General features: G+C 37.5%; 3 protein-coding genes across 4 annotated transcripts in view; all 3 read left to right on the top strand.

Moving 5' to 3' along the window:
* The first annotated feature begins 54,950 nt into the window (after positions 1 to 54,950).
* On the top strand, positions 54,951 to 67,426 carry GUCY1A1 (guanylate cyclase 1 soluble subunit alpha 1). Of its 2 annotated transcripts, none has more exons than XM_054382978.1 (8): positions 54,951 to 55,199; positions 57,419 to 57,480; positions 58,558 to 58,616; positions 59,650 to 60,362; positions 61,850 to 62,335; positions 62,902 to 63,045; positions 64,878 to 65,032; positions 67,225 to 67,426. In XM_054382978.1, the coding sequence occupies exons 1-8, from the start codon at positions 54,951 to 54,953 to the stop codon at positions 67,424 to 67,426; spliced, it is 2,070 nt and encodes a 689-aa protein (XP_054238953.1). The 2 variants fall into 2 exon arrangements, with proteins under 2 accessions (XP_054238953.1, XP_054238954.1); XM_054382979.1 differs by having other exon boundaries at positions 58,558 to 58,621; positions 60,156 to 60,362.
* An 8,426-nt stretch (positions 67,427 to 75,852) lies between these two features.
* GUCY1B1 (guanylate cyclase 1 soluble subunit beta 1) lies at positions 75,853 to 115,638 on the top strand. Its single transcript, XM_054382813.1, has 13 exons — positions 75,853 to 75,895; positions 90,940 to 91,040; positions 92,017 to 92,135; positions 96,807 to 97,004; positions 104,287 to 104,517; positions 105,936 to 106,052; positions 106,848 to 106,981; positions 107,708 to 107,905; positions 109,629 to 109,866; positions 110,672 to 110,812; positions 111,790 to 111,944; positions 112,239 to 112,365; positions 115,558 to 115,638. Exons 3-13 carry the CDS (start codon positions 92,043 to 92,045, stop codon positions 115,579 to 115,581), a joined length of 1,656 nt encoding a protein of 551 aa, XP_054238788.1. The 5' UTR covers positions 75,853 to 75,895; positions 90,940 to 91,040; positions 92,017 to 92,042; the 3' UTR covers positions 115,582 to 115,638.
* Positions 115,639 to 138,713: 23,075 nt separating this feature from the next.
* TDO2 (tryptophan 2,3-dioxygenase) overlaps positions 138,714 to 144,179 on the top strand; it is a 10,366-nt gene continuing 4,900 nt past the window's right edge. The window contains exons 1-6 of the mRNA XM_054383101.1: positions 138,714 to 138,769; positions 139,115 to 139,220; positions 140,388 to 140,478; positions 141,309 to 141,379; positions 143,039 to 143,166; positions 143,762 to 143,948. Of these exons, the coding sequence (XP_054239076.1) occupies positions 138,735 to 138,769; positions 139,115 to 139,220; positions 140,388 to 140,478; positions 141,309 to 141,379; positions 143,039 to 143,166; positions 143,762 to 143,948 (618 nt within the window). The 5' untranslated portion in view covers positions 138,714 to 138,734. The remainder of the gene's footprint in view (positions 138,770 to 139,114; positions 139,221 to 140,387; positions 140,479 to 141,308; positions 141,380 to 143,038; positions 143,167 to 143,761; positions 143,949 to 144,179) is intronic.

Here is a 144,179-nt window from a genome sequence, read left to right as displayed (position 1 = left end):
TATTAGGAGGAAGTTCTTCACAGAGAGAGTGATTGCCCATTGGAATGGGCTGCCCAGGGAGGTGGTGAAGTTGCTATCACTGGAGATGTTCAAGAGAAGCCTGGATGAGGCACTTAGTGCCATGGTCTAGTTGATTGGATAGGGCTGGGTGATAGGTTGGACTGGCTGAGTCTATGATTCTATGATTCTATTCAATTAAAACATCACGTGTAATGCTGTAAATGGAGAATGAATCACTGATACTTCCAAAAGAAAAACATAAAAAAGAAAATCCAGTAGCACCTGATATATTCTATCAACTATTAACATTCCTGAGATCTGTTAGCAGAGTCCTGGTCATATGTCACAGGATTATAAAACACTGCACAAGGTGAAGAAATTAACTGATTTCCAGTTCTTCCTGGTCTTTCTGCTGCATAAAAGGGTTCTGTGCTCTCTCCCTTCATACACATATGTGGGACAGGCCAGAATGGCCTTATTATTAAAAAAAAAAAAAAAAAGTATCTCTTTATTTTGGAAAAATAAGTGTTAATTAAAATTGCATTTACCAATTCTAGTTCTCCATACTGAAAGTATCTCTAACCCCCATAGTTTATAAACTCTTATTTGAATTCCTTTGTTCATCCTATGAGTCTTGACTGTGGGTCACCACACACACAAAGAAAAAAAAATAGTGTGATATTATAAAACTTCAGATAATTTTCTTTGACACATGAATAACCTGATCAATTTAAATAAAGGCACTTCTCAAGATCACATTGATGATCTCTTGTATTTAAATTTTTCATATTAGAAAATCAATTCTTCCCTCCCAGACACTGGCAAAGGAGTTAACTGGAAAATGAATGTCCTGTCACATTAATGTAGATGTCTATAGTTCTTCAGATGGGAAGTCTGAGTTTGTACTAGAGTACACTTTACATGTAAAACAAAAATGTTGCAGCATATTCTCATTGGGGAAGAACAGATTTTAAATGCCCTGTGCAATGAATCATGCTTTATTTACAGTGTCAATTTGAGAAGAATATAACAATAATAATACGCATAATTGATCAAAAGCCTATTGCATGAAGTTGAACCACTGCCTATGGCTTATGATCCAGGCTTAACTGAAAATAGTCCTAAAGCCTTTTTTTTCCCTGTATCCTTCTCTGTGCTGCTTTCTAAGTGTGAGATTCTATGGTTTTGTTTTGTTTTTTCCCTTACAATGTTCCTATTGTTTACATATCAGGTTGCTAGTATTTGAGGAGGGGTTTTAATTATGCAAAATTCTGTGTCATTGGAAGCACAAAACATTCTAGCTGTTCATAGCAAACCATAGGAAAGATAACAACTAATACAAATTTCCACTTGCAGGTAGTGAGGTTTGGTTGCATAGAATCAAAGATGCTCAGATCTGGGGGAGCAAAATTCCTGCATGCTGAGTTTACCTCCTACTCCCCATTATCATGTAATCCAAAATGGTAAGCAGTAAGAAATAAGAGCTTCTTATTCCTGTTAAAGAGAACAATTTGCATTTTTCACTGAATTTCATTACGCTGAATATATATTCATAAGATGGCAATGTGCTGCTCAAGTTTGGCAACAGTACAGTGCAATTACTTTTGTAAAGGAAGTACAGACTGATCTCCATTTTAGCACAAAGATGTGCACACGCTGTGCATGAGGTGACAGTCTACTGAACTCAGGATGTTGGAGCAAATCTGAAAGGACTCATTCAATATGAAGACGAATGTTAACTTTCCTGCCTCAGACCTTTTAAAATTTTTCTGTTAAATGAATCAGCCCTTGGTAAAGACAGTATTTTGTAAGAAACATTTTCTCTCATGATGATCATGTGCATACATTTTTCCATTGGCAGATACAATAGGTATCTATTTTTACCTATGTGTGAGGATAAAAAGATACTTTCTTGCCTTTTATTCATTATAAAACTCACACATAGTGCAGCTGTAAAGTGTATTTTCTATTGATGATCATTTTAGAATATGTTTCCCTCAAGGATGACAAAACAAACAACATTCTTTTTGAAGCCCACTTTCACCAACACTCTTCAGTATTGATAGGTTCTTTTTCTTTTTCCTTTTCTTTCTTTCTTTCTTTCTTTCTTTCTTTCTTTCTTTCTTTCTTTCTTTCTTTCTTTCTTTCTTTCTTTCTTTCTTTCTTTCTTTCTTTCTTTCTTTCTTTCTTTCTTTCTTTCTTTCTTTTTCTTTCTTTCTTTCTTTCTTTCTTTCTTTCTTTCTTTCTTTCTTTCTTTCTTTCTTTCTTTCTTTCTTTCTTTCTTTCTTTCTTTCTTTCTTTCTTTCTTTCTTTCTTTCTTTCTTTCTTTCATAATATAAAGAAAACTCACTGAATGGTAAGACGGTAAGAAGGCTTTCATAAAGCAGTAATAGTACCAAACTATCATGCAGGCAGTCTGGAGGTAAATTAATAGATTCAGAGTGAAATTCACTCTGATAGGTCCCAAGCAAATGCTTTTCATTCTAACAAACATTTCTTCTGCAAAACTAAAATGCTTGTTGTTTGGAATGAAAAAAAAACCAAAACCAAACAAAATGACCCAACCCAACCCAAACAAACAAAAACCCACCACAAAAAAAACCCCAATCTTGGATATCTTATTTAACAGTAGATATGGAAGACCATTTTTCATATATTGGTTTTTGAAATAATATTCTTTATATGTCTCTGTTTCCCTACGATCCCAAGCACAACAGTTTCTGGATGGCTGCATAATCGGTCAGTTTGGCATAGGATGGATGTGAGAGCAAGCTTTTGTTAACAGCAGAAATATGCAAGGACAGCTGACCACCAATGGGACCCAAATCCTTAATGTATCAAGATAAACCCCCATTTTTGAGGCTGATTCAGTTTAAACCCATACAAAATTGGTGCTAGAATTGATAATGGGGTGTGGTAGTATGTCTTGAGAAGCATAGACTAGATTGGTGCACTTCGCAAGATAAAAGCCGGATGTGTTTTATGCAATACCAGGCTAGAAAAGAACTGAAGTTATATGAGAATTGTGTTAACATCAGAGGAAGATTGGAAAAACAAACAAACAACAACAAAAAGAAAAACAAACAAACAAACAAACCCAAACAAGTAAAACTTGCTCTGTGCAACTTTAGGTTGGAAATCAGAAGGAAAATTCTCTTCCATATCAGCAAGGATATGGAATAGTCCTCTATTCAGAGTTGTGCCAGGCAAAAAAAATAAACCCTTAATTAGTTTAATAAACTGATCAAGTTAAGAGGACTTATAGCAGCACGTTCTTGCAATAGCCTGTTTCCAGCCCTCTGCTCTTATCACAGCTCTGGGCTCCTTTGGGAGCATATTAGCAAGGGTCAGAAGCATTAGATATGTCATTGTGATATCTGTAGTTGAGACTCACACAGCAGAATCAGAGCTACCTGGACTGGTATTGTGTGTATTCATATCTGATTGTCTGTATCAGAAACCACAGAATAAAACAAATGTGGAGCCTTGATCCCAGTTCTGTTTGTTGGTTTGTTTTTTTTTTTTTTCAGAGTAATTATTGCTGTTGGTGATTCTGACAGAGGAGGAATGACTCAGAGTGAATCATTAATATATCCACAAGCAAAAGCAGAGTGTTTACAGCTAAACCAGGACACAACTACAATTGCATACGCATACCCACACTACAGTAGTAATAGAGAAGCCTATCATACATAATACAAACCAAAGCACTTCATTTTCCCTCCCTTCCTCTATAAGCACTTGTGACATGAGAAATCACATCTGGATTGTTGCTAACGACAGGGATTTTTTTTTTCAGAAAATGTCATTCTTGTGGTCTTTCAGATGTTACAACTCCACTTAAGCCAAAATTTTGTGATTTTAAATGATGATTTTATAAACAGTATCAGTAAAGTTAGAAATCCTAAACTGCCCAATCCATCCTGACTAGAAAAGGGACTCTCTGGTTTTCTGTCAAGAAATAACAAATTCCAAATTCCTTCTGTTTTGTGTTAAAATTTGCCACTCGCAGTAAAGTGTTTTGGGATCTTTTTTTTTTCCAACCTTCACAGTAATTTTCAAATAAAATTATTCTCTGGTCAGCTATGTGACAAGATCAAATTTGCCTGCAATTAATGTGTACAATGCACACCAAACCTGAAACACTCTTATAAATGTTGACAAGTAACTAGCTATTACTCTGTCTTGAGGCTGCATGTGATCTTAACACCAGTTTTGTACTAGGCTAAATCGCAATTTACAAATTTCAAGAAGTAAAAAAGCCAACCCAGGAACAGAAAAAAAGTACACCTAACTGGTCGTGAGTTATGATTATAATACAGCCCAGTTAAACTTGCTGGCTCTTGCTCTCAGAGTAGTCCACAACAATCAACTACTTAATGTATGCCTTCATCTGGGGACTGATTCAATGGAGTTTCCTGCAGTGTTGCACGGTTCAACCAAGGGAAAAAAGCATCTGTCTCAAAATAATATAGCATATAGCTTGTGGGAATAGCACTCATGCAAAGGATAATATTTGAGTTGGAACCCCTCTGGGCCCAAGAAGAACTGATACTAGGTCGATTTTCTGGTCTAGCCCCTTGGCTATGAAAAAGAGGTTTATCATCAGTCACATGATACATGAAAGTAGTGGATGGAGACAAGGCTGAAAACTGAGACAGATCTGGAGTATTGGAACATGATTGCATCTGCGAGAATCTTAAAGTCAAAAGTACTGTGCGATGGACTTGAAGGACTCAGAAAGTTGTTTGAAAATAACAGTTAAGGGTTTAAAGAGAATTTATGTGCCTAATTTCACTTTAGATAAAACCCTGTTCCTGGGTTTTATTATCTAATTTTTATGTGCCCTGTGGTGCACACTAAAAATACACAATGTCTAATCTGCCCTGGATTTGCTTGTTAGCTGCTACATTCCAGCATGCTCTTTTCCATTCTTTGGCAAGATAAATTTAAGCTAGACTGGAGTAGAAGAGATATGGTTAAAGTTACAGTCCACAGTCCATAGGGTCTTGTCTGAAGTAAAAGCTCTTGGAAACTGTATAGTATGGATCAGAAGAGCCCTATTAGGCCACGAGATTAGCCAGTACAAGTGTAATCTAAGTGCCCCCCTGTAAGGTTTTGTGGACATGCAAGTTAGCCACCAGAACCTGCAGACCTACTAAGATGCTTCTGACACAACCAGAAATAGAACTTCACATGCAAGAAGAAAAGTAGAACCAAAGCATTCAGGTCTCAGAATGCACAGATTTCTCAGAGTTGCAGTAGCAACTGGGCACTCAAACAAAAGAGGAAAAATATTTTAGCTACTTAAGCCACAATCTGGTTACCAATGTTCCCAGCTGTGCAGGTCTTTCAGTTTGCATTTTGTTGTTATCTGAATAGCCCTCAGCCATCTCTGTGCATCATAAAGTAAGTCTCAGCCCTTAAGAATCAGGAATGCTTTTCGTCCTGTAGTGGACAAGCATGAAAGTGAGTTACAGAGCTCCATGCTCTGATTCTAAAAATTCCCCAAATAAAAAATGAAATCTCAGCATGCATTACTCTATATTCTTAAATATAGATATGAAAATAGGTATCACTCACAATTTTGCTGAGTATAATCCTTTTATCCTCTGACAGAGAAATGCCACAGACAGATATATATCTGAATATCAAAGTTATTGCATACACCTTCTGCTATGAGCTTTAATAAGGATGCTTGCAAGACAGTGGAAGCAGTGATAGGTATATTCCCATTACTCCATTTCCAAGTCTTGTCCTCTGGAATATGATCACTGTAATTCTGGCAGTGCCCAACAACCCCAGGTAGGAAGACAAACTGTTCCACCCTGTACCGAACAGTCATTGATAAGCCTCATGTCCCCAAAGCCACCAAATGTATTTCACTAAGTTTCTTTGTAAAACTAATTTCAGCATCATTCTCTGTAAATAGAAATCACGCATCTTGCCTAAATCAAAAGTTGCCTAAACCAAATGGTAGTATGGGTTAAATATGCTGAATTTGTTTCCACACAGGCTGTCAATATCTTATATTCTTAGCCATTTCAATTTATTACGTGTCCCCCTCTTACTGGGAGCTGTTAGCTACTTGTTGCTTGTCTGTCTGTGTGTGTATATGCAGCCTTTGCTACCTGGTGGAGTATTCCAGGATTTGAATTTTTTTAATGGAACTCAAATCAATACTATTAATTTATATCTTTAAAGTGAATTTGATATCTCTAAATAACAGTTTTGCTAGACTGAAAACATTACATTTTAACTATCAAATACCCACGGGATTCTCATTTCCAGATATATTAGGTCAATGGTTTTAAATTACAGTAGTGTAGATTTAGGTTAGACATAAGGAGGAACTTCTTCTCAATGAGGGTGGTGAAATACTGTAACATATTGCCCAAAGATGTGGTAGACATCCCATCCCTGGGTAAATTCAAAGTCAAACTTGGTGGGGCTCTGAGCAATTTGATCTAGTTGGAGGTGTCCCTGCTTACTGCATGGGGGGTTGGATAAGATGACCTTCAAGAGTCCCTTCCAAACTGATGCATTTTATGATTCTATGATTAATAATTGGAAGCATAAAGTGAGTCTCATATTTGATCCTTGTTCACAGGAAGCCTACTTACCTAGGAGGAGACAATATGCAGTTTTACATGAAACAGCTGACAACCACTGCTAGTGGGGCCAGATTTAGTCTCAGCTGTCTTTGACCCAGTGCCTTGCACTGCACAAAACTTCTGGAATGGAGCAGTCTCACAAACTGTGAGTGTAAATCAGCCAATTTTATATCACAGAATCATAGAATGGTCCAGGCAGGAAGGGACCTCCAAAGGTCATCTAGTCTGACCTCCCCACAGTCAGCAGGGACATCCTCCACTAGATCAGGTTGCCCAGGGCCTCGTTGAGTCTTACTTTGAGTATCTCCAGGGAAAGGGCCTCAACCACCTCCCTGAACAATGTGTTCTAGTGTTCCACCACCCTCATAGTGAAGAATTTGATATCCAGTCTAAATCTGCCCTTCTGTAGTTTGCCTCTGAAGAGGCATACAGTTGGCTTTTGGATCTAACCATTATCTGCTGAGTTGAGGGGACAGTTAGGTCCAAAAATACCTGTAGGAAAATTAAAAAGCTATGTTGTTCTGCCAGCTGCTTCTATTATTACATCTAATTATCATGAGAACCTTTCCTCAGTTCTCATCAGTAATTTTTTCACTTAAAAACTTGTCATAATAGCTGCCATCAAATCTCTTCTTTGATTCAACTATAGTTATTTTAAATTCCCTAAATGACACTTGGAACTTTTTTGAGTCAAGTTTTACAGTGACATATCCACTGCACAACTCTGACAAAGTCATAGCAAAATCTGACTCCCTAAGAAAATTGTTTGCTTTTCTTCCTGGAAGTAATTGTGTTGAAATGCTCTGTGCTGTGGATAGGGTAGGAAATTCACATTTTAGTGCTGGAGTTAGATGTTAAATCACCAGAGGAATTGTATTTGCTTTAATGTGTAATTATTTAATTGCTATTGAAGTATTTTTTATGTATTACCCTGACTTTTCAAGTTCCTTGGATGATAAAGCAAAACTTACAAAGTAACAGTGGGGTGTATTGGGAAATGTAGGTATAAATCATGGGTGCTCTTTGATGTTTTAACAAAGAATATTTTCTTTTGCCTATTGAATTCTGTTAAGGAGGCAGTACCCTTCAGACAGATTATAAATATTTTCCTTATGTGCCCAAATGAATCATAGGATTAAGTTTTTTCTTTTTACATGTAAGCACAAACTACACTCCATATATAACAAGTTGGGGTTTTTTAATGTTCTATTGATAATTCATTTGATATATTCATCTTCTGAAATAAAGCTATATGAATTTACACATATATGGTTATATCATAAAGTTCTAGCACCAAACAACAGGAAACATTAGATGCAGAGATTTGCATGGATGTTAGCTAGTTAAATTTGAGTCTTGATAAACTGTTTCATTTACATTATTGTTTTAATGTAATATAGAATCTTTAGACTTGTTCATCTGAATAAGAAATTCTTATAGTAGGTCAACAACACACCTGGAGTTAAGTTTCGGTTGAGGCTAATGAAAGTCTCAGGATTTAAGAGTTCAAGTCAGGTAAATAAATTGGATTTCATTCCTGAGCCAAATTTAGCTAAAAGAAAAACTTGCTTTTTATTAATAATATTATTCACCTTTTCCTATTTGGTAAAATAAATGCATTTTTTCATGCACTTCATATGCAAGCAGACTTGTGGCACTACTGAGCTGGTTACTAGTTAGTTTTGGCTGATCTAAGTTCATCTCTACTGCAATACAATAGACCGAGGAAACAGAAGCTTGCCTTGAAAAAAAATGGAGTTCTAGCAAGAAGCAGGGGGATATTTCAAAAAACTTTCCATAGGATTTTTCATTAGGATTCAAAACGTTATATAAATATCCAGTAGCCTCCAGTGACCACCAGGTTTGAATTTCTCTGGTGACATGATATCTCTGGATTTGTTTAAATAGCTCAGCAAATTGATTTCATGGCTGGTACTTTGTTTTATCTTCAGCTTTTATACATATACTCATCATCCTCTAATTTCCCAGGAGTTTATAGAATTAAAGAGTTCTTAATACCATTGAATATTAGTACTTTAGTTAAGAGATAATCACAAAAGCAGCAATTAAGGCATGTTAACAGATCAGCTCCAGAAGAAGCTTTGAGCTTTTTTACTACAAAAAATTCCTTTTTTTTTCTGAATGATTACAATTAAGTATTTTAGGCTATTACTAATATTAAAAAAGATAAAACCAGATAATAATATATTCTTTATGCTGCTGTACCCTGTGGCTGTAGGAGGAGTGTCCCACCTTCACAACGATTCAAGAAAGGAAAAATACTGTCACACTGAGCTTCTTTGTGTCTGTGCCCTGGTCACAGATTCTTGCTCTCTTAGCTAGTTTTGGGATATAGTAGTCAATTAGCTACAAAATATATAGACCAATGATGACAGCTGTCCAGTAAAAGTAATAAGATTTCGTATTTCCATAAGTGCTTTCCAGCCATGTCTGTAAGAGCTCTTTAAGCCTGACACTTCAGAAGGAACCTAAAAGGCAATTCTTCTACCATGTTTTTATAATCAGTTGCATAATTTTATATTTTCTCATCTTACGTCATCATCAAGGCCTTATTTCACTTTCTGGCAACATAAGTTTCGGTGAATTCTTCACAATTATGTACTAAAGAAAGCTTCTGGATAGTCTCATTAGATCTGTCAAAAAAAGTTTACTTAGCACTTTGTCAAATGATGATTACTTTTATGTGGGTTAAATGCTATTTCTATTATATATAATCATGTCATGTTTGAATAGCTGCAAGTGCAAAGGCTAGTTGTACTCAAGATACAATGTTTGCAAATATTGAATAAATCATTTATGCAATTATTGAACTAAAGTGGAAATAAACTGGAATTTAAGTGCCTTGCATGTTGATTTTTCTTTTTAAAGACAAATTGTACTTTCATAATTTCTCATAATTCAGAATACAAGCAGCATGAGAAATTAAATATATTTTTATGTTGTTATTTTCAGGATTGTTCTGTTGCAGACCTTAGCAAAGGACCAAAATAATGACAGTGGGTTTAGAAAATGGCAGTGCATGTAGTCATGGCAACAGCGAACTTCTGTGCTCGCTTCCCAGGTATTTACTGAATTTGCCAGTTGATGTCAATATGCACTGAATTACTTGCTGTCATAGCCACATTTCGTCAGTACCTGAGATGGTCACTTTAGTACTAACATAGCAACAGCCCCATGAGTATCCAAGGTATACGTAAGTCAAAGTGTGGTCTCTTTCCAGGGTTCACAGTCAGCTGTGCTGACTCTTCCATGCCCTCTGATGCCCAGGCAGAAAGTAATCTGCCTTAGATTTATTGAAGACAGACATAGTTCAATCAGGAGTGTCAGTGTAGAGGGAAAAAATTGGTTATCATTGCATAACGAATGGATAATGGATAGTGGCCAGTGGCTCGATGTTCAGATGGAGATCAGTGACAACTGGTGTACCTCAGCTGTCTCTACTGGGACCAGTGTTATTTGGGAACAGTATCTTCAACAGTGATATAGACAAATGGGATCGAGTCCGTGCTCAGCAAGTTTGCAGATGACACAAAGCTGAGTGGTGCAGCTGACATGTCTCAGGGATAGAGTGCCGTCCAGGAGGACCTAGATAAGCCTAATGAGTGAACCTGTGTGAATCTCATGAGATTCAACAATGCCAGGTGCAAGGTCCCGTACTTGGGCCAGGGCAATCCTCAGTATAAATCAGGCTGGAAGATGATGTGACTGGTGGTACATGAGACAACAATGCTGGACATGTGATGACAATCCATGTTTGCAGAAGCACAACTGCATCCTGGGCTTCATCAAAAGAAGCGTGGCCAGCAGCTAAAGGGAGGTGATTCTGCCACACTGCTCTGGTGAGACTTCACCTGGAGTACTGCATCCAGCTCTGGAGCCCTCAGCACAGGAAAGGCATGAACCTGTTGGAGCAGGTCCAGAGGAGGACACAAAAATCATCAGAGGACTGGAACATCTCTGCTATGAAGAAAGGCTGAGAAGTCGTGGGTGTTCAGCCTGGAGAAAAGAAGGCTCCAGGGAGACCTTATAGTGGCCTTTCAGTACTTAAAGGGGGTCTGTTGAGGAAGATCCTAAATTCAGCCATAGCTGCCAGAGTAAATAACTATCAATGAGTTACTAGACCAAGGATTTTCTGGCACAAGCCATATATTGATAGAAAATAAAGAATGGGCCCCAAGTACTGCCCTTGAAACCCTAAATAGGTACTAGTGGATTCTGAATTCCTTGCCCAGACATATTTTCTTGTTTACTTTTAGTATATAAGCAAACTACATTAATCTTTGGATTCCTGTTTCTTAATGCCTATGCATGTTGCCCATTAGCAATACTACCAAAAGAACTGCTAATAATTTTTTTTCATTTTCTATCCCTGAAGCGTGCTATGCAATTAGTCAATGCAATTAAAGGCTGCCAATCACAGGAAAAATATTCTGTGTGTAACATAATTTGATATTTCACATTTTCTCTAATGTGCTACAGGATTTCTCTCGCAGCATTTTTGTAATCTCTGTCAAATTTTATACAGATCTGTTGAGTATGGTAGCTTGTTTCAGACCCCTTAAATTGCGCATTCCAGCTAAACAGGGCAATATTCCATAACTGTTCTCAAGTTCTGTCACCAGCATCCACTAATAGTATCTGTGGGCACAGGAATGCACTTCAGGATGTTAAAATATTTTAAAATACATAAATTACATGGAAATTAGTAAATACAGTGGTTTCAAAACCAAGTGACTTAAGCTGTTTGCTTTCTTGCTTGCTTATTTTTCAAAAAAACCCTGTGTTAATGGACTAGTTCTTTATTGTAATTGGTGGCAAATACTGATGAAGTTAAAAAAATATAAAATAAAATATGGAAGTCTTAAGTTCACTGATATTTTTAGTTATTTGTCAAACAGCACGAAGGATTTCAAAAGTTTGACCCTTTGGAGCCCCCTCCATCTACGCAAACTCATAACCTAGTTTTCAGTCCACAGAAAACAACATTTTTCTTCTCTGTTTTACTTGGCTTGGGTTTCAATTGGAACTTCTCGTTCCCACACTGTACTATAAAATGACACAAAGATAGAGAGAGAGATCAAGCATTTTCTTAATGGACGAAAGACTTAGCAGTAAAGGTCTGTGACCTGCTAATTTTCAGTCACCAACCTCATCAGTAGTGGATATGCTAATTCATCATTATGCTCTTCAAATTTGAAAATGTATTTATAATGTAGCCTGAGGAAGTCTGCCTTTGCCAGTCTGCTATTCCTGTGTTAAAGAAGGAGTAAGCACAACTACCTAACCTTTACTTTAGGACATCCAGCCAGCCCCTGCCAAAGAGACTGGCACCCTGCACTGCAGCAATGCACTAAATCTATTTTTCATCACCTATACAGATTTCATAACAAATCAGTAAATTGTTCTAAATCTTCTCACTGCAGTTGTAAAAACACCTAACAGAATAGCAGGCTTTGCATAGTTGGTTGATTGTTTTTGTGTGTGAAGCTGTTGTCAGTTTATACAATAAATTATTCAGATGAAAAGTAATCACGTGGTTCATGTTTAAAATTTGCAATAAGAGCAGCAAGTAATAAGATGAACTGAAAGACCACATGTTATTCCAGCCTAAGCAGTCTGTTTTGGTCTGATGCAAATTTGTGCATCTTCTAAATAAAAGCCAAAACACAGGAAAGAAAATTTGCAGCTCTGAAACCCATGGCATGAACATACACCCCAGGAAAGAAGGATATGACTGCATCTTCACAGAACAGAAGTCTTCACTCCTCAGCTGTGAGAGAGACTTCAACCACATAGTTTCTATTTTCTCTCATTGTTCTGGATATCACACAGTTCTAGCACTGTAGCTGTAGCATTATTGAAACTAAACTTCTTTTATCTTTCTCATTATACCTCTAATGTGCCTGGACTGTCAGCTAGCCACCGGAAATGCCCTCTGACTTGATCATTACTCTATGAATCTATAGTGCAGACAATTGATTATGCCTGCACATCAGTATCAGTTGTGGTTATGACCTTTTTAATTTACTTAGCACACAGCAATAAAGATTCTTGATGGGAGCAACAATCTGTATTTCCCAAGCTGCTGTCAGCCATTCTGGTAAGAGTAACACTGTAGTTTGCCAGCTCAGCAGCCAACCTGATGCTTGTACATAAGCAGGTAAGCCAGAAAGGCAGTCCTGTGGGAAGATGTGTGCTGTACTCAGAGAAGCATTTTAGCGTGTGTTTATCTTTGAATACAAGAGCAACCTCATTATTTCTGTGAGCTGACTCAGATGTTTAATATCAAGTATGTGTTGACCACAGCAGCAGAACTGAAACCATAATGCTGCACACCTTGCAAGATTGAGCCCAAAGGGCTCAAACCAATGATTTCAAGTCATACTGTGAAGTCAGACATTCATTAACCTTACGTGTTCATTGCCATTCAGCTGCACAGAATATATCAAAAAGCATTTAGAATATTGAGATTATTTAATAATCTATTGAAAAAGACTAGGCAGAAGTAATAAAACATTTGAGCCAATTCATACCATGATAAATTTACATATAGCCTCCAATGACTTCATATCTGCTGACGGCAGGGTACCCACATGCTTCTGCCTAAAAGCAGAATTTGGCTCTATGACAACTTTAAAACAGAAAGAAGCTTTTCAAACCAGTTGGTGGATAAACACTTTGTATCAAAGGCCTTTATATGTCAACCAAAATGAATCACTACCCTCTGTTTAGACATTTTTTCCAACCAAGTCAGCCTTAGGAAAATCAGAAAAACACACACCTGTACAAAAATACATTTTTTTTCTTTTTTTTTGAATGAGAAGAAAGCTGAACACCTATGACCTATTTTCAGCAAAATAGGAATACAGAGGAATTACATTGACAAGCAGTTTACTAGTTCTCTATATTCTGATAACAGAAACTCTCCTAATGAAATTGAGACACTATAGAAATAGCATATATACAGCTGGGATGAATTTGCTTCAATGATCACACCTGAGTATAAACTACATTATTTTCCTTCATTAGTGTGATTATACACAAGCTAATAACTAAAGACTACATGGCTAACTTCCATAGTTTTGAATGTTACCAAGCTCCCTGATGTGATTTGGACCTGCTTCAGCAAACAGCTAACCCAAACAGTTCAACTGACAGCACAGGCAAGGGACTGGTTACTGATTGTGACCACCTTCTGAGGGTAAGAGTTTATATGCATGGACATGAATATGTATGTCTCAGGACTAGAGAAAACTCCATAGACCATTAAAAATCACAGAAATACAGAATAATTTCAGTTCAAAGGCATGCCTGGTGCTTACCTGGTTCAGACCCCTCGTAGAAGGGCTAGCCAGTTAGATCATTACTCAAGAACCTGTTCACTTGAGTTTTCAATACCTCCAATGACAGACTGCAACATCTCTGGACTACCTGCTGCAGTGTTTGACCACTCTTACTAATAAAATTCCTTTTATTAGTCAGAATTTCTTGGTGCAGTTTGTGTTATCTTTGCCTGCTTTTGCTGCGCACATTGTGAAGATTTTGGCTTCATCTTCTCTATATTCTTCTGTTCGTAAAGACATCAGTGAATCCCTCCTGAGTCTCTTCTCCAGACTGAACAAATCTAGGTCCTTCAGCTTCTCATGTTTTCCAGCCTGTCAGACATTCCAGTAGTTTCCCTTTGCATTTACTATAGTTTGTCAATGTCTCAGAAAGCACAAAAGTGATGGATACACCCCAGCACAAAAAGTGCTGGAAAGGATTTTTTTTTTTTCCTAACTTCCTGAGTGTGTTTTCCTCAATTTTTTTGGTGACCACCAAAGGTTGATGGTTCCGTTGACATATTCCCCTGACAATTCCTCTGCAACATCCTCTGTCTGAGCCTGTGGCAGGCAATAGACTTCTTGATATTACTACCATAGGGGTAAATTGATTCTTACATAACTGGAGTAGCTCTTATTCAAGATAATGATCTAAATTAACTGGTTGAGGATATTCCAGCAGTTTTATACAAAGTCATGCTTATCCTCTGGATACTAGAAGCAACATAGAAACTTTTCCATTGAAACTAATCCAATTGGCATTTTAATAAAAAAATCCTATGATTAAAAGCAGTATATACTAATCCTCACAGAAATCTTTGCTAATTTGGTTTTATTACTCCCAGGATTCAAGCTCCTCCATTTATTCATAACTTCAGCAATTCTAAATTGTACTGCTATGTGCAGTGCAGATAGAGTCTTCAGCTGAGCAAATTGTATTCTCTGTGACTAGAACCTGAAGAGCTTCCTTCTCCTATCACATAGCACAGTTTTAGCTCATGACACAGAAATGAACTCATAGTTAGTTTTTAATGCATAAAAAGAAGCATTTTACTTCCATCTTGAAATGCATTTGCTACTGTTTTTTCAACATAGATGTTTTTTCTGACAGCCCACTTTATATTTACTTCTGACATCTTTAATGGTCTGTTTCTACAGGCAGTAATGGTGTTTTCTTGCTATACTGGCATTTCACATCCCACTGAGTTCAGAACAAAGGTGGTTTTGCTGTGTTGCTTGAATGCTAAGTTTGGAATAAGAGATGAGAAGGTGAATGTAAGACTTTGACTAGGTGGGCCCATTTTAAAAACATGATTGATATCTAAAAGCTGCATCAGATTCTCTCTCACACACACACAAAGTCCTGTCCTGTTAAAGTCTGCAGTATTTCTTACAGCACTGCATTAAGGAATAAGTACGTATTGCTATTGGTAACATTATGTCATTAGATTTTTTTCTACTTTACCTATATCTAAAGCATGTAACTTTATTTCAAACTCATAACAGTCAATCTTAGGACCTTCACCATAGGTGAAGTGGCAAATATCTGAAACTTGGAGGCTTGATTTGTGCCCTCTTCTAACCCTGTATGCCCTGTATATGATGCACCCAAAGACTTCAAGGTATGGCTACCTGTACTTTTTTTTTTTTTGTTATAGAAGACAAAGTAAGATGCAGAAACTGTTCCCTTGGCTTTCCTCTAGCCCAGGGCAATTCAGCACCAGCTGAACTCAAAGTTAGGAGCTTTAAAGCTCTGTGCTCTACCTTGTAATACAAAAGGAATATTATATTGTCTGTCTCACAACACATCTCTCTAAATTATTTTATAATCCTTCCCCACAGCTTAACTGGAGTAGCGATAGAGGTTTGGTAGATGATAAAGGTTTAATTTTATTCTTTTGAAGCCATGCTTATTTGTTGATTTTGTGCTGTAAGCAGCTAAGATACATTTTGGGATTCAGCTTCAACTATAATTGCGGTTCCTTTAAATTATACTGAAATAAGGCTTATGATCATATAGCTAGTACGATCAGCTTTATTACAGAAACTTAATGCTTTATTAAAGTTAGAAAGCCTAGTAGCTTATGTGAAATGTATAATGTTTCTAATAGTATCAAAGATCACCTTCCATCCATTTTGTATTTTAGTTCAAAATTTTGAAGGTGTACCAAATCTGCATCTCAACAGTAAAAGACACTGATGCATCCTCCTTGAACCTGTAATTATGCTTTTTGACTTATTTACGTAATACTATATCTCAGCATATACACCAAGGTCATTTCTAAATTGCAAGTACAAATGGGATAATTGAAGTTTAAGCCTCTGAATATCATAAAAGAGTCCTAAATATTCTGATTATCACTGTCCTGACTCTTACCAGTAAGACATAAAAGCATAGAGCACATTTAGGCAGATCTGCTGAAAGTAACTATAAGCAAACCAGGCTGGGCATGTCCACTGGCTTAATGTTGTATAAGTTTAGTTTCATATATAGCTATTTTTAGATTTTTCAAGATACTTTCTCATACTGCAGTTTTATACTGACTGGTAGACTGAAAAACCTATGTAAAGATAGAGACTCCAAAAAAAGACATTCCTGAAAATATTTTTGTAACTTCTGAGATCCATGTCTCCAAAAACACATGGCGACAATACATCACCCACACTACAGCACTCCACATGTGCCAGGGTGTGGAACAAAACAGGATTATCCTTTCTTCATTCTGTCCATTGTAAGCAACTGTCATCTTATTTGTGCAGTTGTAAAGAGCTGGAGCTTTTCTCTACTGTGGGATATTGGATTCTTTAATTTGCTGAGACAGGGCTAATTTATTACCTGGGATAAATAGATTAGATAATTTTCTATGCATAAACACATAAACACACATTTGTAACTTTGCTTCTATACATAAATAAGAAAATTGCTTAAACTTCTGAGTTGTTCTCTGGTTTGCAAGACCAAAGAATTCATGAAACAACTAACTTTGACCATATTTATGCTGCAGAACTATACAAAGCAAGGTAAACAGTTCCTAAACTTGCATGTTTATTTTGATTAACTGCTGAGAAGATGAGAGAATTTTGCTTGGCTCCTATTGTCTCATAAATTAATATCAGTTGCCATGCAAGGGCAAGGTCTGATTTTGAGAGTGCCTCTGCAAAACATTTGCCAAATGGATTAGTGTACATTAACTGAGTCATGCTAAGGATGATCAATACTGAAACTGTATGTTGTCACTGCAATGGATCCTTCCAGTGATATTTACTGAATAATGATATGAAGGCACTGCAGCATAAAAAGGAATATTATATGTGTCCTTCTGCTGCATCCAAGAAGGGATAAAACTCCCCAGCTTTAATATGGTAAAGATAAGAAGCTATGATGGAGCCTTTTGCCATTCTTGTTACAATAATTACCACTCATAACCTGCCTTTTTCCATTCCCAAGCAGAAACTTGGCCAGAAAGAAGAAATATTCTGATTAAAATAAAGATGCCCAAACCCTTCCACTCTCTCTAATGTTTGTGTGAGAGGTACTCAGCATTTCAGAGAGCCTAGCTCAATGCTTCCCATATTCTCTAAAAGACTGCAGAAGGGTGAAGCAATGCATTCTTCCTGTTCCTTTTTTTTCCGTGTCCAGCTTAACCTGATTTTATTATGGGCTGGAAAAAAGAAAAGGCAAACAAACAAACAAAAAACCACACTGTCTGAGAGACACATAATAATCTATTCATTCAAAATTATGAAAAACTAGGGTTTTTTTTTAAAAAGTATATATATATATATATATATATATATATATATATATATATGTATATAAAGCCTACCATAATCAAATACTCTTTCTGAACATTTGAGAAAAAAAAATTGGAAATAGACTTGCATATGTATTTCTGAAGTGTGAAAGAATAGAAACCTCAATTATATCATGCAAAAATAAAAAAAGTCCAAAGATTATATATACACAAAGATTTTGATCAAGTTACCATTGACAGTTACCCAATCATAGCTTATCTTCCAGATGGCTTCTGAAAATCAGTACATGAAAGATTTTGAAGTGTTCAAATACAGTGTCAAGAAACTGAAAAGCACCAGCAAGAAGGAAGGAAAGAAAAACTCAAAAAGCTACCTTGAGAAACAGAGAACAAATGAGAAATAAAGAACAGGCTCAAATCCAGCTATCAACAGATTCATTCCATCTCTCAGTGGTGCAAAATAAACAGCAATAAGAATTTAAGGGGGTCAATAAAGGAAAACAGTAGCTAAAAGGCTTATTCCAATGTAATACAACACTCAAAAAAATTACCCTAAGCTTTCTCATATGTTGGAAAGTCTTTCCATTAAATAAATTCCTCAGTGTGTTTTTCACATTAAATCCCTGTGCTCAATTTTAAATGGCATGAAAGATTTTTTTTTTTCTAAAGCAGACAGCTCCTGAATGGAGATTTCATAGTATGCTGAAATTTCATGGATGTTTTCCCTAGCTCTGCGAACCCTGATGAAAGTCAGAAGGCAAAAAATAGGATTTTTTTTCATGAATTCTTCTGTTTCAGTTTTCATCATAGGTTTACTGTTCTGCAGTTTTGCCTTCCTTCCTCTCTATTACGCAGCTCTATTCTACAAGGCTCTACTTGTACATTTATTATATATCATTATAACAGTTGCTTCTTATAATTGTGCTATTGGTATTTGCAGTATCTTCTGAATCTGTGCTGAGATGCTGAACTCCTGTGTATTAATCCATATCAGGAAAGCATGAACATTCTTGACAGGTTTTCAAACTGAAGCAGATATTACCAAAATAAACATAACACAATGTGTTCACAATTAATTAGTTTAACCAGGGCACTTTTGTTTTTCCTGAGCAGAAATGTGAACTAATAAAAAGAAAAAATTTAATTATAAATATACTTTCAGTTGAACATAATGATGTCATCAATTTTTTATCAGTCTCCATATTATAGTCCGTGGGGGATCTGTTAAAATATTGATAGCAGGATATGGCCCATTATGAGGACACACAATGTGTTCTATTTTAAACAGAGAATTAATAAAGATTTGTTTGAGAAGGATGTAATAAGAATAAACTGTAAGGTTTATTTCAGTGTACCACTGGAGCATATAAAGAAATCTAAACTACTGCCTTTCGCTTGGTTTTGAGTTTGCTTGTTCTCCCTTGGAACATGCATATTATTCATAGAAAAGAAGGGGGGGAAAAGTAACAGTGTAAACTAAAATGTTCCTATTATGTAACACACACACACACACACATATATATATATATATATATATATATTTCCCCCTCTTACGTAATATAAACTAGACTCCCTAAATGGACTTGAGTATTCAAGGAAGTGGAATTTTTTTCTTTATTTTCTGGTTTTATTTCACCCAGGTTTACCAGAATAGCAAAAGATATTCCCATTGTTCAAAGGAAATGGAAGGAAATGGAACCCTCCATCTTCAAATTCCTTGAAGCCTTGCAGAATATGTAACAGACACAGACACTAATATAATATCTCATATTTTGTCCTTTTCCTGCTTCCTTAGTAATAATGGAAGTATCATTTTAAAATGTTTTCTAGACAACACTTTCAAATGCTCAAAAGAGGAGGAGAATATAACACTGGTGGCAACTCAGAGTTTGGAATTTTTATGTGAAGATCTTTTCTCATTTTACATTTTGCTCCCTCTGAAAACATTCATTCCTCCCCCTAATTTATTTCCTCTTCCGAGGAAAGCGAAAGAAGCAGAAGTGTCCGGGGAAGTGGAGAATAATAAAGCTTGTCAGGCCAGCATAGTCCTTAGGACCCAACAGCTCTGATTGATAATCTCCTTCTGTTTGCTGTACACTGGGTTCATCTCCAGGTTTTGGGCAGCCTTGAAAGCCTACATTGGAAACAAGGGGATTTTATCACTGTCTAGACAGGGATCATGAAACTTGATGATCAAATCTTTTATCTTCAGGTTTCACAGATTAAGTGGAAGTTTATGTAACTTACTGTTACTGATTTTAGCTAGCACAACAATATTTGAAGATAAACTATGTGAAGACAGCTAGCTGATGATGACAAGATTTTGGCTGAAGCAAACTTTTGGCATTCCCTGTTGGCAGGGGTAAGATATCTCCCTGAACAGTGATTAGGAGTTCATATCTCCCCTCACCCTCCAGAAGGGACAGAAATCTGGTGGGTGTGTGTCACAGCTGCCAAGTCTGATTTGAATCTGGGAACAGTTTATGCCGGGTCTACTCTGCAAGGGCAATTAGAATTGATAGATCTTGGAAACACATGTGGCCCCTGTACAAATGCCAAATCAGCTCATTAGAATTGGTGAGATTATACTAAATAATCATTAAACTAATCAGATTTGACCGAGCTGTCAGATAAAGGGGAAATGTCTATTTCTGAATCGCCAGTATCTAAAGTTATCTCAGTTTCCTGAGTTTCCTGTCTCATTTTTATCCATCTTTTACCTCTATTGTCTAAGTATAGCTAGTATACAGTGGTTTCGTCCTGGTCTCTCCAACATCACTTTCAGTAGAGCTGGGGTTACAATTTTGAATCTATTCAAAAGTGGCAAATGAATAAGATCCAGATAGCTGCAACTGAAACAGCAATCTCAAACAGCATGATTGAGTAGGGCCAACAGTTATTCACACTGATAAAGTTATATTAGCACCTGCTGCTGGCTGGATCTCCTCTCCTTTTCCAGAACAAGTCAGGAAGTTAAGCACTAGATCCTGAGAGTTCTTCTCTGGCAGATGCATCACAGGATGCAGTTTTCGATATTTATATATCTGTGCCTCTTAAAAGAAAATAATAATAAATTAATACAAACCTTAATATAAATACTTAGTCCCTGTCTATATGGGAAGATGTTTATATGGAAGATCTAGAGGTTACTTGAAAACTGAAATACAGGAAATCATACTTTTTTATGATGGAAAACCTTATACCTGGTTTAGTGTGGCCACATGAAGAAATGAGTAGGAAAAGCATCCTTTTTTCATCTAAGCCCCTAGGCCTGCATATAAAATGGGGATAGAGACTACACAACTTCTCATAGGAGGAAAGTGCTAGCAGTTTGGGCATTCTTCAGGAAGGCTTTTGGCTTTTTAAGATATGCATAATACAACGTCATAGCTTTACAGAGATGGTATAAAGACTCTATTTCTCCAGAGATTTTCAATGCATGTTTTTATCTGAAAATTTTATTTAATCTATCTTGCTTTTGGGAAAGAAGATATGCACTAAATATTTTAGCTACAACAAAAATATTTTGGCTTTCATAAATTCTGAATGCCTGACTGAAGTGCCTTTCTTTGGTTGAAGAGGTAAATAGCCATGATCATATTGTGTGCTACAAATATTCCTCTTGCAGTTCTGCATCAGACATCATGATGGGGTTACTCCTTCAATGTCAGATCATGTTTCCTGGGAGGACAGCACAAAAAGGGGATTTTCTGAGCTCCAGCACTCAGACAGTGAAGAAGAGACAAATATTAGCAAAAAGAAGAGTAAATCTCAGAAATCCTTGCCTTCAACTCCTAATAAGTTCTATGGGAGTCAAAGGCAATTTTGTTTTGTCTTACAGCTTTAACTCCAGCCATCAACAGAAATATGCACAGATCCAATAGTGGTTTTGGTTGGATGTTCACTATTTAGGGTACACTACAATGAGGTATAGAGGTTCCCAAATTACAACTCCAGAGGCATTGCTTCCTTTCAGGGAAAAGCAGACAGCCTATGAGCCTCAAGCCTGCAAAACCGGCAGCATGCCTAGCAGGTCATTACAAGTTACTCTTATCTACATAAGCAGACACAGACATCATGGATCTCTGAATTAGCCTATGCTGAGTCTATGCTTCTCATCTGAGTGCTTAACATTTCTAAAAGAGAAAAATAATGAACCAGTCTTTCTTGTGTATTATCTGTCTATCCCAGGAGTAGAACTGAAGTCAATGAAGAATGGCATGAAGTAGAAATAAAATAGTGACAGCAGATATTGGATTTACATATTGCATTACATCTTAGCCCTTATTTGTATATGTCATGGCTGCACTTGAACTTAGCATTCAGTGCTGTGAACCAGGTTTAACATTTCAGTCTCTTAGGCTAGTCTCTTTTGGATATAATGACAATAGTAGGTGAGTGTGGAACTAGTCTACAAGCAGTAGCCCTTTTTGTTTAACAGAAATTTCATTTTTTCCCAAAAAGTCAGATGGAGGTAAGAAGTGGTATGCTATATACACCATATTTTGTGGGCCTGCAATGCCCAAAACAGCTGCCTGAAAGAAGGCAACACAAATGAATGGTGTCAAACAGTCTTTTTTGCTTTAAATATGTACTGCAAATACTTAATCTGAGGCCAGAACATAAGACCTGAATTGTTTTTCACAGTATCACAGTATATCAGAGGTTGGAAGGGATCTCAAGAGATCATCAGGTCCAACCCCCTGCCAAAGCAGGATCACCTAGAATAGTCCACACAGGAATGCATCCAGGTGGGTTTTGAAAGTCTCTAGAGAAGGAGACTCCACAACCCGCCTGGGAAGCCTGTTCCAGTACTCTGTCACCCTCACTGTGAACGAGTGTCTCCTCATGTTGAGGTGAAATCTTCTGTGTTCTAGTTTGAACCCATTGTTCCTTGTCCTATCACTGTGTAGCACCGAAAAGAGCCTGGCCCTCTCCTCCTGACACCCACCCCTCACATATTTATAGACATTGATCAGATCCCCTCTCAGTCTTCTCAAGACTAAACAGCCCCAGGGATCTCAGTCTCTCTTCATAGGGGAGATGCTCAAGTCCCCTAATCATCCTTGTGGTTTTTGTTGTATTGTGTCTTTTTCTTAAGAAAAATACATGAGAAAAACATCAGAAAAAAGTTTAATCCAGACCAAAGCAGTATATTATGAGAGCAACTGACTTAAGAGTATCTGGCTCTGAAAGTATGATGGAGGGACTACAGATGCGGTCTTAAGGGAGAATTATGGCAATACAGTTTATACTGACTGATGAGCAGTGCTTAGATGTCCTCCTTGTTAAGAGGAGGGACAGTAAGTAAGTGGTGGGAAAGGAGGTGAACATTTCTGAACTGCAGCTTTATACTCTGTCATGATCTAAGACTGATCAGGCAAGGTTAGCATTTAGTTGTGACATGACTCAGCCTGTGCTGTAGCTGTAAATAGCCACACCTACACATCACATCAGGAATATCAAAGCACTTGATGTGTACAATTCATTTAACAAAATACTGAGCAATATGAGCATAAGCGTATGGTTCAATTAATTACCACTTCATATGATAAACTCAAGGGTTTATCTAGATTAAGGACTGAAAAAGTAAAAGTATTTCCTTTGCAATAACAAATAAATAGGTTGTTCTGCTATCACCCTGGGACAGGAAAGTTTAAATAGCTTTATCAGTGCCTGTCAACCCCTTGTATAAAGCATGCTACATTCCATCTGGTGACATATTCTTTTACACAGAGAAAAGCTTGTTCATGATGAGCATTATAATGTGCACACTCATTCTCATCCATAAAAGAATTACAAACATGGCTGCAAGTCTATGCATATAAGAGTAGGACATGGTGAGTCACCTATTAGAACACCAAAATCATATGGTAATAAAATTCTTTCACTTGGAACCTGAGATAGAACATGCTGTGTGGTGGTGCAATACAGTATAGTGCTGTTATATTGTACCCTATTTTTTTTAGAGGAAACAATGGAGAAGAACAATAAGCGTTCACACAAAATAAAATAATGAAGTTATCATAGCAAGATATGGCTTGGCAGGATTAGCCAAGGTCTCCTACACTCAGAGTTTACTTTCTGTACGATCTTCAGCCAAGATTCCTCTAATCATCACAGAAAAGCATACCTTCTTCCAAACCAAAGACAGGCTTCCCATTGGATGCAAATATTGTCAAAACATGTAGGCAGACCACAAGAGTTTTCACAGACCAGAATTTCATGAACTATAGCCTAGGAATCACTGGGGCTTCAAAGAGTGCTTGCTGCTTTGCATAATTTTAGATGACTTAATAACATTGCCCATTCCTATTTTCTAGCAGCTGACTTGCATTACAAGATGTATAAAGGATGCTTTCCTAAAGTTGGTATGCTTTGGAAACAACTGTTCTTGTTGCTGATGAGAATTAAAGTGTCTGTGCAAGATGTAGGTTGGAAGAGCAACACATGCAATTTACCAAGCAATTCTGATTTAAAAAACTCATCCATCTGAAAGACCAATAAAGAATTACATCTGGTGACTCTTCCTCTGGTGGGTAGAAGTCTTGAAAGGTCCAAGGCAAGAGAGAACAGGAGAGGTGGAGATCAGCCAGGAATGAGGCAGTTGCAGTCAGGTATTCAAACCACTCTGTGGCATTGTAAAATATAGGATTTGCCCCAGAAACACAGTTGCATTCCCTAAATGTTTATGACACTATTTATTATTTGAAATTCAGAGTTCTTCAACTAATATATGGGATACTAAGAGATAATGTATTTGGTAGTTATAAAAATGAGTTATTTTAATTCTCTAGGAGTTTTAATGAAAAACCAAAATTTTAACTTTCCAGTAGTTTTGTTAGGTGAAAGTGACTTACATTGATCTCCTTGCTGAAAAGCTCTACAGATATTACATTAAACTCCATGTTTGTGAATAGACCTATGTCAGTGGCTAGATGTTTGGGGCTAGAAGTCACAAAATAACTTGGCACACTAGAGATATTGCTTACAAAAGTTAAAGAAGGTACCTCCCAGGTATATTCTGTATTCATCTTGAAGTGTCTTGTTAAAATTCATTAAAAAACTTGCCTCACTCTGCTAAGCTGAATATTTAGTGCAATGCTCTCCTAAATGCAGATGTGACTGTGACAGGTACAAAAGAGTACTGCCACCCTAGATGCTGAAGAAGAAATATTTTTTTTTACTCATGACTAAAAGTCTTTATCTCTCTTTCAATAGAGTCCTTTTGAGATTGCATAATAAGCTTTCAAATAGGCCCCATCAATGCTTCAGTTCAATTAGTATATTAAATTGTCTATCTCACAAAGTAATATATTTCCCATAGAAGAGGATAATTACATTATTAAATGCACTTTTCTGTTGGATTTAATTTCTTTTAACTAGGAAAAATAATGGAATCTCAACTATGTAATCTATTCCAAAAGTGCATGGGAATATATGTATATTCACTGAACCAAACCCAAAGTCGATAACACAATTAATCATTCTAAGACTCAGGTGAGACATTTCTGGACAAGAGGCATGGATCTTCATGTGAACAGTGTAAACCTGCCTTCTGTCCTGAAATACTTTTTTGTATAGTTTGCCATTTATAATCCTAGTAAAAAATGTTTTACCCCCTTGAAAATCTCATTTCATGTTATCCACTTTCTGCCTGGAAACCTATTGAAAGTGTACTATCTACATAATAATATATGTCAAACTCCATATGATTTTATTATATATTTTGATAGGTTTATTTGCATTTATTTTACTCCTTCCACTCACTAAAGTGAACTGGTTCAAGTTTTCCCTTTATCTTAAGCGTACCAAGGTATTAAGACAGCAAAATAGTATCCTTTTAAGTTTCTGTTGGGTTTGATTCAGGGCATGGATAAATCAGACTAGTTGATTTAATATGCACATTTTATACAAAAACATACAAATATGGCACTTACAGAATCATAGAATGATTTAGCTCGGAAAAGACCCTTAAAAACCTTGAGTCCAGCTGTTTATGTGGAATATCAGCTTCCGACACATCTGGTAACAATCACTTCAAAAGCAGTGAGAGTAACCTTACTTAATATTTAAAATAGCAAAGGATAATCTAGAAACCGCTGCATTTCTGTACATCACACAGAAAGTTATTATTGACATTAGCTCTTCCACATACAAATCCTATTCTCTTGAGCCACTGGCAGTCCACAATGATGAACAAGCAGCCACCAGTGTGCCTCTGCTGTGTCTTTTTTATGAATGTGGGATCCTACATTGAGCCATCACTTTTAAATTTGAAAATAATGCTCTGCATAATGAAGTAATTTGCATGTTAAAAATACAACTGACAGTTTAATAGGAACCAACAGTTTAACACAAATATAGGACATTGGAGATTTTTTTTTAGATCAGTCTCTTCCACAATAATGCTGTTAAAAAAAAAAAAGTTCTTTTGTCTGTGATTGGAAGACAATACATTGTTCCATCCAGTTTGGCTCACTGCCAAAAGTTATTGACTTTTTCATTGGAATGTGTCCAGTTTAATTCTTCCAGGAGTTATAGAATAATTCAGTTTAGAAGTCATAGAATAATCAAGAACACATTAAGATCTAAATCCAAGATTTAACTAGCTGCATATATTTTTCCAGTATTTTTTCTAGTCATCAAATGCCTTTTACACATTTTTCTCATATTTACCCACCAATGAATGTTTTATTTTAAATTTGCTCATATGTGAATACTACCTGCTATTACTCTGTACATGATTAACTCAGTGTCATGCTTGGGCCCAAGGCAGGAAGTCCATTTGGATGCTTTGATATTCCTGTTGAAGTCAATTAGTCTTTTCAGCTGGTTCTTTACAGACCCACACCCCCACAGAGAGGCAGATGCAAAACTGCATGCCATAGTCTAGGCCAGTAATCTATTTCAGAAATTTCTCACACACGGATTTCTACAAGAAGACACTATCTCCTTTTATTCTAGCACTGTTAGATGTTGAAAAGAGACTGGTTTGCATCACAAATGACAAAAACACCTGAGGGACAGCAGCAGTTTATGCACTGAGGTGACACATATAACTAAAACAGAATTAAAGCAAATAGAGGAAACCTGACCCCTGCTTAGAATGTCTTATGTGTATGAATTGTCTCATCTTGAGATCTCTTCTTTATTGTGAGCTCTGTGATAACAGCAAGATTTAAAGAAAGAAAGGAAGCAATGCAATAATATTTCAGTTTTGACAGTTCTAAAACTGTGGCTACTAGGAAAAATGATTACAGTAAATATTAATTTCTTCAGCTCATTCCTGAAAGCAGCAAGCAGGTAATTTTTCTTTTTTACCAGTGAACCTCTATAAACAGTTATAAATAATCTATTCACTATGGACTTTGTCAGAAACTGGATTGATTATCTGTATGGATGAGTAAAGATATGCTATATGAACAGGAAAAGCAGATTTTGTCAGACTTTTTCTTGAGTATAGGAAAGGACTGGGAATCTGCCATTTAAAAGATAATCTGATTCTAGGTGTGTTTCCACCAGACAAAAGTAGGATGGATTGCAGTGTTTCCTAGTTCAGTCTTATGTTAATTAGGAAAACTCACATAGTAGTTACAAAGAATTTTAAAATGCAAGCAAATGGTATAAATTAAGCAAAGAGTAGCTGAGGAAAAAAAAAAAGTGGGCAAAAATTCTCAACCTGTTCTAGAACAGTCCTGGGTTTAGCATTTCAGTATACAATCCAACCCCAACAACATAAAAATCTCTTTTCCAACAGAACTAGCTCCAAACAAATCTGAGTCTAAGGTGCAGCCACTCTGAACAAGAAACCAAGCAGTGTTGGTATGCTCAAAGTCAGCATAGGCTAACTGCAAAATATAATTCTCATATGGCAGGTCTGACATTTCCACTGATCCCTGATTTCTATAGTTTTGTAACAGGGGAGTAAATACTGAACTTAATTTAAAGTAGACTTTATACTCTCTATGCTGACTTTCAGGAAGTTACAGTGTTTTGACATTGTAAATTATCATTGCTCTGTCATATAAAAATTTATACTCATCAAGGAATTACTTGCTTGTGGCTCAGGAGCAGTAAAACGTATTTGATCTGTAAAAGTAGCAGCTTACAATTTGGAAAGGTTAGCATCTGGCTCAGGGTATGCTGCCTGCCCATATCTCTTTTCACATGCTTTCAGCAGCCCACTCGTTATCAGAATTATAACTTTTTTTAGAAAATACAGTTTTTGTTTGGTTTGGGGTTTTAGGCAAATGGCATTCAAGACATCTGCATTTGTAGAGTCAAACAAACTGAAACTTTTATATTTTAATTTGAAGATAAATAATGTATTAAACCCTAAAAATTTAAAAATTCAGTCACTGCCAAGGTCACATTGTCATTCCCATCTGCAGCTATTCAAATAGATGAACAACCACCTACAGAACCTCTGAAGTGATTCTTCATTCGGATGGCATATAAACAATCTTTTTGAATCTTTTCTTCCTGGTTCTGAAACATTTTTCCTTATTTGGGTATGTGCTGGAAAGGTCTACTAGTAAGTCTTTTGACTGAAAAAAATAAACCCAAAGAAGACCAGAACAGACAAGGATCATAAACCTATGTTTAAATTTATTGATACTTTTTTTCTTCACCTTGGCTTTTTGACTCTTTGTTTTGTGGTGTGTGTTTGTGTTTTTCCTAATCAGGAAAGATAACTAAATACATTTCTGAGGTTAGAAAAGCATTAGTGAAGAGACAAGCTTTAAAATGCCATCTACAAATGACACTAATTAAGCTACAATGATATTTACACAGTGCCTTGCTACCTGAAACATCCATAGCTTTGCAAATAACTTAGTCCATGGTGATGCTGCCTATGACAGCAATACAGTGGTGTCATTTGCTTAGGGAGAAGATCAGACAGCTTCCCAGCCTTGTTTACCTACCCAGACACTTAAAGCCACCATAAACAGAACAAACCCTTACAGAACACCCAACAGAGGGTCTTTCCATCCTCCACATTTTCACTTTAAAAATAGGGCTTAAAGGGAAGAGTTTTTAAAATTCACACTCGAGGTAAAGGAGTTGTGGTTCTGTTAGAAGGAATGTCACAAAGTGGTCTTTGGTGGCAGCATCCCCGTGTGCCAGAGGAAAGTGAACACTGGTGCATGTGTCTGTATGACCTTGTATGTGCTTTCTGTTTTCCTGGTTGTTATTATAGAATACAAGATTTGAAAATACTACAAACATAATAAAATGTACTTTTCACCTCACTTTGTTACGTTTTTCACATAAGGAGCTACTTCAAGAAAATCATGTTAAACGTAATGATACTAAAAAAGCACTAGGGAGAGTGATGAGGCTAGGAACAGGTGTATATGACCTTTACTATTTGAGGAAGAATGCCTTTCTAGCCTGCTGGATGAAGGATGTTTTTTTACTGCAGTTTCAAGGATACATTATCCAGCTGTGCAAATTTCCTCTAACATAATGTTCTAACTTTCAGGTCCGTTTCAAACCAGTTATTATAGGACTGGCAATATCAAAACAGACTTTTGAAGCTTTTTAATTTCTCCTCATTAACTTTGTGAGCAGTACAACAAGGCCAGGCACTGCAAAATAGCTGACTGTTTTGCAGCAAGTGCAGTGGCACTTAGTGTAACCGAGCAGTGATAATTTTCATAGAACAGCTGATGTGTACGAATTTGAAATGCAAAGGCAAAAGAATAAAATCACTCATGATGCTGCTCTCTTATTGCTATTCACGTTTCTTAATTCTTCTTACCTTCTCCCCCCCCCCCGCCCCCCCCCCCAGCTAGGTCTTCTGGCTTTTCAGAACTTGCCTTTTTTTTCTCTTGCTGATTCTGGTTCTAGTCATTATATTAACTCTATTTCAGATTTCCTCCTTTTGTTGTCTTATTATCATATTTAGTTATTCAAAACTGAGAGCATAAGTGTTACTTTGTACTGATTTTATACAAAGAATGTACTCATAGACTTATTCTGTGGAAAGGTCTACAGAACAAAAGGAGTGTCAGGATCATTATAGGACAATGTGCACTGTAAAGAACTAATTCTTTGTGATGAATACAAGTGTGAGATGTGGGAAAATGACAAATGACAAATGCCTAAGATAAAACAGAAGGTTTCTGCCAAGATGTGGAACATATTAAAAATTACTTTAGGAAGTTTTAGAGCGAGGGAAATTTACGTATATATTTTGGGGAGGGTGAGGAGAAATCACATTTTTATATTACAGAAAAATCAAACCTTAATGTGCTTACTATGTCAAATCCAGGTGAGAATAATACACTTCCACCTCTAGTGAATATTGAACTAATTAATATGTGATTGTTCTTACACCATCAGTGCTCAGCTGACAAAATGTATGGTGCTTCCAAAGGTTATTGGAATAACTTTTTCCTTGTGGTATTTCACAGAAAGCACTCTGCTGCTGCCACAGAGAGGCAGGAGGCAGTTCTTTTTCGCTTCTATGTAACCCACTCCATTCTATCTTCCTACAATAAACGTGTTATTTCTTGCCAGGAAAGGAAAGTGAAAAGAAATGAAAGAAGAGGAAAGTTACCGGACAGTAGTCTGCACTACTGATGGGAAGTAAAAAAGGAAAAAAATAAAAACAAAAACAAGGAAAACGACAACAAAAACACACAAAAAGAAAGTTAGAAGCAAAACTGAAAGGGTAGGAAAACTAGAGGAAATTCCTCGAAAGTGCTTTTCCTATTTGCTTGATGCTCCCAAAGAACAAAATAGGATTACTGTTACGTGCATAGTCCACATGAGAAGTCTGGTAAGAAAGAGGTTCCTTCTTTGGTATTTTTCTCAAAAAGAATAACTTGGGGGGGGGGGAAATGAATTATATATTTATTTTCTCCATATGAGCTTTAGCTAGGTTTCCACTATCTAACTGTGACTTCTCTACCTAGACAAATTGAGGTTAGAGGTCACCATAGCTCATTATTTATTTGCATTTACTAAAATTAAACAACACAGTTTAACAAGGTGAGGAGGGAGGATTTGAAGGCTTTTTCTGATGAACTAGAAAACCAACTCAAATCAGTTCTTGGCAGCATGAGAAGCCTTCTCAAAATTTCCAGAATTCAGTAACAGCTGTTGAAAGCTAGACACTGTTGATGATAATATATTTGCTCTGTAAGTAGCCCATTCATTTTAATTCCATGTGAACCAGGCTAAGCTCTTTCAAACCAAAATGATCCAGAAACATACACTGAAAACAAGAAACTCCACCTTGTTTACAGTATGGTCAGTAGGTTTTGTCATGGTAGGCAATTAGAATAAAAGAGAAACCTTTCCCCATACAAATCAGCATTTGCAAAACTAAGGTCAAACTAATTTTATTTGCAAACAATGTTCTTACTTTATCAATGATAATTCAGTACTGTGCTCCATTTTCTTTTGACTGAAAGGCTTTCTGGAATGAAGTCCTTTTTACTACTCATGATAGTTTCCCACAAACCAGAAGTGGATCCAGATGTTTGCAAAGCAGTATCCAAAAGAGAAGCTTCATGAATTTGCTCAATGATCTTTCTGTAAGCAATTATATCCATTGAAAATTGGGAGATATGTGTACAGGAAGTTGGATCTTAGTATATATTTGTAGTCCCATATCATCTAAATGTAAAAAAATTACTAGAAACCATTGTATTTGATACAATGAAAACAGAAACTCCTTCTTAACAAGAAGAAAATGAGTGACTTTTATAGTGATGTAATTATAAAACTCTATCTAATTTAGATGATCAGAGATTTAAATATTGGATGAGAACTCCTGTTACGTACAAGAATAGTATTTTATCTTATTTTCGATAATGCTAAGAAAACAGCTAAAACGAGTGTCTCAGATCTGATTGCCATCTTGTGCACAGATAGTTGCTTTTTCTTTCTTACATCATTTTAACAGCTGCATTAAGCTGATACTCAGACACTGTGCAGGAAGGGTGGCATTACAGCAGTGGACAAAAAAAATAACACTTCACAAAATGGAGCAGTTTAGAAATAAAGACATTTTCCATACAATAACTGGCATGCAGTATTAGTGAAAGACTCTTAAATAGCAAGGAAATCATCTTGGAATGGCTTTGTTGTCAAGTTTTCTACCACTGTCTAGTTTAGTTGTGTCTTTCCCAGCTGTAAGAAATGCACTGACTAGATGAATAATTAAATCTATATATACCAAGAAATAGTGAAACTTTTGCTAGACTTGAATTCCTGTACCTACAGGAATCAATTCACTAGTCTGATGATAAAACACAAAAATTACTAAAAGTTATGCAGCATAAATGCATTTTATGGTGTTTGCTCCCTGCAGTCCTAATTTCCCGAGCTCTGTACTCCCTTTGGGAGCACTCTGAAGCTGATTCCCTGCTGCCTGCCTGCCTAGGCTTCCTTTGAATGGAAAATGAAGCACAGTGGAAAAGAATGCACTTGCAGAGCTCATCCAAGACAAAGTCAGGCTGTCATCAGGGCACACACCTGGAGCAAAGAGTTTAAAAATTATTCTGGATCACACAGCATAGACATAGCTAATGTTTAGTAGAACGCATGACAAAGATTTCATAACAACTCACTTGGGACAGGAAGGATGCATAACAATTTAAATTAGAGGAGGATGCAAAGAGTTTGCAATCACCCAAGCTGGAACTTGTCTTTAAAGTTCAGAGCTTCCTAAATATGACTTCAGAAATGAAATAAATCTATCCCCTGGTCAATTATCTTTGCTTCCTTGTCTAAAAAGAGGCAAGAACATTTGACCTGTACAAAGAAGCTTTGCACCCATCTTCCAGTTGGAGATAAGAATGTTGGGCAAAAAGCAAAACGGACTGACAAGTAGTTGTTTCCACAGGAAGCCTGGCCACCTGTGATTTCCAGTGAAAAAGTATGAGAATCTTGTTTATCTGTTGCTGCTGCTAGAAACACTGTAATATTTCTGTGGCTTTCCATGGTACATCACCATGAGAACTTCACAAAACTGTCTTTCTATACAAAATACAGACATATTGTCAGAGGACATGCAGTAAATCTAGCCTAACCTTCAGGAAACAGCAGTTTACCAAGAAAAATTGCAACAGCAACAAAAATTCTTTTGATTCTCAGAAATCTTGTGTTCAGGACAGCTTGCTTGCATGTGTATGAGGTCTGTGAAAGAGAAAGGAACTTGTGCTTTTATTCATTCCTTGAAACAAACCCCTTCTTCCAGACAGTCTTGAAACTCTGCACAAAGATTTCTTTGCTGAGAATGCAGACATACTCAGATCTGACTGACTAAAGTTGAGTAACAGTATGAATATGGCATATACTATTTAAAAATTGATCTTTCAGTGGAAAAGGGCAAAATGAAAACATTTTAATATTGCTACCCTTTGAATGTGCTATATTTTTAAACAGCAAGACATGTGTTCCTGAGGAAGGTATTTATGAGCCTTAAGGATAGGTAATTTCTAACAGAGGTGATTTAACACTGTCCAGAAAGGGACAAATTGAGCTAGATGTGGATACATCACTGAAACTTCCTTGGAATTTGATGTGATTTTAATAAGAAGTCCAGTAGATGCCATCAGACACATCAGTGATAGTATGTTTTCCATAGTATTTTCAACTCCTTATAGCAAGGAGAAATGAAGCGATAGAATAATACTAACCAGATGGCAGTGGTATCAAAACCCTCAGTTAATCTCATTTCAGATGTATTTTAGATAGTACAAAATTGAGTTAACTTCTCAGTTTGCAGCACACCTTTTGGCATTTAGGTTGAACTTAGAAGGCTCTTATAGTCTCATACAAGTGTATGATACAATTTTTTTCCCCAGGTTTTCATATTCTTATTTGCCTTCAGGAATAATTGTCATTTCTTGCTCTTGTAAAACCTAATTTCATTGCTAGTGCTATGGATGAGTTGACTGTCACCTTTCTGTGTCATGTGCACCTCCTCTGCACTGCACTGAAAAGCTAATATGCTCCTCATGTGAGTCTCCAATAAATGTAATTGAATAGCAATACTGAAAATGTATCATTATGGAGTGAAGTAGAAAGTAGAATTAGAATTACCAAGAAGAAGCGTGACGGCAAAAAAAAAAAAAATCCAAATTAAAAAGCCAAGTATTATAGTCAAAGCAAGAATTAAGTTTGCCCATGCCTTGAAAGAAGACACACAGCATAGCCACTCACTCAAGGGTTCAATAATCCACAAACTACAGGTTTTGGGGACCCAGGGAGTCTGTGAGGACTCTGACTAGACTGGATTAAAAAGATGAATATCTCATTGAACCCAAATGGACTAATAACTGAAATGGAGCCCTGTACAGTTGCAACAATGCTATTTCTAGTGTCAGTGACAAATGCAAACAGTATCATTTGGACTGCAACAAACATTAAATGGCTCGCACTAGGAAGGGCACAGCCAGCAGGTGGAGGAAGGAGGTAATGCTTGCCTTCTACTCAGCAATGGTGAAACACATCTGGAGTGCTGGATCTAAGCCTGGGCACACCAGTACGAAAGAGACAGGGACTCATTGCAGTGAGTCCAGCAAAAGCTGCTAAAATGTTTAAATGACAGCAGCACCTGATTTATGAGGAGACTGTCATAGTTGTGACTGTTCAGCCAGGGGAAGAGGAGGCTCAGGGAGATCTTACTCACAGGTATATATCTGATGGGAGAGAAATTAACAGGGAGCTGGACTCTTGTCAGTGGCATACTGTAAAAAGACAGGAGGCTGTGGGCACAAACAGAAATATAAAAGATTCCATTTAAATGTGGGGGGAAAAAATTGCTGTGAGGGTTGTCAAACAGTGCAATACGTTGCCTGCAGCAATTGTGGAGTCTTCATTCTTGGAGACACTTAAAACCTGACTGGATATTGCCCTGAACATCATGCTCTTGTTGATCCTCCTTTGAGCAGCAGGGTTGGACTAGCTGAAGTCCAGGGCAGCCTTCCAAACTATTTTTCTGCAGTTCTATGATCTAATCCCACAGTGCTGGTGCCTGAAGCCATCAAAACTGAGCCATCAGTTGCTCAGCACCACAGCTCTGGGCTGCAGCTTTCTGTATTTTCAGAAATTCAGTTGCCACGGGGGAGATGATAAATTTGAGAGGTGCTTCTTAAAGACATCTGATTTTTGAGAACTTGAGAACTTGATTTAAATACAGCAGATGCCAGTAAATGGCAGTTTAGGAGTGCTAATTATGCTCTGAATTATGATGCCCATGCATCCAAACTTATAATGCAATCTTTACATATATTGTTAAAAAGAGACCTTTAGTTGAAAGGCGATACTGAAGAAAATGTAGCCATTTTTAAGCATGACAGAAGTGTTTCTCAATGGAAGCATGGTATCATTTTGGCATTTGGGAGAACTTAAGAAATAAATTTATTTAGTCTAATTTTGTTTAGAGAACTAACTTTTCAACAGCTAAAGTAAAATTAATACTGCCTCAGACAAACATTTCAATTAATATAATTTGAAATATTTTTTCTTCCAAAATACAACAAAGATCTTACTCATAAGCACTTTATTTGTTTTTTATTTGGTGCAAGATTGCAAGTCATTACTAGTACCTACATAAAAACAGATAAGGATGAACAGTGGCTTTTTAAGAACTCTGGGAGACCTCTGGCTGCTGCTGATCCAGTTATGGTGTGTTCAAATTCACCTTTGCTGTCTAGCATTAATTTGTCACAGTGTGAACAGCAGATTTACACCACACTAATCATCACTGTGCCTAAACTTGCACAGCACATCCTGGAACAGACATTCTCTGTGCCACAGATGCTCTTGCTCCTTTTTTGTACAGAAACTTGCCAATGGAATTCGGTTGCATCAATTACTTAGAAGCTGGTTCAGCTTCTTTTTACAGAAAAAGCAGGTTCCCTGAGGCAAGGAAAGAGAGACTGAACAGCAGGAGCTAGAATAGTTTGCAGGTGAGGGCAAACATTAGCAAGGCCTTGCCTTGAGACTAAGCTTTGTTTCTGGAGGCAAGAGGCTCCATCAATCTATTAATACAATAATTTTATGAGGTACACAATGTCCTAGATTATTTCAATTAAGCTTCACATTGCCTGTCAATAACTTCAGAAATGGCAACAATATGGGCTTTGGCAGATTATTTGCCACTAACTGGTGGTTGATGGAATTCATCAGTTCTTTAGCTGACAGGTTTCTCTTAATACTGCAGAGAGGGAAGCATGGTGTGAAGCAGATATATTTATTGTACTGTTTTTCAGTTCTGATAGCCAAGGAGGCAAGAGAACATTCACACCTTGAGCTTGACACCCTCTCATGTAAAACTGGTCTGTTCAAAGGTGGTCTGTTCAGACGTGCTGCTTTTGTTTTGGTTGATTTCAGCTCTCTCTTCCTCACTAGCTTGTTGAGCTACAAGTGAGCTACAAAACATGATAACCTTTCTTCTCTTGGTGTGTAGGTATGGTGCTCCTCCAAGACAACCCTTCAGCACACAACAGCTGCTTTTCTTGGTAAAATCTTCTGTTTGCTTCCATGTGACTTTATAAGGAAACTAATCCTACCGTGAGGTCATTCACTGTTAATTGTCCAAATCCAACAAAGTAACTATTTCTAACTCTGGGTATTCAAAAACCATCCAATGTTTTCACAGTGAAAATACTATGAACATGCTACGGCATTTGTGAAGATTTTAAAATTGTTGAGCTGTCGTTCATTTAGATGGTGACATGCAAGAATTAAGACTATGGTTTCCAATCTGGGCAACTCAATACATTTGTGTTCTGCATTGAACTTGGCTTTCCAGTATTTCAAAACTGGTCAAATGATTCTTGGTTTCTGTGCTCATCTGGAAAGACAGCGTTTCATTTCTGTCATTGCTTAGCTATTAAAGTCACACTTCAAAGCCACAGCAAAAATGTCTGTATTATAGATGGCACAGAGTATCACTAGCAACAAGTAAATCAAATCCGCGGCACAAATAGTGCAAATAAACCAAGTATGTTAGCACACAATTCCCAAACTCAAGAGTATTTGAAAGGCTAACGCTGTGGAAAAGCCATTAGTAGCCACGCCACTTTGTCCCCACGATGGCTCCGGCTCCTACTGGCGCGGAAGCTGCACTCAGAAGCTCCGGACTGCGCGGAGTGACATTTCTCGAAATCTGAAGGCGTGCGGTGCTGCACGGCGTGGAGGAAATCCGCGACCCCGAGGCGCGAGGGTGCGACTACAGGGCGATAGGTGCCCCTCTGCAGTCCCCCTGCCGCCCCGCACCACCGCAAAGGCCGTGCAACGGCAGCGGCGCTGGAACCTGCAGCAGGCAGGCAGGCTGGCAGCGCGGGGCGGCCGGGGGCAGCGCGCCTCCCCGAGCCGTCGCCGCGGCCACCGCCCGCTCCGGCCCTGATTGGGCCCGCGGGGAGGCCCCTCCCGCCGGGCCCCCGCCAGCCCGCCCAGGCGGCCCCGCCGCCGCGCCGCTCCCTCTCCCCAAATACACCTTTGCGGCGCCGGCAAGCGGGAGTGACGCCCTGCCCAGAGCCCCTCGGCGGTGCTTGCGCAGCCGCGGGCGGTCTCCCCGCTATGGTGAGTGAACTACGCCCGGGACGCGTAGCGGGGCGCGGAGAGGAGCGGCGGGGACCCTGGACAGCGCTGGGACGGGGCGCCTGTCGGTGCCCGCGGGGAGCTCAGGGCAGGGCCGGGCAGGGCTGCGGCCGGGTCTCTTTGAGTGGCCGTGCGGTGTGAGGCTAAGCCCCGGCAGTGGGAGGGGGGGCGGGGGGGCGCCGGAAGCCCCTTGCCCTCAGCACCCAGAGCCCCATTTGCACCGTGCTTCGAGCCACATACGGTCTGGAGCGGCATAAGTATCGAGGCGGGACTGGGAGCGGTCAGGCAGCGCGCTGCGGTCTTCAGCCAGGAGGGGTATTTGGGCAGCCTTTGTGCATTGTGAGGCTTTCTAACAATTTGCTAACTGCTAGTGCCCGTCAGGCTGGTTAAACCCATCCAGGCACCTCTTACCGCATTGTATTTAGGTAAGGTTTCTTATCTGATTTTCAGAGCAATTCATGTTATTGCACCTCATGAATTAGACAAACGCAATGTTTAATCACATACTTGATGCTCTAGCATTAATTTCATTTTTGCGTTTGTTATTCCTGTTATTCATATTTTTTCCTAGGAAGAATAAATGAAACCCTAAATTGTGTTGTATTCATTGTGACTGGCAGTTTACTTTTTCAGTCTATTTTCTTATCTTCGCTATTCTATCTTTTTCAAGACTTTAAGCTTGTAATTCCATTTCAAAGTGAAAAGAGCTATTTCTGTGGCTAAAGTTCAGCAACCATTACTAGCCTGGGCCTAGGCCTAGATCTTTATTAAATCATCTCCATGTATAACGTAGGACACTTGAATTCAGAAGTTTTTCTCTCCCCTGTAAAGGAGAACTTTTTTACACCATATGTATGTACTCTCTCAAGCTTGTTCTAATGCTGCTCGTAAAATATCTGTCCTTTCATAGCTGGTCACTTATTCTGTGTATGTAGTAGGATGGTTTTCCAAGTTCAAAAGACAAATTAACAAGAACAAATTTCTAAGCAAGGATGCAGTATTGCAAAGCTGTATTTGGGCTATGCACTTTTACTAGACTACAGGCTATGCATACAGCTTGGTGTAAAGAGAAGTAGTAAAACTTTGATAATTTAAATCCTGTTAGGAAAAATAAATTTTTATTCACTCAGATTTTCCATTCTGAAGTCTCAGAATACAAAGTAACACAAAAATGTTACTGAGCAATTTTTCATAACAACTGTAAGAGTTTAGTTATCTTTCTATGAATAGAACAAAGTGTTTTGCTTATTTGGAGATCATCTAATCTTAAGTTTTTCCTAAAACGAGATTCCCAATGGAGCCACTCCCTTTTCTTGTAGTTAGGATTAAGATGATGTTTCCAGACTACAGAAAGAAAGCACAAGGAAGCATAGACTTCAAACCACACAACTGGATCTCCTGCTTTTCTAGCATTGGAAACAAAAGTGTTGACAGCCCATGCTGGAAAAAGATTCCCATAACAGCTATTTCACATAATTAATCAAAGATATTAAGTAATTTAAGCAACCAAAGAATGTATGCTAATGTGTTACAAATGCAAGTATGGGAAGTTCTCTTTATTGTGCAGAAGTTTCTTGCTTGGATTGTGTTGCTCTGGGATGTTACTATGGTCATGCATTCTGAAGCTCTGATGACTGTTCTTTTTTGTTTTACCAATGGCAAGAACCTTAAATGAACCAGGTAACTGTAAGGAAACATGAAGGAATACTGTAATGGTGATACAGAAGACATCATGCTCCACATTCTCAAGAGAGGAGCAATTGCTGAAATTAGACTGATCTAAAGCAGACAGGAAAAGGAAGGATAAAGGAGAGGACCTGTTGAGATCTTTTGGTTGTATTTTTCCCCACAGTTATGTAGCTTGCAGCTATTATGACTCATGACAGTGCAAGATCATGAAGCAAACACACTGGAGGAGAAAGTAAGGAATTTCATTCTGCAGTGGGGATAAAATCGCTCACCATTCCTATCTTCCACTGGTTCACTTGCTGAATATTCGCTTAAATTATTCAATTAAGTTTTTGATGGACCGCTGAAAATGAGCAGTGAAATTAGTCTTTAATGTTGAGTCCACAAAGTACTAAAGTCTTGTATGTCTGTTTCTGATTAATGCTTTCTTTTTAAATTTGCTTTAGCTGTTCTGACAGTCTATTTCAAAACAGATCCCATAGTGAAATTAAAACATTCAGTAAGAGTTTATAATAAAATATAACACTTGAAACATCAGTAGGGGTCAAAACCTGGTGATGTGTTATAAAAGGTAAAATATCACAGCCATTATAAAGATAAATACCTTTTGTTTGAAATTAAAAAGGAATATTGAGGTTCAAAATAAGCAATCCAAGGAGTCAAGTTTTTCAACAACTATTTTCGTTTTAACTGAAATGAGTTATTAAACCAAAAGATGTTGTAAATTGTATCTTACTTAAAAAGAACTAAAAGTACCTCAGTAATCTAAAGAAACAGACACAACAAGGAAATAGTATTAGAAGGTACTGGCTGTATTTTGTACTTTGTAGACTAGCAGCAGTTTTTTTTTTTCAATTTCTTTTTTTAAGTAAAGCTAAATATAGGTAAAATGAAGTGTTTTAAAGTGATTGGAAACCATAAGACATGTTTTAAAGAATTTTTGGGTAACCATGTTTAGAAATCATGACATTCCTGCATGCATATTTTATTAGCAACTGCAAACTGAGCTGTGGAGAGAGCTGCCATTAGAGTTTCTTTGCTGAAATTCATTGAACATTTTGTACTATTTCATTTTTAAGCATTTTTATTGTCAATGTGTTTATTAAAATTCATGGTATTTATTTAGAAGCTTAGTGTTGCAATTAAGATTTTTAGCACTTGAAATTTAAATAAAGCTAAAGCTCACATTTGACATTACTTTGAATATTCTTTTCAGCATGTTTTGAGCATCTCAGTTGCTCAAACTTTTGAATTTATTTTCTTGCATATTCATGTAGATGTTGCAAGAGAATGGAGCCTTGCTAGTACAAGTATTCAAACAAGTCACCTCCTCATGCCAGTCAGCACCAGAAGGCTAATTTCTTAGAGAAAGTACATGGAGCCTAGATAATAACCAAGTTGTAACCTTATGTACTATTTCAGAGAGAGCACTTCTTTCACAAAATGCCCTGTCTGTACCACCTGTACATAGGTGTCTGTCTGAATGGGAGAGGAACGCTATGCTGTCACTGCCTGAGTGCCAAGGACACATCTCTTGGGACTCTTTGCCAATACCTGGTGCTTTGTGCATGGTTATGACTGTTGATTGTTTCAGGTCATCTAGGCAGTGGGTCAGGAAGAGAACGTTAGTGGTATGGGTTGTAATCTAGAAAGCAAAGGTATGTGCATTATCATGGAGGAGGCTGGAACCAGTTCCAAAGATTTTATCAAGTATTGTGGATTCTAGCCCTTAGACAGCTTGTTTGTTGCAGGAATTATCCTATGCAAGACATCCAGTTGCTTCACTGTGACTAAAGATGTCTTACTATCAGGCAGTGTGCTAAAATCCTGTTGTGATTTTCTCCACAAATAGAAATTGACAATAACACACATTTATGAAATTAATCTTTTCCTTGGCTCCATTCTAAGGTATTCAAAACAAAAATATACCACTCTTTTGAGGAAAATCTATTATGTGGGAATACTCCTGGTGTAATTCTAGAATGTTATTGATTCCAGAGGATGCAGTAAACTTAGGGTTTCTGTGATGCCATATACAGTAGCTGCTAAAGTCTTCACTTTTAATGAATAATAGCACTGTTATTTTTGAGATCCTAGAAATAGATTTCTCTATGGTATACTAGACAAGAATGTGATGAGTGCCTATCTAATGCTGACTAAGGTAAATGTGTGTTTAATTTCATTTTAACCTTGCATTTCACTTGGCACTTGATACAGATGGAGACTGACAACAGTTGCTCAGGGAAAGCTGATTTCCCTTCTCAGCAAATACAGAAACTCTTCACACATGAAAGAGCATTAGTAAAAGGCTGAATACAATGGGAGGAACAACTCAGCAAGATTTCCAGTTTGTTGCTTGAAAAAATTGGGATTTTGCATTTGTTCATAACTATTTTTATGATTTGAAAATACAAGACAGTATACCCAGTTGCTGTCTTCTGGTTATATAGGCAGGGGTGTCTGCTTGTATTAATAGCTGTATGGCTCTCTAGTCCTGACTTCAAGTCACCCTGGAGCCTAAAATACACATTGCAGTTCCTGTTTTAAATAGCACTTCTAAAAATGGCAAAATTTCCATGTCTTTGGAGAAAATATGCATCAATCTAACTTTAAATTCCCTCTTTTTTTTTTTTTTTCTTTTTGCTGAAATTGTTCATGGTTGTCAGTTTGCAGTGTCAGTCTAAGAATGTAAAACCATTTGGCTCACATTGAGAAAAAATATTTGTTGGATTGATAAATTGTTTGGATTTTGGTGAAGATGTATCTATTAGTCCATAGAATTCGCAAGGCATGTTTAGAGGTACAATTTAGAATTTCCACGTGGGAAGAATAGTATGAAGGGAAGGATAGTCTTGTGGCTTAAGAAACTTAGGAAGGTTTTCGGTCAGTGTGGAACTGATTTTTTTTTCTTTTTTTTTTCTTTTTTTCAAAACAATTAAGAAATTGTGAGGGGAATAATTACAATTAATCATACATCGAATCAAATGCTTTTTTTGATGCAGTGAAAGGTTCCCAAACAGGTTGCATGATATTAATAAAACCCACCAAGTGTAAATCTCTTTCCTATAACGATTTAGGGAACCCTCAGAAATGAATGAAGTTAAAACTGGTGTGTGTTCGGCATGAGGCTATAGAGCGAGGACTCCTTCCCGCTTTTATACATAGCACCTCTACCCTTGTATAATCTTACCTGCAAAATCTATTTGAATTTCACTTGTAGAAATGTTCAAGTGTTTTGATTCCATATTTATTTTCAAAATCTGGCAGCAAATTTCTATAAGGTTTGACCTGATTTTTGTAAATCACTCAGATCTACTAAATTCCTGGACAAAGCCCCTTGTGTAAATGCATTCAAGAGATGTGGATTCACTTCTTAGCTCAGATGTGGTCTTTCTTTTGTGATCTCCAGTGTGTCTTACTTCCCCAGTTCTAAAAAAAGCATCTTAATGCTTTCTTTCATATCCTTATTTTCTATCTTAGCTATTCAGAGTCCTTCAAGTCAAGTATCATCTTTTACTGTGTATTTGTGTATAGCCCACAACTTATTTTGGGCCTTCTTGGAGGTTGTAATAAACAAATAATCACAGAATCACAGAATCGACCAGGTTGGAAAAGACCTCAGAGGTCATCAAGTCCAACCTATTACCTAATACCTAACACCTCACAACAACTAAAACATGGCACCAAGTGCCACATGCAATCTTTTTGTGAATGCCTCCAGGGACGGTGACTCTACCACCTCCCTGGGCAGCACATTCCACTGCAAATTTCTGTGGAGAACTTTCTCCTGACCTCAAGCCTGAACTTCCCCTGGCATAGCTTGAGACTGTGTCTTCTTGTTCTGCCACTGGTTGCCTGGGACCAACCCCCACCTGTCTACAGCCTCCTTTCAGGTAGTTGTAGAGAGCAATAAGCTCTCCCTCTGAGCCTCCTCTCCAGGCTAAAATATACCTGGTAACATCAATAGTGAAAAAACAGAATGCAAGATAAGATTGGCATAATTTCTCTGGTGAGCAGCCTGCCCAAGGGTGAACTTGGCAGACAGAAGGTGAAATACCAGCACTTGAGTTCAAGCAAGAGTCCATAAGAATTTTCACATTGTTGACCAAGTATCAGTGTCACTAATTGGCCTACATGAACACTAAAAGGCAATGAAATAGTTCCATTCCCAGATAAAAATATTTGGTTGTCTCGTGGCAATGAAAGAGCATAGAGAACACCAGTTACAAGTTAGGCATGGTCTGCAAAACATTTTGGTAGGGCTCATGAAGCTGTGACTACATTTATAGCATGACACTGGAAATCTGTAGCTGATCTGAAAATTTGTATCAATTTAGATCAGCTACGCACTTTGTGTGTCACGTTCCAGATCTGTAGGAGATGCAGCATGATAGTCAACTGTATGTGGAAAAAGTCCTTGAGCATAATAGTGGTAAATTTTAGAACCAAAAGAGTCATGGCTTAGTCAAAGTCTGAGGTGTGCAGTGATACCATGCATGAGATAGTTGTGGGCATCATGATGGAATGGTTATTCTCTTAGATGATTAGAGACTGGCACTAGCAAATACCAGTAAAAAATGTTTTTAGCTGTTGATGAATATACGAAATGTGGTTTCATGATACTTCCTTCCAGTTTCTCTTTGAAAATAATTTGCAGTCCTAAGCAATACTAAATTCTAATTAAAAATAGGTTTAAATGATAGATGAAGGGGAAGTAAAAGGTGAAGGTATCTTTTCAAATAGGCTTTGAAGTTGTGGAGAGCAAGGACTACTGATGGAATACAGGATTATAATTTACATGTAGCAAAAGCTAAAAAGGAACCTCCATCCCTGCCCATGTTGTGGTCAGATTTTTGATAATAAGAAATTGCAATAGAGATAAATTAAAATAAGAGACTGAAATGAGAGTAGTAGTGGCAGAAAAAAACATCTAATGGGGCTGGTGTATTTTTTAAAAATGCAGTTAGATTTTATTGTAGTTGCTGTAATGTACTTTATTGTAAATGGCTGAACTAGCTAATGCTGGAATAAATATGAAAAAAGCAGTTATGCAAGTATTTATATAACATGTCTTCACTGTTTTCTTTGCCAACTGTTACTCTACAGCTATGGAAAACACTCATAATGTTTAGTAAAATATTAATAAATGTATTTAGATCTTTAATGCTAAACTTAGGTTTGGTATTTTCAGCAAAGAAGTGGCATTACTTAGGAGTGCAACGTTTTTGTCAGTTTAATATTAATAGGCACTGTGGGATTTAGATGCTTGTTATAAACAGTTGAAAACTCAGAGTAAAGGTTTACAACATGAATATGCTGCAGAGAACTTCTCTTTATTGTCACAGCATACTTGTAAAGTTAGTGCTTTTGTCTCATTGGAATTTGGCAGGTACAAATATTTAAAACAAGTGTTCTAAATTTTCAGCATCACCTAAATTGTTACCAGAAAGGTTTCTGGCCACATGTAAAGGAAGACCATACACAGTGCAGAAAACTTTCTTGTCTCCCTTTTTTTTTTTTTTTTTTTTTTTTTTTACCTGCCAAGCCTGCAAAATCCACAAGATTTGTGGTGCTTCTGGATGCTCCTTAATACCAGAAGGGTTGAAAAAAAAATACTATCTTCATCTTGGCAGGAAATTCTTCACCAAAAAGATACTACCTTTCTTCATCCTTCAACTTGAGTCTCAGGTTATATCCTCTAGAAGGATATGGCTCTCATTCCCTCCCCGGACCCCAACTTTACACATGGTCTCTCAGCCTTTTCATTTCAGAATTGTATACATTTCTAGAAAAAGGGAGAACTCCCTATGTAACTGTCCTCTTTCTGTACACAAACACGTTATTATGAAAGAGAAGCAAAATGCCTATACATAGAGTAAAACTATAAAACCTTGGTAACAGTGTATATCTGGCCTTTAACATACAAATCAGTGCCATTTAAAACAAATACAAGATAATAATGTGTGAAATGTCCAAGTCTAAAAGGTTTTGCTTCTTTATTAACACAGGGTGACCTCATTAAGCAATGCAGCCAAACAAGGTGTGTCACTCCCTGCCTCCCATTAGATACAAGTGAGACAAAACACTGGAACTAAACATTGGATCTTGGCAGCCAGATCAGGGTGACAAACGTTTACCCTTTCTTAATTGTGCACCAGAGAGTAATATATAACCAGCAGAACTGATGGAAACAGAAGCTGTAACTACGACCAAAAAAAAAAAAAAAATCCCCTTAAATCTAAACTATTGCTGAAAAGCTCCTTGAAATTATCATTTCAATGCTTTCTATAGGATATGCTGACAGATTACAGAGAACCCATTTGCATAAGTACCCACCACACTTGAGTGGATTTGTAGTAGAGAAAAAGAAATGTATCAGTAAGAGAACTGTGTGTGCCTTTGCAAATTGCCTCCCTTTTTCTTACATTTTTTTAATCCTCATATCCTTCTATAAGTTTCCTTCTCCACTTTCTTTTTGCCTCCTTTCTCCTTTATTCTGTCTGTAACTCCCTTCTCTCCATGTCTCACATAATAAAGAACAGCAGGTATTGCAAAATAATGCTAAAAAAAAAAATAGAAAAACTATGCTATGTGAGAAATGGAGCAAAACTTTGATCTCTCCAGCTTTGGTAAAAATACTGGGATGTTAACATCGTTGCAACAAATGCAGTTATACAGGTTCTGAGATGAAGAACCATGAACAGTTATAGGTACTCTACCTAAAATAATTCCAAGAAGATAAACCCATGGTTCATGCAATGCACTAAGTTCAGGCTGCATATCACAGAATCATATTAGTTTGGGTGACGAACGCATTTTTTGGTAAGGGGTTTTCATATGGTTCTAGTCTTTTGGAAAATCCAGTCAGAGATTCTGCACTGTGTTCTTTTTTAATCCTTTCTTGGATATCCATTCCTCCAGATCTCTTAATCTGTTTAATCTCTGTTAATCTGAAATGCCTGCCATAGAAATCAGTGAATTTCAAAGGAATTTACAAGCATTTTGAGCCAAGCATATGTTTCTGTGCCAGTCTGTGACTAGCACCCTGGCACTAAAATATCCAGAACTGAAACAGACAGTGGAGTTTCAAAAAAACTAGATGATACTGTTTTTATTTTGGGGGATTTAATATTCAACTTTGATATTGTGATGAGAAGCTGCAATTCAACAGGTAATGCACTTGAATCAGTATAATGCATGGTTTGAAACACACAATCTTTCTAAATGCATGTTACAACTGAGAGAACACCATTGACTGAGGCTTCTACTGTTTCATAACATTATTTAGCTACAGGATGGATCTTTTCCTGGTCGTTTAGCACTGCTGAAGGTCTGGAAAAGCAGTGTATATGTTGTGCATTTTCCTTTGCATCATGATCAATGCTTCAATTTTCCTCTGATTTTCACTGAAAATATTATTAAACCAGGAAGCTACATTTTAACAATGACTTGAGAAATTTCTTTATGAAGGATTTCACATTTCTAGATCTGAGTTACCTAAATTTCTGCAATAATTTGTCCCACACATTCGTTTTGTTTTTAAACATGGTAGTTACCTCTGAGTTAGTTGTGCATGCTGTCTTCCCTCTACTGCAGTCATTTGTATGTGCTGACTTTTCCTGTGCAAAAGTAATCTGAGAAACAGTGTGCAATTTAATTTCCTTCATATGCTTAAAGAAAAGTAGAAGAAGTGGAACGGAAGGATTTGCAAGATCAGTAGCTGTGATAACGCCAGCAATTGCACTGGGGATGATAACAAGCATCACAGATTGAACATTCTACAGGAAGCCAAAATGTGCCTCTTGATTTATTTAATTTATAGTTTTAGTACAGATGTGGTGTACACGATCAGCAGGCTAGTGTTAGTCATTAAGTGCATATTTAACAAGTGCATAATATTTAACAATATTAACTTGTCTTAATACCGCATGTGCAAGCATATCTTTACTTCATCGTTTTAGAGAAAAAAAGAAGCCTATGTTTTTAAAGACAAGATAAATTCACATATTTGCCATATTTACCTAGCTTTCTCTGCTTTAAATACATATCTGCTGTATTTTCCAGTAGAGTATTGGAAAGCAACTAAGTGATATACTCAACAGGGAAACTGGTATTTTAATCTACAGCAGTCTCACAAGATGTGTGAATGGCACTGTGATTTTCAAAAGTAAGATCCACTGCTTTTTGTACTTGAATCTTTTTTTTTTTTTTTAATAGCAGATTTTGAAAGGAATGTGCCATGAATAATTAAGCTGCCCATACATTGTGTGAAAATAGACAGGTCAATCAGGGAAGTGAAAAATGAAGGTACTAATTTACAGTGCACATGGCCACATCAGCAACTTCAATTATTTTAAAAATTGTTTGTAGCAGAAACCATCTGTAAGCATTTAATCAAAAAGGAAGGTGCCTGCTTGTCCTACCCTGCAGATACCGTAGAAAAGAACAATTGGGAGAGTAGCTGATTTCTCCTCTTCCTAGGGTTGCTTTCTTTGACATGGCATCTAGATAAAGCAGAATCAGTAGCATCATGATGACTGTGAAAGCATCTCTTGAACCATCAGTTCTGGTTGAATACACCTCTTCAATCAATATATTTTTTTTCTCTGTCAGAAAAATTACAAGGACACAGCCTCACTCTGCAGGATAAGCCATTTTCATTAATTTAGAAGCTCCTCTTATTAGCTGTATGTTTTTTAACTTGAATCTCAAATGACCTTAGTTCTCTGTTTACTATCACATTTGCACATCTACCTGCACAAGCCCAAAATGAAAAATGTCAAGGCTGTATTTTGCTTCAAAAATACGAAAACACGCAAATCCTTCTTTCTGTGACAAGAGAAAGCTATTGGGTTTAATCCTATTCCTGCTATATCCTGAAGCCTGCTACTGACTTCAATGGGTGTTGGCATGAGTGCTTAACTATGAATAAATATGAAAGGTAGGTGTCAGTGATTTTCAGTGTGAAAATGATTTTGTAGACACTGTAAACAGAAGTGGCAGGTGGCAAATAATTCAGTCAGAAAACTCTGCAGATGAAATATACTTTGCTTTCTACAGATCTAGTTTTCAAATGGTTCTTTAAGATCTACAGAGTTCAGGGAAACTTTTAGTACTTTTATTTAGAAAACTTGCTGTTCATTATAATTTAAGTCTGTGAGCACAAAGGGAATATTTAACCATGTGTACTGTCATAAGACACTATGATAAGTGTTTTTCTATTGCAGTACAATGCTCTTGTATCTTTGGGAAAACAAGAATAGGTATTTATGCAAACCTATGTGTCAGCTTGCTAAACAGTTACCCACATGCAACTTCAGTGAGATGAACACATGCATGTACAAATCTTAGCAAAATAAGCATCTTTGAAGAAGCAGGAGAGTTATTTCATAATCTCTGAAGATGCTGCGCAGTTAATCCAGATCATGGTTCTCAAGTGAGAAGTTACTTCATGCCTTAGAAATTTGGAATTTTTAAATAGTTTGTTGTTTCCTTTATTTTAGAAGATGCAGCAATCCTAAGTCATGAACACTAGCTAAAGATTACATATTCTAGAACCATAACCCATCTTTTTTTGTGGTTTGTAATTTACATTCTATTGGCTCTGGGCAAGTCTTTGAACTTTACATTTAGCTCCTGCTAACTGTTGTGAAAACCATATGTCACAGGATCACAGGATGTTAGGGGTTGGAAGGGATGTCAGGAGATCATCAAGTCCAACACCCCTGCCAGAGCAGGACCATAGAATCTAATGCAGGTCACACAGGAATGCATCCAGATGGGGCTTGAAAGTCTCCAGAGAAGGAGACTCCACAGCCTCTCTGGGGAGCATGTTTCAGTGCTCTGTGACCCTCACAGTGAAGAAGTCTTGTCCTCAACAAAAGTTTTAATTCTTGAAAAGAAAGAATTCTGCAAACATACATTTATTTCTAAGCTTCCCATTTTTTCACTAAAGTATTGTACTTTCAGAGACTGGAAATGCAGATTAAATGCTGAATTTAAAATACATTCCTTTAAGGAGTGAGACATTTCCAGACACTTTGGATAGGTTTTGGGTTTGCTTGTCCTCACTGCAGCACCTCTGTTTCAATTGCTTCCTCATCTAAGTACCCAGATCACTTGAGCTATCATCAGTTATGTTAGTTCAATATCAGTATTTCTGAGAAAACAGTAATAAAATTCAACTTAAATAATGTGTTGTGTTTGCATACAGCAGCTTCTTTCAAGTGTTTGTGAGATAGCTTTAGCTGTGCCTCAGGAAAAAATGCCCATGATCAGACAACTTCAAGAGCCACCTCAGGGTAGGGAGGGTTTTCAGGGATAATACCTCCATCGTATGTGTCTTAGCTGGTTATACATGCCATGATTTGGACCAAGGGTGAGGGTGTGAGGATGTGCTACAACCAAGAGTTGCTGTTTCTGCCAAAGCATGCAACACGGGGAGCAGAGAATCAGGTGCTATGAGACTGCATGCTTGGCCTGCTATGGAGTGTTTTCACAGATAGACTTTGACTCACAGGAAGAGAATATTTTTCCCACGCTATCTTCTCAGCATGCCTCACTGTTATTTGGTCTTAACACAGGAAAAATATTTACCCTATGAAAGTACATGCAATACTTCAAATGACAAATACACATTTTATAAGCAACCTTTGGGAATCAGCCCTTCTTTAAGCTACATGATAAAACACGGCTGCAATAATTAGGGTTACCCCTGTGCCTTTAATTGAAACCAGACATGTGGCTGCAATGTAACTTTCACATCTGGAGTCTGAGCTTCTCCCAGGGCTGTATTTGAATGCAGGGGATTGCTTCAGATCATTAGAGGGAAATGAGTCAGTCATAAAATCAGTGTAAGAAGTTCAGTCATACTTTAAAACTAGGGAGTTTCCCTGTCCTTGAGAACACTGGTTTCTATATAAAAGTATGGAGCTCACTGTTATTACACAAATGTTAATATTTTAAAGCAGAGAAAAATGTCTGTCTTGTGGTCCTTAAATTGAAATATATTAGCAGTTTAGAAAGTTACTTATGTATTTGATTACAATAGGGAAAGATGGAAAGGGAGAGAACTTACTTTCTTCTCAGAAAACAAAGGCAATTATTCTCTTTATATCCTTGCTTGGTAGCTGTCTAAGGTTGCAGCAACGCATACCACAATCCATTTGACCTGGGGCACAAAGGAAACACTTGATGGTGTTTCTCTGTTAAAACACTTCATAAAGAAAAAGGTAGAAAGCTGAGAAATCTCCACATTATGGAAGGAGAGGTCTAGATTTTTATCTTGCCCTAAGATGATATACAGGACACTCACTGGGATGAGTTACAACACTGAATTTACATTTACTAAAATATTTGGACTATTAAAATAATAATTGATTGCTGTGGCTTATATTATTTTATCACAGCCACTTTACTACCTTGTACTTAGTTTGGAAATCACTGCAATTCCACTACATAGTTCAGGAAGTGCTGAACCGAAAGTATGCTGCAACTTAAAGAAATTTTTGAGCATACTTCATTTAGAAATAGCCCCAAACAGACCTACATCTGGCAGTAAGGACACTGGAATTGGGCTTGCACAGCACATAATGGCAACTAGTGCTTTGGAGAAAAAAGTGGTAAAACTACTCTAATAGGCTCTGGGGTGCAGATAGATCAGAACTGGGGAGGACATGTCAGAAAGACAAGTTGGAATTTGGAGGAACAAGCAGAAAAATTAATGGCTGACAAAGCATGTTTCTTTTGAGAACTACAGTAGAATTTGAGATTGCTGAATCTAATAGTTTGTTAGGTACCAGTCAGTTATTGTGACGCCCACTGACCAATATCATGTCTCATCCTTATCTACAGAGAGGATAACAACCTTTTCATCAGTTACTGCCTTTGCAAGTTACACATGGTATGGTTTTTAAATTATTCTTGTGTAATGACACAGTTATCCCAAGGTAGGTTAGCAAATGTATTTACTGTGTTAATAATGACCAAATTACTGGGAAAGCGTAAATGAGGCATCCTCAAGTTTTAGTTGATATGCTAGCCTCTGGGGAGATGCAGGAAAAATCTCACTCTTCCTGACAAAGGTGCATCTTTTCCAAGGCGTCCTCTACCTAAATCAACAACTGGCACTTTTCTGTTGGGTATGACTCACTACCACTTAGAAATCAGTAAACAGATTTGCCTATTTCCTCCATTTACTTATATCTTCTGCGCTCCAAAGCAGCAATGTGCAAATAAGTGCTTCAAAAGCATGTGCGCTTTGAGTGTGTTTAAGTTAACAGTGAAGTGGCCAAGGGACGCTTACTCAGTTGTACAAGATTTAATAAGATGAATAAGCACTTACGTTGATATCTTAAAATATTAACATGTATTGATGCAAGCTTGAGCAGTTTTCTCTGAGTATTTTGGAAGCCTTCTTAAAATCCTTGAAAACAGACAAATCATCAGGGCTTTGATTCTGTTGCTACACACAGCACTTGAAGTAGAATAAATAAAGTGTGGATATTGCACTTTGGATTAATAAAACAGAATGTCAGGATTTAGTTATCTTCCCTGTGTTTGTTGACAGGCACAACAGCTGAATCCACAATGAGCTGCTACTGGCAGGGTGATGGGGACTAACCTGTCTTGCCAGAAGCTGACTGGTTTTTGCCAGTGTGTAAAAGTAAAGTTCCTGCCTTGCTTTGTGCAGAGGCCCAGAGACTTGGTCTTTCCACAGAGACTGGAGCTGAGTGGGAATTACAAGCCTCCCGTCGACATGAAGGCATCACAGAAGTTAAGAGCTGCTTCTGTTGAGGCAATGGCTCCCAGAACACATTGAGCTGCTTTCTGCAAGTACTGCAATCACTCTTGTACTGGAGGATATTAGATTCAGTCAGTGCTATTTTCTGATTTCTGCAAAACAAACCTTTTATTTTTTTTAAATTAAATTAGTTTATGCTCAATATGCAGCAGTTCACCTAACAAAGTGGTATGATTAACAATAAAAAGTGACACTGTATTGTAAATAACCATATTCTGTCCTGCTCTGAGCAAAGGACCTGCCTTGTAATGAGAAAAAAGTATTTGACGGTGCCTTTAATTTTTGTGCCATGTCCATAAGCTAGGATTATAAATCACATTTAACTACTGTTAACAAGTGGAATTGCTTAGTTTTTATAAATGGCTGTGTTAATATTAGGGGGGTTTACTGTATGATTGATTCATTGCACTGTATTTCATGACACTGTCCAGGAAATGTTTTGGCAGAGGAAAATTTTCAGAAGAAACTAGTACAAATAAGCATACAGGAAGGCTTGTTTTTTATTGTTTGGCTGTAAGACGAATACAGATGTAAATATACAGTGAAATGTTTCCACAACGCGTTTTGAGCACTGTTAGGTTGTTCTGCTCCTGTGACTATACTATATAAAGTCATCTTCATTTTTCTGAGTGGCACAGTGCCATGTTGCATTCAGCCAGACGCTGAATAAATTGGTTGCTTGTAGTTCAATCTCACAGCAGGTTATTTAATTTTAATTTTCAGTTTGCTTCGCAAGGTAAATATGACATCAATTAATATGGCAGAGATGGAGAATTCATATTAAACACTGCTGCTCCTCTGGGATGAACTCTGTCAAAGCATGTCTGGAGAGGAATTAAACCCAGAAATTTCTCACGTTTCCTCATGTTTCTGATTTTTTTGCTATGGTCAGAAAATGTCTTTGCAATAGGAGGGCTGGTTTTCATCATTCTTGTAACGTCTGCAAATGTTTGACTTTACTTGTGATGTCTAGTTGAGGATGTCCTTGCTTACTGCAGGGGGGGGTTAGACTAGATGACCTTTGGAGGTCCCTTCCAGCCCGGACCATTCTATGATTCTATGTGTGAAATATTTTTTCTCATCTCTTTTAAAGGTCCATTACACTGCTGAAATTCCTTCTGTAAACTCTACACTGGTGACTCATTATCTTTCTCCTGTCAGACCTTTAAAACCACTGTCTAATTACCATTTGAGTGAGTCACAATAGCCTTTTTTTCCTGAACTTTAGTTATATTAAATGCAAGGTACACTCAGGATAGCAGATACAAACTTGATCTAAAAAGTTTTCATAGTGTTACTTTATAAATTTAAGATTTGTCTTTAAATTTAAGGCCCAGATTGAGCAAAGCACATGAGTCTATATGTAAAATCACTCAAAGCCATATTTTTTTAAATCCTTTGATACTCATGCATGTATATATTCATGTTACTATTTCTCTTAACAGTTTATTTCTGTGCACAGATCAGACTAACTACAGAAAAGGTAATTCTTTTCTGATTTTCTTATATTCTATAATGACTCCTGAATAAAATAACTTTTTATATATATGTAAAACAATGCTTACATTATAAATAACAGTATTCTGTATATTTATGTATTGAGACCATGGTTCTTGAAATTTTTCACTGCCTCACTGCTACATAGCAGTATTCAGCAATAAAAAATAAAAAATTACTGATGTCTGTGCAGTAGAAACAAATGAGTTTCTGTGTAAAAACTTAAATCAGACATATAGAATGTTATATAAACATTCTTCAGTCTCTTGTTCTTAGCATTGTGTTTATTGATTCTTAAAATAATACTTTAATAATTTTGATAGATGTCCCCTAGAAACTGGCTTGACACCATCATAATACAGCATACTTTAAAAGGCCCTTCTCTGCCAATTTTTTTTTTCCCAGCAGCAGGGCCAAGCAAAGTAGCTTCTGCCTGTTTCTCCTCTTATCCATGCTGCATCTGTAGCAATGCTCTGCTGTGCCATTCATTCCAGCTGTTTCAAAGGAAGCAGCTGATAACCTATATCAGGGAATTAGTTATTTTTAACCCTGGTACAGTTGCTGTGTGACCCTAAAAGCCCTTTGGGTGTCTCAGGGGCAGAAATAAGCAGTGTGGTGGATAGGCTGATTAAAGTTACAGTGCCTCTGAAAGAAATCGTTACTGTAGTGTATCTCTGGAGAGACAAATGTAACACTTCAGCTGCTTCCAGAGTTGCCAAAAGCTCTTAAGGATTACCTTATTAGAGCATTATATGGAGAGGATCTAATTCAGTGAGATACAGCCAAAGCCCTTAAGGGAAGAGCCTTTCTCAGATTAAGTCTAACCAAATAGATCTAATAAACAGGGAACAATTATTGAAACTAAGAATTCAGCCGTTTTTATTAATGTGTTGTTTGAAAGATATCACTTTCAAAAGCATAAAAATCCCTTGGTGTTTCCAAGTGAATTCACTTATGTGGTCAAATCCTCATTGTCGTTAGTTGTTGCCAGTCAGTGGCTTTTACATCAAGGGCTGACCTTTTGGTCTTGCGTGCTGTTCCAGAAGTGCAAGTACTAACTTTGGTCATACATCTGTCTTTTAAAAAAGGGATATCTTGGGTATTGATTAAACTCAGACTTAAGTATCTGTAACAAACCAGTTTCATTGTGTCATTTCAGGTAGATTTTAATAGCTGTTTACGAAGAATTAAAAAGATTTTCTCATTAGAATTCTGCTTTCTTCTCTGTCAGAATCGTCATCCATTAATGTGACCAAAGATATATCTGATGAAATGACTCCTCTGCCTTAGTCAAAAGAACTCCAATTCAGCCAAGAACTTAACCGTGCATGCAACTTTAATTACTTGAAGCATTGAAGTCAGTAGGGATTACATGATTAAAATGACACATGATCTTAAGTGCTTTCCTGAGCAAGGTCCTAGGAAAGCAAGCATTTTAATGCACATATGATAAAACTGGCACAGCACAAGAATTTAAAAGAAAAAAATTTTTTTTTCTTGTTTTGTAGGGGCACACAGGTGATTTCATAGGTTCCTGTGGTGATTTATAACTACCAATAATCTGCAGTGGTTGCCTTATCTACTCTCCTGGCATTTGCTGCTCTCACTAGTAAACAGAAGAGGACTATTAAACACAAAGCCAAGTACTCTTAATCTCAAGAGAGAGACTTTGTACAGTATGTTTTGTACAAAGCTGAAAGACTTGAAGATCACGGGTGAATGTCCTTTCTCCTTATTGACTCAAAGTCAGATTACTGAGGAACATGACAAGGACTGCACAGAAAACAGCTCTAGAGCAGCTCTGCCCATCTGCAAAGAAGTCCAGGAGAAAGATGCACAAGGAAACCTTCCACAAAGGAAAACAAGCAGAAGTAGAGTGTACCTCCACACATTAACTGAAAGTATCTGCAAACTAATCTTTCCTGAGGTAAATAGATACTGCATAATAATAATAATTTAATGATATTTGTTTACAAATATTAAAAAAGGGTTTTATACAAGTCTTTAGGTGTAAGAGTGTAGAAAATTGTTCTGATTTCAGAATTTGTGTTTTTATGTAGTTCTGCAATGTTTTAATCCTCTTCCATTCCTTCTGGACACAATTTTGCCACAATCAGTTTTGTGTGCTTTCACACCATCCATTCCACTGTATTTCCCTACATTTTTGCCTTCAGTTTGCAACTTTCCACTATTTTTAATTGTTACATTTAAATCAATGTATGTCTAGAGCAATATTTTTACATGGAGGTACAATTAAGAGAAACTCTGTCTCATTACCTAATTATGTAAATTATGTGCTGACTTCATTAATTCACTTAACTGAATCCATACTGCTAAGTACATTAGTCATTGTCACTAAAAATTTTTAAAATAGCTGTTTTCATCTGCTGTGATGCTAGCCTCCTGCCATACTGATTTAAAAACATTACTGTCTGTGTTTACCAGAAAGATATTCTAATGTCTCTGCTCAACTCAACTGTATAGTGCATGCACTGTTTACTGTCAGGTATAATGCATAAACTGTTTACTATCTCTGTAAAAATAATATGAAAAGTGAAGCTCTGTAACATTCAACACTTGGGCTTGCCTGAGATTCTTTGGAACACGTGAAAGAACTGACTGGTATATACTGGGATCGCCAACTCTGTCTACTCAATTAATAATATTCTATTATTTGAACATTTCAGTGTACCTCACTAAAAGTGCTGGAGTTTTGTTAAATCTATTCACAGACCGTTTTTCATGATTCTTCATCTACTGCCCTTCAGCTAAAACTCTGCCTGCTTTTTACCTCTGCTGCGTTTGCACAGAAGAAATTAGTCTCTTTAAACTATCTTTAAACATATAAAGGAAAATACTTTTAACTCAAGAATGAGCTGCAAAGCACCCTTTCTGGGATTTTTGATGCAATAACTGACATTTTTTCTCTTTAAAGCTGCCCATTACATAGCCACGATTGTCTGGTTCATCAGCTGGGCTTCGTAAAGCCAAGGATATTATGACCATGTGCCGCAGGAGCTAGTGAAGTTCAAGATTGTCACTGATATTTGCAATTATTCAAGTCATATTCATTGGAATGTTGTCTATATACAGTAATCTGTTCTCATTCTGATTTGAGATCAAGACTTAAGTGTCTTCCCAATCCTTGGAAGGGTTTTGCTTGTTTAAAAATGTTTTTAATTACTTAGATATTTTGTAGTGCTTTGCTTCAGCATCAGCAACTAACATCATCTTCTTTCCCATTGCAAACTCCAAACCAGGAGGCTGCATCATTACCCAGACTGATACATGAGCTCCTTATGAAAAGAGTGACTTAGGCATAGAAGTCCAGGACATAGTGCATCCAAAATAACTTTTGATTAAATCTGAGATCTAGTGTAGTTTGTGTGATTATTTTATTGGCTTCTTTGGGTTTTTACAGAAACACAGAGAATGTTGTTCGGTGATACACAATGAATTGGATGGTGTTCCACTTTATCAGTTTTTACAAAGATGCAATTTACATTTTGTTCATATACATGGTAGAATAGTTACTCAGTTTAGGTTTTTGCTTGGAAAACGTTTATGTTATGTTGCTTTTCTTTCACATGCTATTTTCTTCAGGTGTGCAAACTTCCCTACTGAAAATACAAAAATGAAAGATGCAGTAGGAAATGCTACTTTCTTCAGGGAATGAGAACCAAAGGAAAGCCAGACCACAGCAAGCCTCACAGACAAATTCTATCATGCAGAATATAACTGGCTTTTTCTGTTAGGAGAATATATTTTAAACTGAAAAGATTTCTTCCTACATTTTGCTTCCATGGTAAGGTGAGGTTTTTTTGAGGGAGGATATGTAATAATAGAAAGCTGGGTTTGTTACACGTATTTTTAGTAGCACTGCTTTGTTGCCATCTGACAACTTGGAGGTAAAGCACATCACTGTATTTAAAATGCACAACCATTGGCACACATGAACTAAGGGACATAATTACAGTAGTAGTGGACCTGAAGACCTCAACATAATCTAAACCCCAAACACACAAAAGACATGCTGTTTCTAACAAATGTACCATACTGGAAAAGTAATTATTCTCTGTATAAAGATGTTATGATTAAATTTTCAGCAATGACATTTTAATCAACATAAGTTTTTTTCTTCCCCAGTTTGAAAGGCTAAATCTTGCACTTCAAAGAACACTGGCAAAACATAGAATAAAAGATACCAGGTATGTGTAATGTGTTTGCAACTAAATTTACTGCAAAAAAACGTTTTGCAGGTGAGTGGTGACTGGAAATCAGGACTTCTGAAATCTATTTTAAATTACCTTATCAAACACACAAGTGTTTTTGAGGAACTTGGAGATTGTTCAGGCACACGTGGAAAGGTAGATATGATTGTATTTGGAGCTAGCTCAATGCTTCCGAGATCCCAGGAAAAGAATTTTAAATCCAAACAATGAGTATTATATGAAGAAATTTGGCTTCTGTTACAGAGAACAATCATATGCTACAGATCTTGACATACATGTTTTCACTGGTCTCACTTGGCTTCAGGTTTTGTTTTTGAGGAACACAGCTCGATTTTTAGCACTCCTTAGTACTAATCCAATATTAATCATCTGAGCCTTGTACAGAGTGAGAATTTCTTAGCATCTCATACATTGAGGACTCAATTTATTAAATACATCTGAAACAATAAGCTCCTCAGTTTAAATTTTGTTTCAGAAGTGGAGGGAAAAACCTGAAGTTGGAAACTACACTGTTGCTAACCATGATAAGAGAAAATAACTACAATGTGTCTTTTAAATTATACTTAGTATTTTCAGAGTCCTTTACATGCATTGACTGAAACAAAGATAGCTGGTCAGATGTGCATTGCACTTGCTGATTGGCTTATTGATACAAATATTTATCTATCTTTAGTAATGTATTGCTTCCTGCAAATGTAAAACACATCTAAATGTCTGTATCGCTTTTGCATATAAATTTCTGTAAGATATATAAAACCCAGGACTGTTGCAACATAAGAGTTTTAAATCAATGACAGTCTACAGCATTTGGCCTCAACCCATATTCCAAGCTTAGACCACTAAAACTTTAAATTACCACAAATGCACAGAATAATCTAATATTTTACGAAGATCCATTTTGAATTAAGTAAAAACTGCCTATTTGATCAGCAAAACTTGGCCTGTACACATTAAAGACAGAATGGATAACTTCTGTTACTGCTACATTCTATTTTTTTCTACATTTATCTTAATTTTTCAGGATTTTAATTTATATTTTTATGCTCTTTACAGAAAAACTGGGGATAGAGAAGATTTTGAAAAAATAATCAGTGATCATGCTAATGCAGCAGGTAATGTAAGTTTGTTTAATAACAGATAAATATGTTAAAACCAAATTATATATGTTATATATATTCATATATATATATTTAATATATGTATATATGTTAAAAAGTCTGGTTACTAAGAAGTAATTTCCTCCATATAAGGGCTGCAATGGTGCTGACAAGACAGAGGCTAAAGACAAAGGCTAAACTGTGATCTTTGCAACTAACAGTTCAGAGTGTCAAAATTTGAGTTAAAGAGACTAGATTCTTGAGTTTGAGCTGTCATAGAATCATCCACCCCTTAGAGAGAGTTGTAACATGCATGCAGTAATAAGTTACAGTTTTATACTCCTGAAAGATTGTTTGATCCTATTAATCTTCTGAAGACCTGTAGTCTGTCGGAAGAGAACTGCTGTAATGTGTAATACAGAACTGTCTGGCTACATCTGTAATAGTCTATTAACATTTCTAGGAACTGAAACATAGTACACTTAAACTGTTAAAGCTGGTCTTGACACACAATTGGCCTGTGACAGATAACACTTTTCCAAATCATTCCCAGTACCAGTTGGGGAGCTGGAATATTCCCAACAGTCTGTCTGCTTGCCGTTATCCTGTTAAATTTACTATCAAAGATGTGACTGTTCTGTGCCAGCTGGCCTCAGTACCCCAGAATATTCCTACAGTCATTTAATTTATTGGATCAGGCATAGTACTTACATCTGTTCTTACTTTGTATTCTTATTTTAAGTTTTTAAATTATTTTAGTTGGGTTAAATCCCATGCCAAAATGTACATTCATTTTGTCTGCATCTCTACAAGGAACACTGAGCCTTGGATCTTTCCAAACTACAATCTACCGCCTGCCTGTTTTACAGGTAACAAGAGTTTGTCTTTGGTTACAGCAGGACTCCTACATGAGAGGGCCTTCAGGTGTCAGAATTGGATCAGGGAAGCATATGGCTAGTTTGATTTCATCTAGGCTGAAAAGTAGTGGAGGTTTGTCTGAAACTGAGCATTATGAGTGCAGTTCTGACTAAAATGTGGTTCTATGCAGGTATTCCCGTGGAGACTCTTCGGGAATCTCTTGGTGAAGAGCTGTTCAAAATATGCTATGAAGAGGATGAACATATATTAGGAGTTATTGGAGGAACCCTTAAAGACTTCTTGAACAGTTTCACTACTCTGCTGAAGCAAAGTGGCCACAGCCAAGAAGCAGTAAAAAAGGACAGACTTGAAGAGGCCTCCATATTATGCCTCGAGAAAGATCAGGACTTCTTAAATGTGTATTATTTCTTTCCTAAGAAAATCACAAGTCTTATTCTATCTGGGATTATTAAAGCAGCAGCTCACATTTTGTATGAAACTGAGGTGGAAGTGATGCTCATGCCTCCTTGTTTCCATAATGACTGCACTGAGTTTGCAAATCAGCCTTATTTGCTATACTCCATACAAGTCAAAACTGCAAAACCTTCCTTATCTCCATGTAAACCACAGTCTTCACTTGTGATTCCTGCCTCTGTGTTCTGTAAGACTTTCCCATTTCATTTTATGTTTGACAAGGATATGTCAGTTCTTCAAATTGGAAATGGGATAAGAAGACTTCTGACCAGAAGAGAATTTCAAGCTAAGTCAAATTTTGAAGAGTATTTTGAAATTCTTACCCCCAAAGTAAGCTGCACTTTTAGTGGAATAATGACAATGCTAAATATGCAGTTTACTGTACGAGTCAGAAGATGGGATAGTACTGATATGAAATCATCATCCATGGTAAGAGACTTTTTATGCTTCTGTGAGGAATTTATTTTCTTCAGACAGAGTTAAAATAGCCACAAAACATGGTGTACTTGGCATTGTCTACCTCCCAATATCTAATACAACTGAATAATAATCATTTATTGAGGGCAATCTAACGCAGTTCAGATTCTGAAGCAAATATTCAGTCAAAACTCTGCTTTAGCTCTTTTACATAGGTAAAATCTGTTAACTTGATTTTATAAAAAAAAAAAGTGTTGAAGTACTGAGATAAACTCAGTAAATTGAGATAAGCCAATTTACATGCCATATGACATGCCATATTTCTGAGAATAAGGGAACTTTCAGCAGAAAGACATTGGCAGGGAAAGTTTTACCAAAGTATTCCTCAGTCATCTGGAAGCAACAGCTCCAGGATTTGGAGAAAGTAGACATTTCCTGGGCTCATTTAGCCTTGGTGTCTTTGATATTTTGTTATCTTTGATATTCTGATGTTTTCACCAGATACAATCACCAGAGGTCCCACTTAGTATGGATTGATGGGATTACTTAGTATTTTTTTGCCAAAGCTGGGTCTGTGGCAAATGACCTGGGAAAGTAAAAAACATTGAATATTCAGTGACTATTTTTATTCGTCACTGGCCCCAGTGGAATTCCAGATTATATGCATCTGAGGCACTCTAGGATGGATTACCAGTTCAGACTCAACATTCCAAGAACTCAGATGAAGAACAGTAATAAAGATTTCACCTAATTATTAATGAAGTGAGAAAAATATAGCACTGATCAGGTACTTCATTTCAGATCTTTCTCTGCATTAGACAACAGTTTAATAATTATAAGAGGTAGCAAACTCTGCTTTCCATTTGCATGTATTTATTTATGCAAAAGTCTACCGGCAAGTAACAGATTTTTCTTTAAAAAATGGGTTTTCAAAGCAATGTTAAGCAGCACCTTGCATATTACTCAACTGAATAAAAAAAGGGACATAAAAGCATTTCACACAAAATATTTTGATTCTTTACATGATTAAAGTGGAATAATTCTTCTATTTATGTCTTTAATCTTAAATTACAATGAATATTGAACATCCTGTGATAAAACTGAAGCAGATTTTCTCATTTTGTCTTGCAGAGAAAGTGGTGCAGGAAACAAACACTATTAGCAGAAATGCATAGGCCACTGTAGTCAGTAACAGTAGACAAAAATGCACAAAAATCTTATTTAGTTTTTCTCTTTCCTAAGTTAAAACTGATACTGATACTCAAACATACTTAGGTGTTTATTCTTAAGCTGTGGTGTAACTTTTGCACCAGAAGGCTCAAGGAAAATAAATGTATTTGATGACTCTATGGTTTAGCACCCTATGTTTTCTCTGTAAGGACTATGTAAGGACTTTGGACCAGTCTGATTTTCATACATTTCAGCAAAATGTTTTACCTCTAGAAAATCTTGCTTCTAAGTATGATTTTCCTGAATTCTTGCTTCTTTAACTGTTTCAGGTAATGGATCTTAAAGGCCAAATGATCTATATTTTTGAATCCAGTGCCATACTATTCTTGGGATCTCCCTGTGTGGATAGACTAGAAGATTTTACTGGACGTGGATTGTACCTCTCAGATATTCCCATTCACAATGCACTGAGAGATGTTGTTCTGATAGGAGAGCAGGCTAGAGCTCAGGATGGACTGAAGAAGAGGTTAGGAAAGCTAAAAGCAACCCTTGAGCAGGCCCACCAAGCACTTGAAGAAGAAAAGAAGAAGACTGTAGATCTCCTGTTTTCAATTTTTCCTGGAGAGGTTGCTCAGCAGCTGTGGCAGGGACAGGTTGTGCAAGCCAAGAAATTTAATAATGTCACAATGCTTTTCTCTGACATCGTTGGATTCACTGCCATCTGTTCCCAGTGCTCACCTATGCAAGTTATCACCATGCTTAATGAGCTCTATACTCGCTTTGATTACCAATGTGGAGAGCTAGATGTCTACAAGGTACACAATTTATTTCATTTCTGTGGGGTTCTGGGGCAGGAAATGAAATGAAGACAAAATGGATAGCAAATAATAGAAGTCCAAAAAATATTTTGCCCTAAACCTTCATTCTAAGGAAGACATATTAAGATAAATCACAAAAGAAACAAATAATAAACCCAAAACAAAATAAAACAAACAACCAAAACATAAAACCCAAAATCAAAACAAAACAAAACAAACCCACAGAAGAAAATCAACAGAATCAGCCATTCATACAGCCACGGGAGAAACCCATTAATTTCAATGACAGTGCAATGAATCTGGAATAAATAGGTGTTTAATGTAACTAAGGGTGCCTGGCAGCAGGCAAGCAAGGAAAAGTATTTTAACATCATGCCCAGCGATAAATACACGTTGTACAATTTTTCCTTTTGAATGATGCTGCAGGATTTGCCCAGCTCTTAAATAATTTAGCATAACAAATAAGACTGAGTCAATATGTAGGTAGAATTCATACAAAAGCCACAGGCTATTCTTTAATATGTCAAACAATCTAACAGTAAGGAACAATGTGCCTGTTTCAGGTTGAGACTATTGGAGATGCCTACTGTGTTGCTGGAGGTTTACACAAAGAAAGTGAAACCCACGCTGTTCAAATAGCATTGATGGCCCTGAAGATGATGGAACTGTCAGATGAGGTGGTGTCTCCCCATGGAGAGCCTATCAAGGTCATATATTTTATTGTATTTTATGTGGTTAAAGTGGGCAATTTTTAGTTGCTTTTGGGGTTTTTGTCTCAAGGAAATTTCACAGCATTGCATTAACTCAGACCAAAATTGGGGAATCAAGTGTGTGTGACTGGAGAAACTGGCATTTTTTGTTCTGTGAGAGTTTTGTGGAGAGGTAAAGATGAAACAGAAATCTGAAAATCAACCCAAAAGACTTTAATGCAGTGAAATCAATAGGTGCCTGCTGACATGCTGCAGTTTTTGTTTCAGTATCAGTGGCATGGAATATTGTGTTACTGTTTTCTAACTAGGAGAATAATACTCTCTCAAAATTAGATCAAATAGTATCTAAGCCTTTTGAGGTAGCAGGTATATATATGAATCATCAAAGACATGTTCTAAGTGTAGCAATCCACACATCTTTAAAGGATTCTGTTGCAGTTCTTGTTTTACAGTCTGATACTGAACCACTACCATAAGATAATGGTGTTAATGCTGTTAGATTCAGTGGTAGTTACATCTGTGACTTCCTTTCAATGAAGACATACATACATACTGAAGTTTTCGTGTAGGTTTACTGCTCACTGCAAAAAAACCCAGAAAGGCCTTTGTGTGTGACAAATGATATGCACCTTCTATTAAGTTCAAATGCCCGTCGGTGGTATCCCATTATTTTTAATATGGGTGTCTCAGTTTATTGTCTTTCATTTGTTCATTTTAACATTTATCTGTTTATTGATTCATTTAGAAAACTTCAAGCTTCTTTGATTTTAGATTAAGGGATATTTGTATTCTAAGACAAAGAAAATGGTAATGAGAGGATTACAGGTTCCACATTTATCACAGGGAACAGCAGTATTATATTTTAAATAAATGTTGTGCTTTTTGTATTTCACAATATCAAATTATGCTTAAATGATCTGGAAACATCTTGACAATATTATAACGTGTTTATAATTTCCACACAAATGCTACCTCTATAAATTTGAATGAGAAGTGTTATTATGTGTTTTAAAGTAATTTTAAAATAGATAAAATTGCATAATTACCTACTTGAAGCTTCTTGGAAGAAAACTTGAACATTTTTGTTTTTAATGAAAGCATGCATCTATTTTAATAAAATATTTTACAAAAGCATTGGCTGTTTTGCAAAGCAAGAGATATGACACACTATCAATTTATATACCAGATGTCAAATGCATGACTGTAAATGGCTTACGTTAAATCAGGCTTGTTTATTGGTGTGTGTATTTCAGCCATCTTTGCTATGTGGGTGGATTTTGCTTTTGTTGCAGGCTTTTTTGCTTTTCTGCTCAAAATTAGAAATTGTGACTTCTTCATGATATGACATTCTCTTGATACGTAAAGAGTAGCACCCAGAGTAGACATGCAAGCTTCCCAACATCATGCCGTTATTGTGTCAGAGGGCTATTCTGAAGAAAGCACATTTACAGATGTATAATGCACATAAGAAAAAGCAGACATCTCAAGAAAAAAAAAGAAAAAACACCAAAAGCAGCACCAGCTCTGGAAAACTCAAAAATTTGAGTGTGAGTTACAAAGAAAATGTTTCAGCTGCTTTATAATTCGATTATCAAAGTTTATTTGTAGTAAGGATTACTTACTATGAATGCAAAGCAAGGTAAGCTTCACCTAGTTTCCACAAGCAGTGATGATCAGAATACAGACATTTTAAGGAGATTGTACTGATTCAATTTATATTAGCTACTCAATTTTATTTTTATTTTTTAATAAAGGATGAATTTCTATAACTGAATGTAAGCATTTTATTTTACCTAATAACGCTGTTTTCTGTCTTTTATTTATAAAAGATGCGGATTGGCCTTCATTCTGGATCTGTCTTTGCTGGAGTTGTTGGGGTTAAAATGCCTCGCTATTGCCTTTTTGGTAATAATGTAACCCTTGCCAATAAGTTTGAATCCTGCAGCATACCTACAAAAATAAATGTCAGCCCAACAACTTACAGGTACAGTGTTTCATATTTCATATGAAGTAGTTACTGTAATAGCTCATTATCTACCTGTTCTTTGTTGTGGGTTTTGGTTTTGGTTTGTTGTTTGTTTTTTTTTTTTTTCTCTGAAGTACTGCCGTTTATTTTCCTCTTTCTCTTTTTATTTGACTGCTCATGAAAGCACCATGGTTATTTTTAGTCAGAATGCAACTAGCACCAGAAAGAAAAAAGGTGAAATAGAACACCAGATATTTATTTTTCAGATGCTACATTTTAAATAAATGGACTGTCTGGGCCAATTTTGCTCCTTCCCCTGCAGCTGTGTACCTCTTGCTGTTTTGCTTTTTTCTTCCCTCATATAGGTAGCTTCTCTTTGAGCTATGTGACTTTCCAGTGTGAAGTGGCTTCCCAACTGGTTACAGGTGCCCTTGAAAATAAGAAAATAGTGGAAGAATTCTCCTTTGTTTAGAGAATATGAATGAAAAGGTTGCAATGAATCAACCATGCCAGTGTTAGTTTATACAGGTCTTGATCCCAACTCAGTTTAAAACTTTTAGTATGGAACTTAGACTGTACTATTTATTCACTCAAATCAGACATTTTTAGTATTGTGTGCTATGTGATTATGCAGGCAGCTAGCAGGCTGTCCTATGGGAAATACAGCATCTTTCCTTTGTACTCTGAACCTAATACTCTCTTTGTATATTCTCTTTAACTGTACTTAAAAATCACCTTGCAACATGTTCATGGGCAAGTGAAAGTGTCTTATCGGGGCCAGCCACCCATAGGGACAATAGGCCCCCCCCAAAAAAATAATAAAGATCTGCTTTGAATTTGATGGCAATAACAGTCTACATCTGAACTCCAAATCCAGGTCTAAATTTTATGCCACTGAGCAAATACTGTTTCTTCTGGAGTAGTCAAAAGTTGTGTGAGAATGAACTGTAGGGAGTGACACTAGTCTCTCACAAAGCAATATGGCTGGTTGGGTATAATAACCAGAAATGTGCCATGACTGTAGCCTGGACAGACAGTTGTTCCTGCTCAACTTGTGCCCACTGCTATGTAGCTGATAATGCCTTCTGGCAAGGTTCTGTGTCCAGTGTCAGAGAATTTGGCATGGAATCCTGACATCCCCTGCAGCATTTGCTGTGTGATTTATAGAGTGCTAAACTTTAGATTATCTCATATAGGTGATTTAGATAAAGGTAGCACAGATTTTGGGGCACACAGTAAGTAACCTTTCCATGCACTCTAAATAAATAAAGAGACACCATCACCAGTGCTTATGTATGTTACAAGAACAGTGCTGGCCAACAGTGATTTTTTTCTTCCATATCTATATGGAAAATCATTTTGAATGAAACTGACTACGGTATTTGCTTAAGCCTATTAGATACTTGGTCCACACAAGATTCACCTGTATCTTATGCATAAGTAGGTTTCTGCATGGCTGTGTATTCATCTCAGAAGAATATCTTAAATCAGTATATTGTTGAAAAAAGAGAATTAATTCTCTGGGTGTCTAGAAAATAGGGAATTTGGTTAAAGGGTAAACTATTATTATTGTTGTGGTGTGTTTATTTTTTTTCCTCTGAGTTAACCTTCATTTTGTTTTGTGCGTTTTTCTTTTTAATTGCCACACCAATTCTAAACATATATTGATAAGTTGTGCACCTTGCACAGCTCCCGTATACTGCAGTAATTGTTTGGAAGCTTGGATAGCAGTCATCATTATTTATCCCAACAGATTAGAAATCTGTGTTTCAAATACAGATGACCACTGGGTTAATGGATCTTTTTTGCTTTTAGTGAAAAAGCAAAATTATTAGAATTGGTAAGATCTGAATAGTTAATAAACTTTTCAATATTTCATTAGTTGAAATGTTAATTATGGTGCCAGTTTCATGTGCAAATCTGAGATAGCTTTCAGTACTAAATGATTTTTGAAAATACACCAAATAGCACCTACACGCAAAACACTGACTAGACAAAAAAAGAGAGGCCATACTCCTTCTTGCACTGGTGCACAGGTTAAGAGGTTATCGAGGTTACCAAATAAAGAGGTTTTTTTTTATATTGTAAGTTAGTAACATAAGTATTATATGGAATTCTGCCCTGGTGTACATGAAAAATTACTGAATGTCTGTGCTTATAGTAACAGTGACTGATTAATTTTTAATCAACACGATTCATTTTTGTTCTAGGTTGTTAAAGGAATATCCAGGTTTTGTGTTCACACCTCGCTCAAGAGAAGAGCTTCCACCAAATTTTCCAAGTGATATCCCTGGAATTTGCTATTTTCTGGATGCTTATATTCAAGGAACAAACTCACAGACTTGGTTTCAAAAGAGAGATTTGGGAGATGGCAATGCCAATTTTTTGGGTGAGGAAACAGGCATAGACTAAATTGTACACTCACAAGTGTATGGAATAAATTTAAAAATATTTCAATTTATTTGTATAAATGAAAAAGGATTTTAAAATACCTGAAACATGAAAGCACTTTAGGTTGATAACAATTGAAAGCCAGTATTAAAATTTCAGGAAGTATGTCACTGACTACTTTGTATTTTTCCTTTGCATAAGGAACATAGTCACTAAAATAATGTTGCAATGTCACTGTTGAAAATTCTACTAAAAACTATGTTTTCCCTGTGGTAATTTCTAAGTACTATGTAACAACTCTCTCAGTTCTCTCTGTGCTGAGAATTCTAGATGTATTATATATCCAGTGTGTCAGGAAATGTAACGTGCAAGTGATGCAGCCACATGCAGTGTTGTGAGCTGGTGCTTATTGATGACTATTAAAATATTTTCTTAGTGATTCCATGAGAAAATACACACTAAAATACTGTCACTGCTATCACATACTCCTTCCAGTGCATCATTTGGGCCCCATCCTAGAAGCTGCTGACCATCTTCTAACACTGACTGGAGCCAATGTGTTGAGGGCGCTCAGCATCTTTTGGATCAGGCTGCTAATTGTAGCTAATACACATATACATAGCAGGGTTTGCCGCTTACTGTTTCTTGAACTTTATTTTGTGTTAAAATAAATATAGATTAAACCACTGTATTATCACATACTGAAGTCTCTGTAATCATCAAACAGTATTTTAGTTCTTGGCGTTTTTAAAAATACTTTACAAAAATAATATCCACTTGCTATTACGTACTAAAGCAATAAATGTTTTCTTTCTGTTGTCATTTAAATTTGAAATGTTTTAAAAGAAGTGTAATAAAACATGTTTTGGAGTGTTTGCTTAGAAAGGAAATTCCAGTCAGACTGTATAAAGTGGAACAGAAGCACACTTTAAAGCTATGATCCTTACTCAAGGACAGCAATGTGGGTATGACACGTTATTGGAATGCCTATGGCACGCTCACTTTATAGTTGCCACGGGAATCTGCAGATGAACAGAAATGCTTTAAAACAGATGAACACATATACAAAGCACTAATATCACCACTGTACAAGCTTTTCAGTTGTGGATGGTAGAACAGGAATGGAGAACTCTCAAGGGTCTGCCTATAGAACTGGCAGAACAGTTAGTTATGAACCTGAGTTTAGGATTCTGCACAGAAATTTTGCTGTACTGCACAGTTTGTTTCAAATTGCAGGCTGGAGAACTGAACTTCTTACACACATACAAATTATTTCTAGTCATATTAAATATTATTAGTTATTCTCATCTCTTGATCTGGGTTTTGACATACCAAGCTACCTGAAACAAAATCAGGTTTTAATCTCTGATAATTACAGGGAGCCATTACATTAGACTAAGCTGCCATTCCATTAATTTTGTGAACTTGCCTGGTTCATTCTGAAACCGATACACTGTTTTATCCTACTGTTTTGCAATAGAACATGTACCATCAGAGCCTTGAGAAAAACCCGTATAAGGGACTAGCACTAAGAACATCGTAAAAGCATATTTTAATTAAGATTTTCCATAAGTAGCATCTGAGCAGAACTTGAAACATTGGATCTTGCTGTTGCCTGAGATCTCCTATGTCCATCCAAGATGCTTAGAAATAATTTTGTGACACAAAATGCAACTTGAAAGTCTCTCTGTATATTGCACATACACACACATCTCTCTATTGCACACACCATATATATGCTGCACACACACTAGCACACATCTTGTAACATCTTGTAACAGCAGTGTTCCAAGGAAACAAGAACTATGCAAATCTTGGTGACTGATCTTTATAATATTATTTTGGTTGGAAAGTTCTGTTCTACTGACATAAATACCCAGAGGCTAGTAGCAGTTCCATGTGGGTACTCTTGGATTTAGACTACTGATTCTTCAGTAAGTTCATGATGTTAAGTCACTAATAACTGAAGTCATTAGGAATCTACCCATCCCTGTCATTCATCTGCTGAATGTTAAAAAACAAATTGGCTTTTAAATAAAAATGAACTCTTTCTACACATTTAATGGGAAGGAGTATTGCTAGACTGGATTCCCAAAGCCAGACTTCACATAAATCCGTAATTCAGTAAGATGTTCATGGCAGTTCCTGATATCTTCCTAAGTGTATATCTGTAAAATAAAAAGTGCCCTAGGCCAAAGTTGTTATTACAGATCAAATTAATCTTCCAACATTACTTACATTACTCTCTATTTTTCAATGCACCCTAGGCTGCATTACCATATGGGATAGAGTTTCTGTAAAATTCCTTTTTATTTCACAAAGGGTTTATTTTTTTTTTCTGAAAAGTTGAAAACATTCCCTCAAAAAGTTCAAAACTTCATCCTTAGTTCAGAAGAGAATCCAGGTAAGGTGCTTAAGCGTACACATGAAGCAGTATGTGTGAATCTCAGTGAAGTAAATAGGATTTAGGCTTGTATTTAAGACAATGATCCAAGAAAGTGCTTTAAAATGTCCGGACTTGTTCTGCAAAAAGGCCCACAAGTCTATGTTTAGTTTTAAGCCTAACTGAAGGATTTACATCTCACTGAAGCTGCTCCTCTGTTTAAGTGTTTTGCTGAATGAGTATGTACTTAATAAGGGACAATTATTTTTAACTAATCTTTACACTTGAATTAAAGCCAATGGAAAAAAAAAAAGGAGTCAGAAAGCCAATAAGCACATTGTTGAGATAAAAAGAGGGCAGTTTAGCTGCTGTAATATTAGGAGATTTTGCAAGGAAATAAATCAGCTGTTTTTAAGCTGATGTCTTGCATAGTATTGTGTTGTATGATATCATGAAGTCTTCAGAGACTGTGCAATGCTATTTATATAAATATAGAAATACCTTAGTATTATATAAAGACTTTTGTTATGTGAATTTTTATTTTACTAGTTCATTAAGATTCTGTAAGACTTTTGTTATGTGAATTTTTATTTTACTAGTTCATTAAGATTCTGTGGGACTGATTCCTGTTCACATTTACACTCTGATGGAAGACACGTATTTATCACAGTGCACTTTCTTTTCCGAAGAGGTATAAATGACCCTTGAAATAAATGAAAAGTAAGTCCTTTGAATCTTAACAGTGACATGGCTACAGTGAAAGCTGTAGCCAAAGAATTCAACTTATTTTGCTTCATTCACTCAAAACCTGGTAAGATTTCAGGGATATGTTGGGAAAAAATTCTCATTGCTGGTGTCAGAGGAAGTGCAATTAGCGTGGAGCTGATGTTTTCTTTCTCTCTGAACTGCTATGTAAAACCAAAGCAAAACAAACACTGAAAGTGACAAAACAGTGATGTGTGCACTGGAGCACACTAGAGCCCCTGGACAGATCAACTTTTTCCTGGGAAATCCTGCAAAGGAAGAATTCAGACCTCTCCCAAACCCAGTTTATTTCTCCCATCATTTTCTTCTGCATTCTCTGAAGAACACCAGATAGTACAGGATGCAAAATCTGTACTTTCAGCTGAAAGCCATCAGAATTAAGAGGAATTTCTCTTGAATCTTGGCAAGAAGACTCTTTTTCTACCCCACCCATCCTATAACCCAGCAGGCCACTTTAACTGCTACCATTTTTTTATGCCTACTTATTGTTCTGCAAAAGCAGTGGAAGGGAAGGCTTTGTTTCCTGCAACAGCAATAATTTTGGTGGCTATTTGCCATATAGCATACAAGGGACTGTGTTGCTTTCAAAGCCCTGCTCCAGTTTATCAGAAGTCAGCACTAACAGGAAGCAAATTTCACTTTGTTGCTGTTTCTCAAATGAAAGCTAGAACTTCTTGTTTTACCTCGAAAGTCTACAAGATGTGTGCCACGAGTCTTCAGAGGCCTCTAAAAACTGATAGTATGGCTGCTCACAACTTCACAGGAAGGAAAAAAAGTCAGATACAGGACTTTTTTTTTTTTTTTAATTCCCCAGTCCTGTTTGCATGAGTTTACTGGCAGGTCTTTTCTGCGGTACAAAGGGAGAGAGTAAGTCACTGTCTTATGTTACTCAGCATTGCTTTGATACTGAAGCACAAAGGTGGGAGACAATCAATGGTTCTGGAATGCCTACTGTATCCAGATGCAAAGGTTTAAATATATTGTACTCGTCTGGGCACAAACAGTAGGATCTGAATGTTAAGTATGCAGTCAGCCCAGAACACCAAGCTGGAGAACCAGTCAAACAAATAAATGGTGAAAGAATCCAAAACAAAGTAAACAACCATATAAAGTCATGCATCTCATCTGCTTCAGTAGATTTTTGATGTTGACAGTAAAGCGAGCCAGTGGTTTCCCAGTATAAATGGAAAATAGGACATTGGCTTTGCAGCCCCATTAAAAGGCCTCCTTTGAAGATCTGTGCTGAAATTGTTTCCCATCTTCTGAGCAGTATAACGTTTCAATTTCACCATCAAATGCCATGTTTATCCTGCACCCAGAGCATGTAATGAGAAATAAACTAGGGGAGTAAATGCAGTAACACCTAAGGATATGAAAAGGCAGGTTAAGGCATAGATACACTTCCATCTTCAAATTTTTTTTTTCACCTCAAACAAAATCTGACAAAGAAATACTGAAAGGGCAAAAATGTTCCCAGGCGCTTTGAACATGCTCCCAGGAGTTTGTGAAAATTAAGAGGGGTCTTTCCACTGATTGCAGAAGGTGTTAGGGGAAATTTGGAGATACAATAGTTTGCTCTGCATTGCTACGATTACACTCTTGGAGGAGAATGCAACAGGGCCCACGGAGTTTCTAAAATCTGTGCAGGTTATGGAATTGCAGAACAGCATTGACATACTGACAGTTGTTTCAGTCATAGGTTGTCAAGACCAGTATTGGAAAATGGATGTAATATTGTGAAATGGTGTATAGTGGTGCAGTAGATAAAATGAATCTTGATGAAGTGAGCATATTTCTGCACCTGAGAAGCAGTATTATGACAATCCAACATGTCAGGCCTCAAAACATTATGATTTCAAAGAGATAACTAGAAAACACCCATATTTCAGTTTGATGCCAGTAAAATAATTCCATCTTCAGTAAGTGAAATCCAACAATGCCACACAAGGCAGCATTTTTATTCAGGATTACAGTAACAATATAAATTGTAAGAGCAAAGTCCAAAGTAAAAAACCAGAACTTATTAAAATACTTTCTTTGTTTTATAGTGCTTATGTATTAACACAAAACATACTGAAATGAATGTAGATGTTATTGGCCAGCTAGTGGACTTCCCGAAGTTACTGTCTCAGCAACTGCCTTTTCATACAGTATAAAAGGTACAGCATATGCTAACCTCCTGCTTTTATGGATCTCAACAAAAATTTCCAGGTGAAGTCTGCATCTTAAATCAGGAAAACTAGGTTATGCCACAACTTTAAAAGTACAGCAGTTGTTTTCCTCCTGTAATCACTGACTGCAGCTCTTGGCTTTCTAATGGCCAGCACAGGAAGCTCCCAAGAAATATTTTCATTGGGACACAAAGTGAAGAAGTTGCCATGTAGGATTACAATTACAGAGACATTTTCTAAGAAACACCTTTCACATCACCATTCCACCCCACAAATTGCAAATGGATCCTACCAAGCCTGACACAAATCACAAGAAAGGCAATGTCACAGCTGTCTAAAGCAATTTCAACCTTTGCAGATACCAGCATTTTGAAAAAGAGTTACTTAGGTACCCAAATTTGCCAGGATAATCTACTCCCTGAAAATCATATCCAAAAAGAATCTTACATAATCTTTCTATCATTTTATGAACATGAGAGTTTACCCCATATACAGACTGGGCAAGTGGATTCCCTTGAAACTTAGGAAGAATGGAGATGTTAAAACTGATTCTCAGTCCAGTCTTCTTCTTTCTTGCCCAGGACATGCTGTCAGGACTTCCTTGACATTTTGTATACTTAAAATTATTTTATAGATGTAGGAAGACAGTACAACATTAGAGGATAAGACTCCAGGTGTTGTCTTAGATCTTCCAGTAGTGTAGATTCACTACCACCAGTGGGCACACAAAGATTACAAAAGGTGTGTAACAACATTTCTATTGTAGAAATGTTTTCCCATTTTCCCAAAATTTCCTTCTTAACAAATAGGAAAAGCAGATGGTAAGATGATGTGCTCAGCTCTCAGTTAACTGGTGACAAGCTATAGGGAAATAGAGCATTTTGCAAGGTTACAACAACTTACATAATCTCTGTTGCCAGTTTCCTGGAGACTGAAGAGATTCTTAGAGATTTGCATCTCTTCAGTTCTTGGCTGGTTTTCTACACATATCTGAAACCTGTGGTGGTTTTTTTTTGGTTTGTTTGTTTTGTTGGGGGTTTTTTGTTTGGTTGGGGTTTTTTTTTATTGTTTGTTTTTTGTTTTTCTTCTAATTTTTTCCCTCCATTCAAAATTAGTATATTATTTATTACTTTTAACAGATTATATCGAAAATTTTGCTCTTGGTCATCCTTTAAAAAACCCAGAATCATTTTCCCCAGTAGATCTGGAAGTGTTAAATTGACTAGAATTCTTTGCTATGCCTATGTGTATAAAATAAAAGCAGGGTTTCCCTCTACTGTTCTTGGAATGCCTACAGAGAGGACTTTGACAAATTTCCAATGGCTATCCACCTATAAATTGTCTTCACACTTACTAGAAGTTTTAACAGATCTTAACACAGATTCAAAAGTTCACCAAGTAATAGATGAGATTTCAAAAGATTTTATATGCCAGTTGTAACTTACATGGAAGTTCCAACACACATACTACAGCTTTGTTTTTAAAAAACATTTTTCATTATGTACATGAACAGATCAAATTTTAAACTTATTTTGCACCACCATACTAAGATCCGAATCCATCTGCATTGAATACCATCTATGGCTCTACTTCATGTAGCATCAGTCTGCAACAATAGTATCACATAAAGTATTCATCCCATAATCTTCCTGGATAATGTTAGTATCTCTTCAGTATATTTTTATTCTTTAAAATAAAACAAATAATCAGTAGTCTCCTTAGAATTTTTATTTCATACACTGAGGCCAGGTCTTTAGATGGTACAAAGGGCTCTAAACTGAATGGGTTTTTCAAGTGCTGCTCTTTTCGTGGTAGGTACGTAACATATATGCCATGTCTGAATTGGTTTTGGCATGTTGTCAGCAGTCCTCTGCTCACAAACTCCTGTCCTAAGAGTCGTATCTTACTCAGAGAACCCTTTAAGAATCCACAGGTAACAGGTTAATGACACAATGCTGTCTTTATTCACATTGGCTGTTGACGAAGACTCAGCAACACACCGAAAAGAAACCTTACTAATTGCATTCATTGTGAGGCCTTTAACTTCACCAGGCTTTGAAAAGTGAAGGCACAGAAACATAAAAGTCTGCAGTCATTTTGCCCCTCAGATTTTTCACTTTATAGTGAGCATTACCTTTCTGAAAGCTAAGTGGTTGCATTTGATGTTAAACAACTGGGGAAGCCTTTCTGTTCCTGAGAGGGTAACCGCGGCCACGGGTACTGCCGCCAGCGTTACCGCCCTGCATACACCTACTCAAACCGCTAGGAACCTGCAAGGCTTCTGGCTCAGTGTCAGGCCAGTTCCAACGACTCTAGCTGGAGACAAGCATTTGGAAAATACTTTCTGATGCGAAAGAAACTGTACGACAGACGTCCCTAATGTTCCCTGCTGAGGCGACCAAGGGGGTGAATGAAAGCGAACGATGTAATAATTTCCCAGGCCTGCCTCTCTTTCTCTCTCCCACACACGCGGCTTGGGGCCACAGCAAACACCGCTACTGCAGCACCTGAGGCGAAGTAAGAGGCCGAGACGCAGACCCTTCCAGCTCCCAGCGGAGCCAATTCCCCCTACTCCCGCCGCTCCCACGCATCCAGCCCCCGCCGCACCGCCGTGTTGCCTACCATTCGCAGTACTGCCTCCGCCTCTGATTGCACGACAGCACAGAAGCCGCGCCTGCCATTGGATACTAGAGTAGCGGCCGCTCTCGCCATTGGCTATTGGCGGGCGCCACTCGGGGCGGTGGCGCCCGGCGAGGCGGTGGGGCGATCGGGACCGATCTTCTGCTTCGCGGCGGCGGTGACGGCACCATGGTGAGCTCCGCCGGGCCACCTTCTCTGCCTGGGAGACTGAGGCTGACGGAGGATGTCTGGTCTGGCCGGGCCCATGGCGGGAGGGAAGAGGCTTGGGAAGAGAGAACCGTGAGGGGAGCCGGGCCCAGCCCTTTGTTTTGGGGGGAAATGGGGATGGTGGTGGTGTTCGGGAGGTTGCTTCCTGCCGGGGTGACCGGCACAGGGATGGGATGGGATGCCGCGGGGCGGTGGAAGGGGCTCGCTCTCTCAGTGCCTAATCGTGCCGCCGCTTCGCTCTGCTCCCCAGTACGGCTTCGTCAATCACGCCCTGGAGCTGCTCGTCATCCGCAACTACGGCCCCGCCGTCTGGGAGGACATCAAGTAAGTGCGTGTGTGTGCGTCTGCGTGTCCCTCCGCCCCGTCACGGGGGCCGGGCCCGGCCCGGGGCTGGAGCCGCTGCCTGCCCGGCTGGTACCGGACAGGGCGGCCACGGCCCGGCGCGCTTGCCGCTCGCGCGGCTTTCCGGTACTGGCAGGTCTGTGTAAACCTCTGTGGTCTGGCAACGGTGCCCAGGAGATGGCTGTCATCCGTGACAAGACCAGCACCGTTCTTAACGGGGTTCCTCCCGCATGGGGCCTTTCTTAACCCCGTAAAGACCCGCCTTGTGGCCTCTTACTGACCTCCAGGAGCCGCGGCGGAGATGGCATTGACCCCTGCTCTTCCCTCGGTTGTACGAAGTACATGGGCGCAGTAACACGCAGGCAAAACGTCCCAGAAACCACAGAAGTGCTTCCTTGAGCCAGACCACCAGATAACCGTCCAGCAGTTACATGTCTTTGCATTCCTGAAGGAGCTGAAAGACATTTTTTTAAGTAGTAAACTCAACGTAAAACAATGGTGAGATTTTGATAATATCCTCAGATTAGAATTAAAAGAAAGTCACTCCTGTAGAGAAATACACACAAGAATCATTTTTCTTCTTCTCTTGAACCTTGATTTCTTGTGTCCATCCCTTTTCTTGTCAGGCAGTATAGCATTTTTCCGAAGAGATGACTGTCTTCACTTCAACCTTTTGATAAATGGTGAGGTTGCACAAAATGTTTGAAATGGGTAGTGCAAAAGAAATTCTATTTACCATAAATGTGGGGAAACCTACAAGCAATATCTTTAAAAAGACACAAATGTTTACAAAGTTGTAAGCTTGCTTTGTAAGACTTCAGGTAACTGTAGTTAGAAGAATGGGTTTTATGTTCTCTTGATACCATATGCTTTAAGGGATGATGCTAAAGAGATCATCCAACTTGGAGAAAGTGATCTTATTTCAACAGGATATCTTACATACTTCTCTCTCCCATTTATTTTGGGACAATTTTAATATGTCAATAGCTGTTGTCCTCGTGTATTTTTTTTAATTAAAGGACTGCTCTTGAGAATAAAAATTTTGTGACCATGAAACTTTGTTTCATTAATCCATTCGTTAAGAATGTGGCAGTCTCTACAGTACCATGAAATCACAGAATCATATTAATGTTGGTTGGAAGAGACCTCTGGAGGCCAGCCGGGACTGGCATCAACATTAGGGCTCACATATGACTTTTGTCTAGTTGGGTCTTTAAAATCACCAGAGATTGAGAGTTCACAGTTCTGGTTCAGCAAACAAGTTCCAGTGATCCCTGCATCTTTGCAGATGCAGTTCTGTGGATTACATAGATGACTGCTCAGTGCATGGCACACAGTTTTGTGCTGTAAGCTAAGTGAACTAGATGTTTATTTTTCTTACACACCTTATCTAAACACACTAATCTATTTTGAATTCTTGTAGCTTGATACTGGTTTTATATGACACATGTAAATTAAGAGACTAAATTTAAAAAAATAGTGATTTATACATAATTTTCTGTTAAAACTAAAATAAAATATGTTTGCAATATGGTTAATAATGTTCACTCTTTCCTGGCATGCTGCCCTTTACCAAGATGCCTTTGAGTGTTGTTTTCCACAATTGTCCAGATTGCCCACTGAACAGAATTTGTATTTAATGTTAATCCATCTGAGAAGATAGAGTTTCATCTTCTACTAGATCATGCTGCAGACTGTCAGAATCTGGCCATAATTCCTGATGCATAGTACCTCTTAAGATTGTAAGCATATCAGGCCTATGAGAAGTATTTCATATTTAACATAACATTAACATTTATTTTCTCATTGGAGAAATTTAATTAAAAGAGATGAAATATTTTACTAAGGTCAGTTGTGAAAATTCAGGAAGCTCCTACATCCTGCTTCTGCTTTTCAGCTGAGAAACATACCTGTCTTGTAGTAGCCCAAGTGCTAGGTTCTGCTGTTAACTCACAGAGTTAACGGAGGAGATGGCTTTCTGGAAGGAAACCGTACCACAACACTACCCAACAGAAGAATGGAATGTGACCTGCAAGAAAGAGCCAACGTATATGCAACAGCTGCCATAAATCCTTATGCAGCAGGTGTTTGCAACAGAGTATTTATTCAGCTGGATTTATCTTAAAAAGTAATATATCCTAGAGTTTAGAAACCATAAATCAAACTCCTGTGTGTATCACTGGAACAGATTATACTGGTGCTGGTTTTAGGGGAAAGTACAAGTTCAGCTGTGGGCCACTAAATGCTTGTTTAGGCACTTACAGAGATGCCGTGGAAGAGGTTAGATGTTTTAAGTTATGTAAGCAAATAAAAATTTCTTGCAAAGGCTTTGTTAGACCTGTTAATTGTTTAAGAAACAATGGGAAGATACAAACCAGAGTTGTGGCTGCTGGGTTGAATAAGGTGAATCACTGATTGAATTAGAGGAGTAATTGTTGAAGTCAACAGTCGTTGGCTGTTTAAAAAAAAAATATTAACTTTGCACTGTGAGTTTGGTTGAATTTCCAACAACTTGAGCATTTCTGTGAAGCAAAAAGGTCTGGGTAGTTCGATTCAAAATTTGGCATCTAAGCTTTTGGTCTTTTTTTAAGTGTTGATCTGATCAATCTGATCACATACTGCTACTTTATTCTCAAGTCACTGCAGAAGCTGTGAATCAGCATTGCAGTGGTGGGTTGTGATTGCTGAGTGATTCTCAAATGCTTTTGGGTGAATTTATACTTGTTAGAAATGAAAAGAAAATACAGAACGGAGGAAACTGAAGAAAACAGGTCATTCCTCAAAAAAGTGCAGTCAGAAATGTTAAATACTGAATTGAAAGGGTATGCTCCATCAGAAGCAGGAAAGCTCTTGTCTTCTGTAGCTTCTTCAGGCAAAAGTGACATTGAATGAAGTTTTCAAATACAGAATTTGGGAGGGCAAATAGTTGAATTTGATGTTTTTATGAGGGTGATGGTTTTGTTGCCATCTTTTGCTGTTAATTGAGTCACAGTGATGATTTCAGGTCTCCATTTCTGCAATTTAATTAATTTTTCAACATTCTTGTGAAACCACAATGTAGATGAAAAAGTTACATGCTGATTTGGTTTTGAGTTACCCAGGGGAATTCTTGGGGAAGTTAGACTTCATATGTTTTCACCCACTTTTAAAAGAGAGCATAGCTAAGTAACAGCCTTTTATTTTTTATATACATCAGGCAACCTTTGCAATGAGGCACTAATCTCATGGAAAAATAATGGCACATACTCTGAAATTTTACTGAGTTTGTTGGCTTAATGGAAATATGACTTGGTTTTGCTAAAGAACTAGAAATAAAGTGCTGAATTCAAAATTAGAGAGGTAATCTTGATTTATGGAGCCTTTATTAATATTCTCAACTACAAAGTCTCAATTTTTTTTTTTCTGTAGGTTTTCTCTGACTGCTCTTCATACAATTGAGACTTTGGGCATGTGGACAGGTGGGGTTTTTCTGTGCTGAAGCCCTAGAAGCATTATTGAGATTTAGCAAAGCTGGATGAGAAAGGTGGGAATGACTGCACTTGGCAAAGTCTGTCTGCTGAAGTCTGCAGTAGTAGATTTTTCTTAGTGCAAAGTGAAGACAACTCAGTATAATAATTTATTTTGCATGCTTCCAGTGGTAAGATACATATACACTTCTCATTGTAATTCATTCCTTCAGTCCTAGGAAGGAGAGACTTAGGACCTGGTATACATGGAGACATGCTGCTTTGATCAGAACTCCACTAGCTCTGCAAAGAGTTGCTAGTAAATAAAATATTACTTAGAGCTGTTAACAAAAATTTTTGCTGAGAAGATTTTTATTTGCCCCTTTCCTGCTTAAGAGAAAACCTCTCTCAAATCCCTTATTTTGTCATTGTTGCATCCAGAAGGCTATTTCAGATTGTGTGTCCACAATTGAAATGACTTGAAAAGTTGGTTCTCAAGATTCCTTTGGCATTAAATATCTTCAATTCCTCTGCAGCCAACATAAACAGTAGTTAACATAAACTAAAAATTGTCAGGCCTGACTGTTCTCACTTACATGCAATTGTGTGCATGTCTGATTGAGGCCAAATTTGTACTGCTGGGTGGTATGGTACTGTTTGAATGTAATAGTTCTGTGTGTGGAATTGCTGCCTCTGTACATACCCCAAACAAAACAGATTACCCACATTAAAAAAGAAAAAAAAATCCAAAGCTTGTGAAATTCTTCCTTCTCTGGTATGTTTTTTGAGATACTTAAACAGGTTGCTAGCAGGGAATATGTACAAAGTCATTTATCCTGTGTATCCCAACCATATCCCTCTGTGCTTGATTAAATGAATACAGGGTTTTCCCATCGGCTCCCAAATCTAAATTTAGGCCAGGTTAGGTGCTCAAACTGTGACACTTCAAAGTATATTGCCAAGAAAAGGAGTGAGAACTTGAATATCATATGAAGAAATGCATTTAAATGCTTAATCACAATACTATAGGATACATTAGTATTTTTCTCACAGAACTATGTGAAAAATCTAGATTTGGGACATTAAATGGCAGAGCCAGTCAACTCCAGTCTTCATCTTCTGTCTGTTTCTGTGGTAGAATTCCACACAAAAATGTGTAACTCGATGAGCATGGAAAAACTAGAACAAAAGTTGAAAAATCTGTGTTTGCAAAAAATAACTACCTATTGGTCAAATTACTTTTAAATTTAGTCTAGAAAATACCTATGTTGAAACTTGCAGGGTACCGAAGTAGGCATTTTATGCCTTGGGAGCTGTATATCCTTTGCTGACAGCAGAAAGCAAGTAATAGTCTCATTTTCCTGATGCTCCACACTTACTGTAGAATTAGGGCTTCATCTTGCCTTGGCCTCTTTCGTCCTGTTTTGGTGGATTAGACTGGTATGTGCTGTCTGACCATCATCCTAAATGCCAAGACCCCAGGTCTGAGGAACCTGCTGGGTGGCATGAACCTCAGTTGGACCTGATGGTCTAGAATTGGATACAAAGTCAATTTCTTGTCCTGTGAGGAAGGAAATTTTTGTTGTTCTATGCCAGACTTCACACATTGTCACCTACCGAGGCTCCAGGCTAGTTGACTCTTCAATTTGTTTCCTGTAACTGCCTTGTTACAGTTATAATGGTGAAACACTGAGAGCTCACAAATTACCCTGGTGTAATGTAAATAGAAAGCTTCCCTCCTCAGTTTCAGATTTTGTTCAGCTGAAGTGGTACAGTTTAGAGGAGTGAAATAAACACCAGTTTATCATTTGCCTTTAAAAGAGTGAACAGACACAGGAACTTCTGCATCCTATGGGTAAAGTGTAACATAGATCAGAATTTAGTTTCTCAGTGTGGCTTTTGCAGTAAAATCTAGGTGATTTAAGAAAACATTTGTTGTCTAATTTTTCAAAGGAATTCCTAGCAGTTATATCCATCAATGTTGCAGGTTGGCTGGTTGAGTCAGGGAAGCTAAGTGCTTGTATTCATCTATCTGTTTAAAAACATCTTCCACTGACTTTCACTAGATTTAGATACTTAAGAATGCATTGACAGGATGTGATACTCTGATTCATTTCATTTGCAGTTGCATTCCAAAATAGTAAATAATATAAAATCAAATAATATAACAGTAAATCTACTCAACTCTGCCTTTAAGAACATACATTACAATTTTTTTACAGAGAACAGAATTGGACTTTTTTCAGAATCATGTTGTTCCCTGGGTATTTCTTGTATCGCAAAACCTGTCCATTTTTATGCTTCTTACAAAAGAAAAAAAAAAAACAAACTCTTTTGTAGCTGTAGAACAAAGGCACTAAGTTGACTTACCATGCCCGTATGCTGGGTTCAGAATGTCATCTTATCAATGATGTTTTTTCATGGTTGCTAATACGGCAAAACACAATTACATCTATTGACAGATCCTGTCAAAATCAGGGGTTTGACCTATTGTTATTACTCAGGACAATGTTTACATGTAGTAGTAATTCATTCTGCAGTATAGTTTACCTTTCCAGAAACCTGGAAAAATACACAGAAAAGCCCTAATGAAAGACTGTTGTTTCAAGTTGCAACAGTAAACTCTTTAAAAGGTGTTGGAATTCAGATGACTTATATGCCTGACACCAGTGACATGTAAAGTCCATAAAAGCTGTGTTTTGAGCATAGAAAGTGCTGAGTACCTTGAAAAAAACATATCTACCTATCTCAGTCTGGGTACCCTAAATTAATGAATTATATAATTGGCCTCACAAGCTTGTTGGAGTGCTGATCAATGCTCATGCATGCAAATAGTTTAGGGATCAATTCCACAGTAGGCCTTGCTTAATAATAATTCTCTTTTCAGAGGTGGATATGAAAACTGTACTGTAGATTAAGCCTGAGGTTATATATCAATGAATGGGACAGAATAAAACATGGAATAGTTGGGCATTAACTGAGTTTAGCCTCAGTACCAAAAGAACTGGTAGCCTGAGCAAAAGGAACAAGTTCTGTAGGCTGGTAGATCGTGTTAGGCAGGTTCAGTTACTAATGTGTGCGATGAGTAGTACCTTAGTCCATTTCCCCCACTTTTACAGAGCAAAAAAAAAAAAAAAAGTTCATCAAATGCAAAAAAAAAAAGTTTTCCTCAAATGCTTATGGCTCTTTATGAGGACCCTAATTTTATTTCTTCTCAACCATATTTAAGTTTTCAGCTGGCTGTAGTTTCTATACATAGGGCAACCCTTTAAAAAGCATGTAAAACAGCACCATAGTCTGTGTCAACCTAGTGTCACTTCTGCTAGGAGAAAAGATGGGTGATCATCAGCTTAGAATGTCAAGTGTTTGGAGAAACTACATTTGTATGCATAGATACATATGCATATAAACATTTATGTGTGTGTGTGTGCATATTATCTTGATACAACCACATATTGACATAACCCAGTGCTGAGGATGGGGATGTTCTGTTCAACCTTGTAACAAGTTTGAAAAAAAGAAAATACAAATTGCTTATAAATTCATGCTAAAAGGCTATAAAGCCATTTAGAGGTGAAAGAGCATTTTTTTCCAGTGTTTATGCAGAAAATGGCATTAAAAACGTATTATTGCTTATGTTCTGAGTTCTTACTTCATACTATTCCAAAGTTCTGAACAGTATTTTTACATTTTTTGTAAAGCTGTTGCTGAACAGATGATTCTTTGTGGATCTGGAGGTTAATATTCACAAGATTTGTTAAGGTCATCACCTCACTTTTTGCTTCTTCAGTGCCTCACAGCGGAAGGAGCTGGTTGGAGGTCAGGAGTTTAAACTGTGCAGATGCCAAAGTTTTTAATTTGTATGGGAAAGACTTGGCTGAAAGGAAATAGTGGCATGCTGTGAAACATGGTGTGAGTGTTCTTGCATTATCTCTCAGGTACTTTGCAGTTTTCCCAGAACAGAAAGACCTGTCAGAAAACAGGGTGTTAGAAGTGTATCCCTCACTCTCATAAGTGAAATGCTTAAAAGAATATTTTGTAAATACCATTCCATTTAGACCACTTATATAAAAGGAAGCAAAATAATACTGGTTTTGTATTTTTAATAATATTTTTAGTATTTAGAGTAGCAGCAAAGAGCTGTTAACTGTGTCTTCTAGGATTATCTTGTTTTGAAAACCTACATTAAACACTCTCATACCCAGCCTGTAAAACTGGGAAACAGCTCAGAACTCTGAAGTCTATAAATACACATATTTACTTTACCCAGAACATCATTTTCCTGGACATATTCCCATTTTTATTTAATCTTGTAACTTAATATAATTTGTGTTTTTCCCAGCTGGATGTTTTAAAATATCTCTGGACCATCCACAAAATGTACAACTCTATTTTCTTTTTTTTTTTTTTCCTTTGGGGGGGAGGGAGTGAGAACAGTGGTTTAATATTTTTAATAATTTTTAGCAAAGCATCCTTGTGAAATACATGAAAAAAATATGAGAAGCATTTTGAAAGCACAGTAATACAATAAGCAATGAAGTTACCATTTTGATGGAAAAGAAATGCAAAGATGATGAGTCTAGTTTTATTGATATGATCTTTAGTTCTGAGACATGTAATCGTGTTTAACAGTGTTAGTTTGGAACAGGATTAAACTTGACATGCTCCTATCAGTTCAGAACCATGCTGGGTTTCTAAGTGGGATAGTGTTATTTTGCCATTAAGATTGTTTTGACTGGTCTCTTCAGTTTTAGGAGCAGTTTTTCCATTCTTGGTACACCAAGAATAGTTAAGCACAATGGTGGCAAAGTCCCAACAGAAACAATACCTATCATGGAAGAAGTTCTAGAGGAGATCTTGGAGCTAACTTTTGTTGTGGTGTGTTCAAAATGACACACCCAGGGCATGCGTTTCAGACTGGAGTTTTGATAGGAAGATATCCAGTTGTGTGTTTGGGACACCAGATGATCTGGTAAAGTGACACCAATAATTTATACATAATAATGTTGCATCACAGGGAAGACTGTGCATTGTCAAGATACAAAGTAATTGTACCATCAATTTTTTCTTCTGTGTATCCAGTTTTTTCAAGGTTTACTACATGCAAAGTTCTGCAATTGAAAGTGTTCTTTTCCTGTGAGGTTTAGTGGGGGTTTTGTTTGTATTTCGTTGTTGCTGTTGGGTTTTTTGTTTATGTTTTGTTTGTTCGCTTGTTTTAATTCCAGCTTTATGACTGACTAAGGAGACAGGATAGAAAGTGCTGCTGCACAGGAGTAAAAAAGTTGACAGCAGCAACTTTCTTCGCTACAATTTTTCTTTTCAAATTTCCTTTAAATGTTACATCTGACTGAAAAACTGCATTAAAATCCCCTTTGTGCAGAATGGGGTATGTAAGTAAGAACAATCTGATGTAGCATCTTGTCCAACTGTGATTATCTGTAAAATCTCTATGTAAAATAAAAATGTGTTCGACCTACGGCTTAAAAATCTACCAGTTGTCATTTGAAAAATATTTTTTAATTGGAATGTTTGCCCACACTTAACAGTTCATCCATCCCTGTGAATTATTAACACTGCCTTTGAACATTAGTAGCCTGCTTTCAAATACTAAACTTGTTTCACAATGGGAAAGATTTTCAAAGGACCCGTTGTACACATTTAGTATCTATCACCTGAAACATTGTTCTGTGCTGCCAGACCAACCACAGTTTGGGGGGTGTTAACATGACTGATAGAGGCACCTTTAAGACTTGACCCTGCTTTGATCTACTGGATAGGAATGTTTCCATGGATTTCAAGGTCAAACCTGAAAAATAGCCTCTCTATAGCTGTGTTATCTTCCGTGTTGCAATGGTTAAGATTCCTTTTTTCCCCCAAGTAAACTTGCTCACATTAACCTGGATAATATAAACATTCTGGAGGAAAACAAAGGCATTTTAGAAAAATCTGGGCTGGAATCTTTGTTTCCCACAATTCAAATAGCTGTGTGTAATCATTCAAAATTAGACTAGAGTAAATAAAGGGCTGCCAGACTGTAGCAGTTAGGACAGGCATAACATAGGATGTAAGTTTTGAACCACGACATACCACATCCCATGTGTTGAGAACAGGAGTTTGGGCAGGAGCATTTAAATCCCAGACTTTTAAAAAGTTTTGAATGTGAAGTTACTGGGGAGCATAGCACACCCTTTTGTCTCTAGAAATGTACATGAAACATGGATTGTAACTTTCGTTCTATTTGACTTAGAAGTTATTTTGAAAGAAAGGCCATGTAAAAGTTGGAAGTTTGCTACTGTAGTGCTGCTACTTCACTAAAGAATTAACCAGGCCTTGGGGATTTGCCAGAGCTTGTTTCTTTTGGCTCATTTCCTGTCAAGCCCTTAGGAAAGCAACCAACATGTTGTTGCTGTTAGTGCCTTTGTGATCAAATACCATGGTCTGCAGAAAAAGCTAGACCTATGCTAATTTACTCTCATAATAGTATCCGGTCAAAAACTTCAAATAAAGATTTCAGCAAAACTTTAACAGGGAAATACCACAGCTTTTCGTAAAGATGTGGATTATGAAGTTTTTGATGAAATATGGTCAACCAAATGTAAATTCTTTGCAGCTAAGGATGCCACATTGTATTACGGTTCTAATTCCAGCTCATGAATTGTCTGTCAGCCAGGACATACTCAGGTTTGTGACCATACCTTGTTCCACACAGGCAGGTTTGCATGCCTACATGCTATCTTATACTATGGGGTTAAACCCTGCGATGGATGGATGGTGAACCATAGCAGCTCCACAAAGCTGACAAAGAAGCCTCCATTTTAGTATTAGGTATAATAGTTTTCTCAACACTATTGTATATTTCTTTATATTACTCATTGTAGAACCACTTCCTTAGTGTAAATGCAGGCTGAGGACAGGTAATTACATCAGAAAAGCCATGACGGAACAAATTAGGGATTGCCCGTTCACAGGAATGAACATTTCAATACCTTTATCTTGTTTCCTAGGCTGCTGGTCATGTTATGGCCAGCCTCTCTGGTGCTGATGGCTGTGATAGCTCTCTGAAACCTGCAGTTTTGTAGACCTGCTGAGGGACAAGTGCCTTTGTAAAAAGAGGAGTGTTTTCACATTGCACTGGCCATTTTGGATCAACTTACAGCAGCATTTCCCCATCACATGTAGTCTTAAGGCTAATCAAATATTTCAGAGAGGAAGACTTTGAGAAGTTCTTACAGCTGTCAAATTACTGAGAGAGGCAGAAAGGCTTAAGATGCTGCAGCTTCTGTTACTAGGTGATGAAGCAGGCAGGGAAATCCATCCAACAGAAAAATAACCTGAATTATATATCAGCTCAGCATCTAGGTAAACCAATTGGCTTAGAGGCATTTTATCTTATGTCATAGGTTTAGATCAGACATTGTTCTGGGATTTGTAGAAGCAAAGAGATTTTTGCCCACATGGTTTTGAGTGAGAAGTGTGATCCCCTGGATGAGTAAATATTCCATTTGACAAATTTTCTAGAAAAAGAATATTCCCAAAGGCGATTGGCTTTTATTGGATTACAGGGTTTTTGTAAACAAAGTAATTTTCTGTCTTTTAAAAATAAAACTAAACTAGACGGCAAGACAAATGCTATGTCCTTTTCCTGTACCACTGCAATGCCTAGCAAGACTGCTGATACTGAGGGAAAATGAAGCTTTAGAGCATTGAGTTTCACCCCAGAAAATTATATCCAAGGAATACTGACATGATTGCTAATTGAGCTATCAATAAAATTATTTTAATGGGAAACACGTCATTAATGCAACAGAGGAGCTTGCCACCATGTGATACAAAGGATCTAGAAAAAAATGGAGAAAAACAAAACAGCTAAAACAATCTAAATAGAATAGACATTGATTTTAAAAAGTGGTGGCTCAGAGCAACTGCAGGCATTGAAAATAAAGAATAAGAAAAAAGGAAGCTTGGCACAGAGAAGGAAACAGGAAAAGTCCCAGCCAATGTAATTAGAAAGAAATGTAAGAAGTTTTGAAAGAGCATCATCAAACCAGGTCAGTTTTTAATAGGAAAATTCTCACACAGAAAAACTGCATCTGCTGGGTTGTGCAAGTATACAGTGTTTCTGAGGATGTTCATTGCTTTTCCAGATGTGTATTATCCCTTGTGGTTTGGCTGAGATCAGAGAGACTAAAAGAAAGCACAGCGTGTATCAGAAATGTGGGAAAGTTTGTCTACCCATTGCAGACTTCTCTCCAAGTTGTATCTGACTTCTAGTTATGCATCATGTTATGAGAATCAAATAATTAAAATGGCTTTCTTCTCTCATTAATTTTGGTTCAGTTCTGAGGAAACGTAAACTCTACCTTCTTGTCTCTGACTGACCTCTTATGTATCAAGACAATGTTTCCCACTAATAATTCTGGCTCTCTTCCTACTTAGGAAAAGAAGGAACATGTGGGATGAGAGCAGTTTACAGGAATCGGTGAGAGTTCATATCATGCAGACTTATCTGAAGTTTTCAGAGAATAGCTGGGGAAGAGGACTAGAAGTACTATTTTGGAGTATGAAATATTGTGGAATATGAAAATGAACACCCCCATTAAGTTTATTAAATATTCTTGCCATGGAATAATAAATAATACTCTTTTTCATAGAATGATGTAAGATGTTTAGTCTCACCTCTCCGATAGCTTTGTCAGATTGCTTTAGGAAAACTGCTTAGCTTGTTTTTATCTCATTATGTCCATTTATAGAGTATAAAAATGTATATTTCATACAGCAGTGCCTACATTTCACCTATATCTGGGGCTAAACTGTAGCCCCACCTGATCTATCTATCACCTGATAACCCTCCCCAGGCGAGAATGGGGAAAGGGAAAAGGAAAGAAGACCTGTGGGTTGAAAGGATAACAGATTTAATTAAATAACAAAGCTAATATTAATGCTAATGCTAATATAAAATATACAAAGTTGTACTTAGCCCAGTAAAGGTACAGCAGTCACAATAAATCCAAAGAAGTCCTCAGAAGCAGAAAGATGAGCAAGGCCCTTTAGGGATAACAACCATGGAGAGGAGGAAGAGGAGGAGAGGGCCCCATCTTCAACAGACTTTGCCCTTTATACTGTGTGACATTTATGGGCTGGGATACACCTCTGGGCTAGCTCGGGTCAGATGCCCTGGCTGATTCAAAACTGCTAAAGGCCTGCAGGTCTGTGATTCTATCCCAGTGAAACCAGGGCAAGCAGTTACAAGACTTCATTAATTAATTTTAAAAAAAAAAGTGTGTACATACATATATATATATTTGAAATATAAACCAGTGTAGTGTAATTTTTGCTTAGTAGTAAGAATGCAATGAGCAGCATAAAGGAAGATGAAGAGGGAAAAAATAATGAGTTCCAGGCTTCCATTAGTAAGTGAACAGATTATCAAAGACTAATGATTACTAATTGGAGGGTTAAATGATTAGCAATTTCATTTATGTCAATAGAATACTACCATATCAGATTGGAATTAGGCTTCATCAGCAGTACCATTTGCCATCTTGCAGTTTTAAGATTAACGTGAGCATGTAATTCTCAAACCTCTCTCTGATTTGAGCAAAGCACAAGTTGTTTATGTTTGTGTGGCTGGATAATTGCACTACAACTATAAATACTTGAATTCTTGTGCAGGCATTATTATGTTGGATTATTTTATTTATAAAATAAATTATGCCCGCTCTAGAAATTTAGAATCTAAGTTTCAGTCAAAGACTTTTGATTTACTTGATGGTTGATCATGCTACAATGATGGAGACAAAGATTTTGGTGTAAAAGGGGATGTAGAATTTTACATAGTAGATTTAGAATCTACTGTTTATACATTTATAATTTCTCTGATGACCATTATAAATTTAGAGCCATTGGAAATATTGGCTCTTAAAAGGTTATGTTTGAGGAATGTTTCTGCCCTGCTCTGTAAGAGCCCTTCATTACCATGATACAAGTAAGTAATTTTTACTCACACTTCTTCGCTATTTATACATTAGAAAAATCATTACTCCAGTCTTGAGTTGGTGAATGTCTTGATTTGCATGACATGCAAATTTCGTAAAAGCCAGACCTCACTGTCTGCATTTTTTTTTTTTTTGTGTCCTAACTCCAATGCTTTTTCAGAGGAACAATTCCTTGTATTAATTTTTATTTTTGTGTGTGTGAGTGTCATAATGTGTGATTTACAGAATCACAGAATTATTGAGGCTGGAGTCACAGAATTAGTGAGGCTGGAATAGACCTCTGAGATCAAGTCCATCCTATGACCCAACACTGTCACACTAAGTGGACCATATCACTCATGTCAGTCATTCTCACCTAGATTTTCATACCTCTTTGCCTGTCTTTCATCTTTCTGAAGTGTTCTGCATCATAGAGCTGCATTTAGATGAAAAGGTATATTTTCAGTGACCCTCTGTCTGCTACTGTAGATGCCATTATCATAATAGTTTTGCTGTGCAGAAGTACATTCCAAGCACATAAATTAAAGTATGAGTATCTACAGATGTTTCATCTTTTGTCACTAGTTCTACATAGAGCACTGTATCTATAGAGAATCATTGTAGGCAAGTCTACAGAAGGTGAACAGCTGTTATTAAAAATACACTGAGAAAGGAGGCTGTTCTTTACCAGATGAGGCCTTCCACAAACAGAGCATGGCTTCACCAGAGACCAGTGTGTCCTCCTGCACATCCAACTCTGATGAAAGAGAATGTGCCAGGGGATGAGGATCAAGTAGAGAATGTGGCTTATATTTGCACTAGGGCAGAGTCGGGGACATGTCCACTGGCATGCTCTATGTGTGGCAGGACCAGCTGCTTGTCCTCCTCCCAAGAGCTGGAGCTCAGCCACCACTGCGGTACAAGTGGTCTTCTGTGTTATGAGCACATGGGGTAAAATAGGAAGACACTTGTGGGCCCTTCCTAGTCAAATGCAAGGCTTGACAGGCACAACCATTCTTTGCTTAGGGATATCAACTTGTTTTCCTTGGGTGATAGCCCTGAAAGAAAATTGCTACAGAATTGTGCTGCCTTTTGGACAAGCTGCTGACTCACTGTTCAACCTGAAGAGAATAAGATACGATCCTGAAAAACCAAGGGGTAGTGTTGTTTTGGTTTGGTGTGTTCTTACTTAGCCATAGTTGTAAGTGTGCACATGACATATGCATAAGGCTTGTGTTAAACTCGTGGTTGACAATTGTTTCCTTTAGTGAAGAAATTTATATTTTATATATTTATATTATTTTTAGCTATGTGATGACACTTTATTCATGAAGAACCAATGTGCAATGTGAGAACAAGACATTACAAAATGCTAGCACCTTTTTTTTCCCCTATCTACTGGACACGTGCAGAATTCTCAAAAAAACAGGTATTTGAGTAGGTACCTACATCTTGTACCTTCTTCTTAAAGGTAGACCTCCAAAACATTTATTTAAAAGACTAGTAACAAACAATGTATAATATATGTAATACAGAACTGATTTATCAATATGGTGCTTCTCCCTCAATCAAAAAGAATGTTTTTTTTTTTTTTTTCTCTCTCTAGGAAGGAGGCACAGCTGGATGAAGAAGGACAGTTTCTGGTTAGAATAATTTATGATGATTCCAAAACATATGATCTGGTTGCAGCTGCAAGCAAGGTTCTTAGTAAGTAATACAGAGATCTTCTTTGCACATTCATCACAAAAAAATCATGTAGCAGAGAAAAACAGGATGTAGTACAGAGAAAGTGTAAACAGGGTATTGGTCAAATAGAGAAGTTTTTTAAAATCTCAGAAGAAAGGATTGTATTTATTTTATTTATCTAAGATACTTTTCTTCATTTTATTCCTTGAAGTGTTTTTTTTATTGCTTCCAAAGTATTACAAATCATAGGTACACCGTAAATTGCTGTAACAGATCTCATCTACAGAGCATGGTCAGTGTTACAAGCAGTCATGAAATCTATGCCACTGTAAGTTGCTGTACCACTGTAACTACCCTGCCAATACACCCAGGTTTCAACTGCTGAAAGAACAGCCCATGAATGCATCCTTGTTCTCTCTGCTGAACAAGCATGCAGGTACAGTATGTCTTTTCACATCTACCATTGATTTGGATTGCATTAATTTTCAACCACTGCAGCTCTGGTCTGGAATTTAGAAGGTAAAATTGTGTCCTTCACCATTTCTTTATCTGCAGACTGTTCTGAAGCAGTAATTAGCCAAGAACCCGTAAGACTAGGATGACTGTAGTAATGTTGAATTGGTGTAGCTGATTCAGTTTCATGCTAGTATAAACCAGAAGTAACTCCCTTGAGGCAACAACTACTATCAACTGAGTTCCTTTATTTTGAAGCAGTGATTTTTTTTATCTGTATCAAAATCTAAAATGCTGTACATGCGTGAAATCCACGTTACAGTGAAGTCATGATGGTGGCTGGTAAATCCTAATGAAATTCCTGTATTGAATACTCATCATTTACCACGTGGACCCTGAATCTTGTTTTTCTCTTATTCTTGTCCCACTAAATCTGGGTAGAGTTTAGGTACTGTCTTTCTCATTTATGAATATGAGAGTAAAGCAGTAAGCAGTATGTGAAATGCAGCATTAGGACTGAGTAATGTTTTGCTGTTTTAACTAGATCTGAATGCTGGGGAGATTCTTCAGATGTTTGGGAAGATGTTTTTTGTGTTTTGTCAAGAGTCCGGTTATGATACAATTCTGCGTGTCTTGGGCTCAAATGTCAGAGAGTTTTTGCAGGTAAGAGTTTTGTGCCAAATTATTTCAGATACTAGAGGTAAGGTCTAATCTGTTGATTAGGCTGGGATTTGGAAATATGGGTTGTTCTGTATGATTATATGGAGATTTCCCAGTTATTTGTGGAGAGGTGTCTAAAAGCTGTATTCCACATTGCTTTTCACTGCTCAGCAGTTTTGTCATTGTTCTCTTTCCCTCTCAGTTAGTATATTATTCAGTTACCTGATTGAGTAATAATTTTCCTATAGCATCTTTGACTTCTCAATTTCATAGAAAAGAACTGGCAGGTAAGCTGGGATTGCAGAAATCTGAAATTTCATTTGAAATTCCAAAGAAAAGTTTTGGAGAGAATTTTTCATATGTAACAAAAGTATGAAGTGCAAGAGATGTGAAAACACTTTAAAAAACACTTCAAATTGTCTGTGTGTGTGTGTATGTGTGTGTGTGTGTGTGTTAAATGAAAAGACTTAACTTGTTTGTGCTGACAGAAAATGTCCTCTTCAGACTCACAGGGTATTTCTTCTTGCAAGTTCTCTTTGACTAATTCTAGATACTGGTTAATTCTAATTGTGCATTACATACAGAGCTACGACTCAAACAGCTTATCTCTAAGACATTAGCCTTCATCCATGAACTAAGGGTGGGATAGAGTACCAGTGTTTAAGTTAGTTTTTCTACTTTCTTAACTGCAGAACAGCAGATACTGGGCTGTAAAACAAACCAAAATGAAAATGGTATTTGAATAGCATGAAATAAATGTAGCGACTTCTCTAAAGTGTGATTGTAGGTGTAGAAAAAAATGGTCTTCCCTTTTTGGTCACCTGAAAATTGCTGACTTCTAAATAACACTTCAGATTTAAGATTTGTGAAATATATCACTTTTAGAAAGAACTGTATACTTTAATGAGTTTTAAAGCACTGAACTGTTAAGATTTCATGGGAGATTACCCAAAAGCTGAGTGACAAATTTCTACTGACATTCGTTGGAATTTAGCAGCTTCTTGTCTTTTGTTCCCTTAAAATCTCTCCAGCAATATAAGTGAAAAGAACAGAGTGCAGTTTGCTGAATTACTAGAATATTTACTTTTATGTCTTGCTACCTTCCCCAAAATCTGAATTATTCCAGAGCATCCTAGATTTAGTCAACCCATAGTTCTTGTACAAATCCCATGGGCTGTAATTGCTGGGCAGACAGACAGGGTATGTGTGCGCTCCAACATTTGCACACCATCTGTGATCTGTATACTGTTGTCTGTCTATGGGATGTGACATCCTTTATATTTCATAGCTTCAAGCACAAGCTGTCCTCAAAGCAAGCCTTCAGATAAATGTAAATTTTAAAGTTGACTCATGTACTGAAGTTGCAGTTATAGTTGAGCAAGAATAGGGGAGGAGGAAGAAAAAGATGTACACATGGATGGGCCAGTCTTTCCCTATTTCTTTCCTTTATGCCTTTTCCCATATACTTATTTTTCCGTTCCTTAACATGTGTGATGGTGAAAAGACTGGACATGTTTGTAGTGTACACCAAACATCTATAAAAGCATGAACAGCTTACATTTATCTTCTCACGACAGTATTTTAAGCTGCTTTGTTTGAATTTCAGTGTGAACAGATGACATTGGCTTATATATACTTCTGTAAATTTGAGAAGAACTAGTGTATTAGTAGCTGTGTCAGAAATGTACTTTTTAGCTTTTTATTATGATGGAAAGTCAACATTATCTGTAATTTATTATTTTTGTGTCTTCCAGCAGTCAGATTAGGTCAGGAAAGTATATACTTCTTACAAAAACAGGTGGAGATTGGGTTTAATGTGCTGAACTTTTGTCAGATTCTTAAAATACATAATACGGTTCCAAAAGGTGCTTCTCAAAATCTAGACTGAGTTCAGGATGCATGAAATCATTAAGGGCTGCACCTTTTCAAAGCATGTGAAAATAAACCTGATATTTATGTTCTGTTTCCCTTGACATCTCAGAGATAATTTAGTTTATTCGTAGATGAAACACAAGGCTCATGAAAAAGGAAGATAGCACAACTAAATCTAATATTTATACTTCCTATGAATAACACAGACAAGGGAAAATTGCAAATAATAGTGAAAGATACTGTGCCAAAGAGAAGCGGTGTGAAGAGGTACCTCCCTAGAAACCCAAACCGTGTTTTTACGTTCTGTTCTGTAGCTTTCTACTGAATGAAAATCAAACACCAGAGCAGTGGTTAATTCTCTGGTTTATGGAGTCATTTACCTGGCTACTCAGTTGTTCATAATTGCAGTGCAGTAAATTTCAGGGGACTAACTCCATTTTTAGAAAAGTTTCCAGATGCTCTGTACCACACAATTGCATATCTTGGTATTTCAGATGCCAGTTACAGCTCCTTTGCTTTCAGACAGGCCAGGATCTGCCTGATTTGTTATCACTGCTTGTTCTTGCTTGGAGATTCCTTTATGTTTCACCGTGGAGTTGATCATAGTTGTCCAGAGCTCTAGAATTAGTTAGTGTCTTTGGTCTCAGCATAAGCTCTGGCATACATCTGAGAAATCTTGGCACCAAGAATTCAGAGACTGAGCTTAACCTAATATTTATTATCTGTACCTGGCCACATCTCTGGCCCCCAGCAGGTGACTCATTTATTCTTATAGAAGCTGCAGTATTGATTTAGAATGGACCAAGAACAATAAAAGTAGGAGTGGGGGTATCAATGACAGTGTTAAATGACAGGATCTGAGAGTGTTGGAGCAAGGTTCTGAATATGGTAAGCTCTTTGCTCACCTCAAAGTCAGTATGCCTGCAGAGAAAGACACACTGGGGGCTGGAAAGCAGCTGCGGTACATCCTGGGCAAATTGCCCACTTTGGATGATTGTAAAGGCTGAAGGGCATATCACATAATCTTACTCGTGACATTCCTTGGACAAAATCAGCAGTACTGGGGTAGTAGCGTGGCAAAGTAGTGTTGCAGAATGGGGCTACTGCTGTTTGTTAGCAGCACTTGTGCCAGACTTAAGTGTTACTAATTAGAAAAACATCTTATGAAAATTCTGTCCTTGACATTGGACATTTACCACAACAAACTCCTTCTGCAATTCTTCAAGTGTTGATGACTGTGTAATTGGATTATTGTCTTTTCTTATGTATCTCCTTAAGAGATATTTTTTCCAAATGGTCAGTATACCCCATGTGTTTGGAAAGAACAGTTCTGCACCCAGTTAAGGAGGTTTTGGGGTAGTCCCTAGGAGCTAATCAGTTCGCTTGCTCTTTTATCATCCACACTTCTCAAAGTAGTGTCTTCCAACTTCATTATCTTGAACCCTGCAAAGATCCTACAGAATTTGTCTTCAAGCATTATACTTTTTCTAACTGAATGTTCACTAATAGCTGGAATGAATTGACTCCCCAGTTGTTTCCTCTTCCAAGTTTTAATTTGGAGGTGTTGATGTAGCAACAAAAAATCCTAAAAGGTTGAAGGAGAAAGTTCCAGGCTGAGTGTGCATCCTATGGAATTAAGTTCTAAGAGTCTCAGTTCTTCTGGAGGCTTCCCAGGAGAAGAGGCAGCTGTTTGAGCACTTCACAGCTCACATAAGATGAAGTTCAGTACGCTTCCATAAATCTGATGATTGGCAGATGCTGATGAAAGGTGGAGAATGGCCCAGACACCACATTGGAAATATTTTCATCTCACTTGTGCTGTCAGAAAGCAATATGGAAAGCTTGGTAGCAGTTACTTAGGAAAGTGAGAGAACAACATTTGAAATATGCAATAATGTTCTGGGTTTAAGATTTAAAGGATCTGTATAAGTTTTACAACATAGGTAACTAATTGTGGGTTGCAACACTCCAACAAACTAGGTTGCTCTTTATGTGTTAAGTATGCAATGAATAGCAACCTGGAGCCTTGATAGTTGCTTCACAGTGAAAGTTGGAGCTAGTGTTATGTTCTAAGTCTGATTTTGATCTCATTGTTCTCTTTAATCTCCTTATAAGGTATACCTCTCCAGATAGTAGTTTGTCTGGTCAAGATTTAAAATTAGATTCATAAAATGTCCATGACAGCAGCTGGAAAAATAGAAGACCTGTTCTCTTTCTTGAATAACCTTTGCTGTGACATGTTCTGTGTATTCTGTGGATTTTTTCAGTTATTTTCGAAGAAAATATGTAGTTGATGTTGGCATTTCAAGCATTTAGATCTTTACTTTAAAATTTGAAACTTTAGCAGGCCCTGTACACTGTCACAATGTCAGAACTAGCCTGTTTCATTGTGAATAAGGAAAAAGATTGATGGTTATTCAGACACAATTAAACTCACACCTGAAAAGGAGATTACAGGAACTAGAATTGGAAGGGATGAAAGTGGATGAGGTAAAGGATTGAGAAACACACCCAAGATCCTTGATCATCAGAGCCTTTCAAAATGCAACATAATTCTTACTACCTGGAGTAACTTTTAATAGTGCTAATTTTGATACCATTCATTGTCCAAATATTGCCAGGCAGACGGAAAGAACATTGCGAACTACCTGAAAAGCCTGCTGATGACAGTTCTGTAAATAATAAAGCAAACGCACAGGGAGTGTGGTCAGTAAGATGAAGTTCAGGTTGGACAGATTATGTACTTTCTTCAGAAGTAATAAGTGAATACCTTGTAATCATGTTTTTAATTTCTTCTTCCAGAATCTGGATGCTTTGCATGACCACCTTGCTACTATTTACCCGGGTATGCGAGCCCCTTCCTTTAGATGCACTGATGCGGAGAAGGGGAAGGGACTCATTCTACATTACTATTCAGAAAGAGAAGGGCTCCAGGATATTGTCATTGGAATCATCAAAACAGTAGCTCAACAGATCCACGGTACAGAAATAGATATGAAGGTAATGTCTAAAAGGATGTACACACTGGAAGTTTATGTCATTAGGACAAGACCAAGAAAATCAAAAGTGAAGTGATGGCAATCAATGCTTTTGTTGTTGCTGTGGTCTGTGAACCAGTGTCATCAGTACTGACTCAGAAAGAGCCGTCATCATTTGCATTGCTTTAAGGACAGGCAAGCCACATGTTGAAAAAGCAAGCACTAATTTGCAAACAGACCTAGCTGGGAACAGTTCAGAACAAAATCCCTGTATTTGAAGAAGGAGATGACATGTACAGAAATTAGATACTGGTTATTTCGGTGTTTTTTTCCACTTTATTTTGTATTTGGCATGTATTTCTTAATGTTCTGTGAGAACACGGACATTTTGTCTCTGTGTCCTAGATTCTTCATCTATGTGCAAAATGTGAGGTTGATATGCATTGATCCGCCAGGCTGGTGAGCAGCATTTTTCATCCCATTCTGCATGCCAGGTCCTTCCCAGAATCAAGATATGTTTGCGGGTCTCATACCACTGCTCTGTGGGAGTATGGCTGGATATACACCTACAGCCCCAGAAGTGCAAAATTGTTCCTCAGTCCCAAGGTTTATATAATGTCATGTGTCACTTGTGAAATGGGAAAGAAGGTTCTGCTTAGTGCCCATACAGAGAAACAGAAAGATTTAACTGATTAGGCCTTGCATATGTAATGGTATGAAATCAGAGCTTGATTCAAAGTGCATATATATCTGGGGAAAATCAGCAGATAATACATTTTAGTTAGCTAGTTAGTTAGTTGGTACATTTAGTTAGAAATATTGCAACTAATATAAAACGCTTTTCATCAAGTAGAAAAGAATTTAAGCAGGTAAATCAAGCGTTTATTTTTTTTTAAGTATTCCCTAGTCATATTGAATTTCTAGGGCAGTTTCATTGTATACTTCATCAGAAAATACATTCCAGTTTCATGAGTGTAATCACAAAAACATCATCTTGGTCAGGTAAGAGATTTACAAAGAATCCAAGGAAAAAGGTATTTGTACTGATAAATTGGGGTATTTGCACTGATAAATTGGGGTATTTGCTATTTACATTTCTTGTTACAAGGCAGCTTGGGTTTGTAGTGAGTGGCTAGTTCTATACCATGATGGTAATGTGCTTGATGTCCTTGTGTTAAGTCTACTTTGGAGAATTTATAGTTCAAACTTCCACAGCAGGTGTTAGTAATTGGATACAGAAGGATGCAACAAAATCAAAACAATTCTCTCCTTCGGTCTCTGTTTATTCAAAGTGTTGAGACAGGCAAGGAGGATCATATTGGAAAGTTGGCTGCTGGAGTGCTGAAGCTGTTGCTTGACAAGCTTTTCCTCTGTTACTGCAGGCAGTTTACACGTTCCACCTTTTCTTACTGCTCAACCTTGTCCCACAACAGCTTCTTCAGCTGTGTCTCTTCAGCTGTTGATAAGATATAACGTAAACTAGACTGAGGAAATGAACTGGATGCAAAAAATAGGGGAGTTCAAAATAACAGGTTGGTTTTTTTTTAGTTACTTTTACCTACCTTTGCAGCTTATCCGCACAGACAGTGAAAGCCTCCCTCTCTTACTCCATTGGTCAACTATTAATCATTAATGGTACAGAATGAGGGTTTGACAGCAGGGTAAGTCTGCCATTGTGGTACCTGACTAGTTTTACACTGTTCAAGAAAATGAAAACAGGAGCAAAACATTAACTGACTTGTTTCATCTCTGTCCCGTGCCTCATAATTAAGTAAATTAATGCTTTGGTGTTTCAGGCTGTTACTAATGCATTGTTTGACATAGCACACAGAGAAACAATGGAGTTGCTTTTCACCCCTTCAGATTTTGAGGACCAATCAATGCTGCTTCTGTGAATTTTTTTATTTGGATTTTAGCTAGAATTTTGCTTAAGAAAGAAATATGAGCATCAGTGCCCAGCCCTTAGTGGTTAGATTTTGTTACACAGATTCACAGAATGGCAAAGGTTGGAAGGGACCTCTGGAGGTCATTTTGTCCCATCCCTGTTGCTCAGGCAGGGACACCTAGAGCCAGTTGCTTTAGAGCATGTTCAGACAGCTTTCAGCTATCTCTAGGCATGAAGACTACAAACTCTTTGAACTATTGGTGCCAGTGCATGGTCTCCCTCACAGTGTAAAAGTGCTTCCTTTGATGGTCAGACAGAAAATCTTGTGTTTCAGTTTCATTTCCTCTTGTCACTGAATACAATTGAAAAGAGCCTGGCTTCATCCTCTGTGCACCTTCCCTTAAGATATTTTCACACCTGGATAAGATCATCCTGAGCCTTTTCTCCAGGCTGAACAGGCCAGCTATCACAGCCTTTCCTCTTAAGAGAGATGCTCCAGTGCCTTAATCATCTGGGTGGCCCTTTACTGGACTCTCTCCAGTAGCTCCATATCTCTCTTGTGCTGAGGAGCCCAGAACTGTACTCAGCACTCCAGGTGTGGCCTCTCCCATGCTGATTAGAGGAGAAATATCACCTCCTCAACCTGCAGAGAAAGCCTAAGAAATCTTATAATCACACAAGGAAAAACAAATATTGAGAAAAGCACATTGGCCTTGTTTTCTCACAGATTGTTTGGGTGAAGAAAAAAAAGTCTTGTTTTATCATGTTTCTGCAGTTTCACACAGAACTATTTTAAATGCATGTACATATACATATATACACACACATGTTCTTCTGAAATACAGTAGGGCTTTCTACAATGGTGTCCTTCAAGAAATGCAGCTTTTCTTTTAACACCTAGAGCACGTGTGTGCTGAAGGCAAGTGAAAAAAAAAAAAAAGGCATCTCAGTTTTTCTCTGTTAAACTCTGTAGTAGCATTGAAAGGAAACCAATTTTTTGTTTTAACTGGTTTTTACAATTCCAATTGAATAGTTCAGGAAAGTCTAAGTTGGCATTAATTGATTAATTAGTTCAAATCCAATTTGCCTTTCCCTGTTATGGTAATCCATTTTTACCTAAGTAGAGCTCAGATTACATTATTCATTATTTTTGCAGCCAGTATTGTCCAAAGAATTGTTGCCAACTTTGAGGACACACTAAGAATATTGCAGATCTGGTGTTCTCAGTATGACAACTAAAAATTGTCATGGTGCTGATAACCAGCTTTGGTGTGAGATCTCTGTTAGCAGCCCTCTGGCTATGCCTTCTCTTGCTTCACTTGTCAAGAGATTGTTTGTATATAGATGAGGGTGACCTGTGAAGGTAAAGTCAGGACAGAGATTCCCTCAAGGCTACAAATGGTATAGGTCAACAAAGAATGTAGAATCCTACGACACCCAAAAATATTTTGGGAAAACAACTTCTGAAGTTCTGTTATTATCTGAGAGCAGACTCTCAAAATCTTTCTTTTAGACAGGAAAGGTCATTTACAATACCAAATGAGAAAAGGCCAGGGAAATCTCTGACAAGATGGTAATTTCTGACTCTCTCATTAATAATGGCAGAATGAAAAAACAAGGCCAGAATGAAGAACTGACCTAAAATCTTCTTAGGTACTTGTGGACAAGCTGTCCTGATCCATACATCAAAGTTCTAGCTGTGTAAGAAGATACATCACTCGTGGAGAACGATCAGCCTCTGACACAAGGGCAGCAGGAAATTTCACTAGCTTCAGACTCAGAAGTTTGATGTAGTGAGAGTCTCCTCCTTGAAACCAGCTGCCAGGTAGAGACATACCTGCAATTTTAACTTTGGGTGTGCAAAGCTAGGAGTAGTAGTGTTTCCACAGTGAACTGCTTGCCTCAGGATCACTGTGAAACAGCTGAAGTGAGAAAAGGTCTCTGTCCAATGACATTCTGTCTCTCCACTATGCTGAGATATGAGTGTGTGTTAGGGATGTGCTCACATCTATGAAATCGAGCGTCACAGATACATTTAACAGGTACTGAGTCTTCATTATACATGCTGTATCATAAACCACAAAGTCACCTTAAGGTAACTGAATTACTCTTCCCTTAAACATTGGGGTGACTTTTCACTTGTCTAAGACAGGACAAACTCTGAGGATAGATCTTCTGAAAGAGTAAGCGTGCTAACAGTTAGATGTACATATTCTTTTTGAAACCAGGACAGTGATGTTTCCCTTCAGTTTTTAACTGCAGTTACTATCATGATTGACATTTTTGACGTCATGAACTGATGATGTCACTTAATCAGCTAAGACTGCAAGGGGAGGAAGAATTAGCCTTGATTCCTGGCTTTGTTGCTTCTGCTACAAGAACTTTCATTTGTCAGGCATTTAACATGGCATTTCAGTGATACTGAAATTTTGTGGTTTGCAAACTTTGCTTGAAAAATGAAACAATAGATAAGTTCTATCCTAGAAAGTATTTTGGGCAAGTCCTTATGACAGGTAAGTATCACGCCAATTAGCTTGGATCTGTAGGTACAAGGGAGAAGGGATAGAATTTAACATGTTACGTCGGTCAGAATTGCTCATTTTAAATTTGCTGACAAGGTGAATGAAATAATGAGATAGGAAGATTAGATAGTGCATAAATGATCTGAGCAAAAAGGACATCATGAAATTATGTCAGATAGGAAACTATTTACAGATTAATCGGTTAGCTTTCTTAGCCTGGAGAGGGCTTCTGTTAACAAGGGTTTGTGTCTGGATGACCAGAATCAAATGAAGCAAACCAGCCATGTTCACAGCATATGAAACTTAGCAGGAGCGTGCAGTGGGAGGTACGGTTTTCTTGTAGATCTGACACATTTCCTTGTCTTTAGCCCATTGTTCACTTGCTGCACAAATACTATGCACTGGTAGAGCAAGCATTTCTAGATGCCCTGCAGTCTGGTCAAAAGCAGTGTTGCAAATGAACTTGAAGATGCCTGGGGAATTTGTAGCTTAGCACTGTTGCTGACATAATTCTGATCTCTAAAGGTTAGGAAAATAGCACATTGTGTGTGATGGCTGACTTCATCACTGCAAAGGCTTGTAAGATCTGTGGTGGGTCATGTCTCAATCTCAGACATCTTGAAGCATGTAGCAGTTCACTTTTTTTTTTTTTAAACAAACACTTCAGTTTGTTTATTGATGCATCATGAATTTCTAATAAATGAAAAAAACCACGGAAAGTTACGAAAAATCCATTAGGTACTGCATGGCAGCAGGAAAAAACCTTTAAGTACAGGTACAGATAAGTAACAGAATATTAGTATGTAGTGACTAAGTTGATTATTAAGTGATAATAATATCCTGGAAGGTGTTGTGCTGTTAATGTAAATATTTCCTTGAAAAATATTGTATCTTTAAAAATTAATTTCAGGACTGCTTTGCCAAGTCAAGAAGCTTTTCATTCAAAGTACAGATTTTTTTTTTCAGTCATGGCAAAAACAACCCTGAAGTATAAGATTCAATGGACTGGAAATGCTCTGGAAGCATAGATATCCTAGTGATAATTTTACACAATTTGAAAAGAAGTTACTGTGTATAATCTTACCTAGCCTTGGGCAGAATAATAGCAATAATAGAAGGAAACTGGTGGGAATGCATATGAGTGATAGAAAGTAAGAACTAAGACTGTAATTGCATTCTGTCGGTCCTCAGCATGGCCACAGTGTCTCTCCATTTCAGGAATAATGATTTAAAAGAGAGGAAGACTTAGAGAACCTTTAAACCCCAAATTCAGAGGAAAACTAGGTCTCTGTCTACTGCGTTCCATTTTCCTAGACAAACCTGCCTAACTTGTTATCTTCAAGGGATCATCGCATCTTCTTTCTGAGATTTACTGCTTCGTAGTTTCCCAGTCTTTTTTGCCACACACTGCCATATGGATTACCCACACAGTTGCTTGAGGAAATCAGGTTTTATCATTATTAATATTTGAAGTTGTTCATACATCCAGCTCTAGGTACCTACATTAACTGGTAAATTTAGTAAGCTGATCTTTAAGTTACTTAGGCGTGCAATAGAAAGAGAAGACTACTGCAGCACATGGTAAAGAGCACCTAAATCAATCTCCTGCTTTGAACTGTTGTCAAGAAAAGCCCCTCTTTTCTTTAAATGAATAGTGAAATAGGAGATCAAGGAACACTACCTTCTTAAATTAAGTATCATTTAGTGATAAAATATTGTTCTGTTGTTTTATACTCCTCCATTTGTGTAGAAACAAAGAAAGAAATAAGCACTCCCCAGCCAATGAGCTACTCTGGCTGACAGTTGTGGAGGAGAAATATTTAATAAGGTAAACTTGTTAAGGGATCAAGTGCAGTGTTTGTGCATATCTGTTCTGCTTTCATAGTGTAACTGTAAATCTCTGTAGGTAGACTATGTGTAAAGGGCAGAACCAGGTTGCTTCAGATATTTTAAGTCTTTTTTTGCTTCAGTGGCTTTAGGATCAGACTCTACATGAAAGTAGAGTCAGGTTCAACGTGTTCCCGAAAGTTGCTGCTTAACAATACTGTGCAAATAGAATTGTTCCGCTCCAGCCATAAATCTGATAGGCTTGAGAACAGGTGAATTTGGCCTCTCAAGGTAAATTATGTTATTCTGTTAGTTATTATCTTCAATTATACTGCAATACATGACTTTCACTGCAAACTAAATAATCCCTTTTAATTTTTCTACTAACTTTGAGTAAAATTGCTAAAGTGTGAAATGTTAGATTTAAGACACTTGACTGATGTAGATGACTGGGTTTGCTGCGATTTCCTGTAATCTGGAATGCAGCTTGGAGAAGATTGTCATTGCTTTTAGTTTTATCTGTTGGTCCTGATCTTGTGGGGATCTTTGCTTGAATTGTGTAAGGATTGTATGTTCAAACATCTGCTCCGTTCGGCTTTCTTCTGGCTGACTGTGACATGCCCATCCTCACGTCAGCACGTTTGCTCTTGTGTTAGAGACCTCGCAAACAGCTTTCAGCAAAATAAGGTTTCAGTTGGTATGTGTAACTTAAAACTTGCTGTATGTTCATACAAGGGAAGAGGAGGGTTCTGTTTTCTGGCAGGTACTGGTGAAAACAAGCATAACCTGAGCCTTGACCCCTGATTTCAGGATGCACATTTCATTTGGGCTTTGTAAGTTCTGTTTGAGTGATCTTCAATATGTTCATGTAAAGAGCAACCGTGGCTAAGCAAAGGTGTAATTATAAATACTTTCTGAAATCAGAAATAACTATTAGAATGTAATGGTTTCTCAACATTTAAATACCACTCTTGAATTGATCTTTCTGCTCTAAATGTATTCCTGTCTTCACAGTAACATTCCAGTTATTAATAAGTTTTTGGGTTTTCATTTTTCCTTCCTTTTTCTAGGTTATTCAACAGAGAAATGAGGAATGTGACCACATTCAGTTTTTAATTGAAGAGAAAGAGTCTAAAGAAGAGGACTACTATGAAGACCTTGACAGATTTGAAGAAAATGGTACCCAAGAGTCTCGCATCAGTCCCTATACTTTCTGCAAGGCCTTTCCTTTCCACATAATATTTGACAGAGATCTGGTGGTCACACAGTGTGGCAATGCTATATACAGAGTCCTTCCACAGGTTAGATGATTCTTATGCATGAATAATTGTGGAGATTGCTAATGCTATATGCTTCACAGGTTTATTTTAGAGATAAATAAATTAGATTTAGAATTCTCTGTCTAAATATCACTTCTGTGTAATTATATAGTACCTACTACATTGTGCTCCTCGTTTGAAAAAGAACTGTGAAAATAGCCCTAATTTTACAACATCTCTGTTCTTTATGATCATGTGCAGTAAGAAAATAAGCTCGAGCAAAGAAAACCTGATTAGCCCCACAGTTCAGGTGTTAGCTTGATACCTGATTCTTTCTCATCACTCCCAAGATACGTTTGCTGTAAGTGTGGTAGATAACTAATCAAAGCAGATGTGAGATAGTCAGTGAAGTTTGGCCTAGGGTTGAGGAAATGGCCCCATGTTACTGTATAGTGTAACAGCAGATACATAGTCTATTACTTGGCAGTAATACTTTCTAATATTTAGGCTGTTAGATGCACAACTGAGGAGCAGAACAGAAGCTTTATTATAGTTCCTTGTCTTGTGTATCCACTAAGATAAGACAAATTATGTTTGTCTCATATATGTGTGCGTGTGTCATGAATTGAATCCAGCTGTTACTTACATTGAAAGAGTACTCAGAGGTTCATTTAATATTAGGTATTCTGTATATGTTTAGGATAGCTCAGTTCTTGCCTAAAAAAGCCGAGTTTCTAAAAAAGTAGCAACAGTAAAATAAGTCAGATGAGAGAAACAAACAGTAAGATGATTAAAGCATCAAATGATCTTTACACTTATGTAGGCTGATGTTGCACATACCATGTTGTTTCTGAATCACCAAAGTACTTTTAATATGCAATTTTATGCTAGTTGTTTTTTTCCTGAAGCTTGTTTTTGGTGAGTTGTCTAAATTTTACAGAATGAATTAATAGAAGAGCTTTTCAAGTAGTTCTGCAAGATTTTTCCCAAAGGCATTCACTGAACAGCTATAACCATTAAGCCTACTGAGAATCCTTATCAGAATCGATGCCTCAGAGAACATAGCTTATGGAAAGGGAAGGATGTCACTAAGTAGAAAACACTGGAAAGCTTTATTTACTGTAAAGTCGGCACATAGGAACAGTTTGACAGATAAGGAATATAATAGTCTAACACAATTTTACAAAGTCATCTTGCAAACTAGAATTGCACTTTGAAGTCAATATTCTTCTGATGTAAAATTCCTTAATTTAAAAACCTTGTGTTTTAATAGAGAAATGCATAAATTATGTGTTCTCTCCCATTCAGTATTGTCATCCAAGAAAGCTGAATATAATTAGTCCATGTATATTTTTATTATAAAAAGTAACTATCTTATTTTACTTTCCTCCTCTTTTTTTTTTTGTTTGTTTGTTTGACTTTGGTTTTGTTTTTGTCTGGTTTTGTTTGTTTTGTTCTAGCTCCAGCCAGGAAACTGCAGTTTGTTGTCAGTTTTTTCTTTAGTCCGACCTCACATTGATATTAGCTTCCATGGGATCCTCTCACATATCAATACAGTCTTTGTACTGAGGACCAAGGTAACTAGAGAATATTCATCTGGCTTTTCTTTAAGTATGCTTTGGAGAGATACTGAGAAGTGCTGGAATCTCAGAATGCTTCAGAGAAAATTCTTTGCACAGTAGTACAGTCAGTCCCTTTTGAGTCTTGAGCTGAGAAAAAGGCATGGGTGTGAATTCATGTGTAGCTGTTAAGTAGAATGCTTTATAGGAATATAGAGGTACGTATGCTTCAATCCGATTCTTTCTTTACCAGGAGCTAACCCATTATATGGCCTTGTACTATAGTTGATATAGAAAGGCAGTTACATTACTTTTGCTTCGTAACAACGTGGAAGATAAATATGAAACGTATTTTTGCTTGGGGGCCTGTATGTTCATACACACTTCCATGTCCTTTTCTCTAGAGAGGGCAGGAGAGGAGGTGGGTGATAGGAACGTATGCAGCACGTAGAGTACAACCTGCTCTGACAAGAAAACTGTACCTGAAAGAAACCAACAAGATTCTTAGAGATGCTCGCAGGCACTGATAGAACTTCATCAAATAAGCAATACATTTGTACTGACACAAGAAAACAAGAAATTATGAATACGAGCATAAAGATGCCATGTGTTACATCTTCGAAGTAGCAAATCACAGTATTAATATACGAGTACTGTATGGTTTTCAGTTGACAAATCGTTTGGAATATAATGTTGTTTGTAACCCTATTCCAAACTTCCTGACTGTCTTCATAGTGAAGTCACTTACATACATGGCCTGGTGTGTAACACACATACCATTGCCCTTCTATAATTCTGATTTTCCGTCACCAGGAGGGGCTGTTGGATGTGGAAAAGCTGGAGTGTGAAGATGAATTGACTGGCACAGAAATTAGCTGCTTACGTCTGAAAGGGCAAATGATCTACTTGCCTGAGGCAGACAGCATTCTCTTTCTTTGTTCACCAAGGTACTTGAAACCTTAAGAGTTCTATAATACTGATTTTCATTTTACAATTACTAATTTTAAAAACACTTATGAGTAGTATGACAGAGATTAGTTGGTTCAAGTATTGATTTCATGGATTTTGAAGTGTTTACACTGCATTTAAACATCAGAACTTGACTGATTATTAAAGAATTCAATATTGGGATGCTCTGGCCCCACTTGTACAAATAAGAATTCCTCATGATGCCATGATTTTTTGGCAAGCTGAGAGTGCTAAGATTCCAGCATGATTTGTTTTCCTATTTGGATTCACATATTTTTGCAGTAGTTTGAATGCAGTGTAACAGTGATGATTATAAAGAAGTGACTGGAATGGGGGATTGCATGGAAGGCTTCTTTAGTTTAGAGCATGTTGAGCTAACACATCAGATTACACAGGATACGTTAATCTCCTGTATAAAAGGGAGCAGACGAAGACAAGGAAGGGGCTACCTTAATGTAATCTATGTACTGAAATATGTACAATAGATATGTTTATGGAACTCATCAATGAGAATTCTGTATTTAAATGCAGAAGTCAAGAACTGTGTGTTAACATGAATGAACACAAATAAGGTATTTTGTAGAACAGGTATGTTGTACAGCTCATCACAAACTCAGAAGCATAATCTTTCTACTGTTACTCAGCAGCTTCTGATGTTTACTGAGTTTAATTGTATCCACATTATGTATTTCTCCACATTGCAGTGTCATGAACTTGGATGATTTAACCAGAAGAGGTTTATATCTGAGTGATATTCCACTGCATGATGCTACCCGTGATCTGGTTCTTCTGGGAGAACAGTTCAGAGAGGAATATAAACTGACTCAAGAGCTTGAGATCCTCACTGACAGATTGCAGCACACGCTGCGTGCACTAGAAGATGAAAAGAAAAAGACTGACACGTAAGAACCAAATCCTGACTTGGAGCTGAAACAGTCACAGCAATATAATATTTATAGATACTGTCTTCAAAAAAAATAACAGAAACTTGGAAGGAATACAAGAGATATTCAGGACCGATAATTTTGGAATCAAGAAAGAACATTTTAGTTTAACACCTTTAGACTGTCAAATGTCATCTGCAGTCTAGGCTGTTACATACACAGGTGTTTCGATACCTCCTTTCCTGATAAGAAAAGTTATGAGAAGTGAAATGATGATCCTTTTTGTTTTGTGAATTACATAAAAACAGTGGTTTTGCAAACTTTCTTTCATGTAGTCCCTGTAGCCAAGATGAATTTGGCGAATGCCCAGATGCTACTGTTTGACAAATTCCTGTAAACCAGCTGTAGAGCTCTTTGTCTTTCTGGGCTGCCATGCTCACAAGTTAATAGAACAGAAAAACATATCTCAAAAAATTGTCTGTGCAAAAGCAAAGTTTTGCAATAGGCTAATGCTACAAGTCTGATTTTGTAGTTAGCTGTGGAAATGCTTTTGGGGCTATCTAGTTAATACTACATAATACTACTGTCATACTGTAATGCTACTGTCTAGACAGAAGTACATAACAATAAAGTGTACACACTGAGCCCCAAATCCATTTCTACAGACAACTGTAAAATCATACTCACAGCCTTAGTCTATGACAACTCAGCTCAAGGACTACTGTGGTGTGTTTGATGGCTGACTCATTTATAAAACATAGTTCCTATCTCTAGAACAGAAAAAATTCTTGTGGCTTATGCTTGTTTAGCAGTAGAATTAACATTTGTTGTGGTATGAATTCTATTGATAGATAGTGGTTTTTCTGTAGAAGAGTAATGGAAGTTATTGTAAAAAGATCAGAAAAGGATGGATGGAAGAGTCAGAGGAAAAAGGAGACTAAAATTTTTTTTTCTGTTAATTTCTGTTGACTTGGTTTATAAAGTAATTTTATCTGCCTTCTTGGCAGCTGCTGGAACAGTGTCATTGCTGTACCGTGTGCTAAAAGTATTCACTTGTGCAGTAATGGACTTGCCAAAAATGCCACTAATGTGGGTTTGTGCAGGAGACTGTGTATAAAATTATGCTCAAGATTTTTGAAATGAAATCTTCAGCTTGCCCACTTAGGTGTGTAAGGAGGGAAATACAGCTTAAGATGGCAGTTAGAAAGTTGAAGGAATACACGAGACTAGGATAAAGCTCTTTGTGTGTAATTTGGATTTTATTTGCATGATTTGTAATATGAACAAGTGTTAATATGCCATAAAGACTATTAATTATGAAGAAACACGTTAAACCCTAAAAGCAGCAGTCTAAAGAAGAGGAATAATTTAGCAATGCATGGATTGCATTTAAAGGTGGAAAATGTTGATCTATTCATGGCCCTTTTTGTAGTTTCTATGGTTCTGTGAGCAAAACTAGATGATATGAGCTGAGGATACGGCAGAAATGCTTAAGGAGCAAACAAAAGTCATCCAAGATACTATTAACAGGCCATGTCAGAAGAACTGCTGATGTAAATCGGTTCCTGTTTCTCAAATAACATATCCTTCAGTAAACATATTTTACATTGCTCTTTGCTGATGCAAGTACATTATAAACCCTATGGGAAGTACTAAGCTAATATTTGAAGACTGCTGATGTAAAGACTTTCCTCCACATTCTCTTTATTTTGCTTGTGCCTTTCTTTTCTTACACATTTAGATTACTGTACTCTGTTCTACCACCATCAGTGGCAAATGAGCTGAGACATAAGCGTCCTGTTCCAGCTAAGCGGTATGACAATGTGACCATTCTTTTCAGTGGCATTGTTGGATTCAATGCCTTCTGTAGTAAACATGCCTCTGGAGAGGGAGCTATGAAGATTGTCAATCTTTTAAATGATCTTTACACAAGATTTGATATTCTGACTGATTCACGAAGGAATCCGTTTGTTTATAAGGTAAGCAGAAAATTTGTAAAGTATTTGATCTGTGACATTTCAATACCGTCATGTCAGTCTTTTCCATCCTTTGGATTTTAGGCTTTTTTAAGAAAATAGCTATGTTATCAATCTTTGAGCTACGTTACTTGATTTTACATAGCTAAAGAAGGGTATGTTTTTTATCTCTAAATGTGTGGAGGAACATAAAGGGCTTAGTTCTCAGCAGGATTTCTGCACAGTCACTCAATAGGTGGATATATAAATCTACTTCCATGCTGAGCAGATACGAATGCAAACACTTTGTGGTTCTGCTGATCCTCTGCTTTTTCAGGCATATGCCTGACTGTAAATTGCAATTTATTACTTGGTTTTTCAATGTAAATTTCATTCCTTCATTAGGAATGAGTTGTACTTGCAGATGTGTCTGGTAGCAGGTAGGTAGGTGGAGATATGTATATCCCATATATTTATGTACATGTGCATGCTTTTGTGTTTATCTGTATAAGATTCATTCCTAGCTTTCATTAGAAATCAGTTTTATATCCATTATCAAATGAATTAAGAATGTGACTCAAATCAAACATTTTACAGAAATTCAGTAGACTCCACAAGAGAAGCTCCAGTTCATACAGTCACAATGTAATTTTCATCTGTTACTTTCAGGGTGTAGAATAACTTCTCTCCAATAACAAGCAGAGATGACAGGAATTAGGAGAAGGGAAACTACTTGAACAGAGAAGCAGTCTTGAAGGAAGCACTAGGTCCATTCTAGTACTATAAAGCCCACGATAATGAAGTAATTGAAAAATGTATCTTTTGATAGGTGGAAACAGTCGGGGACAAGTACATGACAGTGAGTGGCCTACCAGAGCCTTGCATTCATCATGCACGATCTATCTGCCACCTGGCATTGGATATGATGGAAATAGCAGGCCAAGTGCAAGTAGATGGTGAGCCTGTGCAGGTTAGTAAATGTGGGGGCTTGATTGAAGAGCCCATTCTTTGGTATAATGATGGTGCTTTGAAACCTGATAATGCTCAAGTCCCAAGCTTTTTTGTCATTAGCTTTTTAGACTGATATCTACAAATAATGTGAAGAGTCACACATAGATGTAACATGTGGAATTCCCAGACCTTAAATGTAATTACTGTGCTTAACCTTTTAAAAGACTAAATTAGGTGCACATCATTCATGTCTGTTTTCTGATAATTTCAATCTAATTAACAAATTCCCACTGTGTGGCAATGTATATTAGCGGAAGTTCACGTGAGAGATTTTATGAAGTTGTTGTGGTATTAATACAGAACTGGGGAGGCTGTATTATCTATCCTCATCAGAAGGCTGTGAGAGCAAAGTAATGTGTAAGTTTTTCTGTTTACATGAATGTTACTGGTCTAACACCTGCCTTAGATCTGTGTACTTTGTCACTGAGCAAAAAAGTGAGAAGGTTTGATTTGAAACTTTACAATAACTAATGTGCTGTAAGAATGAGCTCCAAACCCCTGTCCTATGTCTTGGGCTTTTAAATGCGAAGTTCCATGATGTTTCCTCTGAGAAACTTTTTTTTTTTTGGCCTACACCATCCATTTTTATGTCTGAGCACTTCTTAAACAGACCTGCAGCGTGTGCTTGTCCACTATTTTTTCATTTCATAACACACAATAGTAGCATGGAATGGTTCATGCTGGAAAAAATGTGGAATTTGTTCTTTCATATGAGAGGCAAAGCTGTGACACTGCACTGCAATTAAAAAAAAAAAAAGGTGACACAAAACCACAAAATGCAAGGCTCTGAAGAAACAGAAGTGACGCATTAGAAAAATGAACTCTATCTAAATGAACCCCAGTAGATAGAAATGTCACAATATCTGTATTTAGTCAGGAGCATCAAATTAGTTATGGTGATTTTGAATATTCAAACTTTACTTTTTCTTTCTGAAGATAACAATAGGAATCCATACTGGTGAGGTAGTCACAGGTGTTATAGGCCAAAGGATGCCACGTTACTGCCTCTTTGGAAATACTGTCAATCTAACAAGCAGAACAGAAACTACTGGAGAAAAGGGAAAGATCAATGTCTCTGAATATACTTACAGGTGAGTGATGCAGTACTTATATTGGCATTGACATCTTAAAGAAATCACTTTGTCAAAGTGATTATGGAGTTGAAAGTGACAGGATTCCTGCAACATTATTTAAGTACATGAGTTGTCATGAAACCATGTGGCAGACTGCATTATGGTACACTATTATTGGTATGCAAAGAAAATAATGATCTAGACATAGATTTGACTCTTTTGTTAATTTGATCATGTATCTGTAGCATGTTTAATATTTTATGTAGTGCATGCATATTATACCCATTTACATGTTTTCTGTTTCAATTGCAGGTGTCTTATGACACCAGAAAATTCAGATCCTCAATTCCACCTGGAGTACAGGGGTCCAGTTTCTATGAAGGGCAAAAAAGAACCAATGCAGGTTTGGTTTTTGTCCAGAAAGAATACAGAGACAGAGGTATGACTAACCAGAGTGTAATTTTTAATTTTTTTAAACAAGGCATAAACATGACAAATTGAATCTAAACCACTGAGGTCCATTTGCATTTGCAGAACTAAATGTTCCCTAGAGAAAATGTAGTTTTGTACAACAGTATTTCACAAATGCATTTACTATCTTGACAGCACATTAAAATCCTTGATTTTTTGTCCTTGTAGTTTATGCAGTCCTTGAAAGAATACTTTTGATTTTAAAAAGTCCTTGAGGGAATGCCAAATGTTTAAATACTTATATCTCACTCATCCGGATTTCTCCACTGTACTAGATTTTGCAATACAATGTCCATTTTTTTTTAGCTGACATGTCTGAGTATCAGCACTTCAAAATTCACCATTTGCATTCTTACAGTGAGTGAATAAATGTGCCTTCAAATATTTAGGCAATAGTCCAGCAACTACTCGCAGGCGGGTTCATGCCTATTGTATATGGGGGTTTGTTAACCCCAGATGGATCTGCCTGTTCAGGGACTTGTGTAATAGAGGTCTTGCTTAAGAAATACATGGGGTAAAAACTATTTCTTTTAAATGACATATGATCCTAAATCCTCTTCTCAAATTAGGTAGGGTAAAGCTCTTCAAGCATTGAGTGGTCTTAAACCTTATGCCTTAATGTCAGAAGTCTGGGTATTTGCTATACAAAATCTTATTAAAAGCAAACGAGATCTAGGCTTATAAGTCTGCTACAAACTTAGACAATCACATTACAGTATGCCAGCTGACTTGCTGTAGCTAAGCAGGTGCATGCATTCCACCCATTGCCAACAGGGAGTTAAAAAAGGGTTTTTAAGTAATTTACATAGCTTGAATTTTGTCCTGAAGTAAAAAAAAAAAAAAAAGAAAGAGTTATAAGCCAATGTATTTAATCTCAAAACCACACAAGTAAAACAGTGAAAGTCCTTGATTACCTTGGCTGAAATAATTCTCGTAAGTCACAGGAAATTATGTATGTGTCTGGATACTCACTGGCTGCTGGAGATGAAATTTAGGCTGTTAAAGTGGGCTCTTCTGGAGATTTCTTACCGCAGGTACCCAAGTACTGACTTTTAATGGTAACTCAGTATTAACCCCCAGTACTAAACTTCAGGGGAGAGCTTGGACTTTAACTCTGCTGAAGTCTGTATCTATTATTTACAATAATATTCTGGGTGCCATTTTTTATAATACTTTTGTTTATTTCTTTGTATCTCAATATTAACTATAATTTCACATGTTTACCACTCTTTCAAATCTATAGTTGTATTGAAAATATATTTTAATTAAACACCTTTCACTTTTTTTCTGTGTTACAAATGATATCCTATGATTTGTAGCAGGGCACATTGTAATTTTAAACATAACATTTCAGAGGGGTACTGAGTCATGTGCATATTTTCCTTGTTTCAACCTCACAGATTGTTAATATGAATATAGATTCAGATAGGTTATGCTTTTAAATATTGCAGTTTCCTTTTAGAGATCTTGTTCAACAGCTGGTTTTGTTAATGCTCACAGCAGTCCTGAGAGGTACTTGCTGATACTAGTATGTAGTAATCAAGCTTTGTAGAGGAGGGCATGGAAGCAGGAATAAACCTGACAGAAAAATACTGTCAGATTGATTTTCAGGAGCACTTAAGACTTAAGTTTATGCACGCTCAAAAAAATCTCTTTAATTTTTGTTACTTTTTGTTAATTCTGAAATTCATATATACATGTCATTCGCATAGGTAGAAGAGCTTCTGGCATTAGAGATATCACTTCTAAATTGTAGTAAGTTTGGGAAAATAGGAGACTAGAAAGATACATTCCTGTTGTGAATTTTCTCAGAGGTGATTTTGAAAAGTCAAATATAATCCTCTAATCTTTACTTTCTTTTTCACTCCCTGCACAATTGCACCTGGTCATACACAAAAAGATGCACTGAGTTTTACTCCTTTAAGATTTTCTGAGTTTCTTATTGTCTTGTGAAGGTACTTTTTGTGTTATTCAGGCACTTTACAAGCTGTACATAATAGTTGTACTACAAAAGCAGAGATCACATAATCAGCATTTTACAGCAATCACTTTGCTTTAGGCAAGGGTGTAGTCTTGGTTTTCTTTTCAGAATCTTGCTTTGATCTTTCAAACATATACATGTGCTAGAGTGTTAATTCCAGGGTGACTGTTCATAACATTAAAATTGGCAGGTTAACATGTTTAGAAAATACTTCATCAGTTTTCTGGAAAGTCACCCCAGAATATTGTAAGAAGTGACTTATGGAAGTCAACATGAAAATCATCCTGAAAAGATACTCTTGATATGCTGATTATTCTTTTACTGTGATGTTTTCTACCTCCAGTATCTTTAAATCTACAATAGATTCATATTAGTGATATATTCTCTCAACATTGGAAAATCTGTATTTTGCCCTAAAGCCTAGTAAGTAACATGTGGTTGAAGTGAGCATAGAGATGTGAAAACAAGACTTAAAATATGCTGTCTCTCTGTTAGGCCTGTAGAAAATGTTAGTGTTGGGGCAGCTTAGCATACCACAAACTTGATTCTTAAGTTAGCATCTCTAGTATCAGTCACCATGAGCAGTAGTTGCTTCTAAGAAAGACCTGAGTTACAAGAATCAGTGTTGGAATGCTGCTCCATTGACTTTTTCAGCTTAAGATGTCTCTTCCGTGATACCATTACAGCAAAAATTTGAACTGCATCAGATGTATACATAGAACAAAAGCAATTGCGACCAATTCCTCATTTTGCATCTGCTTTTTTGCATGCTGTGAGACTAATTATTGCTATTGTTATTATTTTAACAGAGGTTCAGCTGTAGCTTCTCTCTTGAGAAACACATTTATTGTAAAAAATAAACCTTGCAAATAGCCTTAGATGTCAAAATGGCATAATTTCCCAATTTTCAAACAACTTTCTCTTCTGCCATGTCCCCACATTACTGATGGGAACAAGTTAAAAGCATCTCAGTCAGGGCTAGTGTTTCTTCAGGGAATGCAGGAATTGTTACACATACAAAATAAAACATGCGTTACCCATGCTGTGTTTTATTATTTTTATTATTTACTGATGCTTGTTGCAAGTTGTAAAATTTATTTTGTCAGTGCACTGACCCACCATGGTGTTGCTTCAAAGAAAATGCTTTAACTTCTCAAATTCTACTTGCATGCACTCAAGGAAACAAAGCAAGATGCTTTCTGATCTGAGGGAAGAGGAAGAGGACGCTGGATAGGGTGCAGTGCTGTCTCCAAATAGGGTGCCAGGCAGTAAGGTTGAATTATGAATGTTATTTCACATCCTATCTCCCATTGCCATGTCTTTTACCCTACTCCTGAAATCATACTCAGCATTTTTCTCCAGGCTTGCTTGCTATTTTTGTTTTCCTTAATGTTTGGTACTGTTATGTCTGCTATAAGCATGTACTTCAGGATTTTTTTTTTTTGGGTATGCATTTTTGCACCTCAGTCATGTGGCTCTTCCTACCACCACATAATATTAAATAAGATTTTGTATTATGCACGCCATAACTAATCACTTCAATCTGATGCTTCACTCCTTCATCTTCATCTCTGAAGTATAGTGGTTATGTGAATCAGTGACATTTATGGAAAGACAGGTATTTCAGTTGTTGGGAAGAACAGTGAACCTAAAGAATTATTTCAAAAACCCATAATACCTAAAGCAGCATCATGAAAATTCTTGTATAAATGTTGTTTATTGATTTAGTTCTGCTGTTACTGTACTTCCCATTAAGATTGTGAATAACACGTGATGCACTGTAAATTCCTGGTTAGAAAAAGATTCCTCTTTTGATATCATCCTGCATTTTCCCTTTGTAGACAGTACTATGTAAACATTTTCTATATTGAAAGGGAGCAGTTGTTTGTCTGATACTGTCATTTGAAGCATGTGCCAATGTACTTCTGCTGAAATGCTGTTCACTTGCAATATATTTCTCATTGGTTTGTATTAATTAAATTAAGTTGTCATATTAATAATAGATTGCTGGACAATTTTAGACAACGTGTAGTGCTTTGACCATTTTGTAGTGGAGCCTTCAGAATTGAAAGGCATGCTGCTGGGACTTGGTTGTCGGGATTGCCTTTGGTTTGATCTCTGATTTTTTCAGGAATTATTTTAATTCTTGGGAGGACCTGGTAATATTTTAGACATCATGGCATAATTGAGGGATATAAAGCTGGTAAAGGGACATGGTGTCTTTTATCAGCTGACACAGTTAAAATGAACAAGGTTTCAGATGCATAGACCTTCCATAACTTCAACATACAGTACATATTTATGTGAATAGTATCTGTTCTTATATGAATATTTGCATTACTAAATAGGATAGTGCAATTACTTTGTGTATAAAAATTGTCTATATCTAGTATACTTCATCAGCACAGAATATATATGTGTAAATGTTGCATGTTAATGGGCAAAAGAAATTGCAATAAATTATTTTTTCCACTGACTTACAGACATTTTGGGATTTTCTTTTCAGTGAAAGCTGTTTCATTGTTTGATACACAATAGTGTGTTTTCCTTTCCATAATTTGAAATCTCAAGTTTCAAAAATTTTTCAGGTCATTGTTTCAATGTCTGCAGAAGTCCAAGAGTCTCCCACATTCAGGTTACACAGAATCACGGAATTGTCAGGGTTGGAAGGGACCTCAAGGATCATCTAGTTCCAACTCCCCTGCCATGGGCAGGGACACCTCACACTAGATCAGGTTGCTCAGAGCCTCATTGAGCCTGGTCTTAAAAACCTCCAGGGATGAGGCTTCTGTCACCTCCCTGGGCAACCTGTTCCAGTGTCCCACCACCCTCATGGTGAACACATCCTCAGATTGGTGTTAAAAATATGTGGATTAATGCTCCAAAAATAGTAGACAAAGTCTGGAACTGTAGAGGTCACAAAAATGTATACATTCCTTTGAAACTCTTAGGCAGTACATAGCAATTGGAAATTGCTAGCCATCCACTTTGAGCAGGATGAATATTACTAAATGAATCTGGGAAATGAAGAGAGGACGCCATGTACGTTCCTTTCCATCACCTCACTGTTGGACAGCAACTCATCCCAGCACTCTGTGGGAGATTGCTCTTTCTTTAATAGATACACAGCAGCAATTTGCATTTAAAATTGATGAATCTTGCTGAAAGTGTAATCATAATTCTTGAAGACATGGGATTTGTGATGGCTATGGTTATGCAGTGACATAATTCATGCAAACGAATGTGAAGTACCTGGAGCTTCTGTACTACACTTCAAGCTGATGGAAAATAGCATGCCAGAAAACTCAAATAACGCTCTGAGTTTATATGTTTCCTTCTTAATAATTTCAGAGTACTAAAGCTCCTGTTAAGTTACTCTGTGACATAACCAGTTTTGTAAGGCACTAGAATAACAGCTCATATATTGTGTTCACAAAAGAGCTTTTTATCTTAAGGACACCAGTACAATTCAGGCACTTAACCACTTTTATTGCTGAAACTCGTCTTCACTTAACTGCCGCATTCATAGACTAAAATTATACTTTGGTTAAATATTACTGTTAAGATAACAGCTAAAAACTTGTTCGGGTATTTAATTCTTTCATGTGTGCTCTGTTGCCTCTTTTATTTAACTATAGCAATTTATTTTCTTCAATAGAAGCCCTCTAGCTGAAACATGAAGCAGAGTAATTACCAAAGTTTGTTTCGAAAGGTCTTATGAATGTGCCTGTTTTCTTTTAGTATCTCTAAGTGCTATAGCCTGTCAAAAAGAGTCAAGTGACAAAAAGCCACTGTTTACTTTTCTTATTACATTTTCTTCATTTCTGACCTCAGCAGGCTAAAAACTACCAAAAAATTGTTCAGAAAGAACCTACAAAATGAAGAGATGCTGAAACATGGGATATCACTCAGTAGCCAACCAGTAAATCTGAGTAGGTCTTCACTGGCACAGCTGCCTGTCTCCAGTTTATGTGTTGCTTGTCTAATGGAAAAGCCTGTTCTGTGTCAGATGGTGTCATGTTTTATAATTAAATGCTGCAAAGTGCTAATATTTTTTCCCTCTGTTGCTACAGTAATACCAAGCAATCTATGTAGAATGTTACAACAGCCTTGAAGAAAACAAAAAAGGAAATCATTCTAGGCTGTTTTGTCAGGTTTTGAAAGCTCTGCAGGGCTGACAGCATAAAGCCATTGCAGTTGCTTTGCATATGATCCTGCCTATAGGCCTCAGACTCAGACCTGACTTTGAGAGCCATCCTGAGGTAATGATGGTAAAGTTGGCAGAGGTGCTCTCTTAGGGTGTTGCAGTGCATGAATTCAGACTGCCCTTGTTTATGCCCTCCAGTGTAAGAGCAAAGACATACTTCTCTACCTTCCATAAGTAATAGGAATACTTTTCCTACATATTACAAGACAGTGCCCTGGGGAGAAGAAAAAAAAAAAAAAACAACAACAACCAAAAAAGCCCACCAACCATCAACAACAAAACAATCAACAGAACAAATCAAAAAAACAAACCACCAGAAGATAGGTAGCTCTATGTGCCATTGTCATACCACTTGGGGAAAACTCAACGTGAGAAATACAATTTCGGTTTACTTCATAAACAGGATGGAGGAACATGCTTTAGAAAAGGAAACTCTACCTTAACTCAGTTGAAACTTAAAGGGAGGGAATGGGATGGGTTGCTGAGCTTGTGTTAGTCTTGCAAAACTAGAGTTTTGTTCCTAAAGACAAGACCTGCAGCTGCTCTGGACCTGTGCTGCCTCTGCTGGATTCACCTTGTCCTGAAGGGTCAAACCCCAAGACAGGTCCTAACCCAGACAATGGGTTAAGCACCTGTGAATGTGCTAACCTGGACAGTTCCTGGGGTCCAGGTGGTCAAGGCAAATATGTAGCATGTGTAATTAACCTTGTAAACACCTGTGAATGTGCAAACCTGGACACTTCCAGGGGGTCCAGATGGTCCAGATAAGCATGTGGCATATGGAATTAACTTTGTAACACCTGTGAACTGTGTGGCCCTGTTTGGATATGCCCCATCCTGTCAGGGTTCTCTGTTACCAAAGGGCATTAATTGTCTTGGGACAGTATTTAAACCAGATGAGAAGTTAGGCAACTTGCCTTGTTCTCATCCAGACAACCAAGAGCCAAATGCTTCCTGATAGCAGCTGAAGGGCCTGCAGACCAGCTACACCTGGGCCTTGTTCTTACCACAAAATAGATAAGAGCCAGATGCTGCCAGAGTAGCAGCTGAAGAACTTGCCCTAACAGGTGACAACTACACCCAGGCCTTTGCACCTGGACAAAGGCAGAAAGGGGAAAAGCTCCAAGAGAACTGAATCTTGGAAGAGCTACAGAAAGGCTACAGCCCAGAGATGGAGCACAAGAGAGAGAGTAGAAGTCCTCTCCGTGCCCAGGGCAGCTTGAATTGTAGTCACAGCATCTGGGAAGCTACCAGACGGAGGAGCGAGCTGTGAGTATGTGGATAATCTGCCGCAGAATCCCATTTGTGGAGAACTGCAGATCACAGCACCTTTTTTCCAATTTGAATTGCTGTATTGGAAATTCTTACATCTGTGCTTAAATCATTTAACTGTCTTTTATATGTGGAATGTAATACCTGCAACCAAATAACAGAACCTGTAGATACACTTTGTAAATAAGTTACAGCAGTGTTTGAAGATACTACTGCCCGAGGTATTAAAAGGTAAAATATATAAAAATATGCATTTTATTACACACTCTTAGCCTGGCAGTAGATACCATCTACTGAAGCACCACAACATTGTCAGAGTTATTTTGGTAAGACATTTGCTCGAGTCCAGGCCTCTTTTTTTTTGTTTTTTTGTTAATTTTTAGCAAGAAGACTGATTTTTCTTGGGACAGCAACTCAAAATTGGTTAAATGAAATGCTATAAAACATGGGAAAAGTCACAGTAGCAGGGCCTTGTTTTGCCCTGATCCTCACAAAAAAAGACCTTAACAGTCTCTAACAGGTCTTGCGAGGGTGGAACAGGAGCTACCTGAGGAAGAAATGTGCCTGTTTTCTTTGTTTTTTTAAAAATCAAAGCCTGTAGAAGTACTACGAACTGGATAGCTTTACATTTTTTAATGTTTATTGTCTGTGTATAGACAATTTATACATGATGGAAAAGAGGAGTTAATTGACATGCCATATCTTTGGTGCTGAGTTACTTTTTTTTAATTAGGCCGTGACATGAACACAAACATTGCACAGTGTTCCTGTCAGGTGGTGCTTGTCTTTCTACATCCTTCTGGCTGCTTGCCTTTGTCTTGAGCTGTCACCACTACCAAGAGCAGAGACTGCAGTCCCACTAAACCATGTTACATGATGTAAGGGCTTGCAGGAATACCCAGGAAAAACTCACATTAAAGGCAAGCAATAAATTCTGGATTAAACAAGCACATACAGACAGTAGGGATAATTTACTTCCACAGATAAATTATGGCTGGAGATAATTCAAAAGACTGAATATGTTTTGCAGGGATGAGGAGGAAGAAAAGGCAAAATTAATCAAAGTGTAGCTCTGGCTATTAATGCTCAATTACCCTTCCTCCCCAACTCTCCAAATGGCCTAACCTTGATAAATTTCACTTGTAAAAGGAGAAAGGAGGTGCAGGAGGTCATACCTGCCTACCAAATATGCAACTTCAATATGTTGACCTCTGTGGTGTCAGTGATGTGCACAGATGGCATGCCCTGTCTCCTTTTTTTTTTTGATCAAGGACAGTGCCTTAGGAGGTGACCTGATGCTGGTTTTTCTGTCCCAACGCTGTGTGGACACATGGAAGAGACGCCCAGAAGTCTGGTCTGCAATCACCATTTGCTGCCAGACAGGGAAAGGTCAAATAGTTTGCTATGGCTTCAGGACTGTGTGCCTCAAAGGTCTTGTCACCTTCTTCTGCTGTCCTCATCCTGGCAAAATAGTACAGAGAAGTAGCTGTCCATCAACCTGGAGGCCTCCTTTTGCTTAGGAGGTATCAGGATCTTGCAGGTATTAGTGGAGAAGCACAAGGTCACCTTTCTACTTGTTGGCTTTCTCCTAACTAGCAGACAGGTCTCTGCTGTGCCTGCAGAACTCCCTTGTTTAAAAGAAAAGGAATTAATCACCAAGCAAACAGTCACCCATTATTTTACTTTTGCATAGAGTAACAAGACTTCTGCATTTTAAAGGTGCATTTCCTGTTTGGTTTTATGAAAGACATGAAGGTTAAGAAAGAAAGCTAATTTCTATGTTTTTTCTTAACACAGGAACTGTTAGAGTCCTCAGCTCTTTGATTTTCCTCAGAGATACAAACCAATGGCTCTCATTGGAATTGTGACAAGAAACAGTCAGCTTTTCTGTCAGAAACTACATCCTTTCTTTTTCCCAGAGAGATCATTTCCCCTATTGGCTGTATCTTTGAGATTGAATACAGTTATTAATTTGCTTAAAGTATTCTTGATTTCTAGACAAAAATTTTCTGCCAAAAGTTTCTTATCAGCTTATTGTACTGAAAGCTTCTCATGGATTATGCAGTAACTGGTGATGTTAACAAGAGAGAATTCAGCCATTTCTCAGCAATAAAGAATGAATAGATTTGTCTCCAAATTTAGATATAAACCTCATAATCCAGTATTTGTTGGTGTACCCAGCAGAGCTTATATGAGCAAGTATTTGCTGGAGGAAACTTGGAGATGTCAAAACAGCTGGGTGGTAGAATGCTGGGCTGTTCAATATGATTCAAAACTGTTGCTGCCCCTGCTTCTTTTTCATATAACAGTTGCATAACATTCCCTCCTTCCCAAGGGAGTCTCAGGGAGGGTCATCACCATCGCTTATGGCAGTGCTGTTGCTGTTGTCTTCTCATTATTCAGGCCATTTGTTTTATGTTAAGACATAAAGGCTTATATTAAGCTTTTTTTGTGAGTAGTAGGAACGAGGGAACAAGTAATAGCCATTGTCTATCTAACCCACTCTCCTACTTGACTTTAAGGTGTCATCCCAAAACACTTTGGCACTTTGAATCTGGTGCATTAAATTAAGGGACAGGACAGATGCCTTACAGTTTTCTAAGGGTGATAGACCTTTGGAACAGGGTTCACATTTGGTGAATTACTCTGCACAGTGGAGCCCACATCTGAATTGGGATACTGGAAAGTAAAGACCAACTAGCAACTTACTCTTCAGAGCAAATGAAGTCTCCAAAATACAGTGCTTTATCGCACAATATGACTTTGTTTTTTTCAGGAGTTTTTTAGACTTATATAGGTCTCTTTGTAACACTTTACAGCTTCTTATAATTAGCAGACATTTTGAGGCAATCCTCCAGTCAAATAGTTGTTGTTTTTCTCCTATCTGTTTTTTTTCCACACGCATCGTTTGCCACTTTTATTTATGCATTGCTTGGGAGTTTGAACTAAAAAAAAAAAAAAAAAAAAAACAAAAATTCCATTTACTCAGACTGCAGGAAAATATTAAGATGTGATGCAACACTTTCAGACTAAAGCATGCATAATCTATAAGTAAACTAAGTTTACATGGGCATGATCTGAAGTTGTTTGGCATTTTTGTTGTAAAATTTCCACTGGACTCTAGATCAAGTCTGTAACAAATTATTCATAGATTCATAGAATGGTTTGGGTTGGAAGGAAGCTTAAAGATCGTCTAGTTCCAATGCCCCTGCCATGCGCAGGGACAACTTTCACTAGACCAGATTACTCAAGGCCTCATCCAGCCTTGCCTTGAATATAGCCAGGGAAGGGGCATCCATGACCTCCATGGGCAACCTGTTCCAGTGTCTCACCATCCTCACTGTAAAGAATTTCTTCCCAATATCTAGTCTAAGTCTATCCTCCTCAAGCTTCAATCCATTCCCTCCCACACTGGCACTGCAAGTCCCTTCCTGGCTTTCTTGTAGGCCCCCTTCATGTACTGGAAGGCTGCAGTAAGGTTTCCCTGGAACCTTTTTTTCTCCAGGCTGAACAGCCCCAACACTTGTAGCCTGTCCCCACAGGAGAAGTGCTCCAGCCCTCTGACCATCTTCATGGCCCTTCTCTGAACCCACTCCAGCAGTTCTTAGTCCCAGTCCTACAGAGGGTGGCTAGAAACGTTAAAGATTTTATTCAGGCTTACAAACATAGCAGGCCAGGCAACCAGCAGGAAAATATTCCAGGACACCATAGCTAGTCCTGTTAGCCAGGAGTCATATAAGGCTTTCTAAATATGTTTCCTTCGGCAGCTACTGTGCACAAAGACATGTGGTTACCCCGGGAAAAGAAATTAGAATTCTTACATAAAGTTATTGGAAGCATCAGTCACAGAAAATGCACAAAGAGTTGAGTCATTGTTGCGGGAGGCATATGGGTTGAGCTGAACAACATCAGAAGCAAATGTTGGTTTTTAATGAACAGGTTTTGCGTGTTCTGTGGCACGCTTGGAGCCTCAAGAAGCCCACGTTTTTCACAGTTTATATATGAAAGTCTTTCTTCTAACTATTCTATTTCTTGTCTTCAGTTGATTCACAGTTTAAAAGGAAGCCTTTAAGTATGCAATAGATACATCAGCAGTGGTCAAAACCAATCAATACTCCTGCCTTGATTATCTATTTGCCAAGTCTTAAATAGGTAGTAGTAGGTACAGGAATTTAATGCTCTGCTTAAATTGGGACCCACAAGGGACACGACCTGTGTTAATCTTGGTGTTCAGCACTTTAAATCAAAACAGCTGTGTAGGTTGAGAGTGGCTTTGAAAGCAGAAATAATAACAATTATTACATGAGCTACAAACCTTTTTATCAAGAATCCTGTAGTGTATTCAAAACATTGCTAAATTTTCTAAGCCTCAGGGTCATATCTTTGAAAGCAAACCACACAATTAGCAACGCAAAACTAAATATGCACTTAACCAGGCTTCATGTTGTAAAATGACACTCTTTTCTAGAGGTAGATGTGGGCTAGTAATTCAGTCTGGAATTAACAACTACATGTGTGAAATCTCTCTCTCTCTTCTACAGTTTTGTATAAGCATTCCTGACCCTAAAAGAGCTTTGTTTTTAAAAACCCAGCATCTTGAGTGCATTTTCCCTGAGCTAGGAGATACGTAGGGAGTCCCTGTTTAGACATTATTTGTGTGTATAGTGAGAAGGGTCATGTTGGAGTTTTCTCTAAAGAAACTTTCTTTCTTACGGTGATGTTGCTTCTAGCAGGAAGTCAGCAGAGATGAGCTTCTTCTAGCAGATAAAGTGCAAGAGGGTTAGCAGGGCCAGGACAGTCATAAGCAGCATCAAGATAGCATGCTAGCCCTGGATCTACATCAGTATCCCTCTGATAGCAGAGCTTTTAATTTATAACCCAGTTGTGTGTCAGCATTTCTGTAAGTAATTACTACAGTATGAGCTTGGAGCTATTTCCCATATCCTGAGTTTAATGAGCACATCAACTGTTTTACAGTACTGATGCTTCTAGCATAATAAGGGACATAAATTCTAAAGCACTGTGTACTTTGACAGGGAAGACAAATGAACCATTACAATTTATCTTGTTCTGGGATTTTTTAGAATTGCAGGATGATCCTTGGGTTTCCAAAATATGGAACACCCCTAAAGCACTGCTAAAGTGGAAAAAAGCCATAAGAAACCAAGGGAGTGTATCATACTGCCATGAGGTACTAGCTAGGTGAGGAATACTACTTTCCTGAAGTTTTGCCAGAAAATGATTCAAACACAGTGCAAGCACATGTGTTGGAGCTAGAGTGTAGACACGGCTAATTACCTTCAACTTGAGTGATTGTATAGAAAAGTCTTTTTTTCCCCTGTATAGTTCTAGCCTAAGGAATTGATGAGGATTAAGAAGATTCTTTTATCTTAACCAACACTTTCTTAAGTAACCGTAAATCAGGCGGCTTTCTAACCTCATTAGGAGATACTTTGATCAATTTATTTTGATGCAAAAAGGGAGTGGCTGTTTATTTTTGTTTGTTTGTTTACCTCAGAAATTAATCTAAATATCATGTGGCAAAGACACTGCCACTTAGTACAGGATAAGTAACATGAGGTTTGCCAGCAGCTCCTGTGAAATATTTATCCAGCACATAGATCATTACTCAAAGTGAAATAATCTGACATAAATTACATTGAGCAATTTCATGAAAGGTGCTGGCAAATGCACTCCACTCAAGCTCTTGCTTGTGAACAGAAGCCTGAGGTAAGTGGGGCATCTACTGGTGAGATCCTGCAATGAATTAATCTGCTGTGTAAAAGTGACCCAAATACTTCTCCTGTAAGCAGTTATAGCCATCTCTAAGCATCTGGGAAAAGGTTGCTTTAAAAGCCACACAGAGACAAACAAAAGCATTGGGGGCTAACAAATGAAGGGAACCTCCTAGCACCAAATTTCTTTTCCCATTTGGTCTCTTTTGAGGAGAGAGTCTAAATGAAGCTTGCAATTCTGGGCTAGCTCTTTCCTGGCAGTAGTTACAGCCATGTCTAATCATGTGGAAGAAAGGTGCTTTACAAGCCGCACAAACAAAAGCATTGCAGACTAACACATGAAGGGAACCTCCTAGCACCAAATCTCTTTGCCCATTTGGTCTCTTTTGAGGAGAGAGTCTAAATGGAGCTTGCAATTCTGGGCTAGCTCTTTCCTGGCAGCACTTACAGCATTGTCAAAGCCTGTGGAAAAAGTCCTTTACAAGCTGCACAGAGACAAACAAAAGCATTGGGGGCTAACACATGAAGGGAACCTCCTAGCACCAAATCTCTTTTCCCATTTGGTCTCTATTGAGGAGAGAGTCTAAATGGAGCTTGCAATTCTGGGCTAGCTCTTTTGTGGCCATTGTGCATTCATTTTGCTTTGCCTAATGAGGAATTGTTTCTTCAGCTCTTTGGACAAAACTGCAATTTCTCTTTTAGTAAATTCTTTCTTTCTGTCATTCCTTAAGCTATGTCTTCCATGTACATTGCAACAGTAGTCTTGTGAAATATCGTAGTTAGAAGAAGAAAGAAAATGAGCTCAAGAAACTCACCAAAAGATATGATGCAAATGCTTAATAATCTCCAGCCTTTCCCCAATACAGACTATCCTGTCAGATTTTCTTTCTAATAGGTTATAAACCTATCTTCCACATACCAGGAGCTGCTTAGATACTCTGATCTACTGCCCAAGGGTGTAAAAATTTAATACAATGCATTAAAAAAGTAACAATACTCTTTGGAGATAAAATCCAGAGCAACCAGAGGTCATTATCCACACAACCCAATTTTCTTCTGTCATTTTTCACAAAATGTGGCATGCTGCAATATTCTCTACAGTGTTAAGTAAAATTTAATTACTTTTGTAGAATGCATTTAAAAATACTCCCATTCATTGGTTGTGCACACTTACTACTTTGGTCCAATTGGAGGCTGTCACCTTAGAGACAATATGTTTCTAGCTACCAAATTCTGTGTTGCACCTCTTTATGCACATCAGGCAACCATTTGAAAGGAGCCCCAAGGGGGACTTTCCCAATCATATCACTAATTTCATTGTTAGGATTAACATTTTTAGAATCAAACTTTTAGCATGGGGAAGGCTTCCTTCTCTCTGTGCTTGGAACTTGGACATGCAGTTATGAAATGAAGGAGTACATGACTAAGCAGTGAAGTAATGAATGCTGAATTGGGAGAAGATCTGATCAATCTGTTAAAATACTGCTGTCCATGTAGCTATGTCATCTTGACCTGTCCAGTAAAACCACTTTTAGCCTTCTATTGTCTCAATGGGATGGTAGTCATACATGAAAATACAAAGGCACCCTTAATTCTGCTCTGCTGCACAGCACACTTGCTATATTTAGATGTGCTGGCGAATCAGTTGTTTTATATAATCTCATCACAAGCCATTGCTGCAAAAACCTGTCTAAGTCTGTCACTTAACCTTGGACAGAATGCCAGTCTTTGTGCTTTCTTCAGAGCTGCTTCTGCCATGTCTATTAAATGAATCCATAACCAAGCAGTGATTTCAGCTGTCCTTGACCAAAGTCAGTGGGGTAAGCAAAAGTCATTTTAGTCTTGTTAAACTAAATGTCTTCCCTTTCTGAGAACTGACACTTTTTTTTCCTGATCCTTTAGTGTGTTCTGTGCTTCATTTCATTTAAACTTTCAGCACAGCAAAAGTAATATGTTTTCTTCAGTTTTTACAACAGCAATTTCCTTATATTTAGCCCTTATTAGTAGAAGAAAACAAAACCCCCCAAAATTATGACTGATGACTATAAGACACGTTGATTTTTAGGCAAAGCTTACATTTCTCTTTAAATGACAAGGAAAGTGGGACTTTCCAAAGTTTGCTTTTAAAATTTATTTAGAACTCTTAATATAGTTCTAGGTAAGAAAAGAAGCAGAGTAAGGAATGCAGGAAAGGGAGCAATGCAAAATATTACTGTCTCCTTTGTATCTTAGAAAGGAAGCGAAGTTGCAGAAACAATTGGGTTTGTGCTTCTACAAACCACTAACGCTTCTATATTCCCATTTTGTTTTCCATGTGTGTTGGCTGGTTCTGGGATCGATTGTTCCATTGAGACATGTCAGGAGCTTTCAATAAGAGAGAGATGCACATCCAATAGAAGTTAGTAAAACTATACTCAAGCAGATCCATGATTGTAATCATACTGGCACCACAAAACAATCCAAGCTGGCCACCTACATCAGCTGTAATAGAAGGAAATAAACATGGGTCACCCTAAGCACTTGGTGTAGCCTAGCAAGGAAACTAAACTTTGCCAGGTTCTAGCATTAAATAAAATCAATATACATAACCCATCACTTTAGGAAGACAGAATTAATATTCATAAGAATGTTTATTGGAAAAGACTAATTTGTTTCTTAAAATTCTAAACAAAGCTAGTACAACACAATACATCCTACCGTGGAACTTACAATTCTATTTCCTACTTCTATGCCTTTAACTGTTCTCTTGCTTCTCCTCTCATGTTCTCCCTCTCCCCTCAAAATTCTTTAAACATCACCATTCTTACAGTCCTGCATGTGATATAGCTGTAAACTATCCCCAAATTTAATTACCAATCTCAGCTGCTGTCTATATTGCAGGTTGTTTCATGGAATGACAGGAGACAGTATCAAAAATGACCATGAGACAGACATAATTTTTACCTTTACAATACGCCTGAATGTGTTCCTGTGTGACCTGCCTGAGGTGATCCTGCTTTGGACTCAATGGTCTCTAGATGTCCCTTCCAACCCCTAACATCCTATGATTCTATTGCTTTTTGTTTAGGTGCAGGAGAGGTGAGAATTAAAAAACAGATTTGCTTGTGAGGATTTTATTATCTTTATTTTTAGATTGATTGTTAAGACGTATAAAACATTCACTTACCAAGCAGCTCAAATACAGTCAAGGCCTTCTGCTGTTATTTTGTAGCTCAGATCATTATATTTAATATCTATATGCACAAGGTTCTGCCTAATGACAAACACATGTAAGTATTGCAATCAGGAGTGCTAATCATTTTTACCAACACTTATCAGCATGAACTGAGTTCAGGGAGAGTGATCATGTCTCTTAAAGAACAATTATGATGAGTGTTACCAAAGTGAGCTAGATGACTGGACCAAAGAAAAGTGTCCTAATAACAGTCATAACAGAAGCTTATCAGAGGAGTAGAAGTCCAGGCTCTGTTGAAAAAGTAACTCTAGATCTGTACTGTGAGGTAGACTTGTACTTTTGAAGTATCACAGAGATAAGTTTAAGTGGAAGTTTCAAGCATCCTGATCTATAGCAGATACAGTGCTTGGGAGTATAGTCTACCACTCTTGCATATTTAACTGTGCCTATTTCAGTGTCTGTGTCTGTACTAAAGAGCCCTGGTCCTGTCCTCAGGTATTTAGTTCTATCCTCTGCTAATAGCCTCACTTACCTAATTATATTCTCGCCTGCTGCAAAAGCAGAAGAGTAGGTAAATCTGTTGGATCAAGACCTGTGGAATGATTCAGTATGAGTAAAGAGCTCATCTTTATGCTGTCATGTCTACAGAAAGATTGTGCCTAACTCCTAGAGTATAAACCTAACAGTTTTGGAATAAAGCAGACATAAGAACTAATTGCACGCATAATATTAGTGTGAACAGCTGCTATTATGGGGCTGATAGTGAGCTCATTAAAAATATTAATAAAAAATAAACTATTCACTATACAAAATAATTACCTGTCTTTGGAAGTGATAATTGTAAAACTCAGGTGGCATGTAGTAAAAGAAAATATGTTATAGCTTCTATTAGTAAGACTTCCTACCATTGTCATGGAGTTGCTAGCAGAACTATCCAATAAATATTTAACTTTTCATTTCTTACATCTTCAAAAATCAATAAATCTCTATGTTGTATAGATCAGAATGCTACTTGTTAATACATGAGCAGGATTCCTATTGGTTAAGGCTTGGTAACATGGGAATGTTCTGTATTTTCACTTGCTTAATGGAATAATTGCTGGGTTGCCAGTGATGTTTACAGAAAATAAATAATCAATAAAGATAAAACACCTCAAAGGATTAATAGCTTTTGCACAGAACAACAGGTTTAATTTTCATAATCTTCAAGAGAGACAGACTTTTTTTTTTATAGGGTCCATAGCGATAGGTCAAAGTGTAATGGTTTTAAACTAAAGGAGGGTAGATTCAGACTAGGTGCAAGGAAAAAACTTTTTTTCTGGGGTAGTGGTGAAGCACTGGAACAGGTTGTCCAGAGAGGTAGTAGATCTCAAGAAACATTCAGTATCAGGTTGGATGGGGCTTTGGCTGTGAAAGCCCCAGATCATGGTAGGGGCAGGTGGACTAGATGATCTTTAAAGGCCTCTTCTCAGCCCAAACTAATCTATGATTCATACAGCATTTGCAGATCAGTGCCTTCAAAAGTGAGAAAACTGAAGTCATTGAAACAATGAAATACTCTTTGATAGTTCATTAACCAAATTTTCTACAGTTCTTTCTAAAAAACACAGTTTAAAATGTTTATTTTAAACTCACAAAGTTGCTTTTAACTGAGTTTGATAAATGTATGGGCTAATTATCTTGAGAAAAGTGGATACTTACCAGATGTGAAAGAACAAATAAGTACTTGTAACTGGCATTAGGGTAACTGATTGTGGTGGGTTGAAAGGGGTGAGATTTTTTTTTTTTCCAAAGAAATTCCACACCTGTAAGCCCTTCTGCCTTAATTAGGACTTTATGTGCCTGTTATTTCTCATTCACAGTTAAAAAAGTACTTTCTATACTATTATGTTGTCGCGGAGAGGGGGAATAGGGATGGAGGATGGTGATTATTAATTATGAATTATGAAAATATGAGTTATTAAATTATCATTTATTATTAATAATATTCAATTAATTACTTTATATATATTGATTCGGATGCATGGTTGTAATAATATAGACCATAACTGATTTAGTATTTACAATTACACCCAATTATAATATTTACAGTCAATTTCTAATTAAGGGAACGAAAGGGTGCAGTTCCGCCGCTTGTCCACTAGATGGAGACTCGACAAAGCGCTTGCGGCTGTGAGCTATGTAAGAGATATTTATAACGTTATCACGAGGCAGGTTAAGCTGGAAATATCACGCGGCTATGCGCGGGCGCTTTGAATAGAACGTTACTAAATGTTACACACATGAAAGATACATGCAGCGAGACAAATTGCCAGATCACGCGGGCTCGCTGAGTATCTGCTTCTGCCCGAGGTTGGCCCCGTTCGGGCGGCGCTTTCTTTCTTCCTCCCGGCTCTGTTGGGGGGGGGTGGGGGGGGGGCAAGGTTGGCTTTCTCCTCCCGCGGTCTGCGGGGGGGGACTGGCTCCCTGACTGGAGGACGGCTCAGGAGGGCCAGGTCTTTTCGGTGCTCGGCCCCTCTTTGGGGGCTTCCCGTAGGCAGGTCTCCGGTGGGGGTGCGGTGACGCGATGCTTCCCCCCCTCGGCTCGGCTCAGCTCGAGGTGAGCTGACTGCCGCTTCTCTGGGCGACTGCTTCCGTTTGAATTATAATGGTACAGTCATTGCCTTGACTGCAATGGAGAGGCTAATCTTTGCTCTCTCTTTTCCCTCGGGGAGAATCCCCGGGTGTTTCGCCCTGATAGGGGCTGTGGAGCGGCTATAGATGGCGGCTCCTTTCACTCCCGCGGTCTGCGGGGGCCATGCAAGATGCGTTTCTGCTTATTTGGCTGCTTAATTAGCTTGCAGCATTTCTGGACAGCAGGGCTTGGGCTAGTCCTTCCCCCTTTGGGTTACAGCTTACCCTCTTTGGGGGCTTCCCTCAGTCCTTTTCGACTGGGTCTACGTCGCTTCTAGTGACGGGGTCATCCTTTGCGGGTCCTTGATGCACATTCCGTGGGCTGGCTTCCATGTTTGCAGAGGCTTCCAAGTACGCTTTACACAATCGTGAGTTGCATGATGGATGAAAGCAAAAGGAGAGAGCAACGTGGCACCAAAATGGAACAATACTTATAGACACTCGAGACTGGAAACTAGCCAATGGGCACACTTGCCAACAACCTGCTTCTACCTATAGAAAGGTGAAGCTAGAATTATGCCCTTAGATGGACAGAGCATAGGCATCCCATTGAGATGGGTGCCTGCTTCTTGTTTGCCCCTTAGGAGACAGGCTGGCGCCTGAGCCTTTTGTCTTTCCTTCCTGAAAGGAGGGTGGAAGGGGGACTTCCCAGAACATGTTGGGACAAGTTAGCTGGTATCAGGGGGCATAATTCTGGGCATGTGATGCCTTCACGACAGCTTATACCTTCCAGGCTGTTTTCATTTCTCAGTGTAAGAAGTGTACAACTTATTCCATTATCCAAACCATTAATGATAACACTGAATGACGTCAGATTAGCATTTGTCCTTAACCAGCCCTTTGTGCTTGCTAGCCAGCTGTGCCACGGGGAAAATAGCAGCACTTGGAAACGTGAAGGCATGGCAGTAGTTTATGACTTCAGATTTTAACTTCACTGTACCTGTCTGGTAACTAGGATTCAGCTATTCAGGAGGAGCAAATCAACAGCCTTCCTATACTAAAGCATTGCACCTTGCAATGAGCTGTTGCAAGGCGGTAAAAGAGGACAGGATTGCTCTGAGACAACTGTGTGGCATACATTCAAGATATGTTGCTTTTCCAAAGTCTATAGCTTTAATTGATATTGATATATTTTCATTGATGAAAGAAGGAATGTTTTGCCGCAACAGTAAAAGAACCTTTTCTTCATGCTTGTGAAATAATTATCAGTCAGAACACACACAAGATAAATTCTTTGTCAGGAACAGCTCTGAGAGCAAGTTGCTTCACTGCTAGAGTACAGCTCACAGACAGCCCATGAATGCACACTTAGCGTGAGTCCTGTTTATATAGGAATTATAGGTGTAGAGAGAACTGGTGGTAATCTACAGAGAGTTCCTTTTCAAGCACAGCTGTGGGCAGGGAGTTTGATACCAGCATTAACAGCATCAGATACTGTGCAATGTGAAAGAAATTCTGCTGAACCTCAAATGATAGACAGAATGGAGAGGATCATGCTGGGATGTGTGAATCATAAATGGAAGTTAAATATATGCTGGGAAGTGATAACATAGGTCCTCGTCTTTAAAAAGTAGAACAAATACATTATTAAAAAAAAGAAATCATTGCAGCACTATCTCTTCTCTTTGTTTGTAGTTTGCAAGACCTTGAGCTCTGTTCCTCCCCCAGGTACAAATGTCTGATTGGATTATTAATATTGCATCAACTTTAAGCTTGTTTGTTTTAGCCTTGGGCCACTAAATTTTATTTCTCTTAAAACTGACCGTTAATTTTAAATGCTAGTTAAATAGAAAGTCCATCTTTAAAAATCACAAACCACTTATTTGAGCAGAGAGCATGTTTTGGTGCCAAACCGATCTTTTCTTCACCTTCCTTTTATGTCTTGTCACTTTGTTCAGTGCTTTTAAAGCAGCCATCACAGTGAGGTTCTGACTTAGGGTGCTGTGTGCTTCATCTGTGCAATTTTCGATGCATCTTGTCAACTAAAATGTATCAGTAGCTGCTGACCTGCATTACGCTGTTATAGTTGCAGGTTTGTTTTCCACAAGTCTCATCCTTTCATCATTATAATTTTATGGAACTAGCGACACTCACATCTATATACCAAGAAGGTATTTGCTTTCTGAATGCTTCACCTCAAAAAGTCTACCACAGAGTCTGCACAAGCACAGAAAATGGTGACTGGAACTATAAAGCTGTGGTACAGTAGTAGTACAGTAAGCTCATAAGCTGTGACAATAGCAAATGGAAAATAAAATCAGTTGATTACTTGGCAGGAAGTTTGAATGTAGCACAGGGAAACAGCCTTTCACATGATCTGCACTTCAGTTCGGAACTCATTGCTGCAGGCTGTGGATTCACAGAAGAAGGAATATTAAATGCAAAGACACAGGTATCTTAGGAAGTTCCAGGCTATCAGCACTCGAAATTTAGGTAGCTATACGGGAGAAATTATCTTACTGTAAGCTTGCTTTTTAGGAGGGCGGAGGGTTTTTGGTTGGTTGGTTGGTTTTAAAAAAATGTTTGGTTGTTTTGTTCTAATAGCTCTTCTCAAAAATACCTGCTTTATAGTAGAATCATAGAATTGTCAGGGTTGAACGCGGCCCCAAGGGTCATCTAGTTCTAACCCCCCTGCCATAGGAAGGGACACCGTCTACTAAATCAAGTTGCCCAGAGCCACATCCAGCCTAGCCTTAAAAACATCCAGGGATGGGCTTCTACCACCTCCCTGGGCAACCTGTCCCAGTGTCTCACCACCCTCATAGTGAAGAACTTCTTCCTATCATCTAATTTAAATCTCCCCTCCTCTAGCTTCGATCCATTCCCTCTAGTCCTGTCATTACCCAACACTCTAAAAAGTCCCTCACCAGTCTTCCTGCAGGCCCCCTCCAGATAGTGGAAGGCCACAATAAGGTCTCCTTGGAGCCTTCTCTTCTCCAGACCAAACAACCCCAACTCTCTCAGTCTGTCCTCATAAGAGAGGTGCTCCAGCCCTCTGATCATCCTCATGACTCTCCTCTAGACATGCAGTAGAAAGTCTTCAGCATGACATGACTACTGGGATCTTTTATCCAACTCACTGCAGCCACTGTTATGTTGATAGAAGCCATCTGTGCTCGATAACTCCTAGTCTGTAGTTCTAGGACAACAGTGTTAGGAAGCTTCAAGTATCACTTGTTTTGTAGCCAGGTCTCCAAGCTTGTTGTTCATGTTAATGAATGTTGGAAAAACAAACTGATCTATGATGATTCTGTAATCAAAATGAGAGTTGGAGCAGGAGAATCAGTAACACCATCCAATCATTTGTATGTGCATTTTTTCTTCTCTATGAGTGATTTCATGTAGGATAACTTGAGATTTGGCTTGGGTAAACATGTTACTTCTAATTTAGTAGGAGAGAAGACTCTTGTTGGATTACGTCTCTCAGTCCAATTAAGTTCAGTTTGTCTCTGCAACCCTGCTGCAGCCAAGATGAGAAAAGCTGAGCTGGACTCCCCATGTCCACCTGGGAAAAGGGAAGATAAGGGGGATGAAAGTGAATTAAAAATTGTGCTTAAAAATTCTCATACTTGGTCCTGAAGCCTGTGACAGCTTGTTTGAAGGCCATGAAGTTTAGCTCTGGAAACCTGTGGGTTTTTTGTTTTTTTTTTTTTTGGCCATGTTTGTTTGTCTTGCATTCAGCCCAGTCATGAAACAGAACATTCTCACTATCTGTGATAGTTAGAGTCCTCTGATATGTTTCTGGGATGAACAAAAGTCTTTCTCTCTGACTGTCACAATTTAAAAGTAAATAAATAACTAAATAAAAGCTCAAGGGCACACACATACACTCTTGTTTTTCATAACCATCCATCAATGCCCTGCAGTGAGCCCCAAATTTGAGCAGCATGCCAGAGGCACCTTTATTTCTAAGGATGTCTGAAGCCATGCCAGAGTTTAAGGCTCTGAACTGATCCAAATATGAGGGCTCTTCTGATCTGTGCTATAATCTTATACTGCCAACAGACAATTTCATAACCATGTGGTTCAAGTAACTTTTAAAAAATATTTTTAGTACCAAGTTTATCACATACTTGTGAAGCCTTCTTGAGATCAGATCAAGGCAGCAAGCAAGATAAGTGAATGATAGTTCTGTATCATCTATGCTTTTATTTCAGGGGTTTTCAAGTCCTCATTAAGACCCCTTTTTCCTCTGATCTTGAACAGTTTGAAGTCTTGTAGTTGGAATGTTTAGAGAGTAGAACTCAGGTCATGTAAGATTAAATTTCCTTAAATTAATGGTTGCAAGGATAATATTATCCAGCTTTTCAGAAAATGGTCAGTCCTCAGAGCTTGTCCGGGCTAGATATGCAATGCAGGTAAGAGTTACCAACTTTAAGTTCTGTACTTGTTTCTGCTTCTCTCTATAAAACATAAATAATTGTTTTTGAGGCAGAGCAGGGGAGAACTAGAGCTTTTTTTTTTTTTTCCCAAGAAGTTAACATGAAGCTAATATTTCTAGTTTTCAAAGCGAAGTACGGGTGATTAAATTACAGTAGCATTAGATCAAACCATTTGAACTTAGGTACACTTTAGATTGAACATTTATTTCAGTTGAGGTTACCTGTGGGACATAGAAGAGAGACAGCTAATTATTTCGGGTTTGTGTGCAAAATCAGAAAGTTCATATGCTTAGCCTGGTAACCATGGATTTAAATTTAATGCAAAGAATATAGTCTCTTCTATCTACTCTACAAAATATATATGAAGTATGAAGTATGTATTTTAGATGCTAAAACCATTTGTAAACAAATGTACTAGGTGGTCTTTTGTCTTCTTAAATATATATTTTTTTTTTTTCTTGTCATAAGAATGCAAAACTTGAGTTTAGCATCTTCATTTTGCATTGTATACAAAAGGAACAGCTTACCTATTTTAAATTATATCTGCCATGGAAAGAATTTATTAAATTGTTGTGGCTTTTCTAGGTTATGAGTGAATATTTTGATACCAGTGTCTCATGTATTGACAGCACTGCAAAACTGTATTTGTATTTCTTATTTTAAATCAAAACCTGATGTTGTACAAACATAGTTAGAGGAATGTATTTGAGAATAGAGGAATGTGGCCCAAGTGTGGTCTTCTAACAAACCGCTAGCATTTCTTTTTTCCAGTGTTATGTAGTTTTCTGTTGACTTGGAGAATCATACTTTTGAATCTTCACATGTGTGTTATAAAGTTCTTGGCTGATAGTGAAATACAAGAGGAATTGCTGGCAAGGCAGATATTGGTGACAAAGAACTGAGACATTTGGGAACATTCTCTCAAAGGGAGGATCCTGGCGATAGTTGAGGTTTCTAAATGCAGCAGCACAAGAGGGTTTAACGGAGAAAGTGAACATGGTCATCGAGGAAGCATGATGACTAGTGGATGCCTTTCTTTTGGATTATCAGGTTTCACATGTGCTACCACAATGGTAATTTTCAGGACTGAGGTGCTTTGGGAACAATTGGCTATGATATCTGTAAAGAGGAAGTTTAAACATGTTGGTAGTCCTGGAAATAACTTTCTAAATTGTAATCTGTCTGAAGCTTGTCTGTTGCTGAATCAGAAGGCAAGTTTGTATAGTGGTGCTTGGTTCAGATGATATCCTCAGTTAGATTTTGAGTTTGGTAACTCTGAAGCAATTAAGGGTAGTATTATCTCCCAAATAGGGACTTAATGGTTTGTTTAGTATAGAGTTTAGAAGGACTCTGATACTTCAAAGTGGTTTCCCTGCTGGGTAGGCAATGTCAGGTTGCAAGTCAAAGACCATTACTCTAGAAGTTTATTATTCTGTGTCCCACAGAAGAAACTAAAACTGAATAAGAAAACAGTAACTTCTCTGGTGAGGTGAAGAGTTCAAGGTTTTTGTTATTGTCCTTATTTTTACTAGATTCATACTCTTTCTTTGCCTTTTGTACATTGAGAAAAGGCAATAGAAATTTTGATTTCAGTGTGGAGACAGTCTGGATTTCATGTAAGAGTGTATAGAAATGACATGTCCATGCCTTTGAGATCTGTGGATGTGAGAGATTACTACATGTGTAATCATGGTAGTTTAGTGCAAATGGCATAGTGAAAAGCACAGTTTTCAACATTTATTTTCTCATGTATCTGCCAGTGTGCAGTCTTCATTTTCATTTCTACCTGTCTGCATTCTGAGGGGCTGTATAGAAGTGTGTGGTAAGAGGGTTATTTTCCTCTGTCAGGTTTTACATTGTGAAGGAAGAACACCTTGACCTTGCTTGATGGGTTGCCTCAGTGGACTCCTACTTTTCTTGTAGCTCAACATAATCTAATATTTGTGTAGACTGACATATGGCATCTGGATGAGCAGGGTATGCATCTTATCACCCATGTACTACATATGATTTTTTTTTTTTTTTTTTTTTTTTTAGTGAATAGACTACTTTGAAGTGACTAAACCAGCTGAAATCAGCACACAGACATCACTAACCACAGTAAGTCTTTCAGAGAGCAAATGATCTAGGGTCACAGCAGCCCTGTCGCTTTGTTTGCAGTAAAACTGAGCATTAACTTTTTTTCCTGAAAAGTCTGGCTGTCGGGAAAGAAGTGACATGTTACGTCATTGTGTGTTAGGCTGATGATTAAATAGACTTGAGTAACATTTGTCAATAAATGAGAGTGAAATTTTTGTGCAAGGAATTAAAATTAAGAAATTGTCATGAACAAAACCATGGACTTTTTTTTAAAGTATGTGTATTAACTTGAAATCTGTTACAAGCACTATTTAGTTTGCAATAGAAATATGTTCTCCTTCCCCTTCTTTTTCCTTCTCCACGTGTTTCATTTTTTAAACTTAAAAGTATCTTGATACAAGTGGCTGCAAGTTAAAAACCTACTTTAACAATTCCTGAATTTATTAAATATTGCCTTCTTCTCACACACAGTCCACTCATTGACTTACTCCAGCCGTTGTCTCTAGAGAAGAAGCTGGTGGATACCTTGCAGTGAAATGCACAAAAGCGTGTTCCATAGGACAAAGCAAGTATGCCAGCTGTTCCTGTTTTGATTGATTGGGGGAAAAAAAACAAACCCTGAAGAGCCAACAACACATGAACTTATTGATCTTTGTGCTGTGATAGTACCTGTAATTATTGAATAGTGGGGATGGGCTGAGGGCTAAGGAGGAGAATGTGGGGGCGGGCCTAGGCAGTGAGATAAGGTTACATATAAGGTGGCTGCAGTGGATTTTGGAACACTAACGGAGTATTCCCTGGTGTGCAGCTCAGCAAGTTTGGATCCTAGAATCATGAGTGGGTGCCCCTTCGCAAGAAACAATTTCCTGTGAGTCCCTCATCCCTGTGTTTTGCTTCAGAGAGTCAGTTCAGATGATATGTTACAGTAAACCATGAAAGCTTAGAGAGGAATGAATATTGACAAATAGACAGCTGTAGCTGTTGCTGAAGGAAAAGAGAATGTCCCAGCACTCATTATTTGATGCAATACTACCAGCTGTTACTGTGAGGAGGTGTTTCAGGTGTACTGTTTCTCTCAAAAGCCTGCTTCAGTGGCTGAGTTTCTCAAAACAAAGCATTGTTTGAATTGGAGATGCATTTGTTACTACAAAGTCAGATGTAGTCATAGCTCTGTAATTAAATAGTTAATATATTTAACTAATTTTCTTCTTAGATTTAAATTTAACAACCTATCTTTGGAAGATGAAAAAGATGACAAATCACAAGAAGGAATAAATAAAGCTGGTAAAGGTGGACTTGTCTATGGAGACTATCTACAAGTAAGTTTAAGGATTTCATGTTTACTGTCCTGCTCACTTTTAAGACTTGAGCCAGGACGTGTAATTGATGCTTCTCCTAGCGATCTGCAAGTCACCAATACAGGTGTTTGAGCACCCTTCATCTACCTAAGTTCTACACATGTAGCCATGTGCACAGCTTCCTGTCTCAAGTGGGGTGGGGTGGGGGAATTGTGGGATAGTTGTTCAAACTGCATGGAAGCTGGATATCTTGGGGGGGTTTGGTAGGGAATTATATCTATTGGTAAAACTAAACTGTGAGGTGGTGTACCTCAAAAGGCTTTCTTTGGTCTGACAATCACCATTTGGCAATTTCTCTGTGTCAGCAGGCTGCATGCAGCTTCCCTAAATTAGTTTGAAAGCCCAGAACACCCACAGAAACAAAACCAAAAAACCCCACAAAAACCCCAAAACAAACCAAAACCACAAGCAAACAAACAAAAAACCAAACCCAGTATCAAAACCCCCAACAACAACTAGAAGTAATTAAGAAACAAGTAAAAATAAATAAAATATATTATAAGTAATAAAGGAATCAATTTTTTTGTTGTTTGGTTAGTTTGGGTTTTTTTGTTTGACAGTATGAACTGAAGTGAGCAGAATTACTGTGTTAACAGAAGACTGATCTGTTGGCATACTATATGGAATCATATAAAGATTTCTTTTAAAACAGTTATAATTAGATTGTAAATTTGACTCAGGAAAAAATAAGTAATGTCAGAATTTAAATACCTAGTACAGCCTCAGATCAGAGCTCTTGTGCAGATATTATTGTGTGATTATATAGAATTTTACTATAGGAATTCCATTTTTACAGAATGCAACAGTATAGATGCAAGATCTAGAAAACATGCTGGATATTTTGTTTTCTTTTTTCTTGTGATGAAACATACCCTTAAACTGTTTCCTTCAAACTTTACTATTTGAAGAACCATAACATTCCATTTTAGGCAAGATTTATTTTTTTTAATTATAAAGTAAAAGGGACACCTGAGAATGTTTAGTCTAACTTCTCATGCAACCTGGAATATGATGTCTATATATACTTTAAAAAAAAAAATCCTTAAATAGTAGCTCTATATAGCATAACTACCACTGCCAACAGGAGAATTGAGAGCATTATGGAACAATCTTATCTTTATTTTAAAGCTGAACAAAATACTGAATGCTCAAGAACTTCAGAGTGAGAAGAAAGGAAACAAAATCCATGATGAGCATCTTTTCATTGTGACACACCAAGGTAAGTGGTTGGGAGAAGTTTATCAGTGGTTGACCAGTATTTCCACCACAGGGAATTATTCAGTACTGAAGCACACAATACTCAATTTGTTTTCATTTTAGACACAATCACTACAATTTCTCTGCCCTTTATCTGCATTTATACTTTTATATATCCCTATAACATTCATAAGTCTGTAATCAACTCTATACTTATGAAGCCATAAGTATAACCTCTGGTTTTAAGAAATCAAGCTTTGGATAGTTCTGTTTCTAGAGAAGTTAAGGTGGTGAAATTAGTTCTCTGACTAATAAGTTGCTATGCAGTTTATTTTATGCAATCTTTGTTTGCGTTGCTTGTACATTCTCTGAAACTTCAATCCAATTTTTACCATCTAGAGGATGTTTAGAAGCCAGCATGCTGGTTAGGTGTGCTGGCTAACTGCTAACATACACATATTTTGCAGGCACTGGCCTGATGCTATTTTGCCGCTAGTGACAGGGAATATGTAGTGGCATAAAGAGTGTAAGCAGCTCTGGAGTTATCTTTTATTGGAATATCAGATCTAGATTTTCTTTTTCCTGCTTGTGTAATGAACAGTATGCACATAAAATACGTGATGTGTAAAACATGCTTTAAAAAATTCTGTCAACATTCTCAGCACTGCATTACTTCATGTAATAATTTAGGTAAAGGATTAGCCTCCAGGAGTGTATCAACAATTGTTTTTGCACCAGCAGTATAAAACACAGGCTATTTGTTTCAAACAAAAATGTAAGAATTCTTCAATGCTATGAAGAAAATATAGAGTAACATTGAAGTTAATGCTGACGATGCTTTCGTTGTTGTAGCTTATGAACTTTGGTTTAAGCAGATTCTGTGGGAAATGGACTCTGTGCGGGTGATCTTTCAAAATGGCCACGTAAGTTAAAAGCAAGTCTTAACTTTGGGAAAATACAGCTCGCTCTCTCCTTCTTCCTGCCTTCCAGCCTGACAAAATTTGTTTTACTAAAGCAACATGTGCTCTTTCTTAAAAACAGCATGAGAACAAAAACAATAAAATTTGACTGAGTGGCTCTTATACACTGATAGTACAGACATTTCACCAGCAAAATCCTGACTTCCTCCTGAAGTCTGTTTTGCTTATGTCACTCTCCACGACCAGTTTTATAATATCCTACTAGTACTGGATAACTGTAGAAACTTAACCGAGGGATATTCTGCTGCAGAAGCATCATGCTGAGAGGCAAAACTGAAAACCGGAGGGCTCACTGGTATTTTTAAGTTGAAAAGCCACTTCTGTCTTTGTTAATTTTTTGAAGTCTACATGCTATATCCTTCCATGCAATATCTTCTATGCAGAAGGATAACTCTTTTCGGTAGTTGTGTTAGTATTAAATTCAACAGAAAAGCAATAATGTATAATTGTATGAGAATTTCTGAAAACTACAAATACATCAGGAATATTTTTAATACCTCTAAACATTTGTCCAAAGCTAAAACCAATTCAAAATAATAGAAAACTACTAAATACAACAATCAGGGAAAAATGTGGACTTCATGTAATTTGAGAAATACCTTGAATAACATAATAAGCCTTTGTAGATGAGGAAAATTTGAAACTAAGTGAGACTCTAAGAATGATTTTTTTTTTTATCATAATGTCCAATAAAAGTGTTCTCTGTTGATCTCCACATTCATAATTTTGTTGGGTCTTTAGGTGAACATTATATCAAATTATAACTGATTGAAATCAGTTCTTAAGCAGAATATTTTTCATTATTTCTTTCTGTGAAAAATGCAACTTTGCTTATAATCACAATTTGAAATGTCAATGTCAAGGTTAAGTACACAGCCTAGCAATTAAGTAAATGGTTATCATGCTTCATTTTTGTAGTCTGATATTTCCTGATTGCATGCCCAGGTCTTAGAGAGAAGTTTAATCTCATTGAAGCTAATCGGAATTTTAGCAAACTCCTTTGCAGACAAAGCGTTCATCTTATCCAGACAAGAGCTTCTATGTGTTCCATTTAATATTTTCTATTTCCCACCAGATGCAATCTTCTCTGTTTTCCTCTGCTTGCTAAGGCACATCTCTGATGAATATTTTTTTAGATGCACTCTGCTGATGCACTTCTCAGATAATTCTGCTTCTCAACATTTAAGTACTTTCCACCTGCCTTATGACTTGCTCCTTCACAGTAATGATTATAGAAGCATAATGTGATTATCATATCATATATATAATTAAATTTTATTGCAATAATTGGAAATGACAATGATATAAATTATTTTGGTCTAGAATTTAATTTCTTCTTATGACTTCTATTTCAGTAAAAAATGTGGGAAAAAATGATGCATTTGGACCATTTGTATCATCAGTCAGAGAAAAGCAGGTTTCAGTCTTTGAAAATTATAGTTTTGGTTTTCAGTTAAAACCAGGATTGTCTATTCCATATGAGATTCTATTGCAAAGAACTTCAGAACTATAGCTCTGTCCAATAGTGAAGATCTAAAAATAAATATGTAGAATATAAACAGACCGTCATTCTGTCAGGTTATGATCTTTATTTTTTTACAGGTAAGAGATGAGAGGAACATGCTGAAGGTTATCACTCGAATGAACAGAATTTCAATGATTATGAAATTACTCGTGGAACAGTTCTCAATTTTGGAAACTATGACTGCATTGGACTTCTTTGATTTCAGGTAAATACTTAGTATTCCTCCACAGTAATCTAAAGGCTGGTAATTCTCATCCTTAGAACTGATTGTGAATGTGCCTTGGCAGCCTGTAGTACACACATCATTTGGCAAGAGGAGAGTGTACCTTAGAAAGGCAACTGTGATATTTGAAGGCAAGGGTCAATTAAAAAGTTGAGCAAGAGTGTGAGTGAGCATGGTCTGCAAAGAAGTGCAAGTTAATTGTTGATGTTTATGTGTGGTGCTCCTGAGTGGTTTCAGTGTAAAAAGTTAAAACAATAGAAAGAGCTCATGGTTCTGTTAATTTACTTGAAACTTACTACAGCACAGTTGCAGCTGTATTCTACAGCAGATCATAGGAGTGCTTGGGTGAGAGAAATGCACTGTCCATAGATTATAAAATGGACATTTCTGTTGTTTTGGTTTCATAGTGTTTCCTTGCTTCATGTTTTGAAGGTGTCCGTAGTGCTGGAGGCTTCAAGGGGCTCTTTACATGTGAAATACATGTGGGGTTTTGTTGTTATTGAGAAGCAGAATCTCATCATTACAAAATAATATCCTGCAATTTTTTGGGGGGTCTTCTTTTCTTATGTTCCCAAAGATACTACCTAAGCCCAGCCTCAGGTTTTCAGAGCCTGCAGTTTCGCTTGCTAGAGAACAAAATTGGTGTTCCACAAAGTCTCAGAGTCCCTTATAACAGAAGGCATTATCGTGACAACTTCAAGGGAGAGGATTATGAGCTACTTCTTAAATCAGAGCAAGAACCAACGCTACTACAACTTGTAGAGGTAAAATCTGCCTTAGATCTTGCTTTGTTTTTCCTCTGTCTCCCAAGAACGGCCTTCACTCGCATCAGTAACAGATTTTTCTTCCTTGAGAGAAAGAAGCAAGCTAACAATTTCCCAGTCACTTGTGTTTTGGATTCTTACCAAATCCAAAATTAAGTGGAGTTAGTAGACCAACTGATTTTTCACAGCATTTCCTCTTGTTTGAGAAGTCTGACTGTTAAACTAGTAAAG

Source organism: Indicator indicator, chromosome 8, assembly GCF_027791375.1.
Source record: "Indicator indicator isolate 239-I01 chromosome 8, UM_Iind_1.1, whole genome shotgun sequence".
Lineage (NCBI taxonomy): Eukaryota > Metazoa > Chordata > Aves > Piciformes > Indicatoridae > Indicator > Indicator indicator.
The sequence above is the reverse complement of the archived record's forward strand: the minus strand, read 5'-3'. Positions and strand labels throughout refer to the sequence as shown.

Excerpts from the sequence above, each read along its gene's own strand:
- GUCY1B1 (XM_054382813.1), top strand. The coding sequence starts at position 92,043 with ATGTTTGGGAAGATGTTTTTTGTGTTTTGTCAAGAGTCCGGTTATGAT. Across the intron at positions 92,136-96,806 it reads ATGTCAGAGAGTTTTTGCAG|AATCTGGATGCTTTGCATGA; the intron begins GTAAGAGTTTTG and ends TTCTTCTTCCAG. Across the intron at positions 106,053-106,847 it reads TCTTTGTACTGAGGACCAAG|GAGGGGCTGTTGGATGTGGA; the intron begins GTAACTAGAGAA and ends TTCCGTCACCAG.
- GUCY1A1 (XM_054382978.1), top strand. The coding sequence starts at position 54,951 with ATGTTTTGTACAAAGCTGAAAGACTTGAAGATCACGGGTGAATGTCCT. Across the intron at positions 55,200-57,418 it reads GCAAACTAATCTTTCCTGAG|TTTGAAAGGCTAAATCTTGC; the intron begins GTAAATAGATAC and ends TTTCTTCCCCAG. Across the intron at positions 60,363-61,849 it reads ATATGAAATCATCATCCATG|GTAATGGATCTTAAAGGCCA; the intron begins GTAAGAGACTTT and ends TAACTGTTTCAG.